Source organism: Leucopleurus acutus, assembly GCF_964270905.1.
Source record: "Leucopleurus acutus genome assembly, chromosome: 5".
Taxonomy (NCBI): Eukaryota; Metazoa; Chordata; class Mammalia; order Artiodactyla; family Delphinidae; genus Leucopleurus; species Leucopleurus acutus.
In genome coordinates, this window is record NC_139147.1 from 5,512,642 (window position 1) to 5,649,943 (window position 137,302).

General features: G+C 44.3%; 1 protein-coding gene across 1 annotated transcript; it reads right to left on the bottom strand.

Annotated features, from left to right (window-relative positions):
- Window positions 1–17,859: 17,859 nt before the first annotated feature.
- PCP4 (Purkinje cell protein 4) lies at window positions 17,860–73,983 on the bottom strand. Its single transcript, XM_082839922.1, has 3 exons — window positions 73,894–73,983; window positions 47,374–47,425; window positions 17,860–18,258 (listed from the first exon to the last, which is right to left on the bottom strand). Exons 1-3 carry the CDS (start codon window positions 73,900–73,902, stop codon window positions 18,131–18,133), a joined length of 189 nt encoding a protein of 62 aa, XP_082696048.1. The 5' UTR covers window positions 73,903–73,983; the 3' UTR covers window positions 17,860–18,130.
- Window positions 73,984–137,302: the final 63,319 nt, after the last annotated feature.

Here is a 137,302-nt window from a genome sequence, read left to right on the forward strand (position 1 = left end):
TTTTGTAGGTCCTTTTCTTCTCTTGTGTTTCTCACTTAGAGAAGTTCCTTTAGCATTTGTTGTACAGCTGGTTTGGTGGTGCTGAATTCTGTTAACTTCTTTTTTGTGTGTGTGGTACACAGGCCTCTCACTGTTGTGGTCCCTCCCGCTGTGGAGCACAGGCTCAGTGGCCATGGCTCACGGGCCCAGCCGCTCCGCAGCATGTGGGATTCTCCCTGACTGAGGCACAAACCCGCGTCCCCTGCATCGGCAGGCAGACTCTCAACAACTGCGCCACCCAGGAAGCCCTGAATTCTGTTAACTTTTGTTTGTCTGTAAAGCTTTTGATTTCTCCATTGAATCTGAATGAGATCCTTGCCCAGTAGAGTAATCTTGGTTGTAGTATCTTCCCTTTCATCACTTTAAGTATATCATGCCACTCCCTTCTGGCTTGTAGATTTTCTGCTGAGAAATCATCTGTTAACCTTATGGGAGTTCCCTTGTATGTTATTTGTCATTTTTCCCTTGCTGCTTTCAATAATTTTTCTTTGTCTTTAATTTTTGCCAATTTGATTACTATATGTCTTGGCATGTTTCTCCTTGGTTTTATCCTGTATGGGACTTGCTGTGCTTCCTGGACTTGGGTGGCTATTTCCTTTCCCATGTTAGGGAAGTTTTCAACTATAATCTCTTCAACTATTTTCTCTGGTCCTTTCTCTCTCTCTTCTCCTTCTGGGACCCCTATAATGAGAATGTTTTTGCATTTAATGTTGTCCCAGAGGTCTCTTAGGCTGTCTTCATTTCTTTTCATTCTTTTTTCTTTATTCTGTTCCGCAGCAGTGAATTCCACCATTCTGTCTTCCAGGTCACATATCTGTTCTTATGCCTCAGTTATTCTGCTATTGATTCCTTCTAGTGTAGTTTTCATTTCAGTTATTGTATTGTTCATCTGTTTTTGTTTGTTCTTTAATTCTTCTAGGTCTTTGTTAAACATTTCTTGCATCTTCTCGATCTTTGCCTCCATTCTTTTTCTAAGGTCCTGGATCATCTTCACTATCATTATTCTGAATTCTTTTTCTGGAAAGTTGCCTATCTCCACTTCATTTAGTTGTTTTTCTGGGGTTTATCTTTTTCCTTCATCTGGTACATAACCTTCTGCCTTTTCAACTTGTCTATCTTTCTGTGAATGTGGTTTTTGTTCCATAGGCTGCAGGATTGTAGTTCTTGCTTCTGCTCTCTGTCCTCTGGTGGATGAGGCTATCTAAGAGGCTTGTGTTAAGTTTTTTGATGGGTGGGACTGGTGGTGGGTAGAGCTGATTGTAAACTTTTTACTGAGCTCTGCTCTGGTGGGCAGAGCTCAATAAAACTTTAATCTGCTTGACTGCTGATGGGTGGGGCTGGATTCCCTCCCCGTTGGTTGTTTGGCCAGAGGCAGCCCAACACTGGAGACTACCTGGGCTCTTTGGTGGGGCTAATGACAGACTCTGGGAGGGCTCACGCCAAGGAGTACTTTCCAGAACTTCTGCTGCCAGTATCCTTGTCCCCATGGTGAGCCACATCCACCCCCTGCCTCTGCAGGAGAACCTCCAACACTAGCAAGTAGGTCTGGTTCAGTCTCCCCTGGGGTCACTGCTCCTTCCCCTGGGTCCCGATGCACACACTACTTTGTGTATGTGCTCCAAGAATGGAGTCTCTGTTTCCCCCAGTCCTGTCAAAGTCTTGCAATCAAATCCCACTAGGCTTCAAAGTCTGATTCTCCAGGCATTCCACCTCCCCTTGCCAGATGTCCAGGTTGGGAAGCCTGACATGGGGCTCAGAACCTTCACACCAGTGGGTGGACTTCTGTGGTATAAGTGTTCTCCAGTCGTGAGTCACCCACCCAGCAGTTATGGGATTTGATTTTACTGTGATTGCGCCCTTCCTACCCTCTCACTGTGGCTTCTCCTTTGTCTTTGTATGTGGGTTATCTTTTTCAGTGAGTTCCAGTGTCTTCCTGTTGATGATTGTCCAGCAGCTAGCTGTGATTCTGTTGTTCTCACAAGAGGGAGTGAGAGCATGTTCTTCTACTCCACCATCTTGGTTCCTCTTCTCCACTATATACTTTTAATGAATGAATTTTATTGTCTGTAAATTATGTATCATTAAAGGTGGGGGAAAAAAACAATATATGAATCTGAAAATAATTATTCACAACCTAGAATTTTATGCCTAGCCAAACTATCATTCAATTGTAAGAGTTAAGAAAAACACATCTTCAAACATGCATGGTCTCAAAAACTATATCTTCTGGCACTCTGTCTTAGTAGGAACCCAAAGATACATTCCATCAACATTAAGAAGTTAACCAAGAAAGAGTAACACATGAGAACCAGAAGACAAGAACCCCAACACAGCAGAAAGGTTGAGTACCTGAGAGATAGATAGATGGACAAGCCAGGATGGAAGCTGTTCTGCAATCTTATTGCAGCAAGAAGATGGAGCACTATGTAGAAAAAATAATGAAGGAAAATACAGATGACTTGAGGAATTTGAATATACTGAGGATAGATACACTTTCGGTAGAAAGTTTGGGATTAAAATAGTGATAAGTACATGAAACCTAAGAAAAGAAAAAATTAGGCAGTTATTAGCTCCAGGGAAAGAAAATGCAATGACATGGGCTTCCCTGGTGGCACAGTGGTTGAGAGTTCACCTGCCGATACAGGGGACATGGGTTAGTGCCCCGGTCTGGGAAGATCCCACATGCCTCAGAGTGGCTGGGCACATGGGCCATGGCCGCTAAGCCTGCACATCCAGAGCCTGTGCTCCACAATGGGAGAGGCCACGACAGTGAGAGGCCTGCGTACTGCCAAAAAAAGAAAGAAAGAAAGAAAGAAAATGCAATGACAATACATTAAATGACTCAGCTCTGGATTATATTAACACAGTCATAATCATGAAAATACCAAAATTGATTAAAACAATGTTTATATAGCTCTTAGCATTTCAGTTTCAGATGTTACATGTGGACTTTCTAAAGGGAATATGAGAATTTGCCTCCCTCTCAATCTTTCCCTTCTTCTACTCTCTGCAGATGAATAGGCTTACCTTTGAAAACCCTGGTCTACAATTCAAGATTAAGTGAAAGGTTGCAAGATTTGTGATGAGCATGATTAAGAAAACAAAGCCTAAACTATTACCTGAATACCAATATTTAAGAATTGATCTCAAAGAACTTCAAAACTATAGATAAGTTAAAATCCCTAAGGTCTAGAACACAACAAATGGTTTTAAATATATCTTCAAAATGGAGCTAATCATAGTGCCTACCTCATGGGATCAATGTCCAGGTTAAATGAGAGAAAACATGAGAGTACTTAGAACAATACCTGGCACAGTGTGTGCACCTGAAACTCCTATCAGCAGTAATGGCAGTAGTTGTGGTGATAGTGATGGTGGTGATAGTGATGGTGGTTCTGACAGTTGAGGTGGTGCTACTGGTTGTAGTGGTGGTGGTGATGGTGGTGATGATAGTGGTGATGGTTGTGTTGTTGGTGTTGATGGTAGTGGAGGTGTTTGTGTTGTTGTTGGTGGTGGTGGCAGCAGCTGGCAAGGTAGGAAGTGGTAATGCAGTTGGGAAGGCTCACCTTCCACCCACCCATAGTCTCTGCTCCCTTTTCTGGCATGTGGCTCCTGCCCATTCTGTTGGTTGGGACTCAGTTGCATGGCCACATCTAAGTGTGAGGAAGGCTGGGAAGGGTAGCCTGGTTTCATGCCCAAGACAAGAAGACAGGCTGGTGAACAGCTAGCCATCCCTGCCCCGGTGGCCATCTGTAATCTGGCCTGGCCTTCACCTACCTTTTTAGGTTTCAATCCCACCACCCCACTCCAAGCTCCCTATGCATTTCCCAAATTGGAACAGCTGCTATTATCCCAAAAAGCATTTTCCTGCCTCTGTTGCTGCCCCTGCTGGAATGTCCCTTTCCCTATCTCCACACATCCAATTTTTATGTGTTCTTCAAGACCCATACTTTGCCACAAAGGATTCTTTGGGTTGAAATGTATCTCACTCCCTTCCCATTCTTCATCTATGTGTCTTTCAGAGACCATGCCACTTTTACCTTCTTTGTGGGCATGTCCATAACATCCATTAAAAATCAAGCTCCTTGCAGACAGATGGTCATGTCTTAACATTATGCTTAATCAAAGCAGACATGAAAGAAAGATTTGTACCTAATTACATCATTCTCTCTATGTTCCTGTAGAATTGATACAATGCCTCCTCTAGAGCAGGTACCAAGTAAACTGATGCCAACTCAGACCCTCAGGTGCCCCCTTCCCCCATCCATAGATGGACCACGGCACTCCAGCTCCAAGGATGAAATCTACTACATCTACAGTAACTGAGAGCAGATTTGCCATAACTTTTAGCAGGCGTGTCCCCTAACTATGCCCTTGTCAATGGCATGGAGAGAAGTACTCTCTCTTACTTCAAAACCAAGCTAGAGGGAAATTATTTTCTTTCCCCCTATTTTTCTCTTCCCTTCCTCTCTTTCCCTTTTTTTTTCTCTTGGATTTTTTTTTTCAATCTTACCCTTCCTCCAATCTCACTCCTCTCCTGGACTTTGTTTCCTTAAACAAATATTTATTTCTTTGTGTCTATGTGTACAAGACAGATCTGGATCAATAATCGTAATGAAGTACAAAATTACACAAGCATGTTTTTCGCTCTTTGGACTTCTGCAAGCCAGCAGAAAAATTTCCAGAACAGACGGGACAGCAGGGAGAGAGACAGTAACCCTGGTCCCCTCCTCCCCACCCTCTGTGACTCCAAGGCCCTTTTGCTTACAGATATGCTGCATGGCTCTATTCAGACAAGGTAGTTTGGATCCACCTCAAACAAGCTGCCAACTGACGTTTTGCAGGTTGATGCAGATTATGCTAGTGATGCTGAAACGCAGTTCTGTGAGCAGCCAAAATAGAAATAAATTTTCAGTGTCCTCTCACCCGAAGGTCAATAATTGTGCTTGAGGAACATATCATGCTCCACTAGCCAGCGTTTCTTCTTTGACAGATGATCTTGTTAACATTTACTTCAATCAACTTGGGGTATCTGCATTGTCATCCTCGTTGATTGGTGTCATCCGGTTGCAGACCTAGACGGTAAGAATTTTGGCTGTTTCATCATTGTCCATTGAGGTGTCCTTGAACAAGTCATTGTGGGGAGAAGAAAGATGAGACCCTTTCCAGAGTGAAGGAAAGAGCATGTCACCCTCTAAGCACTTTGCTCCAGACAAGTCAGTGCCCAGTGATGAGTACGGGTTTGAGAACAGACTAGGGGACGTGTGGGAGAGGGTAACAATTGTGCCCACAAAGACCAACAGCCAGGCATCAGGGCTGCTAGAGGCTTTGTCATAGGAGCTAAAGGCACAGACCCTGAAAACAGTCTGCTCAGATGAAAACAGCGGTTCTCCCATTTACAAATGACATGGGACATTGTTCAGAGGACTCTGTGCTTCTGTTTACTTACCTGGATAACAAAGAGCATCAACCTCAGAAGTTTCTTGTGAGAATTAAGATGATTAAAATGAGATTGTCCTTGCAAAGCCCTTAGCAGGGCACCTGGCTCAGAGGAAGTGCTCCCTTGAGTATTAGCCAATGTTGGGGACTGGCCAGATGCCCACCACCTCTGTCTCCTCCCTCTGAGCAAACAGAACAGCTATATTTCCCAGGCTCCCTTGCAAATAGAGCTGTACTGTGCAACTAGTTCTGGGCAATGGAATGTGGGTGGACTCTTGTGCCAGTTCTAGGGCTGACAGTAAAACAAACCTTGTGTAGTGCATTGAAGAGTGGCTCCCAAAAAAGACATATCCAAGTCCCCAACCCCCAGAGCCTGTGAAGATGTCCTTATCTGTGAAAAGGAGTCTTTGCAGATGTAATGAAGTCAAAGATCTTGAGATGAGATAACCTTGAGTCTAGGGTAGGCCCTAAATCAAATGACAAGTATCCTCGTAAGAGAAGAGAAAGAGAAAGAGAGTGAAAGAAAGAACACAGATACACAGTGAAGAGGTCCAAGTGTAGATAGAGGCAGAGATTGGAGTTATGTGTCTACAGCCAAAGAAACTCAAGAATTGTCAGAGGCACAAGACGCTAGGAAAGAGGCATGGAATGGATTCTCCCTCAGTGTCTCCAGAAGGAACCAAACCTGCCAACATCTTGATCTTGAATTCTGGCCTCCAGAGCTGTGAGACAATAAATTTCTGTTGTTTTAAGCCCCCAGTTAGTGTCAATTTTTTATGGAAGCCCTAGGAAACTAAGACACCAGGTAAGCACTCAAGCTCTTTCTCTCACAAGCAAATGACCCAAGGAGAGCAGACTCACCCAAGAGATGGAGCCTGAATCCCTGAGTCACCACCTGGGTGGAGAGCTGTCCGGGAGAGCTGACAGTGCTCATCAGATTGTACAGGAGTGAGAAACATGCTTCTTGTATACTGAACTGCTGAGATATGGGGTTGTTTGTTACAGCAGCTAGCATTAATTACCCTGAGCAATACAAATATTATGATGAAGAGATCAAAAGTAGGAATCCAGGTGAGACAGAAAGGAAGAGCAACCCAAGAGCAGGAAAGTTGAACAGAAGAGGAGGCAAGTGGTTCTCCCTCCTCACCCTCAGTGGTATATCAAGTTCTGGGTCTTGGGGATTCCCTGGCAGTCATTGTCAAAAAACAAAAGTTCTGGGTCTTTCTCGTTCAGTTGCACTCAAAACTCTGCTGGTCCCACCTTATCCTCAAAACCTGCTGGAGCTATTGTTGGCTCAGAGACATAGTCAGACCCCTTATTACAGAACAGGGCTGTCAAGTCCAGGACCCCATGGAGAAACATTAACATGATGTCCTGGGGAGACCTCACATAGAGGAGGAGTGTGGTCTCAGGCCAAAGCCAACCCAGGAGCACACCCAGGACTGAGCCAACACTGCTCAGGCATCCAGGTTAAAGCAAGATAAAGATGGTATAATCTATCCAGAAGACAACTCAGTTTGTCAGATCGTCCATTAAGAAAACTGGGAAATCATAGCGTGGGGCTTAGAAACTATAGGAAAAGAGGAGAGATGGTGCTCAGGAAATTCTGAGGGGCCACAGTGCAATCTGCGTCATCCCGAATGGAACTGATTTTAACTGGAATAGCTTATCATGGTCCTAGGACAGCATAGGTACAGGGAGACAGGCTCTGTTCTGTGCAGCCAGGATGCTTAGATCTTGTGTCCATCAGAGAATTATTGTCACAGACATCAAGGACCCTCCTGGAAAGCAGTAACCCTCTGGCAGAGAGCCTTGAGGGAGCAAGACTGGACCAAATGCAAGGGAACGAGGATCATTTGGAGAGCAGCCTGGAGGGTAAGGGGGCCGAGCGAGACTCCACAAAAACAAGCAAGGGAACATCTGGAAGGAGCAGGGAGAGTGGGCCCTGGGGAGCGTCCCTGGGGGGAGGGAGGGATGCACACATGCAGAGAGCATTACTCCTGTTCATCCTGAGATGCAGAAGCCATGTCCCAGAGACCTGAGCGCCAAGTCATAACAAATCAATAAAGAAGGCAGCGTCCCTGAAACGACCTGAATTTCCTGTTCTCTGACCTGAAAAAGCAGAGGAGCATTCACAGGAAATTCCCAAGGACGAGAGGGAGGGTTTCTTGGCTGAAGTTCCAGTGATGAAGCGGGTGAGGCTGCTCCAGAAACATAAGTCAATTCTTCCCATTTTTTAATTCTTAAGAAGCTGATTTCTTCATAAAAGGAGGTTGTAAAACATATAATATAAACAAAACATATCTTCCATATGGTCCAGAATTCTTGGAACCTGGAGTTCTGGCTAAAAATGCCCACACATCTCCCTTGTCTCATAGTCATGGCTTGGACTCCCCCAGAAGCAAACTTTAAGGCAAGGATTTGGATGAAGGTGGTTTGACGGGTTGGTTATCAGAGGCGGCATGGGCGGGGAAGTGCTGACATGAGGCAAGAAGGGAGTAAAGCCAATAAAGAGCAATGTGGTCGAGCAGGTCACTACGTGCTATTGGGGGTCACCTCCACCAGGATCTCTGGAAGGCAGGATGGTACAGCCTCGGAGTGACCCCACCCAAGGAGCAAGGGAGCCAGGATGGTTGTCCTCTAGCCCCCCACTGGGCATTGGCCAGGGACTGCCTTAAGTAGCAGTGATGCCCCATCACCACCGAGACCTGAATGCAGGCTGAGACAAGCCCCCGGGGAGTAGCAGAGGCTTGCAGGAGGCCATAAGTATTAACTGGAGTGACCAGGGCCAAGAGACACGGGAGACACGCAGACCATTTGTCTCACCACATCAATCCCAACTCCCCAGACCAGACATACCAAGAGAAGTGGACAGACAGCAACTGTCCAGGGAACTTGGTCCATATACGATGCCCATCTCCGTAGTTAGGCCACCAAAGGTGACCCTTGTGTGGCAGAGAATGTACCACCCCTCTATATCCATCCTCCCAGGTGTCCGTCCCGTGTCCCCTTCCTGGAACTGGAATGTGGACATCATGGTGATCCATCTTAAACCAGAAGGGAAAGGGCAGGTCCTCAGGATGGAGTCAAATGAGACAGAAGGAACGTGTTTCTGATCCCAGGAGCTACTCTCCCAGCCCCAGAAGGCTTCACCCAGACTGTCACAGGTGAGACAAGCCTGTCGTTGGAGCCACTTTTACTGGGGGCCTTGGTTAAAGCAGCTGAGCTCAAATCTCGATTGCCACCCCCTACCCTCTGCTTTTCTGAGATCTGGACTAATAGCGATGGAGAGGCACCATATTTGTTTGCTTCCGAGCTTTCTTCCGCTTCCATTCCCAGGGAATTTTAGCAAAAGGTTGTGTAGCCTAGCAAGCGGGGAGCCTCCTGAGGCCTGGCTGGAGGAAAGCACAGCCTCGTGTCTCTGATGGAAAGTCGGGGATGTGTTGAATCAGCCCTGTTTGTGGGTTAAGCTTCCTTGGGAGACACGCTGGCCCTTTAGGACTCTGGGCCGGGTCCAGGTGGTGCAGCCATGGACCAACCACTCCATTTCTCGGAGTCTTGCTTTATTTATTTATGAAATGCGCGGGTGGATGAGATCCCACCCCCGGCCCACCCCCGACCCACCCCCGGTGGCTTGAAGCATTGAACGCTTTTGGATTTATGAACAGGAAGGCACATAAGGGAGCGGTAGATGGGGGTGAGAGGACCGAGTGAGTGAGTGCTGGATTGAGAGCCCGCAAGTTCATTTAGACCCAGACAGTCACCAAACACACTCCACAAACAGCTCCCTGGAATCACCATCACACACCCCCTCGGAGGTTATCACATTAATAAAGGATCCCGAGTCCTGCTTTCCCATCCGACATTCAGCTCCACCAGGAGGATGCCCTTGGAGTTATACTGCAGCGGGAGGGTGGCAATGCTGGGGGAAAATTACAAATGCTGCAGAGTCTGCACTGCCCCCTCCCCACTCACAGCTCTGCAGCAGCAAAGCCATTCCCATGGCCACTGTGCTCGTCAGCTTGGCTCAGTGCCCTAGTGCTGCAAAGGCTGCCAGCTAGCTGGGTTGCAAACAGATCACACACAAAAGAGCCTAAGCAACACCTGAACCACGAGAAGATCTGCGATGACAGCCAGTGCTGGCCCCAGGCCAACCTCTGCAGCCTATGCGTGGCCTTTGCCCACAGCTCTGCGGTCTTGGTAGCTGTTGATGCCATGATGCTGCCAGGTCACTTCAGCCATCAACACCTCCCACCTTGGGGGATCCCACAGAAAATATGGGTGTGAAAATGCTATGCAGCTTCCATCCACAGAGACCCACCCTGGTGACACGGTGATCTGCCAGTCATCTCAATGGCCTCATCACTGGGCCACCATCTTTGACCTCAACAGATTTCTACTCGATGCGCTGATGTGTCTGCACTGTCCTTATGGAGAGGGGTAAACTGTGGTCTCCCCCTGCCAAGGGATTCTCCATTAACTAGTGCGATAATAATTAACACACGCATAGAAGGTAAGTTACAAGACCACACCAAGTGCTAAGGTACAAGAGATACAGCACACAAAACACCACTGTATGAATTTCCTATTGCTGCTGTAACAAATTACAGCAAACCGGTACCTTGAAATAACACAAATTTACTATTACAGCTGTGGAGGTCAGGAGTCCAAAATGCATTTTAAGGATTGAAAATCAAGATGTGGGCAGGGCTGAGCTCCTTTTAGAGGCTCTGGTGGAAGAGCTGTTTCCGCCTTTTCCACCTTCTGAATGCCACCTGCATTCCTTGGCTCACAGCGCCTTCCTCTGTCTTCAAAGGGCATCACTCCAACCTCTATGCCATCATCATATCTTTTTCTAACATGATCCTCCTGCCTCCCTCTGATAAGGACCCCATGATTATGTTGGGTTCTCCCAGACAACCAGTATGATCTCCCTACCTCAAGATCCTTAACTTAATCACATCTGCAGAGGCCCTTTTGCCATCTAAGGTAACATATCTATATTTTCTGGGGCTTAGAACATGGGCATCATTGGGAGCCATTATTTTATCTACCACCCCTGTTGGAATTCGGAGGCAAAAGGAACTCCTAAGGGCTTGAATGAATGAGGGAGGCATCATGGGGACCACTAAAGGTTGTAGACCCCTAAAGCCACCCTATGTGCATAAGAAATTGGTATTTGATGCCTCGTACTGAGTGATACAGGTGTCAAGGACCGCAGGCTCTCAAGTCAGACACAGATGAGAGATTCCACTTCACCCCTCACTAACTGCATGACCCTAAGCATTTCCTGAGCCTCTCTGAGCCTTAGTTTTCTCATCTGTAAAATAGGGATAAAGCACCTACTTTATAAGATTATTAAGACTCAATGAGATAATATATGTATAAAGTGCTCAGTGGCTTGCTTCAGCCTGACACACAGAAGGGACTCTGTTCCCTCCTTACCACCCTGGGGACTTTATTATACCCACTTTACAGAGGGGGAAATTGAGGCCAGTGGAAGTTATGGTTCTTGCCCAGGACAACACCGGTGGAAGTAACTGAGTTGGAGCCAAAGCCTGGCTCTGCTGACCACAGGTGCAGGGTGGTCTGCTCCCCTGAGAGGGTAGGTTGAGAGGAGGAGCTTCATCCACATGGAAGGAATGACAAAATATATGCTAAGCAGGATCCTGGATTTGCAGTGTTCAGACACCTGCTGTCTTTGCAGCCACCACAGGCTTGGGGATTTGTTTGTTTTTTTATTTTTATTTTTTGGAAGGAAGTGTCCTAGAAATGTACATGTCTTGGTGCCCATCTATCCTGATTCTATTGTATGTCTACGCATTGTCCGCTGGGCTGACTTAAAAAATCCACCACATGACTGCCTTTCTAAGACCCTCTTAAGAAAGAAAAATGAAGCATGAAGGCTGATTTTGAACTCTGACCAAATCAAGGTCTTGCTTGGCTGTTGACTGGATGAAACCACAGGGTTCCTTTATGTCTCTCAAATATGGATCTTCATGCCCTCAAATACAATGGGAGCTGATTTCTTCAGAGTACATGCAACTTGGATATGTATTTATTCATTCACTCTCCCAGCAAATATTTAGCAAGCAACTAACTTGCCATTGAATGGATGTCCCTGACCTCACGGAGCTGAGCAGAGGATGTGACACTGATCAAAGAAGCACATAAATGCATGTGAAAGTGAAGCTGTAATAAGAGCCTTCAAGAACAGGACCTTATGTATGGGGTGGGGATGTGAGGGGAGGAGTTGCACCAGAAACAGTGGTGTGTTTCCTCCACCTCCTGAGCACACAGGTGAACGAATTTCCTGCTTCCCTAGAAAATATGTGTAGCCACGTGCCTGTGTTCAGACCAGTGGAACTGCTTTGAGTCATTTCTGGGCCTGGCCCTTTACAAACCTTTGATGCCATCTTCCATGAGGAGGACAGCCATGGCTCAGAACACCTGCCTCAGGCTCTGCACTGAGTAAGAAATAAGCTTCTACTGGGTGTGGTCTCCTGGATCTGGGGGCTGAGCTCTTCCAGCAGTTAGTTTTACCTCAACTGCTCCAGAAGGTAACTTGTCAGCTCAGAACTAAAGCATGGTAGGAGGTAACCGGATTCAAAGGCTGAGGGGCAGACTGAAACGCCCTGATATAGGAGGAAGGCCAGCACATCTGAAAAGCTGAAGTATCCAGAAAGTGAGGGGAGAGGGCACGTCAAGGAGATTGGCTTTATCCTAAGAGCACAGGGAAGCTGGTGCAAGGCTTTAAGTGTGGGGACAATAAGGCAAGGAAAAGGTGACACAATCAGATTCACATTCTTAAAAGAGTACTCTGGCTGCTACAGGGGAATGTTCTAGAAAGAGAACAGTGGGTGCAAAGTGGAGGAATCAGAGGAACAGTGAAGTGATCCCAGTGTGAGTGGTGAGGCTCTCTCCCAGTTATCAGGTCAACCCAGACCTTTGGACCAGCGGATCATTAGAGAGTGGGGCACAAGCTCTCCTGTCTCGAGCTGGATATGCTCCGTGTGTGGCTTCCACAACACAGTGGATGGTTAGAGGACTAGGGCGCGGGTGGCCGTGGCAGTACCAGAGGGAAACATGTAGTCAGGGTGATGTTTCTGGCCTTGGTAAGGTACACATGAGAACATGGCAGGGAAGACTTCTCCCAGTCTAACTGTGCTTTCACCTGCAACCAGGTGTCTCTGTGCAAGAATCCATCTCATAAGTCAATGAGAGCCTGGCTTGGGACAAGACAGTCATCTCACTGGAACTCCTCAGTTCATTTTGCAGGTGGGCTAGGAAATGGTTCTTTAGTTGAGGGGCTATAAAAAAAAAACCCTCCCTGAAACCCAAAAAGCAGTAACAGAGAAGCCCTTCTCCATCCATCCACCCTTTGTGAGCTGTCACAACTCGTGTGATGGCATCTTTCTAAACTCTCAAGCAGCGGAGACCCTGCAACACTGGCACATAGAAATAACGAGAATGGTAGCTTCGGGGATTCAAAATCTTCATATTCACATCTGCTTTACAGGGCAAGGAGCAGAGAAAGGGCTAGTTCAGTGTTGTACTTTTGACAATCCTCTGGTCATTTTATCCATAAATCCTGATGAGGCCCTATGCAAACCCATCATTATCCCTGCCCTGCAGACCCACCCCTGACTCCCACGGAGGTCACATAAAACAAAGCAACAGTCACCGATATTCAATTAAGCATCTGTTAGCAAAAGAACAAACTATTTCCAAAAGGGCAACGTGGCACTGAGCAGAGTCCACTGTCACAGCTGTGAGGAAAACGTCAAGGCAGCAACTGAGAGGAAACAGTGGCAATGAGAACACATCAGAGCCAGGTGGTCGATCAGTGGGGTTGTGGAGCAAGGCCAGTGTGTTATTCAGTCCAATCACATTACAGTAAAGGACTTTCGGGAGAGCTGGTGAGCCCTGCCCCTGAGAAGGTGGATGTTGTGGACTGAATGTTTGTGCACCCCCCAAAATTCATAGGGTGAAACCCTAACTCTTAATGCAATCATGTTAGGAGATGGTACCTTTGGGAGGTAACAGGCTTTAGAACAGGTCATGAGGGTGGACCCCCATGATGGGATTGGTGCTCTTATAAGAGAAGAAGAGACACCAGAGCTCTCTCTCTCCACCATGTGAGGACACAGCAAGAAGGAGGCCGTCTGCTTAGAGACAGACAGGTGGTTGCCAAGGGGGGAGGGGGACGGATTGTGAGTGTGGGGTTAGCAGATGCAAACTATTACATAGAGAATGGATCAACAACAAGGTTCTACTGTGTAGCATGGGGAACTATATTCAATATCCTATGATAAACTGTAATGGAAAAGAATATGAAAAAGAATGTATATATATATATATATATATATGTATGTGTGTGTGTATATATATGTATAACTGAATCACTTTGCTGTACAATAGAAATTAATACATTGTAAATCAACTATACTTCAATAAAATAAATTTTAAAAGAAGAAGAAGGATGCCTCCTGCAAGCCAGGAAGAGAGCCCTCACTGGGGAACCAAACCTGCTGGCACCTTGATCATGGACTTCCAGCCTCCAGAACTGTGAGAAATAAATATTTATTGTTTAAGCCCCCCAGTTTATGATATTATGTTATAGCAGCCCAAGTTAGGATATTGGACATTGCACAGTGACTGAGAAACCCCACCTGGATCATCCATGATTTGAATTGGAGTCAAGTGAAAACTCCTTAACATGCCATTAATATGAATCCTCACCTTAAACACAAATTCTAAATGAACTCTAATCGTAAACTCTTTCTGCCTATCTAACCTTCCCCTACAATTATACTAACTTATTGAGGTTAAACTTCAGGGTATACAAAATGTGTGCATTCAAAGGTGCAATACTAGGCTTGCAAGACTTGAGAAAAGACAACTGCATGAAGTTAAAATCAAACAACCCAATTAAATGACCTATGGAGATGCCTACCTCATGCATGAGATGGTCTCTCACTGTCACTTGAGATGGAAAAATCCCTTCACCTCCCTCAAAACACAAGGATGGAGTGTAAGGAAGACAAGAAAGAACAAAGAAAGAAGCTAAAAATAATAGAAAAGAAGAGAGAAAATATTGTTAATTACAGATCATAGATAAGACTGTCTGCTTGGAAATCTTAAAGAATCCACTGAAAAATGATCAGATATTATGTAGTTCAGTAAGATGAGTAGTTAATGAGTTAAATATACAGATATCAGTAGTTTTCCTAGAAAACAGCAAAACCAACTAGAGAACACTTTGGGGAAAGATTCTATTTAGAAGGAAAAAAAAACTATGAAATCCCTAGAAATAGAACAGAAAGAAATCTGCAAGACCTATATGAAGAAAACTATAAAACTTGACTGAAAGTCATAAAATGCTCTAAGGACAATATTATAAAGACATCAATTCTTCCCTCACTGTACCCCAGTTTAGTTATAAATTCGTGTAATTCTGCTTGTCCGTGGCATTTTATTTTTTTCCTGCATGTCTTGGATGTTCTATTCTTGGATGTCTGTGAGACCCGAAAATTCTTTCTTTTTTTAGTTCATGTGAGTGGGTTTCTGCTCATTTCAACCAATGAGTCAACCTAGGCTGCCCTCCCATCTCTCGTGGGCCCATATATCTCGGGTCTTGGATCCTCTTATGCATCCCCCTGCATCTCTCTCCACATGAACTTTTGCAGCTTCTTGCAAAAGAAAGTTTGTTTTAAGAATTTGGGGCAGCTTTAACCTGCCACAATACCAGCTTCAGCCCCTACTCAATATCTCCTTCCCATTAACTGGCTCAGGTCCCATGACTATTGGTTCAAACTCACGAGGAAAAGATTCCGATTGTCAGAGCCCACCTGTTGGTTCAGGTGCCCACCACTGGCCCAGCTGGCTACAGCCAAGAGAAGCAGAGTCCCATGAATTGGGTTGACTCAAGAAAACGCATGCTGGTGATGGAGGTGATGATTGACTCTTTACCTCATGGTTTATCATTAATAATCTTCCATTTATCACACACCCACAAGGAGATATTTTAAATCCCTAACGTTTTCCCATCTACCTTGCCAAGAAGATTTTATCATCACCTTGATGGTAAGGAAACCAGCTGCTCAAGGTAAACTTCTCTGCGGTCACTTGGCCGACCTGTAGGTCAGAGATGAATCCAGTTCCAAGTCCCGAGTGCTGGGGTCCTGTCTCCTGGCCTGTCCAAGTTTGGGTAGCAGTACACACCCCGCCAAGTTGGGGTGTGCTAATACATCGTATCTCTGGGTCTGCAAAGTTCAGCACCTCTTTCTCCTGGGCTTTGCCCTGACTCTCCTCCACCAGCCAACCACCCAGGCTATTTAACTACAACTCCCACCATCTTTCAGATGGCTGCTGAGGGTGGCAATTCCTCAGGAAGACTTGAATGATTCTCCAAGCCTGGATGAGCTGTCTTCTCTCTGTTGCACTGCAGTATGAATCTCCCCATTTTACTGTCTATTTATCGGTGCCTCTTCCCCACCAGCCTGCCAGCACCGTGACAGCACCAAGTACATACATGTAGTAGGAGTTCAATAAACATGCATGAAATGCAACTGACACCATGTGCAGCCCAGCTCAGGTGCACCCTGGAGAGGAAAGTTCCATCCTCTTCTCTTCAATGAACACTGCAGCCCACGGGAGCAGAAAGGCCCTCCAAAGGCGGGAGTCATGAGCCACTGCTCTTTCCTCTGGCTCCACGAATCCATAGACCCAACACACCCAATTCAATGCAGAGAGAGGTACATTTGGAGTCACCCCCCCCCCATTGATGTTGGCTGGAGTTTTAGACTCTCATGAATCCACCTGGGAAGTAAAAAATTAAATTCATCCCTGTGGTTCACAAGAAGTCAGATACACCCTTGTCCTGTGATTGGAATGAAGGTGTATCAGAATCATTGAGGGGTCTCTCCAAATGTCACAGCCCTCACCCTACTCCCCTCCTTTTGCTCTCATGGGGATTTGTCAGGGAGGGAGGGAGAGTTTCCTGTCCCTTAGAATATTGGGGAAGAACCCCTCCCTAGGACTCCCTGCTTTGCACGAAAAGTCTCCTCTTGGGGGAGTATCCTCACTATAAAACCAGATTTGCTTCCAGATTTGTTGAACTGTGCTGGCCATCAGGTCCAGACACATACAGCAAGGGGATATCCCACTTCCTTTATGTGAAATATTGGAGAGAATGAGAGAGAAATGGGGTTGCTGTGAGATGGGATGTAGAGGGAATTCATCGGAATTCCTTAAGCACTTGTTTTGTTCCCAACTTTCTTTACATTGATGCTCCAGGGAACTGCAAAGAAGACTACGTCACATTCATACCCCTTCTGTCTAATGAAGCTTTCTATGGAGAGCTCCCTCAACCCACTGTCCTCTTTTCAGCGGGGACCACAGGTCATCAGGAGTCCCAAGAAGCCCTGGTTGCTTGCCAGTGCTGCAATGATCCTAACTAGTGCTTGTCTAATTGGAAACCCATCAGAGGAGCCCGAGTTCGCCCTGTCCCTAGCAGCCCCAGAGAACTGTCCAGGAAAAGGAATGAAGACTAAATGCAGCTTCCACATCAGGTTCTCATGCGGCACAGCTCCAACCAACAGCCAGTCTCGGGGGCGGGGGCCTCCTGCCACCTGGGGCCCCAAGGCAGTCACTCACCCCGCCCCCTGGCTCTTGACTCGGAGTGTTCTCTGCATGTGACAGCCCTCTCCTCCCTGCCTACCCTTTGGGGTGTGGGAAGCAATTCACCTATGAGGTTTGCAGGGGAAGAGATGGGATGGGAGAGAACTTGCAGCTTCTTCAAATTGCAGGATGTGCTAAATAATCCTAACAGGTGGCAACTCACTCCCTGAGGGGTGTCAGGAGCTGCGGAGGGGGATGGGAGGGCAGACCAGAGAGCCACCTGGCCCTGGAGCACCCCAGGTACGGAGAGCTGCTGGTGAGCGGCAGACCAGCCCTCAATAGTGGGGGCATCCCCTGCGGAACTCCGAAATGCAAAATGCGCCTGCTGTGTAAACCTGGGTGACTGCCCCTAAACAGATGCATCGCCCTCCCCCTTCTTGTTCTCCTGGATGAGTCTTAATTCCCCAGGGAACATTCTGACTCTCTAGCACCCCAGGATCCAGGGCTCTAATCCAATCATAAGAAGAAAATTCATTGCCATCGCCAGTCAGAGGTTAGAACTCTCCAAATGAGACAGGCACAGCTGAGAACGCATCTTCCATTCTCAGCAGGAAAGCTCCTCACAGAAGGCACCCACCGTGTTTCGGCTCTAACTCTTAGAGGGAGAAGAAAATAGACATCTAGCCTTACTTCTAGCAACGGTAACTTCCCAAGTTAATATAAAGGGAGAAGTGGAGGCAGACACTTGAATCATGCATCTCAACTCCATTTTATTACAACATCAAGGAAAATAATCAGTTGCGAGAGGAATGATACTGGAGATAAACAGATATTAAGCCGCTCACAATTGCATAGTCTATGCCTTCCTACAAGGGTATAAATATCACGGGTCTCTGTACATGCATTGCGGGACTGCGGTGCACGTGGGTATCATGTGCAGATGATTTCCCTCGAAGGTGTTGTTCTTTTAATTTCTTAACAGGGTGGTTGAAGGTGGTGACTTCAGGCAGACTAGGAAGGGGCTCTCCCGCTAGGACTGGGACCCAGCCTTTTTCTTCTGGAATTTTCTGAACTGAGACTGAATGGCCACTGCTGCGCGTTCTGTCTCTGGTGCATCCATGTCGATGTCGAACTCCTCTTGAACCTTCTTCTGCCCATCTGGAGCAAGAAAAACACAAACATAAGGCAATCACTGAGCTGCAAGCAGGAAGACGGACAGCAGCTCTGGATCAACAAAGCCTCCGGGGCACCACGTGGCACCACCCCCAGCACAAGACCTAGTTTGCAAAATACAAGCCTGTGGAGTGCGTCCTGAACCTCCTCCGAGCTCAGAAGAAGCATCTTCTGGCTGCTTGGCTTCTACCCCTGTGAGGGAGGGACGATGAAACTCAAAGACACAGTCGCAACATCGTAGATATTTTCTGTGCATGATTTTCTGTTCTTATGGCCCCATTTAACATTAGGGTTAACAGATACACACTACTATGTATAAAATAGATAAACAACAAGGACCTACTGTATAGCACAGGGAACTGTACTCAATATCTTGTAATAACCTGTAACGAAAAAGAATCTGAAAAAGAATATATATATATATATATATATATATATATGTTTAACTGAATCTCTTTGCTGTACACTTGAAACTCACACAACACTGTAAATTAACTATACTTCAATTAAAATTTCTTTTTAAATTTTAGCAATGATGTTACTTTCCTCTGGTTTCTCATGTAGATACAATTTAAATAGTGCTACAGATATGGACCCAGTGATACAACCACTGGAGCTAAAAAAATCACTGAGTTTCTGTGCACACACCCTTCTATTACCAATGAGATTTACTTATTGAATTAGGGCTTCTGTTTTTATCATTGTCACAGATGGATGACACCATTCGACCTTCACAATCAAGCTGGACTTTCACAAGTCTTACATTTTGTTCCAACAAGGTAGGCTTTGCATTTTTTGCTAAGGCAGAGGAATGAACTCATTCATGGTTACAATCATTGAAAATAGGATACAAGCCAAAACGAAGTGATCACCTGTGCTGATTGTCCCTGTGTGCTGTGACCTTTCCAGCTAAATGCTGAAAACAAACAGATAAATAAAACCCTCTAATCACTCCTTCGGTCTAGCGAAAGTTAATCATTAGAATCATTAAAGGCATTATTTATTTTGCTTTTTTTTTTTTTTGGACCAGGGATTAAACCCATGACCCCTGCAGTGGAAGCGCAGAGTCCTAACCACTGGACCGCCAGGCGAGTCCCAAAGGCATTATTTTTTAATACAGACACAAGGACCCACCCCAGACTCAGGGCTGCCTCTTTGTATGGCCACAGCGGAAGAGCTCCTGAGAACAAGACCAAGTTAGATAAATCAGCGTCCCTGGAGGTAGAGCCAGACAGCCCTACTTTTTAAAAAAGCCTCTCCAAGATGATTCCATTCCAAGATGCAGGCAGAGTTGAGATCCAGCTACTTGGCTTCAGATGAAGTAACAAACAAGGTCCTGAGGTTAATTCCAGGAAGAACTGGGGGCAGAACCCACCTCGGCACCTGGACGGAGAGCAACCCTGCCACCCTGGGCTCACACCTGGAGCAGAGGGGCCGGACAGTGTGAAGAGCACGTCTAGTTTGGGGATGGGAAAATCGGGGGCATTTGAGGCAGGAGAGGAAGCCCAGCCAGGGAGCAGGGACAAGGCTCTATTCCTTGACTTTGTCACCAGGCAGCCTGAGTTCATCACTTAACCTAAATGTGGTCCATCTCTTCAATGCCTGTCTTAGTGCCCTTGGATGAAAGTATTCAGGCAGCATAGAGGGTAGAGGACACTGGGAATATATGCGAGACAGGTTCCTTCTCTCCTGTTTACTCTGTCCTGTTCTCTCTCACACAATCTCTCTCTCTCTCCCTCTCTCTCTCTCTCTCTCTCTCTCTCTCTCCCTCTCATAAATAGCTAGCTAGATAGCTAGGTAGTTAGAAAAGATAGATGATAGACAGATAGGTAGATAGATAGATAGATAGATAGATAGATAGATAGAATGATAGAATAAGTAGATAGATGAGAGAGAGAGAGGGAGAGAGAGAGAGAGAGACATGCATCTGGTTGCGTGACATTTCCCTTGTAGATCCTCGAGCAGGCTCCTCTCAATTTTCCCAGAGACTAAGCAGTTTCTGCCCGGAGCCCTCCAATCCCACCTCCATCTGGGAGGAGAGGATGCTGGCTTTGTAAGCCTTGCCGGACTGATCGGTCCATGACCTAAATCAGCAGAATTGTTTTCCTCTATCCCTTGACTGCTGAGGTCCCTAAGTGCAGAGATTTTGAGTGCACCACTGTCCAGGGATTATTTGGGGCAATCTTTTTTAACCCATGAGAACCCAGATGATATGGAGAATAGTGGGATTGTCTCTTACTGCATCGGGTAGCCATCCACATTTTACTCCACACTGCAGGGCCCTTTCTTCAGAGACTCTCTAAGGGACAGGGCTATCAGGAGGCATAGGAGTTTCCTGAACCTCAAGTTCATCCTTTAAAAATGTTTCACTAATGTTATCACATGAGCCCGGGACTAAAGTGCAAATATCTAGCGAACCTGAAATGTGATGGCTCCAGCTCACCTGCCCACAGCAGGGAGGAGAAGCAGCAGCTTCTGTACCAAGATTGTCATAAGATGGTTTGGAGACCCAAGCCCCTGTCCTCCCAGAGGAACCCTTGCATCTACTGTACCGTGATTGCAAAGGGGGAAAATGAGCTCTGACTCAACAGAAGATGGGAGATTTCATTTTCAGATTTAAAATGTCGCTGCAGCCTGAAGCTTTTGAATAGCCTGCTTTATCTTTTCCCTTTTACAATAATGGAAGAAAACAGCAATATTATTTTTTGACACATGATGAATGAGAATGCGGAAAATTATGTATATTTAGGGAATGTATAATGAGACAGTAAGGGCGGGTCATAAAAATGAATTTCACAATTATATCTTCAACTAATATCTTCAGCCAAAAGTGATTTATCGAGTTCTCCCTCGTTTGAAAAGTATTCCAGTGTTTAAAAAAGAAACCACTAATATTTCAGGAATCGTTACTCTCTCTACTTTGTAGAGTCAGCATTTCTTGGGGAAGGTCTGCCATGGTTACTCCAGCTGAGCCGTCCAGGGACGTGCAAAGCAGGAGGGGGACCCAGACTGTGGTGGAGAGGGGACAGCTAATTAGAATCGGTGGCGCAGTGTTCAATGCAAATGATGTGAGGGTCTGGAGATGGGTCCATGTGGTCCTGGGAGCTAGAAAAGCAGAGCTCTGAGCACCCCAGACTCTGCAGAAGGGAAGGGATGATGGAGGAGAGCATCTGAGGGACCACTGCCAGTGCCCAGAGCCCCTGGCCCTGCAGAAATCTCAGTCATCAAGCTGCCTGCCAAGGCTCTTCTCCCATGACTTGGGTGATGGTGACCACGGAGGTTGCAGGGTGGCCATACGAAAGCCTCCCTTCCCCTTCACTCCAGGGCAGAGGAGAGATGCCTACCACCAGCAGCAGCTGAGACCCAGAGATAGGACCTCAGCCATGCCCACTGGGGACAGGAAGGGCCCCAGGAGGGTGAGCTCCCTCCAGGGCCCACCCCATCCCCTCCCCCCACCGCATGTGGCTCTCCTTGGGGCGATCGCTATCTTATTCTACTTCCTGCTCTCCTCCCTAGTTTGTGGTCCATCGTCCCACTACAGCGTGAGCTCCGTAAGGGCAGGGACATCACCTGCCTTGTTCCAGTGGCTCAGCCAGGGCTCGGCACAGAGTAAGTGTTGCGTGAGTGACCAATGATTGCAAGTGAGTCCGTTAACCAATAAGGCAGGCGGCTGCCCAGTGCAGGCCTTTCCTGGAGGGCTGCACCAAGTCACTCACCCTGGGTGGGAACCGTTTCATTTCCACGTGGCAGGGGGTCCTCAGCCCCTCTTCCACCACATGGCCTCTCGAGGAGGAGACTGGGAGGTGCCACGGCAAAGCCTCCGTGGGGCCTTGACCTCAGGTGACATGGTGAGGAAGAGGTGAGGTTCCTCTCTCGGATGGAAAATGTGGCCACTTGGAATGACGTCAGGAAGCGTTGTCTAAAGGGTTATAGGGGATGGTCAGGGCCCTGGTGGGAGAAGGGGTGCCCAGGCGTGCAGAGGTGGGCATCTTCCGATACTCCCACTGATGGTGGATTCTCATGCCAGGGAGCTCCGGATGGGCTAAGCCCCTCCATGCCCAGAGCAGTGCCTGCCATCAGCACCATGTCAGAGAATAAACAAAAGGCAGGCCTCACGTCAGGCAGACAGAGCCCTCCAGTCCCCTGGCGGATGGAGCTGACTCCTTCCCAACCCTCAGACCCTCCCGGCCCAGATGAGGCCGCTGGCAGAAGCAGGGCTGTGGGTCAAGGCGAGGTGGATTGGGGGTGTCTCTGCCTGCTCTGTGGCTCTCAGGAAGGTTCCTAGCTTCTCTGAGTCTCAGTTTGCTCATCTCAAAAATGGAGAAGTAAAAATATTATTTTAAAAGCCTGCTCCGGGAGTTCCCTGGTGGCTTAGTGGTTAGGATTCTGGGCTTCCACTGCCGTGGCCCAGGGTCAGTCCCTGTTCTGGGAGCTGAGATCCCACAAGCCGCATAGCACGACCAAAAGAATTTTTAAAAAACCTTTTTAAAGCCTGCTGCACCTAGTCATCAGTGTCATGTGCAAATCCAGGCCATGGTGTAAATTGCATGCAGGCCCAGTTTTGACGGGCAGGCCTTGCTACATCAGAGACGGCTGTGGACAGTCACGTGGTTCTCCAGCCCGGCCAGGGCCCTGCATCTGCTCAGTGGTGAGACTTACGGGTGCTTGGGCCCCAACGCGAAGGGGAAGGGATGCTGTCCAGCAGGGCCGGCCATGCAACCTCCAAACACAGCCCGGCAGGGGCGTCAAGGCATCAGGCCCCTCAGGTGCCTGTGGCATTTGCTGGGCTTTTGTTTGTGGGGACGGTCCCTGCTCAGCAGCACAAAGCACAGAGACTCCTCCACCTAAAGAGGACTCCCAGGTCCCGTGAATAGACACCTGGGAGAGTGCAGAAGAAGGGCGGTGCCCGTCCCTGCCGCTGGGAGGCCCTGAGGGCACCGGGCTCTACACAGCTTCTCCATCAGAAGGGACAGTAGACCTCGGTGAGCTGTGCAGGGGACCTGAGCCGTCTTCATTTCCAGATCTCCCTGCAGCCACCCCGCTTGTCCTCTGCTGCTGCTCACATCTGCACTGGGTGGGCTGCACCTGACGTTATTATTCAGGGTCCCGATGCCTGACGTGGACAAAACACATCCCGCTCGGTTCCTGGTGGTGGCTTTTGAGCCTGAGCGCCTTGTAAACTGCCGGGGACTGAGCAGTCCTTATCACCTGTATCTGTCTGGGGTCCTGGAATTTGATTATTTCTGTATGTCCCTCCACGAAGGAGTTCTAAAGCTTACCAGGAGAATGGTCAACAGATTATTTATTCCAATCCACTGGTGTGATACAAAAAGATAGCAATTGCCAACTCCCCTGGAGAATGAGAGGAAAACCCACTTCCTGACAGTAGAGCTCAGGAGGTGTGAGTAGGACCCCAACTGTCATGTTCCGTGGACCAGGGCCCCCCACAGACCTTCAGGCCCATTGCCTGGAGCATCTGGTCTCAGAGACATGAGGCAGTCTGAGGAGGTGAGGATTAAAACCTATCAGGCAGGGGCTTCCCTGGTGGTGCAGTGGTCGGGAGTCCACCTGCCGATGCAGGGGACACGGGTTCGTGCCCCAGTCCGGGAAGATCCCACATGCCGTGGAGTGGCTGGGCCCGTGAGCCGTGGCCGCTGAGCCTGCGCGTCCGGAGCCTGTGCTCCGCGACGGGAGAGGCCACAACAGTGAGAGGCCCGCGGACCGCAAAAAAAAAAAAAAAAAACCTATCAGGCGGGACAGCTGACTGTTTCCACCACAGTATCCGTCTACCTACCCGTTATCCATCTCTCCGTGTCCCCATCTATCCTCTCTCTGAGAACAAAAGGCACAGCTGCAAAAGCGTCCCAAGCAATTAGACTTTCCTCCCTGGGAAGACACTTCATCAAACAACCCAGGCACAACACAGAGCACTGCCGATGGCCCCAGCCTGATGAAGAAATGGTGCTCCCTGGGGCTTGGGATGTCTCAGGATTCAGCGCTGCCATGACCTCCCCACCAGGAAAACATCCAGTCCTATTCAGATTTATACTTTGCACGGCTCTAGGTATTCCTTACACCATTTTCCTGAGATATTGCCTTTTCCTTGCAGAAACTGAGACAGGGAATGGCCCTGCTGGTTTTCATTTTATTATGTCATAAGAGAAACGTTGAGGTAGCCCTTCTTAAAGATGTCGTTATGTTAAGAACCAGTCTTCCCTGAGCATTAAATGGATCTTCCTTCCTAGACGTAAGTGGATTTTCTTTTACAGATCATTTGATGGCAAATGGAAAATCGAGAATCATAAATATAAAAGGAAGGAACTGCTACCGGGTAAAGACAATCCCAAATGGATATGACAAGTCTATGATGCTGTCATGAAAATCCATCCAATGGGAGAACGGTTTGATAGACTACAATCCTCTTTGCATGATAAACACAGAGTGTGAACTGATAAACACAGATCATCCCTACAGCACCATCAAAATTTCTTACTGAGCAGCTGTATTAACCAGTAGGGCTGCCATTATGAAATGCCACAGACTGGGTGCCTTAAACAGCAGACTTTTTTTTTTTTTTTTACAGTTCTGGAGCCTGGAAGCCCGAGACCAAGGTGTCAGATGCTGTGGTTTCTCCTGAGGCCTCCCTCCTTGACTTGTAGACGGCTGCCTTCTTGCCATGTTCTCACATGGTCTGGGGTCTCTTCCTCTTCTTATAAGGACACCAGTCAGATTGGATTAGGACCCACCCTGATGACCTCATTTTAACTGAATCACCTCTTCAAAGGCACTATATGCAAACACAGTCACCTTCTGAGGGACAATGGCAGTTGGGGGGCGGCAGGGGGTCAGGGCTTCAGCATAGGAATTTGGGGGGAGACACAATTCAGACCTAATCTAACTTTGGGCCTCTCTAGGTTCTAAAGTAACTTTGCATTCTGTGCCTTGTCTGGCTTCTGCAAACGTTTATGAGAGCTGCAGGGGATATCCACCGTCCCCATTTTACAAAGGCTCAGAGACCGTAAGGTGCCTCACCTAAGAGCACCCAGTGAGTGCTGGCCATGGGCTGATTCAGAATCCAGGTCTTGTTTTTATTCCCCAGGATGTTGTTCCTTTCAGGGCCTTAGACAGAGGCCAAGATGACAGCCTTCTGTATGGACCAGTTAATGTTGCTTAGGGGGCAAAAGAAATCTTAAATAGTCCAAGTCTAAACACATGGTACCATCTACCAGTTTGGAAAATCTGCCTGTTTACTAGGTGGTCCAGGAGAATTTATACCAAATTCTGTCGTTCGGCAAATGACCTGGAAGGCCTCGTACAGGCCCATCACTGTTCTAGGGGCTGTGAGAAAACAGAGCGCAAGCACAAAACCCTGCTCTCCTGAGAAAAGAGAAAATAAAAAGGTAAATTCATGGATAAGTGTTAGAATTTCAGAAATTTCAAAAATAAAGCAGGGTGCTGAGTGGGAGAGCGAGTGTGCATGCTTTAAGGTGGCCAGGTAAGGTCTCTGGGAAGGGGACAGGGTGGAGGGAGGAGGCCCGAACCCAAAGCGAACCTCACACCCACCTGCCCAGATTGGGAGCGGGGGGCAGGGGCCCTTCACCAATGAGAAAACACTTTTTGAAAAATTATTCTTCACTTGTTGAAAAAGCATTCTTCATCCATGCAGTTACCATCAAAGTGGCAGACTTCAAATAATTAGCATAAATTCTGTAGAAATTAACAGACATGCAGTCATCCAAGGTATAACAGAGCTACTCATGGATCCTGCAACAGCTCAGGATATGATTTTAAAAGTTGGAAATTCAGCATCATTCCAAAATATATCATATTAACCACCACGCTTGATCAAAGGAACTCTCACATGTGTTTACAATGAGGCAAAGTCATTGCCTAAAGATACTGGCAGTAATTCGTGAACCCAGGGGCTTGTCTTGTGTGCGCGCGCGCGCGCACACACACACACACACACACACACACACACACACATACACACACACACACAGGTAAAGGCTTTCGTTTACACATTTATAACCCTCCATATTTTAGGATTTATTTTCTAGAAACATATTACCTCCTAAGGCCTAATCCTGTCGATCAGAAATTTGCACATAAGCAGTAAATTGGGATATAATTGTCCTGAGTAGGAGTTTGCCTTGATTAGGAGGCAAAGCACAGAGCGTACTATAAAAGGACCTAAAGTTTAGCACGCCATCAAGAAATAACAGTCATTTAACTTAGTATGCCCTGCAAATGGGGTATTTTAATGCCAAATTTCTTAGAATGTCCTACCTTCTTTCAAAGAATAATGTTAACTTGGAAAGAATTAACGTCTGTCAGTTGGGTTGCCCTTGATACATATAAGCTAACTGACACATTGTGTTCGGGCTCCTGGGGACCCTGAGAGCTGGCCACTGACCCTCTCCGGACCAGGGCTACCACCGAGTGGCCCAAGGACAGCCAGCATGGCTTCCTTCATAAGGATCCAAACCCAGCCCTCCGGGCAGGAAAAGTAAAGGGACAAATAAGAAAAGTAAGAATTGGAATGTTTATCCTTTAAGCCTCAAATTGGATCAAAATACATCCAGAGAACAAGGCAGCTAGCGTTAGGGAAAAGGTCAATTCCTCCTGGGAAAAAAATAAAAATAAATTGGTATACCTAGTTCATCACGATGTTGACACAGAGAGCCATTTCATGAAACGCCAATAAAAACAAAGACAACACATTCTTTAAAAAGCTGGAAATGAACAGGAAGAGGCCACAGCATCCTCAGCCAGTTGTTCCTGAGTTAAAACAGTGCCTCCCTTGCTGGGCGGGAGCGTGGAATCCCAGCAAGCCAGCTCCGGGCTCCGAGCTTTGGGCGATTTCTTGCTCTTGCCCGCTGGCTCAGGATTTATTGAATGGAGGCTGCTGGTGCGGAGAATTGCAATTTTCCAGTCCTGTGCTAAGCAGCAGAGACTAATGAGCAGGGTCAGGCATTAGCAGTGGCAGGCAAGGGGGTGGCTTTCCACAACTGCAGTGTTCTCTCTCACATCAAATGAAAACACATTTCCCATTTCTCCTAACTTTGCATTTACCAAGTTAGCGCCCTTTTGGTACTTACAACTTTTTCCAAGAGAGAGAAATTCTCTTTTGTCCTAAAATAGAGGCCTTCTGAAACCCACAGCCTCCACTGTTCCCATCAGGCTTTGGTAATATGAAGCCTCTCTCTCCCATAATCCCATTTCTCTGGCCCCTACCTGGATGCACCTTGCTCAGATGACTACCCAGCTGTGGCATTTAGGTAATCAGATAAATGCACATCTGTGGGAATCAATGGAAAAGAATAAGCACTGGAGAGACCAAAAATTTCCCCAAACTCATTAAGTCTAGGAAGAGAACCAAAAAACGATATAAATATCGTTGAAAAAAGTTTTCTATTGGAAAGGCAAAATCGGTTTCCTAGCTGTATTAGTCGGCTAGGGCTGCCTTAACAAACCACCACAGACAGTGCAGCTTACACAGTAGACATTTATTGGCTCCAGTCCTGGAGGTTGGAAGTCCAAGGTCAAGGTGTGGGCAGGCTTGGCTCCTCTGAGGGCTCTCTCCCTGGCATGTAGACAGCCGTCTTCTCACTGTGTCTTCACACGCTCTTCCCTCTATGTGTACCGGTGTCCTGATTTCTTCTTATAATGACACCAGGCATCTTGGATTAAGGCCCACCCTAATGATCTCATTTTACCTTCATTACCTCTCTAAAGGCCATATTTCTAAATACAGTCACATTCTGAAGCACTAGGGGTTAGGGTTTCAACAGATGAATTTTAGGACATATAATTCAGCCCATGACACTAGCCAAAATGTCTCCATTTTCTAGGAAAAAAATAAAGGCGATGAGGTATGATAAGAAACAGCTTCGCTAGAGAAGCCTCAAATGCAAGTTCCAACTGACTGAGTGTGGTCAGATTTGCCTTTCTGAGGTTCACATCCTCCCCTGTGTTTGAAATGGGCGTGATAATGAATCAAGGCTTGTTTCTGTCTCAAGACGTTTACAAGAGAGTGTGCACTGGCTGCTTTGTAATGTGTAAAGAGCAATGACAAATTCAGGGTTATCCCCTGGTGGTAATAGATGGGAGCCTACAGGCTGGGTTGCCCAGTACCCTCTCTTTTCACCTTCTCCCTCCACCACGGGTGTCCTGGGAGCAGAATTCTGCCACCCAGGCGAAGGGCCAGCCCAATAGGTGCAGCGTGGCAGGATCTGAGAAGGCAGAAGTGAACCCAGCGGAGGCAACCAAACATAGGAAGAGGCCCCGTCCGGCAGACACAGAGGCAGAGGCATCCACAGGGTTTCGCCAGGGCAGTCGACAGACATCAAGCATCCTGTGCCCAGTGCCAAGGGCCGGGCAGCAGCAGCAGTAGAAGGGTTTCTGCTGGAAGAACTTGCCGTGTGGTTGAGTGTTTCCGTATGCATTGTTCCTGGCTGTGCACAGCCAGGGCTGGGTTCTCTGCCTCCCAGAAATTCTGCAAGGCACCGATAACCTGTAATAAACCCCTTTCAGCTGAATCTAGCAAGAGTGGATTCTGCTGTCTGTGCCACCATCTCCTTCCTACAGGCACACCTATCTTATGTGGGGCTGTGGGAGGAGAGGGGAGTTGTGTAAGGAAAGGGTTGACATCAGATAGCAGGCTTTCATTTTATTTACATAGAAAATTCTTTAGTATGTGCTGCAGAATAACTTGAATGAAAGTAGGTAAATAAGAACCTGTCGGACACAAGGATCACACTTCAGATGTTTCTTTCCTCTTCGGAGTACGTGGTGAAAATTCCTTCCCAGGAATCAGCAGCTAACTCACTTAACAGCAGACCTCTCAGAAAAGCCCCCGTTTTCCCTCCTTCACACTCTGAAGACTTCAAGCTGATTAGGGGTAAGGGGAATGTGGAGAACTTATGAGTCATCTAACACCTTAGACCTGCCCTCCATGCAAGCCAGCCAGGTATGTAAGTGCTCAAGAAACTCCACTAGTAGAAATGTGTTGTGGCCAAGTTGATTTCTTGCCTCTATTGACCCCCTTTTTCTTAGTTATAAAACCCCTGATTTGGTGCTGGGCACATGGTTACCCAGAATAAGCTTTTTATCCTCCTTACTGTTGGGTGACCTAGGTTCTGATCAATGCAATGTGGGTAAAAAGAAAGAAATCTCATTAAAAGAAAGCTAACCCTTTGCCCTTTTTACTTATTTCTATCTGCTCCCTACTAGCTGGAATGCAGATGAAATGGCTGGTGCTCAGGCAACTATTTTGGACCATAAGCCTTATGCTAAGGATAGCAAAACAGTAATACAGATGCTTGATGTTCCTTGAAATTATCCTGACTGCCCTCGACTACCTACCTCTAGATTCCTTTTGTATGAGAGAGGAATAACCGTTTTTGTTTAAGCCGTTGTTATCTTAGGGTTTCAGCTTCTTATAGATAAACCTCATCTACTTACACATATGTCCTTATAAGGGTATAGTTCATTTAAAAGCATTTTGTTTCAAGCTGATAACAAATTCAAATACACATCCCTGTGCATAGTATGGCTTCATTGTCTTCACTTAACTACATGCTTGTTCTTCTGATATATACATCTGTCCAATTTCTGATATGGCTGGCCATTTCTTTATAGCACTTAATACTTTAAAAACCTCAGGGGTTTTTACAGAAATGTTGCCTGCATATCCAGTAACCTTTGCCAACCATCACTCGCAGGTTTCCCTGCTTCATCTCTCCTTTTCTCCTCATGGGGCATCAGCTTCTCTCGCCATACCCTTCCCCTTCTAGCTTTTGAAAGTATGTAGCTTTTCAAGTGCTTGAAAATTTAAGAAATGAACATGAGCTAGGTGGAGCTCCTAGGAAGGCATTCTCCCCAACCAGGTTTTGGCCCACTCCTTCCATTCTGCCTCAGGTCCATTTTTTTCTCTTCCTTTCAGAGCTTTGAAATAATTGGAGGGTTTTCCTTTCATTTATGTTACCTGGTTTTACCACTTCAGAAGGGTGGAACCTTCTCAGACTCACTTTTTCCCCAGCGTCTAAACTTCAAAATACCAGCTTTAAAGGATTAAATTCTGAAAATTTCACCAATATAGAGAATTTTCTAAAGTTCCCAAGTTTGAAATGAAAGAAAAGTCAAATGCAATCACAATCACGGGACATGTTCAAGTAGCTTCAAAGCAGCATTAATGCACCTAATTAATACTAAAAAACTTCACTTGACCCCATCGAATTTCTAACTCCCCTTACTGCATCATTCTAGAGAATTTGATTTAAAGGGGGAAGGTAGGTATCACCTCACACAAGTCAGAATGGCTCTCATCAAAAAATCCACAAACGATAAATGCTGGAGAGGGTATGAAGAGAAGGGAACCCTTTTGCACTGTTGGTGGGAATGTAAATTGGTACAGCCACTATGGAAAACAGTATGGAGGTTCCTTAAGAAACTAAAAATAGAGCTACCATATGACCCTGCAATCCCACTCCTGGGCACATACCCAGAGAAAAACATGGTCCGAAAGGATACATGCACCCCAGTGTTCATTGCAGTGCTGTAAACAGTAGTCAAGACATGGAAGCAACCTAAATGTCCATCGACAGAAGAATGGATAAAGAAGATGTGGTGCATATATACAATGGAATATTACTCAGCCATAAAAAAGAATGAAATAATGCCATCTGCAGAAACATGGATGGACCTAGAAGTTGTCATACTGACTGAAGTAAGTCAGACAGAGGAAAAGAAACATAGTATGATATCACTTATATGCAGAATCTAAAAAAGAAAAATTGATACAAATGAACTTATTCACAAAACAGAAACAGACTCATGGACTTAGAGGAGGAACTTATGGTTATCAGGGGATAATGGTGGGGAGAAGGGATAGGTAAAGGAGTTTGGAATTGACGTACACACTACTATATTTAAAATAGATAACCAACAAGGACCTACTTTAGAGCACAGGGAACTCTGCTCAGTATTCTGTAATAACCTAAATGAGAAAAGAATTTGAAAAGGAATAGATACATGGGTATGTATAACTGAATCACTTTGCTGTACACCTGAAACTAACACAAAATTGTTAATCAACTATACTCCAATATAAAATAAAAAGTGAAAAAAAAAAGGGTGGGGGGAAGGTAGGTGCTAAGGCAGATGGAATGCATTCCAGAACTCCGAGCCGGAGGAGAAAAGCTGATGAGGACAAAGGCCAGACAAGCCTTAGGGTTCTCATGAAGTTAGCCAAGGTTTGTGAATGACGTGGAAAGCAAACAGCATTGTGGGTTGGAAAATCATCACATGGACGCCAGAAAGGGACCAAAGCTGTTTTCAGACTCTGGACCCGGGGTTCTCTTTTCCTCCCCTTTGCTCTCTGCAGCAGGCACTGACAGATTAGAGAGGCCTTTCTCCAGCAGCGTCACAGGTGCTTCTGCATCCTTCCTGGACGCCCCCCCCCCCGCCCCCGCCAGCCGCTGAGCAAGGTGGTGCGCTCTCTCCCCTGACACATACTGCTCCAGCTCTTCAGACCTGCACCTTTAATCCAGGCGGACAGGTGTTTTCCTTGGCAGATTTGCAGGGATTACAAGATTTCTTAGACGCACAAGACTATTGGGCAGATGTGTCCATTGTGTATATAAAATTTGACTTCGGAAGCAAAGCTTTGAAAGCAGGTCTGGGAAGCATGGCCAGAGCTCGGTACCTACTAGGTCCAGCTGCAGCCAGACCGATAAATCCCCATTACAGCTCAACAGCTTAAACCCGGGGCTGCCATCAGCATTGATTTCCCCATCTGGTGATGCACCTTGTGCTTCACAAATGTCCTGAGACAGGGACGGGCTCTGCATCACGGTGCGAGCCTCTGTTCACAAATGCGTCTTTACATGTCAACAGAGATGCACATTCAGCTCCAGGAACTGCCGGCCCGTGGGTTTAGACTCAACACATTCTGGTCTCTTGATCCCACAGAGTCAGTCTTCCTTCCGCAGCCCATTTTGTAGGTTTCAGGCAAAAACACATCACTTCTGTTTGCTTTTTTAAAGTGACACTATCGTAAGAGCCCATGACCAAGTGCTTGCTGATTTGTTGGAAAGAGCTTTTTAGACGTGAGTCATTTTAAGCTTTGGGCTTCGTTATTCTACTTACCAGGAAGATGGGTTCACATATATGTAAAAAGAGAATAACATCAAACACCCAAAGAAGAATAAAGTGATGTGATTTCTGGGCGAGGTAGCTCAATCCCACAGAGCGTCTCAGATTCGGGAGGAAGAGCTCACAGTAGAGTTTGGGTTTTAGTTTTAAGCATTGTTTAATAATAACGTTCTGACGAGTAATCCCAAGAAGAAATGAATAAGACGTGCTTTCCCAGGTAAGTGGAAATATGCTAAAGCTCCAGAGTCCTTTCTACTGGTTCAGGTGAAGAACACCTGGGAAGAATCCAGTTGTGGGCTGTGCTCGGTCCCACGAGCCCTGCTTAACCAGGGCTTTATGTGACCCTGTGACAGGAAAGCAAGGCCTTGAACTTTGTACAGAGACCATCTGGCCCCTCTCCCCCCATCCAGAAGTTCTTACAGACCAAAAATAAAGCAGAATATTTTTCTTACAAGAATTCCAAAAAGAAAACAATTTCCAGTATCAGGCAACATAATCAAAACAGTATTTAATTTTGAAATAAATTTTTAATAACACATAATTTTTCAAAGGACCAGCATGAAAATATTGTCCCTTGAAGCATTCTAATTATCAACGGAGGTAGTAGAAGCATTCCTGTCTAGATTAAAAATGGAAGCAGTGAAAAAATATCCATTTTTGGTGGCAGCAGCTCAAGGGAGCATTAAGTAGAGGCTGATGACAAGAAACTGATGAGGGAAACCAATTTAGATAGAATGCTAGGGGGAGAAAAAGTCTAACAGTCTAACAGTCTAATGCTGGGGGGAGAAAAAGTCTAACCGTCTGCTCGAGAACAATGTGCTCCCAGAGCCATAGCATCTGACCTTTCACTAAAGTCATTTTAAGCTGAACTGAAAATCTACACAGAAGGGACTTCTATTCTGCCAGCTGTGAATGGCCAGGGCAACCTAGCAGGCTGCTTCCAGCCCAGATATGGAATTGGCAAGATTTTTGTTTTGTTTTGTTCACCTTTGAGGTGTGTGAACAGAAAAAGACTGAAAGACTGAACATCTTATCTGCAGCTCGCTCACAATGCCTTCAAAGACCCTACGCTAGCCTTCCCTACGCTAGCCTTCCCTACACTAATCTAGCTCATGATTTCAAAATTATAGTGCCGTTCCTGCACGCCTTGTTGTCATTTAAGATGTCAATGGGCTGGATTGATAGAAAATGCAAGTGAGACATTTTCCAGAAGTAGCTGCAACTCAATATTCAATTGCCATGGGGCTGGGGAGGGTACACTGCTGACAACCTCACATACCATTCCAATGATGCAGGGCAAATGGTGGCATTGCTTGGCCCACAAGGGAAATGGTTATAAAGTTTCAAAAGAAAATTGCAATACCTTCTGGTTGCAAAATCACAGTAACAATTTAATTGCAGGGGTTAAGGGAGCACTGACAGCAGCCTCTTTATGTGCACAGGTGTGCCCATTTTCGCCCTAGGAGGCCACCCACCTCTTTGTGTCCCTTTCATGCATGGACTCTTGTCGTCTACACCTGTCCTCACCTGGAGGCCGGTCCCCAGCCGGGCAGCCTCGTTGTCAACCTGAATGAACACCACAGAAACATCCACGGAAATAAGCCACGTTCGGAGATGCAGTTTGTCCAGACAAAAGGCTGTATTTTTCCATTTTAACCCATTTTGTTGAGATAGTTAATGTTAGTTATCACATGTCCACAGCCAGTGACAATCTGATTCAGATTCTGTCCACTGTACTTTCTTTCCCCTCTACTGCTTCCACCAAGAAATAGCATCTCATTTCTTCTTTGGACTCACTGGCAACATTCCCTCGATGTGTACAGAAAAGAGACAGAATCAGAATGTAGCCAAATTAGACAAGAGTCTAAAGAGAACATCGTCCCACAAAGAGGACATGGGGACCAAAAAAGTGAAATGCTTCACTGTGAATGAGCCGCCAGCAAATGGCCAAACCATAGAATGGCAGGGACCAGAGACTCTGAGGATTTCACCCTTCCCCCACCCGCTTCACGAGAAAACTGAGACATAGAAGGGGTGTTCAGGCCAGACCACGCCACCGAGCAGGTTCAGAAGCTCTGCGATGAGGAGAATGGCTAAAAAGTAAAGAACCTTAAAAGCAATCGACTGAAAGGGGAAAAGCCCTGCAGAGGAGGCAGATGTGGTGTCAGCTCTTCCATGGATAGACCCAGCAAAAATTTGATGCTAAACATTTCTCTATTCCTTTTGAAATTCCTAGGAAACAATTACTGAGCGCGACTACCTGGGAGGAACATTCAGAGCAGCCAGAAAATGCACTGTCATCTACAACAGGCATCGCCATGGGCTGTGTCTGATGACCCAGCTCATCTTTAAAGCTCACTATAAAAACAAGATCTTTATGGGCTGGTGAGAAATTGAATTTTGGTGAGCGCACATCAATTCAAACTGCCAAGAGGCTCATGTTTGCCTTGAAATTCTGAAACCCCGAAACCCCGTAAGCCTAAGGAAGGCCAGAGACGAGAAGCCTCATCTCACTGTGATGAGCACGATTAGTGATCACTGTGCTGTGGGAAATGGGCCCTGCCATGTAGGATGCTTGGCTCTGTGAGCTGATTGTGATTGGACGAGTCTAAAGGGAGAGTGACTTCCCTCGCATCAGCACCAAAGCCACGAAAGCATCCCTCTGACATCCGAGGAGATTTTGCTTTCTAAATGAATGCCAGAGCACAGTTCAATTTTTCAATTATCTTCAGGGTCTGGGACGGGGGGGAAGGGTAGAGAGAAAAGAATGTGCTTTGGAAAGACTGAAGAAGCCACTTGCCAAGCATAGAAATAGAGCGAGCTTCCATTTCACATAATCGTAAGTTCCTGGAAGGAGTGTTCTCATAAATACTGTGAGGAAGGCCACCTCGTCATCTGCCCATTTCCCATCCTTCCCCTGCTGCCCCCCAGGTCTGGCTCTGTCGAATCAATACATATTTCAGCTGATCATTGGTCGACTCAATTCTAGATCCCAACAGGAAGAAGGAAAGTGGCAGCTGGAACAGGACAGCTGTAGCAAGAACCCAAAATCATCCCAGAGGGTTGATAAGAAGCATCTATTCTTTAGTTCGCTTTTTGAGAGAAAGGGGGTAATCTTCAAGAAAAATATAATTTTTAAATGTCTTATTAAATTAAATCTAGTAATATGCAAATAATTGGCCTTCTCACTCCTAAGTGGCAATTTCTGTAAATAATAATAATAAATATTCCTTCTCCTTAATGCTGGAAAAAGTGAAGTCTATAAATAATTATCTTTTAAATTCAATGATCCCACAGTCTTGCTTCTTCCGTCTTAAAGTTTCAAAGTCTGGCTTATATTAAAGGGGCTCAAATCCTCATTTCTTTGGGAAATATCTTCACCGTGGTGCCCGAAAGAACAATCTCCTTGGTTGTGTGCGGAAGGGGAGGGATGAAGATTTGGGTTCTGGTTTGTACTTAATTAAAAGAAAGAGATGGTCATTTCTCATATTCATTTAAGCAGCTGATCTCACAGTCACAAGTTTGAAGTTTAATTCAAAGTTCTGGGACCCAGGAATCCAAGAGGGACCAAAAGGAAAGCAAATCTGCTCTTTGATGCCTCCCCAGGACAGGGAAGGCAAAGGTTAGCATCTCTAATCTGCAGCGCTGGCTGGGAGAGCACGGTGCCGTCCATCCCAGATCAATACTCCTGCCCCAGGCCAGACGGAAGTTTGCCCAGGTCTCCCGGGGGACACCTGGAGTCCTGGCAGCCCCCCTTCTCCCACCTTTCTGGTGGCCAGGGCGGCTGGCTGAGTTATCCACAGACACAGTAGGTCCCACATGCACACTGAAAGCAGTTTTTCTGGAAACTGGTGTGGCTTCCAGCCCCAGTTCACTGGAGGGGGCCTGGACATGCCCCATCCCTATTTGGGCCCTGGTGGCCCCAAACCCCAGGAGGCTGTAAGCTGCTGTCCTCTCTCTACTGTCCCAATAACCCTGACTTCAGGGGGGAACCAGGACTGCTCTGCCACCCACCCCCTTTGCTGGCTGGCCTCTCCATAAGGTTTCTCTTGAGACTGGACTGAGATGCATCCAGCCTCACCCCCGTCCTGGCTGCATTCCCAGTAAGCACCCCCCATCTCTGGCCACCTCCCTTGACCCTTGAATGACACCTGAGTTGAGCTGGGAGGCTAAAACTGACTGTGTGAACACACATTAACCTTTACAGGGACAGCCTAATTGCTCTAAGAATGTCAAATATGTCATCGTTCCCAAAAGGTCTGACAGTTTTCCTTCTTTTAGAATTATTAAGCCTACCAACAACACCGCAGTTAAAATAAAAGGATGATATTGATGGACTGCTTTTCTTTTCTTTCCTTTTATTTTTGTCCTGAAACCAATCCAGAATTTGGGTACAAAAATCACTCCCACTCTGTCTTTGTAAAGCTGCAATCACTTACAGTATAACAGGCTACATTTTTAATTAGGGAAGACTGAGAAGGGCACGGGTGACCTGGCCCACAGCCCAGTCGGAGAAATGCAGAGGTAAGATGCAAGGCAGGTCTCACCTCTCGCCCCTCCTGATTCACTCTCCACCCTTTCCCTAACCATTGTGCTGTGGCTTTGGTTGGCTTCATCCCAAGGGTGGTCCTAGAGGCAATCAGAAGACAGACAGCACGAGATCTGGGTATTTATTCCCTTGCCTCCTTCCCTGCTAGGGTTGCCAGATACAATACAGACTGTTCAGTTCAATTTGAATTTCAGATAAACAACAAAAAACAAGTTTAGCATAAGTATGCTCCAAATATTCCATGGGATATACTTATACTTTTTTTTTTTGATTATCTGACATTGAAATTTAACTGGGCATTCTGTATTTTTATTTGCTGAATCTGGCAACCCTAGACGTTTGCAAAACTACCCGAGGCTTAGCTATGTCCTTCAGAAGACCACAACCTGACCACAGTCAGGTTGCTTCTGCACACAGCGCCCTCTCTGGATTCTGTTGCCTCCCTGCAGGCCCTGCGGTTTCTAGTCTGAGGTGTTACGCTGTTCTTTGTGGGCTTCCCTGAACCCTGCACGCACCTTTGCAAATGGTCCCTTGGTAGTTAACTCTCCTCGAATTACTCACATGGAAGGTGCCCTCTAGTTCCTCCTGGGACTGTGACTGATACATTCGTTACTAAGGACATCCGACCTCACTCTCCCAGCATTGCTTTTCTAAAGTATCGCATCCCCAGCTCTGAGTACCATCTCCAACATATATTAGGTGCTTAGCAAATATTTCCTGAATAAATGGATGAAGGAATGAATGAGCAAAACCAAGCTAGAGTCCAGAGTGTTTTGCAGCGTCCCTTTTCTGGTTATTAAGGACCCAAAGGTCTGCATCCTGAAGGGATGCTATACTAACCGGCAAAGAAACTGATCCAGGATATACTTGAAGGAGGGCAGAGTGAGTGAAGGAGAAGCAACCGATGGGTTAGCAGAGATGAGTGGGTTACGTGTGTCCCAGTTAACTATTCCCGGGGAATGAATCACTCCAAATTAGCAGCTTAGGCACAAGATCTGAGTATTCTTTGCCCCCAGTTCTGTAGGTTGGCAAGCTCAGCTGAGCTCCTCTTGGACGGAGACGCCCACACAGTTGCAGCCAGAAGGCCCTGGGGCTGGGGTCACCCGAGGACCTTCACCCACACATCTGTCAGCCGGGTGGGGAGAGCTGGCCCAGTCACTGGCTGGGTGGGCATCTCTCCAAATGGCTGCCCCACAAGCTAGCTGGGCTTCCTCACAGCATGATGGTTTAAGGTAGCAGGACTTCTTAAGTGGCAACTGGCTTCTCCCACAGCAAACATTCCCAGAGAGAAAAAGCAGAAGCTGCCAGTTTCCTAAGGTCCCAGCCCGGAAACTCACAGGCCTCCCCTCTGTTGTGTGCTATTGGCCTGAGGAGTCCCAGCTGCCCCAAAGCAGGAGGAGGGGATTTAGAACTCCCTCTCCACCAGCCGAAGACTCTGTAGCCATCTCTAATCCTCTTCAAAGCCAGAACCCAAACCAGAAATCCTACAGAGTCACAACCAATATACAAAGTGATCCAGGAGTATTCACCAAGGCCATTAAAAGGTAAGGAAACATAAAGAGAAGGGAAGTTTTACACCCCTGACTTGGAGAATTAATTAGATGCAAATCAGTTCTCATACTAAAAAGTTCCCATTATCTATTTGCTGTGCTTAAACCAGGGTAGCAATTTAGAAAGTGCTGGGAAAAAACATATTGTGAAATGAATGATACCTATTGAATTGTTTTTAAAAAGGAGTTTGTCTGTGGCACCCCTCGGGCCGGCTGCATGGCAGGCAACATGTGAAGGGACCCTCACTCAGAAGAGCCAGGGCTGGACTGAATGATCTGTTTAATAATTTTTAAGAAGGAGCCCATGCTTTCAATATTCCCTGGACCCTGCAACTGATACAGCCAGCCCTGTCCTTTGCAGAGAGCCAAAGATGTAAAGAGGCAGCACTCAGAGAACAGCTGAGGATGAGCTTATAGGGGTTTACTTCTAGAGCCTGTGGCTGGGTGACGCCATGCCAACCTCGAGACAAACTCCATTGTGGTGATTCACGGCCTTTGTTCTCCTGCCTCCCCCAAAGTGGGAGGCACCTGCCCTCTGTGAGGCAAAGCCACAGTGATGCAGCTGGTCTGCTAGACTAGCTTTTAGCGCAGGGCCAGCTAAACCCACTACCACATTTTTTTTTTTTTTTTTTTGCGGTACGCGGACCTCTCACTGTTGTGGCCCCTCCTGTTGCGGAGCACAGGCTCCGGACGCATAGGCTCAGCGGCCATGGCTCATGGGCCCAGCCGCTCCGCGGCATGTGGGATCTTCCCGGACCGGGGCACGAACCCATGTCCCCTGCATCAGCAGGCGGACTCTCCACCACTGCGCCACCAGGGAAGCCCCCCACTACCACATTTTGAAGTCACTCTTAAAAAGAGGATTCCAGATAAAGAAGATGTGAGATACACACACACACACACACACACACACACACACACACACACACACACACACACACACAGTGGAATACTATTCAGCCATAAAAAAGAATGAAATTTTGCCATTTGCAGCAACAGGGATGGACTTGGAGGGTGTTATGCTGAGTGAAATGAGTCAGACAGAGAAAGACAAATAAATACTCTATGATACCACTTATACATGGAATCTAAAAAATACAACAAACTAGCGAATGTAACAGAAAAGAAGTCACAGATATAGAGAACAAACTAGTGGTAACCAGTGGGGAGAGGAAGGGGGGAGGGGTAATATAGGGATAGGGGAGTAAGAGGTTCAAACTACTAGGTGTAAAAAAAGCTACAAGGGTATACTGTACAACACAGGGAATACAGCCAACTTTTTCTAATAACTATAAATGGAGTATAACCTTTAAAAATGGCCATTGCTATTGTACACCTGTAACTTATATAATATTGTAGAGTAGTTATCCTTCAATTTAAAAGTTTTTTTAAAAGAGGACTCAGAGCCAGTCTGTCCTCAGCTTGCCAAAGTTAGTGAAAAGTAGTCACTTCCTGAGCACGAGGGGCCCACTTAGGAGAGAATAAAAAATTGTACTTGGAGTGAAATAGCACCATTTCTTGACTGAATCGTCTGAATTCAGGGCCAAATCATGGCAATTAATTAGGATTGATTGGAAACTCCAACTCGTTACTGATTAAGAATGTTGGACAAAACCAATCAATCGTGTTGCGTGGATTTTACAGAAACACACAACAGTCCCCCGGGGCTCACCCCACAGTGACGTTCTAGAATCGCTGGCAGAGGACTTTCTGGTGAGACCCAGGGAGACTTCTGCCCTCGGGTCTGAGAGAGTTCTGTGGGTGCTCTAAGGATGCCAGGAAATGATCACAGAGACACGGAGATTTCCTTTTCCTGCACAACTCAGATAAGACAGCAGGTCCAGCCTAAGAGGAGGTCCAGCCTCTGAAGACAATTCAGCTCACTCTGTTGCTCAAAAGGATTTCTACATGCCTTTGTAATCACAGATACACCCACTGATAGGAACCCTACAAATTTCAACCATCTTAACTCAGGCTGAAATGTAGCTCAGGCTGAAATTCTAGTTGTTCCTCTCTTCTGAAAAGCTGTTTGCTGTGCAAATTAATTCTATAAATAAAATTATGAATGTATCACCTACTTAAAAGAGCAAAACATATTCAAGCACTTGAGACGCATTATGTCCGTACAAATAACTGATAAGCAGAATAGGAAATATTCCTATCTCCTGATCGGGGCAAAGGATAGATGGATCATCATTTTCCTGGTACAAGCTACTTCATAGGCTTAAAAAGATCTTGAGTAGCAATTCTTTCAGCATAATTTATAACTTCATTATTTTCGCTAAAGCATATGGGCCTTCTCCATATGATACAAAATTCTATCTTCAGTTAGTCTAAAGCTGTAACATATAATCTCTAAAAGACAGGAAGAGAGGAGGGAAGGGAAGAGGAAATAAGGATAAGCCTACAAATTAGAATATCGCTTCAGTTTTTTAGTTTTGAAAATCAGCAGGGCTGTCCCTGTAATCAGCCTGTGATCACACCTCTTTGCCAGAGAACAGTTAAGTAAACTGATGAAAAGATGGTGCTGATGAGACTACGGTTTCCAGCCTGGCCAAGGTGTAAGTCTGTGAACTTCCTTCAGTTCTATGGGCTCAGATCACAGCCCACCCCAGTGGCCAGTTTACACCCAAGACTCCCCGTCAAGGAGAACTCAGGAGAGAGCGAACTTGGGGAAAAGGTGGTGCATTTAGATGGCAGTCCAGATGACCTGCTGTCTTTCCTGTGATTTATGTGACCTTGGAGCCTATCACCTGACTTCTCAAGGAACTTGGCCTGACATCACCTCCCCTACCCACCTCCCAAGTCGGCCACGGAATCGGTTGTGTGTGAGAGCATTTTAAACTATGCAAACGCCTAAAGACGTAGAGAATTATAACCAAGAGCAGGTAAAAGGCTCCGTGTCTATTAACGATGCTTCAAGCATGTTTACTCCACAGACACTGAATTAGAAGCATCATGTTTATCCAGGGTATTACCAGCACGTTGACGTTATTATAACGCTCAGCCTGAAGGGGGGAAATCACCCTTGTAACTAAGATCGGCAGTAATAAATTCCCTGTCAGCACTAATCCCTAAAATAACCTTCACAAAGAATCGATTCACTTGTTGAACGATAGTACCCATTGACCAGGTGTGTGTGGATACCCTGATTAAAAGCCAGGCTTCATAAGCAATTCCAGTTTCCTTCCTTCCTCATCTGGATCAATATCAGAAGCAAACACGTGTATCCGTATCTTCCTTCCGGAACAGAGATTCTTTAGAGAGTTCAGAGCCAATAGCACAAAGGGCACGTCCTGTTAATAGTATTTGGAAGCCGTGTTCGTATTTCATCCATTCTTGTTTCGAATTTTTTTTTTCTGGTTACTTCAAATGCAGAAAAAGAAGGGGAGAAAGGGCCAAGCGACCCCCGACAGAGACCAGAACCGTTTGATTTTTCACCTCGAAAGCTCTGTGTGACTCGGGATTCAGGGCAGCACACACAATACATCAGTCCAGGTGAATTCGAGACTTCACGCAGGTTTTAGCGCTCTAATAGGAAACCGGTTTAGAGCTTCTTGGCCTGGGAATCGTTGCACACCCTAGTGATTGATTACTTCATGGGGGTGCTTTTCCCACAGCCAGAGGCAGTCTCTGAAAGTTTAACCTGCACATTTCTGAGACCTGTGGCAGCTCAACATTCAAGGTTATCATTTTCCCTGTTTGAAGGGGCTTAGAGGCTCAGCGCGGTAAGTTTCCACCTAAACTCGTACTGAGATTCATGCAGAATTGGCATATTACGTCCTCAGGGTGGAGGAGAGCTTCACAGCCCCCCCTGGTTTCCAGAACCCTGAGCAGCCTGCAGAACCGACACACATCCAAATTCTCTCCATCCAGCCTCAGACTCTGATTTATCCCATCTGGTATTAGAAGCAGAACCGAGTCATGTGTCCACCGCAGGCAGTTACAGGAGATGATCCCTCCATGGCCTTTCTGGAAATTGCATTTCCCCCCTTGCCTTCCATCCTAACTTCCCTGGGCCCAGGGAACCAGACCAGCCCGGCAGCCCCTCCTGCCAGAACTGAATTTCTCTCTTGGGTGCGGTAGTAAACACACAGTAAGTCCCCTTCTGTTCCCGGCCCCAAAGCAGTCCCTTTCTACTCCAGGCTGATCTTCTTCCATCCTTGCACACAAGACCTTGCCCCACACACTTCCACAGACCAAGGAGAGGTGATAGACGAAACGAACCCCCAGACAATCTGCCCAAGTCGATGCATAGACATAGAAAGGTCATCAAGAATACCACAGGGAAAAAATGGGGCGTCTGCTGCGTGCTCTGGAGCCAAGGGGGAGAGGGGGTGGGCAGTGTGTAAAGTGCTTTGGGAATAACTCTTTGAATTTTATTTCTTATTTGAAAAGTCAGGCTCAGATAAATGCTAGTGTATCTCTCTGCCTATGAATGCAGGTCCTTCTGAATAAATCTCTCTCTACCTACTTGATAGCAGAAAAACAAAATTACTCTGTGTGTGTGTATGTGTGTGTGTGTGTGTGTGTGTGTGTGTGTGTGTTCCCTCAGATCCAAAGGTGAGATAAACTTAAATGTGTATGATTTTTAGTTTTATTCAAAACAAGGAGAGGAGAGTACCCAGTACAACAACATTTGATCTTATTCATTGTTAGTAATTGTATAATCATATCAAAGCAAACCAAATCTTAGGTGCTCCTAGCATAATCCCACACCTACTAGAAATTTCTCAAGCCATGACCTCTTTTCCAATGAAGAAGTACCTATTCAAGTTGTGCTGAGTTTTTGCTCGGCTACTCACATCTCAAAGAAACTACAATGGCGGTGAGCCCCATGGTATTTCAGAACGATACCTTCCTTCTGGACATTTACCTACAGCCTGGATTGGGTGGGGGGGGGATTCTCTTATCAAACTCAGGTATGTCCACATGCCTCTCACCTCCAAAGACAGACTTTTGGAAACAAATATATCACAGTTCACTAAGTCAAAAGAAATCCATTCCAGTTTTAGAAATTCAATTTAGCTTCGGTAAGCCTCCAAGCTCTGAAAGTAAGCTCCACCAGAAGTTTATTACTTATAATCTTTCCTTCGGATTGGAAGTCTCCCAGCAACCACTCTACTTCCAGTATTTTCCTATTTTTGTAGGTCAATAAAGGAATTTAACTCTTAGAGTCTCTCTGAAAGATGACTATCAAGATATAAATCAAGAGACCCAGTGAAATTATTGTCTTACAAAAAAATCTTTTGATTGTGTCCAAACTGGTGATGACTGGTGAATAATCTAGATTCAGATGGTAGTGTCTGTATTTACAAACATGTTTGAATTTAATGTAGCAGATGAACTGTAACCGGAGGTCTGAACTGTTGTTTCACTCAAGTAGGGCATTATATCTAGAAACAAATTAAGTCCTTAGCCTAAACTACTCAAATCATAAGGGTACTTTGTTCATATAGGAATGAAAATCCCTGAACCAACATGATCCTAATGAATTTATTTTTTAAATTAAAACATAATACAACCCTAATATTTCTGAAAAAAAAAATGTCTTCACGCTGCAGGTGAGATGAGGAACATCCGGATTTGCTGGGTTGTGTATCCAGAAGTTGGTGTCCTGGAGAATAAGGACAATTTCAGGGTTGTTCTGGATAGTACGGGGTGGATATATGTCAAATACCACGGCAACAACAACAGCAACACAAAAATAAATCTTAAAAGAATCCAGATCCCCAGCCAATGGCTCTTTTGAGATAATACTCAATATAATAAAATTTCAGCAGAGCCCAAGACTTTAGATCCCACTGGGGTTTTAATGTAGCTGACTTGTGTCTTCTCTGATCCAATTTAGAATTTCAAGTCATCCATAATTCACTACCATAGCCTTCATTGCTTTGTGTTACAGATCTCAAATAAATTCATAATATTTGAAATAAGAACACTTTGGCTTGTAGTCAACTAACAAAATTGAGGGATGTTCATTTTACAATGAATTAACTACTATCCCAACCTTATAACATTTTGATAGTCTACGCCTTATATTTCTGCTCTCATGGGTCCCTGTTCCTTCCGCATGTGTAGGCAGCTTCATTTGTATTAATAGGAAATATACATTAGATAAAAGATCTCTCTAGATACCCGTGATGACAGAGTAAAATAATCTGAATTTCATTGGAATGTAATATTAGGTTAAAACAGAAATTCCAAGATGATCGTCTCATATTATGAATTTAAGAATAAGGAATTACACAACTTAGATTTTTAGGAAAACATACTTTAGACCATTTCTAAAAATCTTTACCCCAATCTTCGTTGGGTTGTTATTGACTTTTATCTTTGTCCATCTTTAGAGGCAAAAGCACAAACTTAATATTATAATAAAATACCATGTACGTATATCACACATGAGCAGTTTTATCTGAAATTAAGACAGAACATGTTAATAACAATGTGAATGTATACAGCACCTTTATTTTATAGCTATCAAATAATCTCTAACTTTTTCTATTCAAAAATGAATATCCTCTAATATCTAGAATTACATAAAGAAAAGTTTTATCCATGGCACCTTGAATATTTTTCTTTCTATTAATTTTTATACCTCCAGAAAAGGCACATGCAATTTTCACTAGAGTGGATCAATTTTTATCTGAAGCAAATTTCATGCCTTAAAATAGCAGAAAGTAGTGTCTTCTATAACAGCTGGTAATTCCCTCTGGTGCAAAGCAGAGCATGTAGACTTGCTTTGAAGGACCCGTGGAGGCCAGGGGAAAACAGCGCTGCTGATGTATCAAGCACAAAGGACCTAGTCTTGCCTTGGTCACCTCTCTGCTTGATCTCAGACTCCATAACTCCTGTATGACCTGGGAGTTACCTAGAGCAGCGGTTCTCAAAGTGCGGATGAGGTACCCTGGGGGCACTTCCTTCCTTTGAGGGAACCCACAAAATCAAAATTATTTTTTAATGGTACTAAGGTATTAGTAGCTTTTTAAATTTTCATCTTCTCATAGGTGCACATAGAAAATTCTCATAGAATTTTCTAGAGGCTACACAACACGTGATATTACAACAGATTGAATGGAGAAGCAGCCACCTTCCATGAAGCCAGACATTAAAGTGATTTGCAAAAATACAAAACTCTTCCACTAAATTTTTTTTTTCTGTCTTGGAAAATATCATCACTTTTTATTTTTTAAATGTTATTTATGTTAACATGTCATAGGTTTGTCACTTTATTTTTAATGAATGAATAAGTAAACCCTTTAACAATTTCTCCATTTTAATCTCTAACATGGGAACCATCAATAGATATAGCCAACAAAAATGGAAGCTCTTAGGGGTCTTTAAGAATTTTTAAGAGTGGAAAGAAGTTGTGAGAGGAAAATGTTTGAGAACTGCTGCACAAGGGCATCTCTGAGAAGCCTTTTGACTCTAAATTCAATGATTCCAAGGTTGGCAGATTCCATGGCTGTGAACTCCAATGACGAGACGGATATGAATCTGTGAACCCAGCAAACTGGGAAGCACCTGTGTGGCAGTCCTTCCTTCTCTGTTTGAGCAACTCTCATTTTGCTCCTCTCTGCTTCCTGACCTCCTTGTTAATAACCCACCCCCACCACAGCCCACACAGAGAAGATGAGAAACGCCGTGGGCATCGTGAAAGGCTTATGAAAGAATTTATTTCCTCCCCCACCCTCCTCAATCCCCCAGGTCTGATCAGGACATTCTTGGGCACCAATCCCTCTGCTTATTAATATAATGACCATTTCATCCCAGCAGTCACCACCACACAGACCCTGTCCAGTACGATGGTGCCAAACAGGCAGCTGAGTCAGCAAGGCCCCAGATGAGCGCACCACAGAGAAAGATTCTAGTACCTTAGTCTTGTTCAGGCCGCACTCAGGCTCATGACTGAGGACCCTAAGTTGTTTTCAGGGCTCTAAGGAATTTTTACAGCTGGTTTTTGAGATTGGCATTATCCACAGTTGGACGGACACCAGCCTAAATTCCATCCAGCAGGAAGCAGGAGTAGTTTTCCGTAAAAAGTGTGTTCATTTTGTAACTAAGAAAAAGTAGGAACACCCAGAACCTAACCCCACCAGAACCATAACTAACCCTCGGCACTTACTTGGCGATTTTTCATTATGACCAGTCACCCTCTATCACAACCGCTAAAGCTGGGGAGCTGGGCTTCCTCCCAGCTCTGTCTCTTTCCAAGTCCACACTCTTCCCATTCCTGGCCATATCCCAGCTCTTCTGCTCCCAGTCTGTTTCCCCATCCATAAAATTTAATGATCATTCTTACAATTTAAGGCTGAGGTGGAGACTGGAATCAAGGAGGCAAATGCTCTGGTCTCTGCTAGTTATTGTTATCTGCTGGTGAATCCCTGCGGTGACACTGAGCCAGGACCTCCCCCAGTCCAGCACCGAGCTCTGTGTACGAGGGAGAGAAGCGAGTTTTAACCCTCCTTTCCTGTGAAGTTGAGCCCTTCACAGTTTTCAAAGCGCTTCTCTCATTTGATCTCATTTTATCCTCACAACAACTCGGACGATTCTCACCAACCCTAATGAAGAAAACAGAGAACAATATTTGCATTGTAATCATGTTGCCCAAAACGGGAGTCCTCCTTTGGGAGGGAAAGTGTTCTCATCACTGCATTTAGCTCAGTTTTCTTTGTAAAACCAGACCACGGTGCTTACTTTGAGTTGCTAAAATCCACTCCAAACCAAAGTGCAGACGTATAGAGTAGCCGATCAGGATGGAAGTTATGATCCGCACCTGCCATATGCCCAAGGCTACAGACGGGAAACAAGTAAGTAGTTGGACTATTCATGGGGTCTTACCATTTTCACCAGATGTCTTGTCTTTTCCATTGGTTGCCCCAGCTCCTTGTCGCTAAAGGCATTATAAAAAAAAAAGAAAGAAATTGTTATCAGACACTTTCAGGATTATTTTCGTCTCTCTTATTGCTTCAAATACCTCTTGCATTATATCAAGTTCTATGTTACTTTAGCTCAGATGGTTAAAGCATGATGCTCGTGAGACCTGGAAAAGATCAGCCCGTGAAAGGATGTACCGGAACATCACAGACCACCACCCCACCGGACCAGATCCACTGCTCTATGCGTGCAGTCACTAGTCACTAGTCACAAGGAAACCAGAGAGGAGACTGTTGATGGATCAGAACAGCATCAAAAATACGAGGGAAACAGCCAAGAGTTTGTGCCAGCCGCGAGATCAGATCTGTCCCTTTTGTCAACGATTACACTGCTATAGTTTTGTTCCAATTACTATGTTCAATGCCTCATCTTCAAATAAATTGGAATCAACTAAAAAATCTTATGTCAATAGAGTTTCTCCTATTGTTGAGTTATTTTTCTGTCCGTGTTTATAACAGTTGATAATAGCTGTGTGTTTTCATTTTACCAGGTCGACCAAAAGTATGAATACATTATGGTTAGTCTTGAATCTGGGCATGATTCTCTGGATATGTGGTCTGGGGAGCTATGTGCACTGTATTGTATATGCAAACGTATAAGCATGTTTCCTTGAGGCTTACCCAGCGACTGTCTTTAATTAACATGATGTTTGGAATTGTTCTAGTCCTTAGAGAGAGAAGTATTTCATCAATCCAATTTTCTGGTCATTATCAGAAAATATGCTTCGAGTTGAAAAAAAATAAAGTGATTGTAAAGTTTCTAAATTTCAGGTGAAGAAAATGAGGCCAGGCAGGGAGCCTGATTTGTCCAAGGTCATGTAGCTAATTGGATGGAAGTTACCACTGGAGACTGGACTTCCTTGCCAAGGTCAGTGTCTTTCAGGAATTGTCATCGTTATGTAACTATCTGATGGGATCATGGAAAGAGAGGCAAGGCGCTGACCAAGGAGAAAATCAATATAGATGACTTCCACCAGGGATAAGTGTGCCCTTAAAATTTATATTAGGGTCCAAGACTTCAGCCTAAAAACAATATTTAAAAAAAAATCATCAGTTCCCAATATTGCTCAGGGTTGTCATGAGAAATTCCCAGGTCCTTGGCCAACACTTGATTAACAGAAGCCGGATCATCTGGGAAAATCTTGCTTTCAAGTTCTGATTAGTGTAAATAAACAGGGTGAATGAATGATATAGACTTATGTGAACAAAATTAACCATCCCTGTGTACGCTTATTACCTGGTACATTTGATAACTCGAGAGAGAGGCAAAGCCAAGCCTCCCGTTTATTTCCAACCCCACCACACACACGCGCGCGCGCGCGCCACACACACACCCCATCTCAGTCAACAAGAAGCTCAAACTCCCACCCACGGGGGAGTTCACGGGGTCACGGGGGTGCTCTGCCTCGTCCTGCGAAGAAAAACCACATTTCTCTGGCAGGAAGTGGAAGGAAAGGCTAGATAAGTGTGGGTTCTTTCTTCATATTTCACTTGAAAGTTCTTGAATTTTCAGAATCCAGACCTGCCCATGTTCCCGCGGAGGAAGAAGGCTGCATCTGGCCAAGCATCAACTGATCGTCAATAAACTCCATTGAGCTCCCCACGTCATGGCATCATTATCTAAAATCTCAACCTGTAATACACATCATCTTGATTTAAACCAAATTACACTTTTCTTAAATACAGTCGATTTGCAAGTAAAAATGCCACTTTCTTCTTGCCTGTACTTATTCTGTCTCCTCTTTTTAAACACAAAGCTGGTAAGTTCGCTGCTCTACGGAAATCTGATCACCATCGTGAAAGATCAAGCTAGAGGCACAACAGCCACCCCTGGGGGCTGAACCGCTCCAGGGTTTAACCCCTCCAGCCTTCCTCACATAATTCATAGACGACTCAGAAAACAAAGTGAATTCCACGGAATAAAAGGACAGGGTTTTAGAGTTGAATAAAGTCAAATTCAATGGCATAGAAGTACAAAATAGGTGCACACCCAGCCCCACTGTCTTTAAATACCTTAAACACTGACATTTTTCAAATGTTATGAATACTTCGTTCCATAAAAGATCACCTTTTAGAAACCTAAAGAACACCAAGATGAAGTGTGCACAGGGGAGAAGAGGGGTTCATTTTTAAGGATTTCTAAGATAGGGGTTTTGGGTCAGGTCTTATATGATGAAGGTAAAATGAAGCTGATAGATGTCATAAGGAGATGGTGTCTCGGATCAGAAAATGATCCTGACAAAAAAAAAGTAGTCTTTGAAAGCACCGCATTTCAGAATCCTTTGAGACCTGGAGACATTTTTAAGGCAAGGCTGAGAGCGGTGGGGGAACATCCAATAGCTTTCCTGTTCCTGGGGTCTACAGCAGTCAACACACGTGATTTTTTTTTTATCACCAGGTGAGGTGGCTGAAATTCCCTTGAATCTGTACCTGGAGAGGGTCTGAGTCAGGCTGGATGTCGAGGTGCTAAAGCCAGACATGCCCCAAGTGGTCCTGGGCATCAGTGAATTCTGACGGCATCCCTAACCAGGTAGGTAGCACCACTGTCCTCATCAGCATCACCCTACACATCGTATCCCCCGGCACAGAGGACTTGCTCAAGGTCACACAGCAGGGAGGTGGCAAAGCCTGAGCTCCAACCCAGAAGCACTGGCTCCAGAGTTGCCCTGGGAACCACTGAGCCTGTGCCTCCCCCAATATCCTCCTGAGGCCCCACCCCAGCAGGTGGGGAGATTTCCACATGGAGGGGAAGAAGACAGCACCACAGAGAAAAATAACTTAAGAGAAAATGCATCACCATTAAAACCCCCTCCTTCTATCTCGCGCCCATTTCACCATCAGGGAATGCTAGGTCCCCATCTAAGGACACGGCCCAAGAAGTTAACATTACACACAGCATCGGAGTCGCCTTCTTCTGCAGCACAAGCTGGAGGCTTGCATGATGCTGGGATGTCTGCAGAGCGGTTGTGAGGTGATGTGAGGGAATAAGGCAGAACAACGGCCGGGAGAGGTCTTCTCTGGGTCCTCAGCCCTTAAACCCTCACCTGGCAACTCCCACGGGTCTCGGGAGGGAGGTTTCCTTCCTCGGTGATGTTAACTAATACGAGGATAGCATTACAGAGTCTAATAAAAACCCCAATTAAAAGGAGCCCAGGGCTTCCCTGGTGGCGCAGTGGTTGAGAGTCCGCCTGCCGATGCAGGGGACACTGGTTCGTGCCCCGGTCCGGGAAGATCCCACATGCCGCGGAGCGGCTGGGCCCGTGACACATGGCCGCTGAGCCTGCGCGTCCGGAGCCTGTGCTCTGCAACGGGAGAGGCCGCAACAGTGAGAGGCCCGCGTACCGAAAAAAAAAAAAAAAAGTATGATTTTAAATCATGCTTTTAAATCATTACAAGTATGACTTTTGAAGTGATTTTTCCTGACAGCCCCCTTGCACCAAGGGCTACAGGAAAATAACAAGGAACATGTCTTAGTTTGGTTTCTCAGAGAGCAGAGCCTGAGGCAAGAGCCGTTTGTGCTACAACTCAGCTGGGGAGGGAGGTGCCAGTAATGAGGCGGGAGTGGGGCCCAGACAGCCCACGCGAAGACCCGTCATCCCTCTGGCACCGCCAGGCGCACCCAGACCCCGAGCCTGCGCCCTCCGGCAATGCTTGAACTGTGTCCCGGGATCCACCAGCTCCCATCTTGCACTGATCCAAGACATGCGCCACAGAACTTAATTCCTAATGCTTCTAGTCTGGGCCGTGTCTCCAACCTGGCATCTGCTCGGGAAAAAGGAGGACGCCCTGGGGAAGGAGGTGGGGACGCACGGTGTGGGCAGGAGGTGACACGTTGTCACTTCAGACCTGCCTGAAGTCTGCGGAGCCCACGCCAGCCGGCCACCCACAGGGGCCTCAAGTGACACGAGAGAGGTGCCTCACTCACATATCAATTTGGCTGGGCGGCTCTTTTCCACCAAGTTGCAAAGTCACGGATGGTCCTTTCATATTAGATGCTTCACTAGTGGAAGAGGCCACGCCTATTTTCCGGCACGTAGGCGGCTTCAGATCTATTTCCTCCTATACTTTGAGCTCAGAGTGGACATTACAGTGTGTCTGACCCCTTTGGTGCTACACGTAGAGGCCGTGCACACATCAGGAATACTTGTCTCAACGATGCCGGCTTGAATAGGAAGCATGCTGGCGTCCTGCCCATCACAGACAGTCTCAAACACAAGCCTGCTGCGTGTCCATCCCAAGCCTCCATGTGCTGTCACCTCTCAGTCCTCTACTCTTCCTTGTGAAATCTATCACAAAACCTGAGTTCTTGGAGTATCACCAGTGGGTTAGGAGAGAGAGGCATTCACCTTGGGCACAGAATTTAAGAGGGCCCCAAGAAACCCATTAATCAGGACAAACGCTGTCTGGGATCACTTATATGTGCAATCTGGGGTTGGGGGTCATAGGAGCTGAGAAAAGGATGGTGGCTGCCAGGGGCTGGGCGGGGGAAACAGGAGATGCGGGTAAAAGGGTACAAACCGAGTTATGAGGAGGGTCTGAGTGACCAATGCATAACACGCTGACTGTCGTCGATAGCACTCTGTTATAAAATTGAAATTTGCCAAGAGTGTGAAACTTAAGAGCTCTCACCAAAAAAAACCAGAAAGGTAAATATGTGAGGTGATGGATGTGGAAATTAACTCGACGGTGGGAATCCTTTCATAACATACATATATGTCAAATTATCCGGTTGTACACTTTCAGATGTTACAATTTCATTTGTCCATTATACTTCAATAAAGCTGAAAAAAGGCAAATAATATCTTAATGTAATATTTTAGAAAGTCAAAAGTACTGCAAAAAGTCATAAACAAAATAACAACATTGTACACAAAGACGGGTAGCTCATACCACTGAAATTCCCTCAGGCTCCTGTGCAGCGCTACCATGGACTGGCCACATGTTTCCCCAAAGCAAGTAAAAGATTCAAGAAGTCAAGTCATTTCAAGGATTTAGAAAATTGTTCTAATATGGCCTTAGAAACTTTTCATCTACAGCTTTCTCACCGGCTATGACTGTGGGTCATGAATCTGTGCTGTCATTCTGTGGGTTTTGTTTTTTGGGGCTTTTTTTGTGGTACGCGGGCCTCTCACTGTTGTGGCCTCTCCCGTTGTGGAGCACAGGCTCCGGACGTGCAGGCTCAGCGGCCATGGTTCACAGGCCCAGCCGCTCTGCGGCATGTGGGATCTTCCCAGACCGGGGCATGAACCCACGTCCCCTGCATCAGCAGGCGAACTCTCAACCACTGCGCCACCAGGGAAGCCCTGTGGGTTTTTATTTTACGATTTCTAGAATACTGCCATGGAGGGTCTCATCTTTCATACTTTGCCATTGATACCCATAAAACTGGGTATGCCAATCATATGTCGCACAGGACATGGAATCACAAAAACCTGCTTCCTCATTAATGCAAACTCAGAACCCTGGACAGATTATGTCTACTTGGGAAATCATTCAGCCAGTATATATTGTTTTCATCTTTAGGATAAGACACAAGTTCCCATGAAAAGATATTTATTTTTCATTCTAGAAGGTTGGAAAGAATGAAATATGAAATGAATTCCAGCAGGTGAAATTTGGAGCACAACGGACAGTCCAAGAATATTTTCTGAATCTATACCTATTCAGTGGATAAACCTGTCTTCACTCTAGAACTTGGCTGGATGCTTAATTTGGTGCAATGTGACTAGAGGGTGACCAGTTCCAAAGGCCCCTTAGAGTTGGGGAACGAATTGCCTTCTGAAGCAGTAAGGGTCCCCGTTCATCCCCAGGGTCCCCAGGGTCCCCCCCAAGTCTCCACCCCTTCTTCCTCCATCTTCCCAAGCAACTCGCCCATTGTGCCACAAAATTCTGGAACGAGCTCTCCCTAGGCATGCATTTGCTTTGACAACACTGGAGAAAAGACGACAACCCTCATGGAGCCAGGTCCACAGGGGACAAAGGACAGAGGGACCCACAGAAGCCTTTGGCTCACAGAGGCATTTCTTCTCAGCCCCGTTATCCAGCCATCAGGGGAGGGAAGTGAATGGGCTTCTCAGAGTCCTGGGGTCAGCCTGTCACTGGGGCTGCATTAGGAAAATTCCCTAGTTAGAGGACTCTGGTGTCTCCCAGGCTAAGAAATGAAAGATTCTTTTCAAAAGCAGATTATCAAAATTAGGTACCTTCACCAATGCACAAAACCATGGGCAGTGAAGGGCACGGATTTAGTGTCAGACAGAGGCCCGGAAGCAACCCGGGGGGTGACTCGCTCCTGGACTAACAATTTACTTTTCCTTCTATGAGGCAGGCACTGGGCCGGGCCCTGAGGATCCCCAGGAGAAGGGAACGTCCTCTGACTTTGCTTCGCTCACAACCTAGAGGGACAGAGACTAAACCAACCATCTCATATGGTGGGTAAGAGCTTGACCAAAGATGACCAAGATCAGGGGCACGGAAAAGGGTCCCCAACTCACACTGGGGTGGGTGAGGGCAAGGGGGGGTTCCACATCTTGTGGAGGACCATGAGTCCCAGTGACCCCACCAGCTGGGCATGGCTGGGGAAATCCCTTATCGAGTCTCTGTTCCCTCCTGAGAAGGAAAGATGCTAACCTCTGGCTCCTGCTGTCACAGGTAGGGCCCTGACATGCAGCAAGTGTGCTCCCCCGTCTGTCCATCAGTGAAGGAGTTTTCCACTAGAGGCACTATTTATTGGGCAATATCAAGTGGATGGCATCTCTGTATCAAGGGAAAGGAAAATACATGTTTCAAGGCATCTTTTAACCTTTTCCCCTCTGTCCCCAACATCTGGCCCCTGCTGGACTCTGTCTACCAAGGAGTTGCAGAGATTTGGCAAAAGAGGGAAAGAAAAGTCCATCCCATCCTCAGGGTGGCTTGGAAGCTCTTGTTTAGCAAGTGCTACTTCACACCGTCTATCCCCCGATGATGCATTTCCTCTGAAGCTATTTTTCTGTGTGGCACTGTTTTCCTTTTGTGCTGTTGCATCCTGATATTCAGACTGCTAATGGGTTCGGGGATTCTGGAGCCCCTGAAATGGCAGCATCGTGACAAGCAGAGCCTCAGATGGGTCATAAATAAGAGGGAAAACACCTCTCTGCATGTCTGGCGTAGAAGGGACGCAGGGACCGTGATGGCTCAGATACTGCATATTCTTACCAGGGTCAATATCCTTCACAGGAGAGATGACAAGATGCAGAACCAGCCCCAAAGATCTCAGCCCACCCTTCTGAGGTGTTTTTTGATCACTGTGTTTATAAAGAAACAAAAAAGGCATGTTCCTATGGTATTATATTAAGGCGTGTTTCTACGGCATTATATATAATGTCTTATTGACGAAAGATCGTGAGTGTCTTAGATGAAATATCAGATTTTAAATGGACAGAGATGGGAAATCACAGCGATCGTGCAGTGAAATAAGATAAACAGCTGGGTCAGCCAGCAGGTAGCTGACGGTGCTCAGAGCCACCACAGTCATTAAACCAGTGGCTTCTCAGTGACTTCAAAGGCACACCATGAAAGGCCCCTTCCAAATCAAAGGCCCTGAATCTGTTTGAAGAGCAGAAGAGTCTTTTCTGCCAGCATTTTGTGGTAAGGACAGAATTGATTTAATTTCTTGCCACCAGTATTTTAAAATCATCTATATTTCTCCTGGTAACATTCCAAAAACTGAGTATTCAAAAAATCCACTAATTGAATCCCTAAAGGTGTAGAAACCAATTTCAGAAGAGAACTTCAGCTGCAGGGGTTTCAAAGAAAGCCAAAAGGTTGGTTAAAAAGAAAATGACAGGATCTTGCATGACAAACGCATTAACCTTTATTATTCCTCCTAATTCTTCCGCCCCCTGCTTTCACCTCTGAAAGACAAATAATTCCGCCTTAAATACTGTATTCAGCTTCTAGCATTTTCATCCTGACCTTTATGGTAAAAAGATCCCTCATTTTTAGGGATTGGTGGTTTGCCTTATTGAAATTTGCTTTATACTTTATCCTATAGCCATATATTTTAAATTAGTATTTTCTACCCTTAAAAATCTCCTCTGTGCCCATCTTCTTTTCCAAGAAAAGAAAATTTTGGAAAATAAACACACAAGGAGGAAAGCAAAAAACTACTTATAATCCAACTATTCAGAGTTAATCTAGGTAATCTTCCTTGAAATATTCCAGAGTATTTGTTTCCCATTTTTTTCTGTGTGGACATACATAAATATAGCCTCCGTTTTATAAAAATGGCATATACTACACATACAATTTCACAACAGGTAAAGGTTGCAATTTAAAGAATAGTTGCTATGTAACGGCTTCTGTATGGGATCCTCTAATTTCATAGATGCGATGATGAGTTCTATGAGTTCATCGTGGGATGAGTTCATGTCCTATTAAATTCATTTGCAGTAAATACCTCTAAATTTTCAAATCCACGTACCTCAAATATGCCAATAAAATCACTTTGCTTCATTTATTCAACTTAGCTCAACAAAGAGTCACGATGACATGTGTTGCTGTCAATTCTCCTTGAAAATGAAAGGCATGGAAGGTTCCAAATGGTCTTTGAAATTGGGTGGAAGGCACCACCACATTTGCAGTGTTATTTGTTGAATTGTGTGTCCCCAGAATTGGAGCCCTAACCCCCAGAACCTCAGAAAGTGGCCTGATTGGGAGATCGGGTCCTTACAGAGGTGATCAAGTTAAAGTGAGGTCATTAAGACAGGCCTTAATCCAATAGGCTGGTGTCCTTATAAAAAGGGGAAATTTGGACACAAACATGCATAGAGGGAGGACAGTATGATGAGACAAAGGGAGAAGATGTCATCTACAAGCCAAGGACAGAAACCCAGAGCAGATTCTCCTTCACAGCCCTCAGCAAAAACCAACCCTGCTGATACCTTGAGCTCGGACTCGTGGCCTCCAGGACCAAGAGAGAATATACTGCTACGGTTTAAGGCAGCTGGTCTGTGGGATTTGTTACAGCAGTCCTGGCAAACGAATAATGCAAATAAGCAGCACGTCAGAGAACAGAGTCCTCCACTTGGGCTGAACTCCAGATGCACATAGAAGAAAGCTCTGCACTGGCCTTGCCCCGCATGCCCTGGACCCTGGTCCCAGAGAGCACAGGGGCGTCCTCCTTCCGCATCACTTTGGGTGCCTGCTCTCCATGGGTGTGCCATTCTGTGGGAGGGGGCTGAATTCCCTCCTGAACCCCGAAGTGCACGGAGGCAGGATGCTGTCTCGGGCTCGAAAGAAGGTAAGTGTTCTCTTTAAACCACACGGCATGACCCAGAATCAGCCCAGAGCCAGGGCTTTCCCAGCTGCATCACGGACGTCCTTGTCTGCAGCCACACGGGTGCAGACAGTGATGCAGGGCAGAGCGACGGCAGAGGGGCCCTGCTGGCTGGAAGCTCCTCGCTGGTTTCTGCGTGGTCACAGGAGCCTGGCCAGAGCCAGGCCCCACGAGTGGGATCAGGTAGCGATGCTGAGCGTCAGTTTAAGGACCAGGACAGACACCCAAACGGAGACTGAGCTGAGGCTGCTGTGCAGAAGCTGAGCACCCCCTACTTCACAGCATACCCTGTCTGCTCTGTGAGACCCTGGAGTGATTGACAAGGACCCGATTGTCACCCCTCCCTGGTCATTTTTTTTTACATTTCTAATACATCAGCTCTCAACTGTAAAGCACCATTTGGAAATTGTTGCAATATACGATTTAAATTATTTTCAACTATGTGATCGTGCTATTCTCTAGACACTGTAAACACCTTGCATAACCAGTTGGGCTTACTTTTATTTAAGGTGTGATACTGAAGAACCTGGGTTCTGGGGCTAAGAGTAGAGCCAGGGGACTGACTCCAAAGGGAAACAAAAGAACTTCTGGGAGTCTGATAGTCTATATAGTCTGATAGTCTATATCGCAAGTGTAAGACTGTAAACATGTCAAAACTCATCCACTGTACAACTTTAAAAAGGGTAATTTTACTATATATAAAATATACCTTAATAAACCTGACTTTAAAAAAAAAGAAAAGAAAGAGAACCCTGGAATCAGGCTGTCCAGGCTCTCCAGCCCTGTCACTTAGCAGCTGTGTGACCCTGCTCACAACACTTAACTTCTCTGAGCCTCAGTTTCTGCTTCTATAAAATGGGCATAACAATACACCGACCTCATCAGGTTGTGAGAATTCAATGAGATAAAAATAGTCACATTACCTAGATGTGGTCCCTGGAAAAAAGTCAGACTGCCAAGTAATGGTAAAAGAGACTTGGAAAACAAATGCCTCCTTCTTTTCCATCGTATTCAACTTGCAGTAAGTTAAGGGAACGGAGGCATACGGGGCTCAGCAGTTTGAGGAAAGAGGAAACCCAGCTCTCAAATGTGGCTGAAGGACCCTGAACAAGTGATTTCATTCAGCTGCTTCTTGACCTGCTCAGTTTCTTCTTCGTGGAGAATTAAAATAAATACGATTAAATTAAGCATGTATTTCACATAGCTATGATGAGAATCCAAAGACAGACTATTGGTCTGCATGTTCATTTTTTTTCATAAACTATGCAGCCTCTGCCTGTTAGTCGTTGTTACTTTCACTTGAAGTTCCCTGGGCCTCTGTTTCTGCTGTGGATGCATTTGTGTGTTTGGTATAAATCACTGATTTATTTTCTTTCTAGAAAGAGAAGATGCAGGAGGAGGGTAGACGATGACCAGAGAAGGAAGGTGGAAGGAAGCTGGAAGGACCTAGTGACCCCCTTACATCGTGTGTGCCTCTCACCCAATCGGCAGACTCTCCCCAAGTCTGAGCTTGAATAAAAGGACGTGGGGGTCCATATACAGCCACAGTCAACTCAACCTGCCTGGGCCATCTTTGGAAGCCCCAAGGATCTGTAAGATGCTAGAACAGGGCTCCAGGACCCTGCAGACAGCTCTCTCTCTGTAATTCACTCTGTCTGGGGGTCCCGATTTATTTTCACACGTTTAACTAGCTTCATAAACTCTTGCCTGGACACTCCTCCTAAGAAAAAGCCAAAGCTCGGTCCCTGTACGTTGACTTGTTGTGACGGAGCGCAGACGTTGACTCAGCCCCTTTCGCTACTCCATGGGCTTCTCCGAAAGGGGGCTGTCCCAGGCTTCAGAAGCTAGTGTCTTTCTTTTTCGGTAATAAAGAAGGAGCCAGGGATTTTTTCCCCACTCAAGTAAAACAAAAATAGCTTCAGAACATGGTAGAAGTCTGAGGTTTTATACTTTTGGAAGAGAGGGGAAGGCTTTGTCCTAAATCAGCTGTCACAGCTCAAGAAGTGAATTAGAAATTAGAAGACAGCAGAAAAGCTATACTATATATAAAATAGATAAACAACAAGGACCTTCCGTAGAGCACAGGGAACTCTATATTTTGTAATAACCTATAAGGGAAAAGAATCTGAAAAAGAATATATATATATATATATGTCTGTATAAATGACTCACTTTGCTGTACACCTGAAACTAACACAACACTGTAAATCAACTATGCTTCAAAAATAAATAAATAAAATGAACAAAAGAAAAAGCTACATGGGCCATTGAATCAGCTGCCCCCTGGGGAGGTGAAAATTCTAGCAGTCTCTCCACTTAAAACAAAACATACACAGGCCCCACCCACCCAGAAGCACTGACCAGCTCAGTCTAACGTCTCTGCCTTCTTCACAAGCAATATTGCTCCAAATTTTATTTTCAAATCCCTCCGAAATCCAGAACAATTTAATTTGCTGGAAAACAAAACCCAGCTGTAATTTAGTTGAAGGTTGCCTTCCAGGGACGGGGCTGTTAAAAATGAAGGGAGCTCACGCCACCAACCTGTCTCATACCCGCCCACCTGGTTCTTACTATGGTTAGAGCTTTGTACTTCCCAAGCCCAAAACTGTTCCCTTAATTGGACAAGCATAACACACCTGCCCTCTGTGTGCCCTGACATCACACACACAAGGAGAAAAGGGTGAGGACGGAAGGCTTAAGTGCAGGAAAAGTCTCAGGACGAAACGGGCCCCTCAGAGCCAGCAACCTCACTCAGTAAAGACGTTTGGAATCCGACTCAGGGAAATTTTTCACATTGAGGTTATAGCTTAACACTTATATGGTCTTTAAAAAATATATGCTTTCCAAGTGTTTTTGAATCAGTTTTATGGCTCCAACCTCATGACAGTCCCGCGGGGTCAGACAGCATCATTGATTCCTTGTTCAAGCATGTCCCTGGGTGGGCTTCCTCCAAGCTGGCATGAAAGCTGCATCTGATTTGTAGCTAAGACCCTCAAGCCACCTTGCTTCCATGGTCAGGTGTGGGCCATTCCGGAAGCCTCCACTTGGAGAGGGGAAAACCATATATAAAAAGCTCCAAGCATGGCAAAGAGATAATGGAATTATGTTGCAGCACTCTGTCTCTCTGTTTTGTTTCTTTTTTGTTTTTTTTTTTAACATCTTTATTGGAGTATAATTGCTTTACAATGGTGTGTTAGTTTCTGCTTTGTAACAAAGCGAACCAGCTATACATATACATATATCCCCGTATATCCTCCTTCCTGCGTCTCCCTCCCACCCTCCCTATCCCACCCCTCTAGGTGGTCACAAAGCACTGAGCTGATCTCCCTGTGCTATGCGGGTGCTTCCCACTAGCTATCTATTTTACATTTGGTAGTATTTGTAAGTCCATGCCACTCTCTCACTTCGTCCCAGCTTCCCCCTCCCCATGTCCTCAAGTCCATTCTCTACGTCTGTGTCTTTATTCCTGTCCTGCCTCTAGGTTCTTCAGAACTTTTTTTTTCTTAGATTCCATATATATGTGTTAGCATACGGTATTTGTTTTTCTCTTTCTGACTTACTTCACTCTATTTGACAGACTCTAGGTCCATCCACCTCACTGCAAATGATTCAGTTGCATTTCCTTTTATGGCTGAGTAATATTCCATTGTATATATGTGCCACATCTTCTTTATCCATTCATCTGTCGATGGACACTTAGGTTGCTTCCATGTCCTGGCTATTGTAAATAGAGCTGCAATGAACATTTTGGTACATGACTCTTTTCGAATTATGGTTTTCTCAGGGTATATGCCCAGTAGTGGGTTGCTGGGTCATATGGTAGTTCTATTTTTAGTTTTGTTTTTTTCACTAAAAGGCAATCGGCAGCCCCCATTTCCACACCTCCCTTCCCCCACCTCACGGGGCCAGCCCTGTGGCCCTGTGACACTTGCAGTCCCCTACAGTGTCCCTCACTTAAAGGGCCCACACTTGGCATCACGTTCTCGAAATTCTTCATCATGTTCAACATGGAGCACCACATTTCTATTTTTCACTGTCCCCCCAAATCGTGTCACTGGTCTTCTCCCCACCACCCAGTGACAGGCTCACTCAGACTGCCCAGCTCTGAGCTCCTGTCACCTGGAAAGAGGTTTATGGTAGAGGTGAACTGGAGCAAAAGATGACAGAGCTGTGGCTTGTTTTTAAGTGGCCTTGTTTCTGATGGGAATCTGCTCTACTCTTCAGCCCCTGTCCTGCTTCCTTGTTGTAATACTGAAGGGACACAGGAGCAGAGCAAGGTCCCCTGAGGTCCCTGCTTGTGACCCTACAGTTATATCACACGGCATATATATTTGTGTCAGGTGAGAATTCCAAATCCTCATCCAAAATTCAACTGCGGGGAAGCTCTTGCATGCGTTTCAGTCAAATCTGGCTCTCAGCAAGGACTCAGCATAAAAAGGGTGATGTGGAAATTCACAAAACAGTGCCCCGCAAGTGAACTGAATCTGCTCTGAAGTTGGGAAAGACAAAATCTAGATGAAAAAATAACAGTGAACTTGCAAGAGGTATTTGGTGGAAGTACAGATTGACAAATGGCTACATCTATTTTAAGAAGACATCAAGAGGAAGTAAAATGGCCCACATTTTGGAGGTAGAGAACATTGCCAGAAATAATATTTGCGATGTGACACTGTATTATCTCGGTATTTTGAACAGGACTTATGCATATGTGAGAACTGAGCTATAAATACAGGGATGAGCCCACGCCCTGAACGAACTCCAAAGACAAGAAAATAATAATAATAAGTAAGAAGCCCCCCGGGGCTCTGAGATACAAAGCGTGCAATGATATTCTGCCATGGACAAATGTTAATACCCTCACAGAAGATAGATTACAGGCATATCTAAATTCACTTAGGCATTTCTCACAATCAGAATATGGAACTTTTAAAATAACACAATATGCACAATTCCAAAAATCGTATTGACTGTCCTCATGTAATCTGCTTCCAAAGTACTGAACAGATTTATTTTCACTTAACACTTTTAAAGAAAGATATGACAAGCCAGTAGAACCTAACTATTCATTAATAAGGATGAAGAAAATGTCCAGCATGTTTAAAGCAATTTACATCACTAAGCAGGAGTTAGAAATCAACTACCGTCAGCCCTCCGTATCCGACAGTTCTGAATCTGAGATTCAACCAACCGCAGATTTAAAATATTTTTTTAAAATTCCAGAAAGTTCCAAAAAGCAAAACTTGAATTTGCTGCATGCTAGCAACTATTTACTTAGCACTTACATTGTATTTATAACTATTGATATAATTTACATTGTATTAGGCATTATAAGTAATCTGGAGATGATTTAAAGTATATGGGAGGATGTGTGTAGGTTATATGCAAATATTATGCCATTTTATATAAGGGACTTGAGCATCTTTGGATTGGTATCCATCCATGGGCAGGGTGGTCCTGGAACCAACCAATCCCCCTAGGATACCAAGGGATAACTAAATAGTATCCTAATAGATGTGTATCCATTCATTGGACCTGAAGATTGCTAAATTCGCATGAGGTTCTAACATATATGACTTTTAAGATTAACCATTAGTTATGGGGGTTATTCTTCAACCAACATGTACTGAGCCCCTACTTTTGTAAGCACTGACTCTTTGGGAAGGTTTTGCAGGTCACATCCTTCTTCCCCTTTCCAGGTCTGCACAATGATGTTAACCAATGCTTCCCTGGCACTTGGTCTATACAATGAGTAGCCCCGTACCCTGTATGGACCCTGTCGTCCAGTTAATTTTATGTGAACTCTGTCTCCCCCAGTAGCCTATAAGCTCTTTGAGGGGAGGGGTCTGTTCACCCAGCACAATGTCCAACATATAATGGATTCTCCATCAATGTGGGTTGAATGGTGTGTGCTGAGGAGATGGAAGGGTGTAGAAGACACAGTCTCTGTCTTTTAAATATTCATAATCTAGAAGGCAAACAGAAATTTGAGAGGGTAAGTAAATACCAATAACAGGCATATCTCGTTTTACTGCACTTTGCAAATATTGCATTTTTTACAAATTGAAGGTTTGTGGCAACAGTGTGTCAAGCAAGTCTATTGGCGCCATTTTTCCAAAAGTATTTACTCACTTTGTGTCTCTGTGTCACATTTTGGTAATTCTCACAATGTTTCAAACTTTTTCGTTATTATATTTGTTATGGTGATCTCTGATCAGTCAGCTTTGATGTGACTGTGCAAAATGAGTATGACTCGCTGAAGGCTCAGATGATAGCATCTTTTCAGCAATACAGCATTTTTAGTTTAGGTAGGTACTTTTTCTTAGACATAATGCTATTGCACACTTAATAATAGACTACAGTGCAGTGTAAATGTAAATTTTGTACGCACTGGGAAACAAAAACATTTGCGTGAGTCCCTTTATTGAGATATTCACTTTATTTCAGTCCCAGTGGTCTGGAACTGAACCCAAAATATCTCCAAGGTCTGCCTGTACGTGAAATGGTTTTGCCATAGAAAAGGACTCTGTTGCCTGAGCAAACATTTTCTAAGAGTTTGATTTTGGGAGGTTAGAATGGTCTTGCACTTTCAAACAGAGCCAAGGAGGGTAAGGCAAGGAATGAAGGCCACTGGTGTAAACTCAAAGTCAAGGAAACTCTGCTGGACGGTGCAGAAGGAAACTTTGTGAACAGAGATCTTTACGAGATATTGTACAAGAGTAGCAATACTGACATTTACCAACTTCATGTGTGATTGGGGTGGGAGGGTGAGGGGGTCAGCTTGGATACGTGAACCTCTAGAAACAAAGTGGAAGCCCTGGTGAAGGAAAGAATAACTTTGTCAAGATTTCTGTGGTTGTTCTTTTTTTACTTGGAAAAAAATAATCCAGGACAATATTAGTTTTAATATGTTTCATGTCCAAGTCCTAAATGGAATTGGGACAGGTATAAAAGAAATTGGGCTGTATCCAGGATATGTCAGAAAATGAGAAATTTAATAGGATAGGAAATGTATAAGTGAAACCTAGCCTGACTTTTGCTCAAGAATCTCTGTGATTTTGAACAGGATTAGCCTTGGGGCACTCAGTTCCCTATTTTAAACGACTACCTGGAATGAAATGACAATAGGGCCTCCTTTAATTCTAAGCAGGACGGTAGAAACAACCTTCTTTCTCTGGCAATGGTCTTTAAGCAGGCCAGCTGCGCCCCAGGAAGGGGCAGGGCCACCACGTTCAGCTGCACAGGTTGTGCACTGCACAACTCCATAGGGCACCACTGACACAGACTGCAGAATGGATGGCACCTCAGGGACAGCAAGGTGTTCAACTCTTACAACTATGCGTGGTGAAGAGAAGTTTAGAATGTCTATGTATATCAGTTTAGGATCTAAGATCAGTAAGAAAGAAATTAGATGTTACCAGTAGCTATTATCTGGATTGATATCGACATCATCATTTGGTGGGTGGGAAACAGTGGAAATCCCACGACTGAGGATTGTCCAGAACACCCTCCCTCTTTTTTTCCCTTTTTTTTTTAATTGAAGTATAGTGATTTACAATGTTGTGTTAGTTTCAGGTGTACAGCAAAATGATTTGGTTTTATATATACATATTATATATAATATATATATATACTATTTCAGATTCTTTTCCATTATAGGTTTTTACAAGATACTGAATATAGTTCCTTGTGCTATACAGTTGGACCTTGTTGCTTATCTCTTTTATATATAGTGGTATGTATCCATTAATCCTCCTCCCACCACTTTCCCCTTTGGTAACCATGACTTTGATTTCTATGACTCCCTCACTCTTAAGTTGCTCTTGGAATATCACCACATGCTGCACTGCAGTTCCTTGTGCTCCGGTAAGAGGATTTATATTTATACACCTACATTTAACCAACCTAATCGCACCACAGTAGGTAAGTGGCTTTAAAAAATTCCTGCATAGTCACATGCTACAACATGGATGAACCTTGAGGACGTGAAGCTAAGTAATACAAGCCCGTTACAAAAAAAAGACAATTATTGTATAATTCCACTTATATGAGGTACTTAAAGTAGTCAAATTCATAGAGACAGAAAATAGAAAGGTGGTTAACAGAGGATAGAGGAAGGAGAACAGGGAGTTGTTTAATGGGTAGAATTTCAGTTTTACAAGATGAAAAATTCTGGAGATCTGTTTCACAACGAAGTAAATAAACCATACGATTGAATTACACACTTAAAAATGAGAAAGATGGTAAATTTTCTGTTTTTTACAGGAATAAAAAAATCCCTGCATAAAATTTTCACAGATATTAATACTTCCAGCAAAAGCAACAGGGAAACAATGGAAATGCTACCTAACACTTCTCCTATTAGAATATCTTCACAAGTGCCAATACAAGCTTAAAAATCACAGTCAACAAATTCAGCTCAAAAAGAAGCGCAGGGCTTCCCTGGTGGCGCAGTGGTTAAGAATCCGCCTGCCAATGCAGGAGACAAGGGTCTGAGCCCTGGTCCAGGAAGATCCCACATGCCGCAGAGCAACTAAGCCTGTGTGCCACAACTACTGAGCCTGTGCTCTAGAGCCCATGAGCCACAACTAATGAGCCCATGTGCCACACCTACTAGAGCACGTGCTCTGCAACAAGAGAAGCCACCGCAATGAGAAGTCCGTGCACCACAATGAAGAGTAGGTCCTGCTCGTCGCAACTAGAGAAAGACCGCGCACAGCAACAAAGACCCAACGCAGCCAAAAATAAAGAAAATAAAATAAATAAATAATTTTTTTAAAAAAAAGAAGTGCAGTTACCAAGACTATTAGTTACCAAGACTATTTGAACTATAGATTTCCACATTTTCCATCAACAATTATCTCTCACAAGTATATACGGTGCCTTGAAATTTTGACTAAGATTAATAAAGCCATCACAATTAGCAAGATATCTAAAGTATAGCTTATTTCATCATTCTGTCATTCTTTTCAATGCTTATTTTTGGTATGTTTCATAACTGCACTTAAGAGATGAGCACATTAGCATGAATAAATAATTTTAAAATAAGTTAATAAAAAATTATTGTGCACGCATGCTCCAATTTTTTCCCTGAGAGGGTACACTCTTCTTGAGAATTGATACCCACGGTCACTGTGTACACCATTCCATTGCTCTGTCACGGATCTGCAGGACGACTGAGGAAATGGTTCCCCAAAAGCTGATAAGCTTTGAATGTTAGTTTTTAAGTACTTGTGGATGTTTATTATTAGAATTACCACAGCTAATGGTGAAAAAGTCAAAGAAAGCAAGGGGCAGGATAGCAATGGTTTCACTAGGGAGAGACCAGAATCATTTCAAACCACCTTGAATTGTTTCAGGGATGTGTTCCTATGGTATAATAGTTTGAAGTTGTACTTGTTGCATCTCCATCTACAGCTCTTTGAGACTCATGAAGAGAGAGGATCTTTATAGAGGGTTCAACACACTCTGCCACCTTGAACGTGGGCAGGTTTGTGTCAACACCTGTGTCTACTGATGACCTCTCAACCCTCCCAGATGAGGAGACCATCACAGTGGATGCCCTCAGGCTCAGAATTTGACCACTTCATGGCCTCAGGGATTCTTCTGCACATCAAACAAGCGTGCGGAAATGTGGAAAAGAAAAGCCTAGGTACAATTATCCATTTTGCCAGGCTCAAGAAAATAAAGTGATATTTTTCTAACAACCCCTAAGGAAACAGTGGATAATACTTAATAAGGAAATTATTTATGTAAGAATCTTAGGGCTTCCCTGGTGGCACAGTGGTTGAGAGTCCACCTGCCGATGCAGGGGACATGGGTTCATGCCCCGGTCCGGGAAGATCCCACGTGCCGCAGAGCAGCTGGGCCCGTGAGCCATGGTCACTGAGCCTGCGCGTCCGGAGACTGTGCTCCGCAACGGGAGAGGCCACAACAGTGAGAGGCCCGCGTACCGAAAAAAAAAAAAAGGAATCTTAATCTTTAAAACAAGTGTAATTTCTTAATTAGTTATTAAATATTGGAATTTAACCACATGACTGACAGAAAAGTGTATTGGCTAAAAAAAAAATTTCAAAAAGATCTTGGGAAAAAGAAAGAACGTATTTCCTTGCTATATTTGTACTCTCTTGTTTGGTTAAGACCAATGTTAATGAGTATTGTCAGTCTCTGGGGTCCTCTTCTCATGCATCGTATAAAATTAAAATAACTAGTCACTTTGTTAGAACCTTGGCCACGATACGGGTGCAGTGTTATGGGGACAGATGACGATTTCTTTCACCGTGCCACTCCACAACAGTTTTGGATTGTAATAGCCAGCCAAGCATAATCTCACGTCAATCCAGAAAGAAACTCAGTTATCAAACCTCCATAAACAAGTATTTGAAAACTAACATTCAAAAGACGTTCCAGGCCATTTGGTGAAGGATTGCAATATGGATGACTTGAGATATCTCAGTCTTAGGAAATCCACCAGTGTCCTCAAACTGGAGGCTGAAACCTCCCAGAGCAAAGGACTCCCTGTTCTTCCTTTTAGCTCCATCATGATATGAAAATTGCCCTATTTGAGTGGGGCAGTTCACACTTTGGGGCTTCTTCCCTTTAGATGTCCTGCAGGAGCGTTTTCAATGTGTGGATGATTACCTTCTTGCTTTATGATTCTAATCTGTCTTCCTTTTATTTAAAAAGTGGCAGGTTAGAGTGAGATATAAAATAATGGCATTTAGTGGGTGCTTGATTTTTCCACTGGCAATGTTATAAATATGGCCAAGCGCTTCCCTTTCAGATATGGAACAAGAAGTCATTTAGTGAGACTCTGAAGCATAAATTTAGGGCTATTTGCAAGGCACAAACAATATTCAACCAGATTGATGCTTGGAATGTGTAACTTATACTGAATGGTTCATGTAAAACAGCCCAGAAATGGATGTTGGATTTATGGGTTTGGGCCGTTGCCAGATGTGGCAAGCTTGCTTGGCCTATGACACAAAGCAATGAGCTATAGAACATTCTCCTATCTGTACCCAAGGGGCACCTGTACCAAATCGAATGGAAAATGTTTCCCCATTCCTTATATATATCTCACTTCATTCCAAAGACCGGAAGAACCGTAAGTAGTTTGTGCCTGGGGACAATAAGAGTGGAGACAGACCCCACGAGACTGCACAGCAGCCTGGATGCACAATTCAATGTCCTACTTCCCAGGAGGACAAATATGAATTGATGTCTTTTAGCATATGAATTGTCCTGTATTCCTATTTCAAATATAAATTAATTTGAAACATTTAAATATGCACCTATAATTAAAATATTTGTTTTAATTAGTACTAACATTGGTGCTTCATTTTTAAGTATTAATTAAAATATTTAAATATGCAGCTTGCCTCCTGTATGCTAGATATATTGCGCCTGCCACAATACTCCAGATTCACAGTTTGGCTGATGACGATTGGGCATATGGAGCTAACTATTTCTTATTCGCCTCTAATCCCAGTCAAATTGGTTTTCCATTTCAATACATCAGCCATTTTTCAAGGTAGTCACGGGCTCTGCCCCTCAGGTTACCCCCCCCTTTTTGTTTGAATTTCACAGAACTTGTCTGAATCAAAATAATCTCAATGTAGAATAACCCCAAACTGAAGGATATTAGAATTCTCCATCCCTCCCTCAGTTCCCTATTTTCCTTGACATTTTCCCAAATGTCAAGAGTTCTTTCTATTGAGATTCTTCTAAGTTTTTCTCATTTTCTTTGCCTGCCGTGAAGGTATTTATTTTGCATGTATAACAATGCACCCATTTCCAATTTAAAAGGATTTAAATGGCAAACACAGGTTTCAAACCCATAAACAACAAAAGAGAGAATTTTTTTCTCTCCAAACTCACCTGGACCACAAATCTCAACATTTAGAGAAGAGGGTGCTGGTCTGTTGGTCACAGTAACTGATAAATCCACAACCTGAAATCTACTGATTCATCCAGCAGATTAATCTACTGAACATTACAAAGTGCCAAACCAGGAGCCAGGTCTGTGGATGACTCAGGAAGTTCAAAGTCTAGGTAGGATAATTCTAATAAATAAAATGCAACCCATAATACTTGCTATGGTCTGGAGGTTTGTGTCCCCCAAAATTCACATGCTGAAATCCTAACACCCAAAGGTGATGGCATTAGGAGGTGGGGCCTTTGGGAGGTGATTAAGTCATGAGGGTGGAGCCCTCATGGATGGGATTAGTGCCTTTATAAAAGAGACCCCAGAAGGCTCCTTCACCCCTTCCACCAGGTGAGGATACAGTGGGAAGTCTGCAACCCGGAAGAGATCCTTCACCCAAGGATGCTGACACCCTGGTCTCAGACGGCCAGCCTCCAGAACCGTGAGCAATAAATTTCTATTGTTTATAAGTCACTCAGTCTGTGGTACTTTGTTATAGCAGCCCAGACAAATCAAGATAATACTTTAACAGCATGATCTTTACTGTGGTGTTTTATAAAAATATCAATCAAATATAATATATACCTGTGCATATGCATCCCATAAATCTTTCTTTTCCCCCACTATGAAGCCCTTTCTGGAAAGTCATTCTAAATTAATGGAAAGCCCCAGGCTTGGGTTCATGATATCATTCAGGTGTTCAAATAGTTCAGTGTGCCCAGTGGACCAAGAACAGAAAGACCCCAAACAAATTGTGAATTCTTTCCACCTATGACAACACCTCTGATAAAGCACTGAGAGCAGAAATTAGAATTTTAAAAAATAATGCAGAGAATGTGTTCATCATAAATTCAGGGCACTTCCCATTACAAAAGCTCATGTTTCCCCTTCATCTTGATCACACTATTCTACTAAACCCCTAATAAAATCAATTGTGAGTCATTTATTCAATTTTTCTCTCTAAAAAAAAATACATCATGCATTCTGTCACTCTTAGAATTCAAAAGAGAAAAACGGTGAGACTTAATCCCACAGCATTCGTTAATGAAATGCAGGATGGGGGAAATCAATCTTATACTAATCCACTACCATCACCAGCCCAGCAAACACATTTTCTTGCTTCACTGTGGCCTCTTCCCACTTAGGAAATGTTGAAACTCGAACCCAAGTTTCAATTGGTGTCTTTCTAGACCTATTGTTCCCAATTAGAGTAGAGAGAGCATCTATCGATGTGTGATCCAGCAAAACCATATGGATTTTGCTGGATCTTCCTATATCTCCTCTCAGGTATATCCCCAAATGAGGTTAAAATTACATAAGGAATTGCATTTTCATTTGACCTTCTCTTGCTAAGCCTTTGGGGCCAGTTGCAAAATCTACACTGTGCACAGTTACCCTCAGAATCCGTGCTTAACTGGTCTAAATTATACTGTTCCTTGCAAACCTATTACTCATCCGTCAGCATCTGTTTCAGTTCACTATTACATCATAGGAAGCACACAACTATACTAATTTTCATTTTAGGCCTGTTTCATCTTACTATTTCTCTCACCAAAGGGTTACCCTGAGAGCTGAGTAGATGAGCCCTAAACCCGTGTCATATGTGATTTTTAAACCAATGGCTACTTCCGGGAAAAAAATCAAGTCTTTTCCATCCCCCACCCCCCAATATAAGTGGGCATAGCTTTCCCTTGCAATCTCTGTCCAGAGCAACACTGTTCACTGCTTTCTTCTTGCTTTAGAGATTTAATGTATCAGGCAAGTAGCTTCTGATTCTGTGCTAAGGATACACATGTGGGTCTAAAGATTTGACCCACAAAATTCCTCGGTGTGTTCAAACCATGCCTTGACAGGTGTGGTCCTTTTGTCGTGGCCAATGTCTGGATGCAAGAAAGGCCCAGAAACCTGGCACCAAATTGCAACATCCCATCCAAGCCGATGCAAGAAAAGAGAATGTGAACAGCAACAGGGAAGCGTCAGGAGAGCGCTTTCCCAAAGGAGTCTCAAGTCTAATTCACAGCTGTCAACGGATGCATTATGCAACCGGGAACTCCCCCATCCTCTCACAAACAGGGCGATGGTGTGTGTCATTTTTTAAATCAACTCTCCAAATGTGTGCCTTTATGCATTAATATCTTGCTCCTGGCTCTCCTAAATAAGTTCTTTTAAAAAGCAACTTAAAAACAGACACCTGAATGAGAAGATGGAACTGAGTGTCATTGTTGGTGGAACTTTTTTTCAAATGGTATTATTAGGTCACTAAAAAAAAGGAGCCTTTCTCTTTCTTGGGCAGGGAAGACATGAGAATACATTTTGTAAACTTCAACCTTGGTGTTTAGGATTTTTGATCCAGTGAACGTACCGAAGCCTGTATCCTGATCCCGGCTAAATTGTCTTCCAGCTCATTTCGTAGATTGTTCCAGGCGCATCTGACACACTTTAATACTGAAATGCCAATTAGACACCCCTGCAAACCACCTCCATGCTCTCACGTTACCCTAAATTTGGACTTTACTTTCCTTGCTATACTTGAGCTGCTCTTTTCAATCACATGCCATTTACCCCTAAAAAGCGTTGTCAAAGGGGAAAAAGATGTGTGGTCGTAAAGTCACCCAGTTTAAAACCAGCTCCAGGCTCAGTCCCCCCACCAAAGGCTGCAAGAACTCAAAGAGACAGCTCACCCCAGGGAGCCTGTGGCCCTTTCGGGACCTCTCCTCCCAGCCCAGCTGTGAGCTAGGGAATTTCTGCAGCCGGCACTATACCCTGACAGCTGGAGCAGCAACTCTGTGCCCATCAGACTCAAATAAATCCTGAGGTCAGGGGAAAGTCTGACAAAATCCATTGCTTTGGCCCTCTGGGGTAAGTAAATGATCATCTGAAATCCATCCCCGCCTGAGAATTATTAAAATTAGAAGTCACATGGAAGTCATCCAACTAAAGAAAAGCTTAGGGGGAAGGGGGGAGAGATCCCGTCCTCTACCCGGAAAAGGAGCTTCTGTTCAACTTTATTAAATGTTTTAAGCAGATTTAAGTTTGAGTCAAGGGACAAATTCCCGCCCTCCGAGGGGCATGCTCCCAGAAACTTGGAGATGAGCTGCAGACCTGGTCACTGGGGCTGCACGTGACGTGGCGGGGGGGGGGGGGGGGGATGGGTGCAGGAGGGAGAAAGGCGTAGAGAGCTGGAAGGGAAGCAAAGGGGGGCAAAGGTGTGAGATGTTCACGTTGTGGGATTTTATCAACATTTAAGGAAGAAGGCAGAGTTCTTGGAAGAGCCCGCAAAAGCCTCTGACGGAATGCTGGGGGGCGGGGCCGCGGCTGCAGAACTGCCCTAATTACATGTTCAGCAGAAACGAGGTTGTGATCCTCATGATGGGTGAGCTCTGGGAAGTTTGCTGTCTCCCTGGGGACCCACAGTTAAGTGACACTGCCAAGCTGAGGCATTCTCGAAAGCTCATGAGTGTGGCATGGGACAAGGAGCCTCTGCTGAAGATGGGTGACAGCCAGAGGGGAGAGCCAACGGGGGGATCCCTACTCCCGAAGAGTCCCCTTTAGCTAACTTGATCGAAGAGGGGGAGCCCCCTGGGCTACACAGGCTTCTAAGCCCTTCTTCTATCTGAAACTATTAAGTTGTATAAAAAACCCCCACCCCACACGGCCATCCCTTCTACTTGCAAGTATGGTGAGCCGATGCAAATAGAGAATATACTGAAATCTCTGTCCAGTCTACAGAAAGCCCCTCACCTGAACATTCAGGAAAAGAAGGCCTGGCTCTCATTGCCCTGTCTCTGTTTCAGAGCCCCAGCTTCCTGGCCTCAGCTCCCCACTCTCCACCTCTTTCGCTTTCTCTGGCATGCATTGTTCATACGGATCAGAAAATTCCATACGCAATTTGGACATCAAGACCCACCCAAGTCCTGGATCTGCCCTTCACTAGCTGGTGGCTTTGAGCCAGCTGACCTTGAACTTCTCTGAACCTCAGTTTCCTCATCCATCAATTGGGAATCATAATAGCACCTACTTCACAGGCTTGTGGGAAGTTCAAATAAGGTTACTGGATGCTTGGTACTGGGGACACTGGGCAAACAGGAGCTGCTGTGGTGGAAGGTTTGCTGCTGCTGGAAGGTTTCTGCCTCCCCATCCTCCATCCACGCTCGCACTCTTTCTTGCCCGATCCCTTGGCTCCAACCCAAACCCTGTTCCTAAATTTTATAACGCTTTGCCTGCTCCGTCTTCATGTCACGTTTATATCAAAAGTCACCCATCAGAGAGATGAAAGCAGGGAAGAGGCATTTTATTTCTGAAGTTGTTAATTTTACTGTAGATTTCAAAAAAAAAAGGATCACCCATCTGTCAAAAAAAAAAGGATCACCCGTCTGGCAAAAAAAAAAAAGGCAAAATAAAAGATTTTTTAAAATAATGATTTAAGTGCCGGCCAAAACGATATGAAAGTGGATTTGTCTCAGCTACCAAGTGGAATTAGAAGGTGTTGGTGTACAACCCCAAAACTGCCTTTTTGAAAAGAAAGACAGGGAATAGGATCTTTTAAAAAATACAATGAGCTATCAGTTTGCCCCAACAAACTCTTCTGGATAAACAGATACAGAGCAGTGACTTTCAATTGAAGATTGGAGCTAGAGTTTCTCCCGTCTTAGACCCACACGCCCATACGCGCAGATTTTTTGCGGTTCATACAATTTGCATTTCTCTACTGGTTTTACTCTGATTAACTGCAGATGTAGTTTGTACAGGCAATGCTTCCACATGGCCGTGCAATGCAATCCTTCCCTCACTTCTCTTCTGAGGCTGACTTTCGCCAGCTGGCCTGCCTGCTCACATTCTGACAGGTACCCACCAAGGAAAACACGTGAAGACACACACGCTGCAAGAGTGCAAATCTTCACAAGGGACTGAAAACACTCAGCTTTCTCTCCTGAGGTCTAGACCCCAAAGCACTTTCCAAAGTCACAATTAAATCACAAGCAAAACAATGAATCCCTTTCTCTACCTAAGGTGAATTTTTAAAAGTTGCAAACTTAACCAATGTCTGCACTTGCCATGCAAACCCACATATGAACAGAGTCAGTCTCCCAAGCAAATGGGTCCAGGGTCGAAGTGTTCTACATTTTCTGAGCCTAACTGAGCCCCTTCTCACCCCCAGGTTTCCCTCCAGGAGTCAAAGCCCCACTCACCTCACTCATGATGCTGTAACAGCAGCTCCGATATCTCTACCAGCCACACGGAGAGCACTGCTCAGGGGTCGCAGCTCTCCGGTCCTGGCTTTTCTCTTAAAAAGGGCTGCCCAGTGGCATCATGCCTCCCGTGAACCAATGAGATTCATTCACCTGTCTGGATGCCTGGCAGATATCTGAGGGCTCCCAGGGCCACCTAGTGGAGCAAAGGAGGAAGGCGGGCTCGGTCACATCTCCAAGTCCTGCCAGGGAGGGAAGGAAACCACAGATGACAAAATAGTCAAAGTCAGAGGCACACGGATCATCACAGGTTTGCCATTGAACATAATTTCAAGGGGTACAGGATTTAGACATGTGGAAAATGCACTTTCAATGTCGGTGGACAGAAGGGATTTTTTTTTCAAAGGAAGACCAGTTCTGAAAATGCCGGTGCCGGCCGTTCCACACCCCTCCTGGTTTTCTCAGGAGCTGCCATTTCCTCATCCTCTGTAGCACAGTCTCAGCCTTCAGAGTTGAACATTCCCCACTCCTCCTCCAGCCCCAAACCTGCCAGCCTGCTTGCACCCCAGAAACTCATCCCCTGGTGGGGTCATGGACTTGGAGAGTCACGCTGGGACCTCAGAGGAGAGCAGCTCCCCCCGCTTTGCCTATTGGGTGTCATAGCCTCACAAGAACCAGGAGGAAAATGGCTTTGACCCCGGAATCTGCCTGTCCAACCTGGCTGTGAAGATCCTTTTGCCCAGGTCTGGACTCCTAAGACCCTGAGAAGCATCCGAGTGGGCCCTTGATTTTCACAAGGCAGACGTCACAGATGAGAATGTGGTTGATGCACAGAACTGAGATGCGTGTGACTGCCTGTCTCCTTGGTCCTTCCTGCAACTTGCCGGCTTCAACTGGGCCCAGATTCAAGCACAGGAGCCTCAGAGTGGTAACAACGATGCCTTCTCATGGCAAATCCTCCGAAGGATAACAGTAACTTCTCACGTGCCGAGGACCTACCGGAAATACAAACATACCCAAGTGGTGACTATGGAATTGCTCATGTAGATAAATAAATGAGGACCTGGGTACAGCTATATGATCCTCAGATGCCCCACGGGCCTCACCTTTCACCCAGAACACAGACATTCAATCAGCAGCTGCTCTTGGAATCAATGCTAGTCACAGCCCTGTCTCTGACTCTCCTGCATTGGCTTCCATCACCTCCATCACCTCAGCAGCATCTCCCTTCAACTTCCTCCTCCACGGCTCCTTCCTCCCTCACTTCACGCCCCAGGGGGGTTTCAGGCCACCTCCATGCCCTCCTTGTCCAGGCTTTCCATTGCCAGTGGGCACCCCCAGCTCTGTACCCCAACAATCATGGCAAATCTTAATTCTCTCCCCATTCCCTGTACTTTCCTGATTGTCCTTACTGCCTGGGAATGGCCCACGGTGACTGCTCTGGGGTGGAGTCCCACCATCTCTGCCTCGCAGCCACCCTGGGACGCAGATGCCCTGGTGGGACCTGGGAATATTTGGGTGACCTACTGTTTGAAACCCGACCTGTTGGATCCACAGAAGCTACTTCCTGAGTTTGGAGGAGGAAGTAAGAAGTGGTGACTGCAGGGCAGGTGCAAGATTTAAGGAGGCACTCACTCTCAGGTCCATGCACATGCTGACGCTGCACTTGCTCAAACCCGAGAATCAGCGCCTCCTTAAATTGTGTGCCCTGGGTGCCGGAATTGTGCCAGCCTGGTCCTGGCCCTGCTGGCAGCTCCCCAGTTCCCAGGAGGGGGTTGATGAGCTTCATACCAAAGAATAAAAGCACAGTGAAAGGAGAGAACAGAACCCCTCTGGACGCCATCAAAGAAGAGGCTTGAACGTGGTTCTTTGGGGAGTGTTCGAACCAGAATGTACATTTCAAGATGGAACCAGAACAGATAAATACAATCAACAGCACGAGCACCGGATGGAAACTTCAAAACCTGTGAGCACAGGCTGCCCGAGGAGGCTGAGGCAGAAGCGCTGGGTCCGAGCCCTCATCTGTGCCCTGTGAGCACACGTGAGCAGGACCACGAAGCAGCAAGAAACACGAGTCCCCTATGGCTTGTGGGAAACCATCTTCTTAATTTATAGCTGCTTTAGGTGGGAATTGTGTCTGTAGAAAGGCCCCTTTCAATGGGAAGATTGGTACATTCATTATAATAAATCCTATTTCACAGAGCAACAGAAATGGACTTAATATATAAATTATGCATACATGCACATATCCTAACCACACAAATCATTTGCAAGCTATCAAAGCATCTGCCTGCTGGCACATCCTGACAGCGTGCTCCTTAAATTCTCACCCTCCTTCCTCCCGCCCTCTGTTCCCAATTTCACACGTGGGAGGGCCCAGGTGGGATGCTTTTAGGACTCCCCAGCGGGTTAGAAAGTGGAGTTGGGAAGAGGAAGGTCAAGGTGGAGAAATGGGACTGCAGTGCTATCCGCAAATGCACCACAGACCAGAGGAGGGAGAGCAGGGCTCCATCCTGCCCTTGAGAAGCAGAACCACACCCTCCGAAGGGGAGCCTCTGTGGTTGGGAATTCTGAGCACCCGGTGGCTGGAGGGAGCGGGGGAGCTCTCCCAGCGGCAACCTTGGTGGCATCCCATGGTTTTGCAGGCTGTGCTAGGGCAGAGGGCACAAGAGAAGGGACACCAAGAACCAGCCTGTGCTCTGCTGCCCTGACTCTGGTGCAGACACGGATTTTCTCCTCCCACAGACACTCGTATAGAATTGCAACAGCTTGAGATTTAGGGATCAGTAAGTACACTTTAGTGGGGGTTCCCAAGGGGAGGGGCCAGGATTGGTGGTGTACAGAGTATGGGCTGTGGCTTTACTGAGTAGAGCGTGCAATTGATTGGGACAAACTGGGAGGGGGGGTTATAAAGGTTATGGATGGATGATGATATAGGCTGTATTGTGTCCCCCACAAAATTCATGTATCAAGGTTCTAACCCATCATAAATCCAAATGTGACTGTATTTGGAGATAGGGTCTTAAAAGAGGTAATTAAGGTAAAATGAGGTCATATGGGTAGTCCCAAGTCCAATAGGACTGGTGTCTTATAAGAAGAGGAAATTTGGACACAGTCCCATTACAGAGGGAAGATGTGGAGACACAGAGAGAAGATGGCCTACAAGACAAGGAGAAAGGCCTCAGGAGAAACCAACCCTGCCAACACCTTGATATTGGACTTCCAGCCCCCAGAACTGAGAGAAAGTAACTTTCTATGGGTTAAGCCTCCCATCCTGCAGTGCTTTGTTATGGTGACTCAAGCAAACATATAGAAAACCTAGCAAGCACTTGGAGAGGACCTTTGGGGAAAGGCTAGAAGGACCTTAAAGGGGATTTCATCAGTGTTTGCCATGTCCCACACAGTTTAACACTATTCATTCCCCAGGGCATCTTTAGTAAATCAGTTATCTCTTGTTAATAAGTTGTGAGGTTGTGTCTGTTTTAGAAAACACAAGGCAGAGACAGCTTCAAGATGGCCGAAGAGTAAGATATGGAGATCACCTTCCTCCCCACAGATACACCAGAAATACATCTACACGTGGAACAACTCCTACAGAACACCTACTGAACGCTGGCAGAAGACCTCAGACCTCCCAAAAGGCAAGAAACTCCCCACGTACCTGGGTAGGGCAAAAGAAAAAAGAAAAAAACAGAGACGAAAGAATAGGGATGGGATCTGCACCAGTGGGAGGGAGCTGTGAAGGATGAAAGGTTTCCACACAGTGGGAGCCCCTTCGCGGGCGGAGACGGTGGGTGGCGGAGCGGGGGAGCTTCGCACGGCGGAGGAGAGCGCAGCCACAGGGGTGCGGAGGGCAAAGCAGAGAGATTCCCGCACAGAGGATCAGTGCCCACCGGCACTCACCAGCCCGAGAGGCTTGTCTGCTCACCTGCTGAGGTGGGCAGGGCTGGGAGCTGAGGCTCGGGCTTCGGTTGGAGCGCAGGGAGAGGACTGGGGTTGCTGTGTGAACACAGCCTGAAGGGGGCTAGTACGCCATGGCTAGCTGGGAGGGAGTCCGGGAAAAAGTCTGGAGCTGCCTAAGAGGCAAGAGACCATTTTTCGGAGTGTGCAAGGAGAGGGGATTCAGAGCACCACCTAAATGAGCTCCAGACATGGGCACGAGCTGTGGCTATCAGCGTGGACCCCAGAGACAGGCATGAGATGCTAAGGCTGCTGCTGCTGCCACCAAGGGGCCTGTGTGCGAGAACAGATCACTATCCACACAGCCCCTCCTGGGAGCCTGTGCAGTCTGCCACAGCCAGGGTCCCGGGATCCAGGGACAACTTCCCCGGGAGAACACACGGTGTGCCTCAGGCTGGTGCAACATCATGCCGGCCTCTGCCGCCGCAGGCTCGCCCCGCACTCCGGACCCCTCCCTCCCCTCAGCCTGAGTGAGCCAGAGCTCCCAAATCAGCTGCTCCTTTAACCCCATCCCGTCTGGGCGTGAACAGACACCCTCCGGCGACCTACATGCAGAGGCGGGGCCAAATCCAAAGCTGAACCCCAGGAGCTGTGCGAACAGAGAAGGGAAATCTCTCCCAGCAGCCTCAGGAGCAGCGAATTAAATCTCCACAATCAACTTGATGTACCCGGCATGTGTGGAATACCTGAATAGATAACAAATCATCCCAAATTGAGGAGGTGGACTTTGGGAGCAATGATATATAATTTTTTCCCCTTTTCCCCTTTTTGTGAGTTTGTATGTGTATGCTTCTGTGTGTGATTTTGTCTGTATAGCTTTGCTTCTACCATTTGTCCTAGGGGTCTGTCTGTCCAGTTTTTTTGGTGTTTGTTTGTTTTTTTAGTATAGTTTTTAGTGCTTGTTATCTTGTTATTGGTGGATTTGTTTTTTGGTTTGGTGGCTCTCTTGTTTCTTTTTTTTTTTTTTTTTTACTATTTAAAAAATATTTTTTAATAATTACTTTTTATTTTAATAACTTTATTTTATTTTACTTTATTTTATTTTATGTTGTCTTCTTCTTTCTTTCCTTCTTTTTTTTCTCCCTTTTATTCTGAGCCATGTGGATGACAGGCTCTGGGTGCTCCAGCCAGGCATCACGGGTGTGCCTCTGAGGTGGGAGAGCCAAGTTAAGGACACAGGCCCACAAGAGACCTCCCAGCTCCAAGTAATATCAAGCAGCAAATATTTCCCAGAGATCTCCATCTCAACACGAAGACCCAGCTCCACTCAACGACCAGCAAGCTACAGTGCAGGACACCCTATGCCAAACAACTAGCAAGACAGGACACAAACCCACCCATTAGAAGAGAGGCTGCCTGAAATAATAATAAGGTCATAGACACCCCAAACCACACCACCAGACATGGACCTGTCCACCAGACAGACAAGATACAGCCTCATCCACCAGAACACAGGCACTAGTCCCCTCCACCAGGAAGCCTACACAACACACTCAACCAACCTTAGCCACTGGGGACAGACACCAAAAACAACGGGAACTATGAACCAACAGCCTGCAAAAAGGAGACCCCAAAGACAGTAAGGTAAGCAAAATGAGAAGACAGAGAAACACACAGCAGACAAAGGAGCAACGCAAAAACCCACCAGACCTACCAAATGAAGAGGAAATAGGCAGTCTACCTGAAAAAGAATTCAGAATAAGGATAGTAAAGATGATCCAAAATCTTGGAAATAGAATGGAGAAAACACAAGAAACGTTTAACAAGGACCTAGAAGAACTAAAGAGCAAACAAACAGTGATGAACAACACAATGAATGAAAATAAAAATTCCCTAGAAGGAATCAATAGCAGAATAACTGAGGCAGAAGAACGGATAAGTGACATGGAAGATAAAATAGTGGAAATAACTACTGCAGAGCAGAATAAAGAAAAAAGAATGAAAAGGATTGAGCACAGTCTCAGAGAATTCTGGGACAACATTTAACGTACCAACATTCGAATTATAGGTTTCCCAGAAGAAGAAGAGAAAAATAAAGTGATGAGAAAATATTTGAAGAGATTAGAGTTGAAAATTTCCCTAATATGGGAAAGGAAATAGTTAATCAAGTCCAGGAAGCACAGAGAGTCCCATACAGGATAAATCCAAGGAGAAATACGCCAAGACACATATTCATCAAACTGTCAAAAATTAAATACAAAGGATAAATATTAAAAGCAGCAAGGGAAAAACAACAAATAACACACAAGGAAATCCCCATAAGGTTAACAGCTGATCTTTCAGCAGAAACTCTGCAAGTCAGAAGGGAGTGGCAAGACATATTTAAAGTGATGAAAGGGAAAAACCTACTACCAAGATTACTCTACCCAGCAAGGATCTCATTCGGAATTGATGGAGAAATTAAAATCTTTACAGACAAGCAAAAGCTAAGAGAATTCAGCACCACCAAACCAGCTTTACAACAAATGCTACAGGAACTTCTCTAGGCAGAAAACACAAGAGAAGGAAAAGACCTACAATAACAAACCAAAACAATCAACAAAATGGGAATAGGAACATACATATCGATAATTACCTTAAATGTAAGTGGATTAAATCCTCCAACCAAAAGACAGACTGGCTGAATGGATACAAAAACAAGACCCATATATATGCTGTCTACAAGAGACCCACTTCAGACCTAGGGACACATATAGCCTGAAAGTGAGGGAATGGAAAAAGATATTCCATGAAAGTAGAAATCAAAAGAAAGCTGGAGTAGCAATTCTCATATCAGAATAAATGGACTTTAAAACAAAGTCTATTACAAGAGACAAGGACAATACATAATGACCAAGGGATCAATCCAAGAAGAAGATATAACAATTGTACATATTTATGCACCCAACATAGGAGCACCTCAATACATAAGGCAAATACTAACAGCCATAAAAGGGGAAATCGACAGTAACAGCCTTATAGTAGGGGACTTTAACACACCACTTTCACCAATGGACAGACATCCAAAATGGAAATAAATAAGGAAACATAAGCTTTAAATGATACATTAAACAAGATGGACTTAATTGATATTTATAGGACATTCCATCCAAAAACAACAGAATACACATTCTTCTCAAGTGCTCATGGAACATTCTCCAGGATAAATCATATCTTGGGTCACAAATCAAGTCTTGGTAAATTTAAGAAAATTGAAATTGTATCAAGTATCTTTTCTAACCACAACGCTATGAGACTAGATATCAATTACAGGAAAAGATCTGTAAAAAATACAAACACATGGAGGTTAAACAATACACTACTTAATACCCAAGAGATCACTGAAGAAATCAAAGAGGAAATCAAAATATACCTAGAAAAAAATGACAATGAAAACACAATGACCCAAAACCTACAGGATGCAGCAAAAGCAGTTCTAAGGAGGAAGTTTATGGCAATACAATCCTACTTTAAGAAACAAGAAACATCTCAGATAAACAACCTAACATTACACCTAAAGCAATTAGGGAAACAAGAGCCAAAAAACCCCAAAGTTAGCAGAAGGAAAGAAATCACAAAGATCAGGTCAGAAATAAATGAAAAAGAAATGAAGGAAACAATAGCAAAGATCAATAAAACTAAAAGTTGGTACTTTGAGAAGAGAAACAAAATTGATTAGCCAGACTCATCAAGAAAAAAAGGGAGAAGACTCAAATCAACAGAATTAGAAATGGAAAAGGAGAAGTAACAACTGACACTGCAGAAATACAAAGGATCATGAGAGATTACTACAAGCAACTATATGCCAATAAAATGGACAACCCGGAAGAAATGAACAAATTCTTAGAAAAGCACAACTCTCTAAGACTGAACCAGGGAGAAATAGAAAATATGAACAGACCAATCACCAGCACCGAAATTGAAAGTGTGATTAAAAATCTTCCAACAAACAAAAGCCCAGGACCAGATGGCTTCACAGGCAAATTCTATCAAACATTTAGAGAAGAGCTAACACCTATGCTTCTCAAACTCTTCCAAAATATAACAGAGGGAGGAACACTCCCAAAGTCATTTACAAGACCACCATCACCCTGATACCAAAACCAGACAAGGATGTCACAAAGAAAGAAAACTACAGGCCAATATCACTGATGAACATAAATGCAAAAATCTTCAACAAAATACTAGCAAACAGAATCCAACAGCACATTAAAAGGATCATACACCATGATCAAGTGGGGTTTATCCCAAGGATCCAAGGATTCTTCAATATATGTAAATCAATGTGACACACCATATAAACAAATTGAAGGAGAAAAACCATATGATCTCAATAGATGCAGAGAAAGCTTTTGACAAAATTTAACATCCATTTATGATAAAAACCCTCCAGAAAGTAGGCATAGAGGGAACTTTCCTCAACATAATAAAGGCCATAAATGACAAACCCACAGGCAACATCATTCTCAACGGTGAAAAACTGAAAACACTTCTACTAAGATCAGGAACAAGACAAGGTTGCCCACTGTCAGCACTATTATTCAACACAGTTTTGGAAGTATTAACTACAGCAATTAGAAAAGAAAAGGAAATAAAAGGATGCCAAATCGGAAAAGAAGAAGTAAAGCTGTCACTGCTTGCCGATGACATGATACTCTACATAGAGAATCCTAAAGATGCTACCAGAAAACTACTAGAGCTAATCAATGACTTTGGTAAAGTAGCAGGATACAAAATTAATGCATAGAAACCTCTTGCATTCCTATACACTAATGATGAAAAATCTGAAAGTGAAATTAAGAAAACATTCCCATTTACCATTGCAACAAAAAGAATAAAATATCTAGGAATAAACCTGCCTAAGGAGACAAAAGGCCTGTATGCAGAAAATTATAAGACACTGATGAAAGAAATTAAAGATGATACAAATAGATGGAGAGATCTACCATGTTCTTGGATTGGAAGAATCAACATTGTGAAAATGACTATACTACCCAAAGCAATCTACAGATTCAATGCAATCTCTATCAAACTACCACTGGCATTTTTCACAGAACTAGAACCAAAAATTTCAAAATCTGTATGGAAACACAAAGGACCCCAAATAGCCAAATCAATCTTGAGCAAGAAAAATGGAGCTGGAGGAATCAGGCTCCCTGACTTCAGACTATACTACAAAGCTACAGTAATCAAGACAGTATGGTTCTGACAAAAACAGAAATATAGACCAATGGAACAGGATAAAAAGCCCAGAGATAAACCCACGCACATATGGTCACCTTATCTTTCATAAAGGAGGCAAGAATATACAATGGGGAACAAACAGCCTCTTCAATAAGTGGTGCTGGGAAAACTAGACAGCTACATGTAAAAGAATGAAATTAGAACACTCCCTAACACCATACATAAAAATAAACTGAAAATGGATTAAAGACCTAAATGTAAGGCCAGACACCATCAAACTCTTAGAAGTAAACATAAGCAGAACACTCTAAGACATAAACCACAACAAGATCCTTTTTGACCCACCTCCTAGAGAAATGGAAATAAAAACAAAAATAAACAAATGGGACTTAATGAAACTTAAAAGCTTTTGCACGGCAAAGGAAACTATAAACAAGATGAAAAGACAACCCTCAGAATGGGAGAAAATATTTGCAAATGAAGAAACTGACAAAGGATTAATCTCAAAGATTTACAAGCTGCTCATGCAGCTCAATAACTAAAAAACAAACAACCCAATCCAAAAATGGACAGAAGACCTAAATAGACATTTCTCCAAAGAAGATATACAGATTGCCAACAAACACATGAAAGACTGCTCAACATCATTAATCATTAGAGAAATGCAAATCAAAACTACAACAAGATATCATCTCACACCAGTCAGAATGGCCATCATCAAAAGATCTAGAAACAATAAATGCTGGAGAGGGTATGGAGAAAAGGGAACCCTCTTGCACTGCTGGTGGGAATGTAAATTGATACAGCCACTATGGAGAACAGTATGGAGGTTCTTTAAAAAGCTACAAATAGATCTACCATACGACCCAGCAATCCCACTACTGGGCATATACCCTGAGAAAACCATAATTCAAGAAGATTCATGTACAAAAATTTTCATTGCAGCTGTACTTACAATAGCCAGGACATGGAAGCAACTTAAGTGTCCATCAACAGATGAATGGATAAAGAAGATGTGGCACATATATATAATGGAATATTACTCAGCCATAAAAGAAGTGAAATTGAGTTATTTGTAGTGAGATGGATGGGCCTAGGGTCTGTCATACAGAGTGAAGTAAGTCAGAAAGAGAAAAACAAATACTGTATGCTAACCCATATATATGGAATCTAAAAAAAAAAATTTTTTTTAAATGGATCATGAAGAACCCAAGATCAAGACGGGAATAAAGACACAGACCTACTAGAGAATGGACTTGAGGATATGAGGAGGGGGAAGCGTAAGCTGGGACAAAGTGAGAGAGTGGCATGGACATATATATACTACCAAACCTAAAATAGATAGCTAGTGGGAAGCAGCCACATAGCACAGGGAGATCAGCTCGGTGCTTTGTGACCACCTAGAGGGGTGGAATAGGGATGGTGGGAGGGAGGGTGATGCAAGAGGGAAGAGATATGGGACCATATGTTTATGTGTAACTGATTCACTTTGTTACAAAGCAGAAACTAACACAGCATTGTAAAGCAGTTAAACTCCAATAAAGATGTTAAAAAAAAAAAAAAAAGAAAACACAAGGCAATGTTGAGTGTGGCCACAGAGGGAGAAGCAAGCTGCCCGTGGGAAATCAGTGCCCACGGGTGACACAGGACGTATCTGCGTGTGCACCCCACACATCTCCACGATGCTCGCGGCCAGTTCCACGGGCACCCTGACACAGAGTGCTCCTCTCTCACGTGCCCAGGTGGGCTCTTGGACCACAAATCTCAGCCAGCCCCATCCATGCACTTGGGGCACTGGTGCCCCAACCAGCCATGAGACCACGGATGGCAAAGGTCCTCCTCTTGGACTCCCCAAGGACAAGGGTAATAAACAATAAACAGATGGTCTTTAAACCTTGCCATGTCGTTCTGATAAGCAGTCATGTTTGAGAATCACTGCTTGAAGCAGTGATAGGACACACACACACACACACACACATACACACACACATCACTTACTCACTCCTTCCAAACTTCCCAGGCTCTGTCTTGCCACCTACCCCCACTCCCCTTACCTCCTGTTAGGATGTGCACAGACATTGCTGACTCTTACATGGACCAGTCTTATTTAAACAACTTCAACACAACCCTATCCTATGACCCTCGTCAGATCAGCCAAACACCATATTACATGATAGATGAAGCCAGGAACCAGAAGCTTAGAACTTTAATCCTTGACAGGAGCAATCGTTTTCCCTATGACCTTGGCCACGCCTCTGCATTCCTCAGTGTCTCATTTCCTTCACTGGTCATATAGAAGTATTAAAACCTCACATCTGCCAACATAAGCAAAAATATATACACTAAATATATTGAGCTGGGAAATAAATTTTGAAGGAACTTCAGGAGAATTAGATCTACAGCTTCCTATATTAGACCTGGGGGAATTCTTCAGCCTTGCTGAATTAAAATACAGACATGTGGTTCTATAATTTATGAAAAAATATACAATATGGATAGATTATTTTCATCTTCTTGGAAGCATGATCCTGCCTGAAGGTGCAAAGTTGGACCAGGCGGTCTTTCAAATCTTCCTTTGGGCTTACTTAGAGGGATGCTATATATTGATGACCTAAGGCTTTTCCTCAGACTTTCAGACCCAATGCATCACTTGCGTACAATGGCAGGAGATGTGGGAGTTTTAAAAATATCCACCTCCTCTTTCATTTCTCCACCTTTGCTTCTCTACCACTTCATCTTTTGTGGCTTTTTGTGAACTCCATGTGCAGCCACAGTGCCGTCCTAATCCCTGAACATGAAAGGCTTCAGGGCAGAGAATGTGGCCATTCTCCCGTGATGGAGGATTCGCCAGCTCAGCATCAGTGGCTGGTTTTCCCCCTCCCTTCTGCCTTTACTGCTCCCCAACCAGAAGTCAACACTGGTCCCTTGGGGAATATAGGTCCCCACCCCCAAGTCTCAGCATCCCCACCCTAATGGGCAGACCCAGCGGGCTCCTGTCTTTGATCCCCCACCTTGTTTCCTGCTGCCTTGAATTCTTATCCCTCCTGCAGATCCCAGCCCTCTGCCAACCTCTGGATGTCACATGGTCCAGAGCCGGGAGGTTACCCTGGTTGTATCTACAAAAGTGCAAATGCAACCTAATTCTACAAACCTCTCCTAGAAACATTTCTTTATCACAATGCTTCATTCATGTGTTTGCTGTTTACACAAATCTAGTCTCTCCTTGATTTTAAGTCTCTTGAAAGAGAATGACACCATCCCACCCAGTACACTCTTCCACTGACCCCGCCCAGCATGGCGTCAGCTCCCAACACCACTTTCCAACAAATAAGTATCCTATTGGTCACTGAGTGTGAATGTTGCTATATAAAGAAAACTCTTTTTTTTCTATAAAATTAGATTCACTTTCCAAAGCTAATGTGTAAGAATTTTCTCTTTTGAAAAGGAGAAAAGAGGATATTTTAAAAATCTCTATGCTATTAAGACAACTTTTTAACACATTTCCAAAAAATTGCTGGCCATTACAAAGAATGAAATAATACCATCTGCAGCAACATGGGTGGACCTGGAGATTGTCATACTAAGTGAAGTAAGTCAGACAGAGAAAGAAAAATATCATATGATATCACATGTGCAGAATCTAAAAAAATGATACAAATGAACTTTTTTACAAAACGGAAACAGACTCACAGACTTAGAGAATGAACTTATGGTTACCAGGGGAGAATGGTGGAAGGTGAGGTGGGTAGGGAGTTTGGGCTTGACATGTACACACTGCTATATTTAAAATAAATAACCAACAAGGACCTACTGTAAATTAATTAATTAATTGCTGGCAAGAGACTGACTTGTGGTAAACCTCCATGACTGTGTTTTACTGCCTTTTTAAAGAAAGACATAGATTAATAGAAATATTCGGTAATGGCCTTCCAAGGTTTTAGTAAATATCGCACAGCTGCCGTCCTGCCCCTGCTACTTTGCCCCTGCCCAACATGTGGGTTCCCCACCTTCTGTGCTCTAGAGCAACGGTCCCCAACCCTTTTGGCACCAGGGGCCAGTTTAGTGGAAGACAATTTTTCTAAGGACTGGTGGCGGGGTGGGAGAGGAGCGCGGGGCAGGGATGGTTCAGGCGGAAGTGCGAGCGGTGGGGAGAGGCAGGGAAGCTTCGCTCGCTCACTTCCTCGCTGCTCGCTCACTTCGCTGCTCACTTCCTGCTGTGCGGCCCGGTTCCTAACAGGCCGTGGACCGGTACTGGTCCGCAGCCCGGGGGTTCGGGACCCCTGCTCTAGAGGTCACCCTTAACTGGCCACTCTGGATGATATATGTGTACATTTTATTATTTCTGGAAGGCATTGCAAGTTTGTTATCTTTGAGCTTTCTCTTCTCTCCCACCCACCCCGTATCTCTCCGTCTCAGCTAAAATAACTTGAGTTTACTTACCCAACCTTCCACCCCACCTTGACCCTTGGTGAGGTCACTCTTTCTTTACAAAAGGCTCCACCAGCAGAAGAGAAAGGGGGATTATATGGGAGACGGACACATACGGGTCAAACCCCTCTGCCACGATTCTGTGGACCCTCTCTCTTGTCTCTTCTTCTAATTTCAAGTGCAACAGTCTTACCTGAAGCTGCTACTGTTCTCAAGGTTTAAATCACTCCCAGTTTAGGGACTTCCCTGACGGTCCGGTGGTTAAGACTTCACTTTCCAGTGCAGGGGCTGAGGGTTCAATCCCTAGTCGGGGAGCTAAGATCCCACACGCCTCATGGCCAAAACACCAAAACATAAAACAGAAGCAATATTGTAACAAATTCAATAAAGACTTTAAAAGTGGTCCACATCAAAAAAAATCTTTAAAATAAAAAAAATTTTTAAATCACTCCCTGCTTATAGATGAAAAGGTCATCTTATCACCTGTGGTCCCTTTTAGCCCAATTAAATGTCCAAGTCGGTCCCCGGGATGAGGCCTCCTGGACAGCTCCCAGAGCCAGTGTGCCACACCCTGCAGCGTGCTCTTTGATGGAAAGGTCAGTGGGTGTTTGTATTCAAAGAGCCCCTTCTCAGAAGGCCAACGTTGGGGCCTGCTGGGAGGGCTGTCCCATCTCGGCAGCTGTGACAGCATTCAGAATCGTGCTTTGTTGCGTCCTTAATTATTCTCCCTGTCTTTCCTTCCTACACAGGTGAACTCCTCCAATTCACTCTCCAACAACTGTACTCAAATTTTCAAATCAGTGATTCTGCAGAGCCATCCCACTTGTCCGGCGTTACAGACTGAATTGTGGCCCCCATTCCCCGCCCCAAACCCCAATTCATACATTGAAGTCCTAACACCCATGTGACTGTACTTGCAGATGGGGCTTTTAATGACGTAATCAAGGTGAAATGAAGTCATATGGATGGACCCTAATCTAATATGGCTGGAGTCCTTATGAGAAGAGGAGATTAGGACACAAACACACACAGAGGGATGACCTCGTGAGGACACAGGGAGGAAATGGCATCTACATCCAAGGAGAGAGGTCCCAGGAGACCAACCCTGCTGACACTTTGATCTTGGACTTCCAGCCTCCAGACAGCGAGATAATAAATGTCAGTTGTTTAAGCCACCCAGTGTGTGGTCCTGTGTTATGGAAGCTCAAGCAGACTTGGACACTGGCCCATGGCTGAGGTTCTTTCTATGGAGGACGCTCCAGTGGCCACCCCAGACCCTCGCCCTCCCAGGACGGAAGCCTTGATTCCCCGGCTGCTGAGTGTTGGTTGTCGTGATGGACTCAGCCCGGTACTCATTCCCCCAGGGAGCCTGCTCTCAACCCAAGGGAGCTGCCTCACCCAAAGCCGCTATGCCATGCCGGAGACACAGCCACATCCAACAAGGGCCTGGCCCCCTTGTCGCAATTCAGGACAATGCTGCAGGGTTATCCATCCCAGCTCTGAAGCTTTCTGTGGGATCTGCTGGAATCACAGCCCACATGCCCCCTCTGCTCCACCCTGGCCTTCACTCTGTCGACCGGAAAAAAGAAAAGCACAACCTAAAAGTTGAGAATGACATTTTATTTGGCAGGCAAAGCTGAGGATTTAAGCCTGGGACGCAGCATCTCGGATCACTCTGAAGGACTGCTCTGAAGAGGTCAGGGAGGATCCAGGATATACAGGAGTTTTTGCAACAAAGACCAGGTAGTCAGAACATCAAAAGATTACTGTTAATTAAAGAAAACCAGATATCTCAAGTTAATGACTTTAGTGCTTTTCTGTGTATGGGGAGATGCAAGAGTCTGGGCTCATTGAAATCACTCCTTTGATACGCACCTTAACCATCTAGGGCCAGTATCCTGCTTTTCTCCGTCCTAAATCCCCTCACAGTGCACAGCTGGGGACGGCTGCAGTGGCTGAGAGCTGGGCAGTGGGCAGCCCATTTGTCTCCCTCCTGAGTTCCCTCAGGGCTCACCGAGGGGGTGACTGTAGTAGTGTGATGGCTGCGACATCCTTTGTTTACTGATATGCCAGGCAGCCCTTTTTCACTCACAACTCCCACATGGCTATGATGACAGGACACCCCCTCGATCACCCTGAGAATATTTTAACCTCCACCTCAGAGTCTACTTACAGGTACAACCTGACACAGACAGTTGTGACGGGAGAAAGCAGACCCTGACCTGGGGTTGGGAGCTGGACCACCTGCTGGCCAGCTGGCCAGGAGAACCCCCAACGGCAGCAGGTGGAGTGCGGAGGCCCCTGGGGTGCAGCCACACGGTGGCTGAAGCATTCACCCTGGTGAGGTGGGGTGCTACCCCTGCAGAAGCGAGCATGCAGGGTAAGGAGATGCATGTCAGGCTTTCGAGACGTAGGCAGGAAAGCGTAACCATATTGACAGCAGAATGTGTTGGCTGTTGCTGAGGAAATCAAGGATTGGAGAAAAATAAGGCAAGGCTGGGTGATTAATTAGGAATTGAAGACTAAGTGTGAAGCCAAGGGCACCGGGGAGACTGAGGTTCGCAAGACCGCAAAGCAGAAAAGGGGCTGCAGCAGGGAGAGAGCTGCAGAGATCTGCAGAGTTTCCCTTGAATCTTGGACGGAACAGTGATCTATGCAAAAGTCACTCCCTGATGCCAAAGTGGAAGAAACCTCCCAGCACTGGGGAAGAGCCCCTGAAGAATCCCTGGAGGTCCCACGGAACTGGAAACCGTGCCCGTTCCCACCAGGCCAAGAGGAGCAATCTTGGGCATGGGGTCAAGGCCTCAACGGCCCGTGCCTTAGTGACAGCGTTAAACCAGTCCCAGAGTGAAGACTGTTCTGGGCTCACATAACAAAGCCTGACAGCAAGCCTCAGAAGACTCACACCGATCCACAGGTGACCTACGCGTGTGCCAGAAGAATAACCCAACGCTCTTTGGAAGAATGCAGTAAAGTCCAGCACCCGACAATCTGATATTCATAGCGTCTGGCATCAAAAACTCACCTGGCACATACCAAAAGAACAGGAAAATACAATTAGTTCACTTCGTAGAAACTGATCGCAAAGGGGATGGAATTAGTAGGCTCTCCCTCCTATGTCTCTGCTCCACGATCCTTTATGTGGGACTCTGCAATGCACACTTCAGCTTGGCCAGCCACTCGTTTCCAGAGTCGGCCACGAGGGAGCACGGGAGGGATGCTTCAAGGATGGAGGAGGAAGGAGAGATGTGTTCCTTCCCGTTTCTTTCTTGCTCTTCCTGCTTGATTCCTGTTCCTCTCGGTGGCAGCAGCTCTTCACCCCAGCAGCACAACTCCTCCTGGCTGGATCTCCCTGGTGGTTTTGCCTACGTTTGCAGAACAAGCCTCACCGGGCTCCTTCCAGACACACCAGCCCGAGCCACGCTGCACCCCCATCCTCAGAGGTCTGAACCTCATCTCCGCGAGGCCCTTCCTCTAAAGCTTCTAAGTTTTAATAATCCCAATTCTTCCCTTTGTTCCCTCAGCCCCAAGGGTGGGAGCTGCTTCCCACACTTGCTTCCTCTAGGACACCTTAATGTTTTCTTTTTGCTCCTTTGGTCCCTAGTCAACAACTCTACGCATTATCAATGTTTATACCAACTCCAATCTGAGCAAAAACTGGTGTGATTTCTGCCTCCTGATAAAACCCGCCTGGATAGCCCCTTAGGTGCCTCGTTACAGTTAGTGCTCACAAAACTGAATAAGGTAGGGAATTCTAGTAAGCTCGTTTTTTCAGATAAAGAACCTGTGGTTCAGAGAAATTGGTAATTCGCCTGAAGTCCCACAGTTAGTAACTGTAAAGGTTTGTTTTTAGAAACAAGCAGCATGACTCCAAAATGTGTGTGCTGCCTGCATGGCAGCCTGTAATGATAACATGCCTGGACGCACTGGTATCGGGGGAAGTGTCCGTCAGAGGCTAGAGAGGGCTTAGGAGGATTCGTAAATACTACACACGCTCAGCCCGTGATCACGAGAGCACCCAGGAGAAGTCCTCGGGGTCACGTGGGATGAAATGAGTCTTGCATCTCAGACAGTGTCTACGTGAGAAACCCCAAGTGATCCGGAAATAAAAATACCAGGGAACAGGTGGTTTAGTTGTTGTTACTCACCCACGATATAACTTTCAATTCCCTGAGTTCAGACAATCCACCTATTTTCCCTCAAGAGAAAAAAAAAATAATAGTTTATATGATAGTAAAATTTTAAAATTTGATCAAATTTCTTCTTGGGTGTATAACCTGATGGATACCACTGTCTCATTCCCTCAAACCCCTTAATAGAGCCCTTTCCTTGTACCAAGGGTTGTTCAGGACAAAGATTTGGAGTGGGGGGCGGGCGGTGTGTACGCGTGTGTGTGTCCCAAGGGCTGGAGAAAGGGGCAGACAGAAAGTAAACAATCATAACGTATTCCCAGTGGCACCTTCTAAGTCAAACAGCATTTAAATGGCTCATGAAAGAATTATATATGGTGCCCACTCTCTGGACCTAATGCATATGTCAATAGATGCTGGGAAATTGTTCTAGAATCTTTCAAGAGGAAAGCAAAATTGTCCACATTTGATCTCCTGCAAAACCTTCCTGTCATTTTAGTCATTTCAAGACAGTAAAGCATTAGCATAAAAAATAAGTTCACTCCATTTAATATAAACACTTGCTTTAAATAATTCCAAATACTAAATCCCACCAAAGAACCTATTACCAATATAGTAAAAATTAGAAAAAAATCTCAGTCAGTTCAATTCAGTGAAATAAAGTCTTTAGAAAAATTTAATTCCCTAATTAAGCAGCTGGCCGGGTGGGGAGGACAAATGCAATGTTCTCCCCACAGTGGCTGCAGAGTTACTAAGCTCATAGATGAGATATTCTGACTAAGACATAATTGCGGAGAAGGCAGGTTAAAAATGCATAAATGCCATCATATACTCCTGATGATTCACCTCGAAAGTCAACTCCAGAAGAAAAGTTCCAGAAAATTCTCATATCTCAAAGAATTTCCCTAAGTGCCTGATGAGCTGAGAATTTGATTCCCATTGTGTAACAGGTACAATCCATTTTTTAAATATATTAAGTATATTATTTTTTCATAACAATGAGATCTGATATTTACAATTAAAAAAAGAAAAGAAGTGTAGTGTAGATGTCTCCTGCTGTCATCATTCCTTTCAGCATCTGAGGATGGAACTTTTTCACATATAATTCTGTTAGTCGATGTTGAAACTATTACTTCCAAGTAGTTTTGTCATTTTTATGAAGATGAAACCTTGAAGATAATTAAGCTAGAATACTTAAGTGGTAACAATCTGAATGCAAGGAAAGTAGCTGCTCCCCATGCCCCCAAAAAATCAGTGGGATGAAAAACATTCGCAGGTCATAGTTGTTTGATGTGGAATGCACCCATGTTCTTACTTTGAATTGTAGCTCAATTATAATAATGCTTGTCCATTTTATTAAAATTAGCCACACGATAAACAGGTGAATATTGGATCCACTTCCAGTTAAATAACAACACCGATTTCAAAGAAGGCTTTCAAGAAAAAAATGTGTTTAAGTTGGGACACCAAGAATTTTTCCTTTATAAATTGTTTTAATTAATAACAGCTTTCAGTGTCACAAGTAATTTGCCTTTTGAAGTATGGAAAATTCACCTTGATCCATGAAAGCTAAGTTTTTCTACTCTAAAAATATTAACCTCCTGTGGAGTCAAATTTAGATGAGCATCTTCACGTTTGCGTGAAGTTTAACTTTATTTTCTAAAGAGGGAGTCTGAAGCATGCTCATTCTTACATCCCCCTGTGTGTGCAAAGGTAGAGCAGAGAGAGTCCTCTTGCTTAGGGTTATTTTGGTTTTGAAAAGTAACAACCATATCCAGCTCACTTAAGCCCCAGAGGATTGATGGCAGAGAAGCATCCCGCCTCCTAGAAGTCAAGGGCAAGATGAGGACGAACACAGAAGGCTGGGGGTGGGGGGTGGAGGCTGCTAGGGAACCAGGAAGCACTAGTGATTGGCTTCTACCCTCTTTCGCTGCAAACTGGGCTTCGCAGCTACTCAAGGCCCACGTGGATGGAAGATGACCACTGCAAGCCCAAGTTCACGTGCAGTGATTCCAGCCACATTCGGTCTCTGTGTGTACATGTGGTCAGATTTCCCAGAAATCAGCCCAGCGTGGGGTACACCCCTGGATGAATCAGCTATGCCTGGGATGTGGTCATGTACCAGAATCATGTTCCCCAGGAGCCCTCCCTGAGCCTGGCAGGACCAGCACGTCCTCAAAAGGGGACTGGGCAGACAGCCCGTCAGCTACTCACAGAAATAAACGCCCCATTGGAAGCCTCAGAGTGATTGGATTCTAACGCCAGAGAAACCTGGGGTTGACGCCCTGTGGAGCCCAAGTTCCTAAAGAGGAAGCAACTGGCCCTGGAGCAAATGACTGATCCTGGGTCACGACCACGCCACACTTTACAGGATGCTTAACACCCCTGGCCCACCCAGTAAATGCCAAAGGGGCCCCTCCTGGTCACTGTGACTCTGAACCTGCCCACTTTGCTTTAAGTACTTCCTCAGATCACAGCACTGCATCCTGTTGAAAAGCACTGATTTTCAGTCCAAACTTCTTGAAACACACAGGGACGGCTCCCAAGCCCTTAAGTAAGGTGCAAAAGAGTGCAAGCTATTTAGTATAAGACAGCTGTCTCTGCCAGCCTACCGGCTCTGAGAGGTTAAGCAAATACCCTAACCTCCCTGAACTGTGGCTCCTCACCATCTAAAAAATTAATTAAATGACACTTGCCCTATAAACGTATTGTGAGGATTAAGTGAAATTAGGTATTAGGTTAAACCATGAGAAACGTCTGGTTTCGTAGGTCAATTGCAGTTGAATATCTGCAATTTCATAGGGCTCAGACCGACAGCCCAGGGCTTTAGCACTGCGCCTGGCACCTAAGAAGAGCTCAATAAATGGTAAATATGAACCCTACAAGGACGTAAGTTAAACTTGGATTGTGCAAAATACAATAAAAAAAAAATAATTTCTAGGTAAGGACTTTGTGTCCCATCCTCCAACCTTGGACAGAATATATAGCACATGCCATGAACTAAGGTATAAACAATGATGGGAAGACAGTATCCTTTGGGGAAATTTTAGTTAAATGCCATCTGTGACAGCTTGTGACAATCGGAAGAGCGAAAAGGAGGCACCTTCCCAGTGGAGCCTTAGAGCATGGTGGCCAGCTGTCCTCCGTTTATAGGAGATGCTGGAGAAAGCTAGAGAAAGTCATCTGTGATGACTCAACAGTCATCCCCAGGAAGACAAAACAAAGCCTTCCTCTCCTCTCCAGAAGCAAGGAAGTGGGGCTGCAATTGGTAGCTGAAGGGATTGTGGACTTGGAGATGATTTTCATTTTTCTTGTTTCAGCCTTACCTTTTGCATCATTTTGCATAAAAGAAATAGCTTTTCTTTCAAGCTTCCCAAGGTCCTCATCACTTGCATACAAAGGCCACCTTCTGGCCCTTCAACTGGCCAGCAGGTCAGGAAAGCCCAGAGTGTGTGAATTGCCTGGGTACAGCGGGAGAAATTTCCTTGGCACTTTTCCACTTGCAGTTAACTTTTAATTAAAAGGTAAAAAAGACATTAATTATTGGTTAACAAATTTCAATCTCTATTCAGACAAGGGAATTAATGTGTCTTAAAAAGATCTCGATAATTATTTCTTGCAGTTTAGAAAAGGGGTGATGATAAAAGTATTCCTCTGCCCCTACTCTCCCCTTCGGGTTTCAAGAAGCTTGAATGTCAGGGCAGCCATACCCAACTCCTGTTGGAGCATTCAAGATTTAAAGGCCCCTTTATAGAAAACTTCAGGAGGTGGGGCACGTCCCCCAGTGGAAAGGGAAGCTGTTGGCAGGCTGGTCACCTTAGGAAGCTGGTCCTGCACTAGACTCCCTTCCAGATCATTCTTTTCTTAAGTTTATTCCTGCTTTGCCCCCCACAGAGCTTGGCTTTCTAAATGCAGGTAGGAATACCACAAAGTCAGGAAGGATTTTCTCCACATTCAGAGGTTGCTAGAGCTCAAAGAAAAATGTTCCCAGGTAGGAAAACAAGGCAACCTCTCCCCTCATCACCTTAACAGATCTCATGTTGCAGAGCTGGCCAGTGGAGAGAAATGCTTCTCTACCCCTCTTCCTGTGTTATTTATACTTTGTGATTTTTTTTCTCTCCAAACTCTCCTTCTGAGACATTCTTCAATTTTTTCAGAACTGGTCTTTTCTTTCCTTCCTTTCTTTCCTTGGATGGAAAATTGAACTGGTAACGTTTACTTGATAAGAGTAAGTCAGCCACTGAGAATGGAAAATGGGGGTTGCGGGGAGGTCAAAGGCTTTCAGCTCCTCTGGTGAAGCCGTATCAGATGGCAACATGCTGAGAAGCCACCCACCCCATGAATAAATTAGAACCTGGGTCGAATATAGCAAAAACATCCTCTTTCACTTGATAGACCTCAATGTAGGTCAGTTTTTAGCTGCTCCGCTGGACCCCCAGCACATTTTGAGGTCACAGAACTGAGGACTCCCCAGGGCTCGAGCCTTACAGACCAAAGGGCAGAGGAGAAAGATTTGCAAAGGTGAAGCCAGAGTGCAGCCACCCACTGCGTTCAAAGACACTCATTCTCAGAAGGAGGGGAAATGCGCCCAAACAGATCTTCCCCTCTGTGCCCATGAGTGGGTCCCTCAGCCTGGAGTCTGCCCCCAACCTGGGCCAGCTGTCCTCAAGCCCTGCCCAGGTGTCCCCTCCACCTCTCCCATTGCTGCCCCCTCTGAGAATCCGCCCTGCAGCCTCCTGCTGATGGCCTCGCATCTCCACGGAGCCACCTCCAGGGCGAAGGCTTCTTCCTGATTATAGACCATCTCATGGTGAAACCCAAAACCCTGCTGACCCCAATGCCCTCCTCAGGAAGTCAGAGTGTCCTAAGTCAGGCAAAAACACATGACTTCCTGGCTTTCGGGGTTGTTTTAGTTACTAGGGCCACAAAATACCACAGAATGGGTGGCTTAAACAGCAGACATTGATTTCTCACAGTTTTGGAGGCTGGAATTCCAAGATCAGGCGCTGGTGAGAACCTGCTTCCTGGCTTGCACGGGCCACCTCCTTCTTATATCCTTATATGCCCTTTATTAAGTGCATGCCTGTGGAGGGGGAGCTCTCATGTCTCTCTCTCTTCTTATAAGGGCACTAATCCCATCACGGACCCCACCCTCATGACCTCTTCTAACCCTAATCACCTCCCAAAGGCCCCACCTCCCAACACCATCCCATTGTGGATTAGGGCTTCAATATGTGACGTGGGGATAGGGAAAGACACAAGCATCCAGTCCATAGCAGAGCTCTGCTCCACAAGTGAGCTGCGGGACTTTGAGAGAGCCGAGTGACCTCTCTGAGCCCTGATTTCTCACCCTTCAGTCAACCTGGGTCTGACCACAAGCTGTTGGTCCACTCAGATGGGTTTAACAGAAAAGAGTTTACTGTCGAGACTGTGTACCCAAGTGTAGGCAGGATTAACAAAGCAGCAGAGGAAGTTAACCACCCAGGACGAATAACTTCAGGAAACTCTGTCAGCATCTCCCTCTGACTAAACGGAGTCAAGAGGCCTGGTCAGTGTGCTCCATGGGGCAGCTTCCAGGCTGAGCAGGCAGGAAGAGTGTGGTGGAGAATGGTCATTGAGGGCAAGTTCGAGACATCTCAGTGTACACTTCTGTATTGCTTTCATATTCAAGTCATGCAAATGGGGTTCCTGTTCAAATAAATGAATATAAAGGAAAATTTAAATATTCAAGGAAGTCAATCACTGGGACACAGTGGGACCCAGAATGAGAGAGGAATTACATCCATCTACTCCTCCCCTGCCCCATTGGTACACAAAAGGGGCAGAGAAGAGAAGAATCTCTACATGCCCCAGAGTAGAATCAACACATCAAAATGGAATCAAAATGGAAAAACAACAACAAAGAGTGATACATAGTGTAGAACTGTGGTCTTACTTTTTTGTATCCTGTGTAGCTGCCTCTGCGCAATCACTGGGGAAGATTTGGAAGTAAAACAATCTCATTAGAGCAGTGTCCTCCTCCCTGTGGGCAAAGAGAGGCCCATTCACAGCCAGCGAGGAGGCGCCTGTAATGGAAGCTGGTCCTGGGAAGAAGCCAGACACTCCTAGACACAGTGATGCCAGGGCTCATTGTTTTGCATGGGGCAATGAAAGGTCGTGTAATGGGAATGACATGCTTTGATTGGGTGAGACCAACTACGTTGTCACCAAGTAGAAATAACACTCACCTTGGGAAGGTGCTGGCTTTGCAGGTGAGCTAGGAAGGCGGTCAACTGCCCATGTGGCTGGTGGTTGGACCAAACTAGAGGTGGGGAGTCTGCTTTCCTGAGCACCCCCTGGACAATGCTGACCCTTCCCCTTGGGGTCTCAGCAGCAGTAATCTTCTCCACCAGCATCCAGACCAACCTGGAAGCTCTCAGCATCCAAGCCTCATGAAGGAAACACACTGAAGAAAGTCTGTCCTCTTAAGGGGAGAGGAGCAGTCTCCCGAAATTGACCTGACCCTTCAGTGAAGAAACTATGCCTCCATCCCCAACCATGATGAGTTCAGTAAAACATAGTTAAAGCCATGTGAAGATTTAAAGCCCCTCCTCTCCATCACCGAGCCCCTCTAGAAGATAAACCAGTGCTTCCCAAATCAAATGAACATGAGAAAAATACACAGCGGTCTGAACCTTGTATAAATATGTCATTCTGAAAAATATGATTGCTGTAACTTCAATGTGCATTTCTTTCCTATCGTTCATGCCCAATATCCTTAAAACATCACTTCATAAAAGCTTTATTATATGAAACTTTTTGTACCATTCTCCTCTATTATAAAAGCATTGTTATTGCAGAGTTCTCAACTTATTTGGGCAGCACCATCACACAAGACACACACACGTGCGTGCACACACACACAAATCCCATTGTCTTGTATAGATGAAGGTCAGGCTTTCAAGGCCAAGAAGTCCGGCATTCTAAATGTGAGGCTTGCATACCAGAAGCACTCACGAGATGCTCATGACCCTCGAAGGTTAAAATTCCTTACCCTTTGCAACAGAGACTGAGCATTTTACTGCCCTAGGGTGAGTAGCAGAGAGGTTCATTCATTCATTCAGTGTACGAGGGATTAGTATTCTGGCACTCATGTAAGTAACACTTATTGAACACATATAGTGTGGAAAGCCATGAATTAGCCTCTGTGGGTGCCTATGGAATGTACAAGATGGGACTTCATCTTAGAAAAGTCAACATCTCATCAGGGACAGTAGAACACCCACAAACAACTAGAATACAAGGTTAAAATCGCCAAATGAGAGTTGTAGTTGGTTATGTTTATATGTGGATTTGTTTTTCCTGCAGTAGCTTGAAAAACTTCAAACTTACAGAAAAAGTCAAAGATTACAACAAACACCTATGTATGTTTGACCCCAATTCACCAATTAAATCCTCCCAACATTTGAGTCTCCCCCTCCCTCTCTCTCTCTCTATTTGTTTATCATTTGAAAGTAAGTTGAAGTCATCATAACACTTCATTCCTAAATCTTTTATCCCCAAATATTTCTTCTAAGGAAAAGGATATTTTTCTACATAGCTTGAATCTCGTTGTCTCATCCAAGAAATTTAACACCGATAAATGATATTATCAAATATACTGTCCGTATTCAAATGTCCCAGCCATCAGAGACCTTTTCAAGGATCATGCAATGTATTTTACCATCATGGCTCTCTGGCCTCCCTTTACCTAGAACAGATCCTTTGCCTGTGTTTTTATTTTTGTTTTGTTGGCAGCATCCTTTTTAAGAGGCCAGGCCGGTTGCTTTGTTGAATGTCCTACAGTCTGATTGAGTCTGACTGTGTCCTCAATGTTAGATTCAGGTTAAAACAACTTGGGCCAGAATGCTAAATATTTGATGCTGCGCCCTTCATCTTGCATCAGAGCAAGAGCCGGTGAAGTCAGCTTTTCCCATGACCCTGATGCTGACAGATGGCTGGGCTGGGAAGGGAAGTTTCCCCTCGTAATTAATGAATAACCCAGGGAGTGTTACTCTGAGACCATGTGTCTATCCTGTTCCCCAACAATTTTTCATCCCATGACCTTCACCTGACTCTATTATAGTCATGATTGCAAAATAAGGATTTTCTAATTCCATCCTTTTCCATCTATTTCTGTCTCCTCCTTTCATTTTGTTCTGCTTTGCTTTGGCCACGTGGATTTTAAGGAAGGGGAGATTCTGCCTCTAGCTGGGATAATAAAGGAAACCTTAGGAAGGACAAGGCATTTGGAAATGCAGAAGGAGATTGAAAAAGCCATCAGGACAACCAGTTGCTAGGCTCTTGGGGCGACAAGAGAAGTTCAGGGTCTGTTCCTTACCCTGCTGCATGGAAAGCTCAATACACCTCATGCTGAATCCCATCCCCAGACACTGTGCAGCTCAGCTTGGTCAAGTACCCCCCATCCCTCAGACACACCCCTGTAGGGCACACCTGCTCAACACAGCATCCCAAAGCATCAGTGTGACTTGAGGGTTTGGGGAAATAGACATTTTTATGTTAAAACAAGTGGGAGTGTGATAAGAACGTAAATCATAGGGGTAAGTGGGAAACTGAAATAGAAAATTACACAAAAATGTTGTGCTTTTGGTAAGTCATTCTGGGTTATCCCCCAGAACTGCAGGGACACACATCTCTCTCTTCTGCAAGGAGAATGCTGAGAGAAACATTTGGGAAACACTGTCCAAAGCCAACGAAGCAATGAGGGACCACAAACATCAGCGATCAGGCAGGAAAAATACACAAGGGGTAAACTCGACTGTACAACAGCAAGTGGGAAACTAACAGTATTGACTTCCTTGAAATCAATATTGCGGTCACGTGACAGGAAGATTACTAACAACTAAATGTTTAAACATTTTGATCTTCATAACATCCTTATTGGTAGAGAGGGCTTTAGTTGGTCTCCTTTGTCTTATCCTCCAAATACTTCATGAAATGTGTTAGTAAAGAAAATACAGGTTCTAAATTTTTTTTTTTTTTTTTGCGGTACGCGGGCCTCTCACTGCTGTGGCCTCTCCCGTTGTGGAGCACAGGCTCCGGACGCGCAGGCTCAGCGGCCATGGCTCACGGGCCCAGCCGCTCCGCGGCATGTGGGATCTTCCCGGACCGGGGCATGAACCCGTGACCCCTGCCTCGGCAGGCGGACTCCGAACCACTGCCCCACCAGGGAAGCCCCTAAATTTTTTTAGGCGTTTAATTTTAGGGATTTTATTGTAGGGTTCAAATTTTATATTTTGCAGAGAGAGAGAAAGAAAGAGAAACAGAGCACTCAAAAAAGGAAACCAATCTAATAGAATAAGCATCTCAAAATCTTAGGAGGATTTGGAAACTGGCCCATCATTTCATAAAAAGGAGAAAAGAAATTGAAGCTTTAAAAAGAAGAGAATGTATAACTGATTCACTTTGTTATAAAGCAGAAACTAAGACACCATTGTAAAGCAATTATACTCCAATAAAGATGTTTAAAAAAAAAAAAGAAGAGAATGAAGTCACTATTTTCATGAAATTTTTAAAAATCCAAACTCTAAGGGCTCAGATTTACCTAAGCCACCATAAAATGAAAACCAATAAAGCCTGTCAGTGCACGTTTTCATGAAGTGGAAGCTACGCTAATTTTTATAATTACAAAGTAGGAGACTTCTTTGGGTCCGTCTGTCAATTTTAATTCAGGCGCTCTTAAATATTTAGTTTATTGCCTCTTTGGAACCTGAGTCTCAGCGGATAAAATTTTAATGGTGTTAGAAAGCACACTCCGGTCTCACCTCTGGCTGTGTCTGTGGAGGGTGTTGGATAACAGACCTCTCACTTGTGGAGGAGAGACATTCACACTTAAAAACCCGTGGCCTCTAAGGCAGCCTGGACAGCTGATCACTGTGCCCTTGGTCCTTCCCACAGGGGACCTACGTCAGGGCTCAGAGGACGGCAAAGTAAGTGACTGAGCGCAGAGCCCCACCCACCTCTGCACCAGCCAATTCTGGAACCATCTAAACTGCATCCTTCCTGATTGATCAGTTTGTAGTTACGTGTTTATGTGTCTAAGGTCTGTCTCCCCTGCTAGACTGGAAGCTCCAAGAGGCTGGGGATTGTGCTGCTAGTCTAAAGGGTGAACATTTGCTGAATGAATGCATGAATGAATTATGCTTCCCAAGGAGCAGTCATTGAGACAGAGTTTTCCTCCTTGCCTGGACATCAGTTATTTCACCAAATGGGGAGGTTCCAGACTCCAGCTTCCTGTAAATTGTCATTCATCCAGCTCATGTTCTCTGAGGCCCTATCACGTCTCAGGTGCTGAGAATAGAAAGATGAACAAGACGCAAAGAAATGTGTGAACTCATCAATCAAATCAAAGCTTGCCTTCCAATAGTTTTTTTTTCCAGTGGTAAGTACATTGAATTTTTCACTCTTAAAATGCAAAAAATAAAAATAAAATAAAAACTCTGAAAGACCTGTAGGAAAAAGAAATACCTTTAACAACATGATAAGTATAATTCACACTGCTGTATGTTATACTTGAAAGTTGTTAAGAGAGCAAATCCTCACGTTCTCATCATAGGGAAAAATTTTTTTTCCTATTTCTTTAATTTTGTATCTATATGAGATGGATGTTCGCTAAATGTACTGTGGTGATCATTTCCTGACATGTGTAAGTCAAATCATTATGCTGTATACCTTAAACTTATACTGTGCTGTATGTCAATTATATCTCAATAAAACTAGAAAAAAAAATAAAATTATACATTTATATGAAAAAAATGCAATATGAAAACAGAAATTATAAATTTAGGAAGAGAAACAAAAGAGGTGGCAATCTTGACTCACCAGTATCTAGGCCCAGAGAGGACAGGCTCTCTGATTTCACTTCTGGTAGCCCCCAGTTTTCCTCTCCTCGAAACAGCAGACATTAATAGAGAACCCCTAAATTTCCTATACACAGAGACCATCAACAGCCAAATAGAAAATGGGGTTAGTCTCCAAAGCCTACTCCTATTGGCTGGTAGTGTCTGCCTGGAGTCACAGGTGCCATATGCAAAGTGGGAAAAGACCACCATCAATTAGCGATGCAACAGGCACCATGGGTGCCACATGCCATATTTTTGCCAGTCCTGCCCTTTTGCCAGTCCTGCCCTTGGACATTAGTACAAGGCAGACATGGAGAAGATCAGAGGAGCTTTTTTCTGACCGTGCCTTAGCCCAGTATTGGGCATACAGTAAGTGCTCAAGAAAAATTTAATTAGATTAATTAGTCTCTACTCTAGTAATGTTCACTTGTTGAGATTCATGCCACACTTTCTGTACCATTTTGTAGCTGAAGAGTTTATGGGAAAGTGATCACTTTAGGATGGAGACATTGCAAATAACGTTTCTTATGGTTCTCATATATGACTATCTAATAGAGTAACATTCTTCTATTGGACTCATGCAATAGAGCCCATTCCTGATTTAATTTATGCCCAAGAAGATTCCTTGTGTTCCCCCATGACAGGCAGCCCTTACTGAACACTGTTATGATCATTTATTTATTCATCTGCCACTTCTGCAAAGACAATGATGATTTCGAATTCATTTTTGTTTCATCAACCCGGGAATAGTAACTGCTACATAGCAGGTTCTTATTAAATTTTAATTAAATTAATGAACTGGAATGATATAACTACTGCCAGTTATATATTTTTTGACAAAAAGCACAAAATATTATGATTTTTTAAATATATAAATGCAATTATAAGGAACTCAACAACAAGAAAATAAACAAACCAATTAAAAAGTGGGTAAAAAACTTGAAAATACATTTCTCCAAAGAAGATATTCAAATGGCTAATAAGCACTTGAAGAGATGCTCAATATCACTAATGATTAGGGAAATGCAAATCAAAATCACAGTAAGATACCATGTCACACCCATTAAGATGGTTATTATCAAAAAAAAGAAAAGAAAAGAAAATAACAAGTGTTGGTGAGGATGTGGAGAAATTGAAACCCTTGCGCACTGTTGGTGGGAATGTAAAATGGTGCAGCTGCTGTGAAAACGGTATAGTATTTCCTCAAAAAATTAAACAAAGAAGTATCATATGATCCAGCAATTCTGATTCTGAGTGTAGACCCAAAAGAATTGAAAGCAGGGACTCGAACACATATTTGTATGCCAGTGTTCACAGCACCATTATTTACAATAACCAAAAGGGGGAAACGACCCAAGTGTCCATTGATGGATGAATGGATAAACAAAATGTGGTATATACATACGATGCAATATTTTTCAGCCTTAAAAAGGAAAGAAATTCTGACACATACTCCAACATGGAAAAAACCTTGAAGACATTATGCTAAATGAAATCCATCAGGCTCAAAAAGACAATATTATATGATTCCACTTGTATGAGGTACCAAGTGTGGTCAAATTCATAAGTAGAATGGTGGTTTCCCAAGCTAGGGAAAGGGGAAAATGAGGGGTTCGTGTTTAATGAGTACAGGGTTTCAGTTTGTGAAAATGAAAAATTCTAGAGATGGATGGTGGTGATGGTTGCACAGCAATGTGAATGTACTTAAATGCCACTGAAATGTACACTATATTTAGCAACACTTAAAAATCATGTAAATGGTATCTTTTATGGTATGTATATTTTACCACAATGAAACAATTTTTATAAACAATAAGTGCACATGCCCTTAGGATTATGTCATTTTACTTTTGTGGAGTTTATCCTACATATATAGTCACAAACACATGAAAATACATATGTATACAGTTATTTGTTGCAGCCTCATTTATAATAGCAAAATATTGGAAGCTATCTAAATGGCCATCATGAGAGCACCAGCTAAATAAATCATCTTTCCAAGCATGCAATGGAAACTTTTGCAACTGTAAGAATAAATCAAGATGTTCTTTATATACTCATATGGAAAATTTCCCAAGATAAATAGTTGAATGAAAAAAAAGCAAGGTACAAAGCAGAGTATATAGTATGCTATGATTTGCTTTAAAAATGGGGGGAGAATATGCCCTTGAATGATTTGTATATGCATAAAACTCTCCTGGAAGATTACACAAGAAAGAAATGAAAAATATTGCCTGGGAGAAGGGAAATGGAGCAGGGAAAGGAGGGAGGCTTTTCATGTATTCCTGTTTAAGTTTTTATTGACAACGCTGTGAATGCACCATCTGTTAATATAGATTGCTAGAAACCACGTTTTAAAATAAGAATAAGCTGGTTCAACAATAACCCCCCCAAAAAAGTGATTATGGGGTATTTTTACTTATATTGAGCATCTGATGTCATTTAATTATTTAGATGCACTGTATTATTTTCTTGAGGCTCCCATAACAAATTACTACAAACTAGATGTATATAAAGGAAGATTCCCTCACAGTTCTAGAGCCCAGACCTCTGAAATCTAAGTATTGATAGAGCCATGCTCTCTGGAGACCCTAGGGGAGGATCCCTCCAGCTCTTCTAGCTTCTGGTGGTTGCCAGCAATCCTTGGTGTTCCTTGACTTTCAGATGCATCACTCCAATCTCTTCCTCTGTCTTCACAGGGATTTCTCCCTATGTGTATGGCTCTGTGTCCAAATTTTCCCTTTTGTAAGGACACTAGTCATATTGGACTTAAGACCAAATAATTTTAAGTTTATTATATTTGCAAAGATACTATTTCCAAACCAAGTCACATTCACAGGTTCTGGATGGATATGAATTTGGGGAGGACACTATTAAACTCAGGACATGCTCTAAAGATCATGGCTGGTGTTTCAGAGTGTTTATATAATTACCATCTTTCTTGGCCCCATCATAGAAACCTCATGTCTTTCTCTCTCCCAGGAAGGTTGGGATAGAGATGCACCCATAAGGAACACCTAAATGATCTAACACAAGAGTTGATACATTCACTGGTCCTATTATTATTCCCCTGGTCTTTTCCAATTCCAATCCTGTGACAATGTTGGTCACCAGTTTTAGGTATTTCTACTCAAACCAGTCCCCACTGGGATTATTTTAATAGTAAGGTTAAACTAAAGGACTTACTTGAGAATAACCACCACACTGTGATAAATTGCTGAGGGTATTTACTAAGTTGTTAAACAAAGTATAAGGCGCTAACCACAATACAAATATGAGTTAGGTTCTTACCTGTATTTTACTTTCCTAGGAAATAAATAATATTCTCTAGTTGGGGACAGCAGTTTAGTTTTGTAGTCCTGATCCTGTAATCTATGAATTATGATCTAGCATCTTATTCTTGGCTGTACTGAGGAGTTAACAGTCTTGCTCTTCATTTTACTCAACATCCAATTATTCTGTTACTGAGTTCTGCTGCTGTTGCCAAAAATGCTCACAGAACCACTTCTTCCTTATTCATCTCCTTTGCTTCCCTTCATCCCTTGTATCTTCTGCAACAAGCCCTGCATCATACTGTGTTCTCTGGCCCCTACTATGAAAGAATAAAGACAGAGAAGATGGTGGTCAAGACACAGGATGTGGATTTCAATTACCTGGGCTCAGATCTCAAACATGTTACTTACTAGAGGAGCAGCCTCACACAAGTTACTGGACTTCTCTGAGCATCAGCTGGCAAGGAAGTCCTCTCTGAGGAGGTGATATGAATCTGAGACTTGAGTGATGTGAAGATATACGGAAACAGTGTTCAAGGCAGAGGATCAGCAAGTACAAATGCCCTGAGATAAAAACAAAATTGACCAGTGAAGACAAGTAGGCAGGGGAGTTGGCAGCATGGTATTACAGTGCATAAGTATGTCGATGGGTGTTGAAGGGGTAGGGGTGCCAACTGAAGTCAGAAAAGTAAGGTAGAGCCAGATTAAGAGAGCTTGGAGGATTTTTTCTTAAGTATAATTGTTACTGAACTCAGGTCCAGCTGCTCACTGCTTGAAAGCCAATACTCAAGAGAAAAGTGTTGGTAGGAAAGGAAAGCTTGCTTTATTCCAGAGGTTGGCAACCTGGAAAGAAGCTGGACTCATGTCCAATAGCCAACTCCCCACTGCTGATTAGGGTACAAGAGTTATTAAAGGGGAGTTTCAGGGGTGTATAGGTAGAAGTAGGGGGCTACATGCACAGCATCACAGTCAGCTCTGACAGTCATCTTGAAATTGGTCATGTGATGTTCTGATCAGTGTCATCTTGATTGTTTTAACTACAGTTAATCTTTAGTTTCAGGGTTGGTTTTTTCCCATTTCCTTGAGGCCAGTTCTTGAAATTGTGTAAGGTGGAGCAGCTGTGTCATGGCTACAGTCTGGTCATCATGTAGTTAACTTCTTCCACCTGGTGGAGGTTTCAGTATCTACAAAACAGCTCAAAGGATATGGCTCAGAATATTATCTATAGCCCTTGAGGAGGAACTAAAAGTCGTTCACTTTGTGTAATGACTAAGCTATTATTATTTTGTCCTGTTTGACTATTTTCCTTCACTTCTGCATTTTCTCACTTCTCTAAATGTATTCTTTGGCTAAAGTTTTTTACAGACAAGAGGCAGGCAGAAGACATGGAGCAGGGGGGCCAGGGGTTTGTCCCAGGAAGGCCCCATAGGGTCCTGCTCCATTTCATGAGAAGTCATTGGATAGTTTTAACAAAGGAAAAAGTATTATCTGATTTACATTTCTAAAGACTCTCCTTGCTATTTGGAGAATGATGTGTACTGGAGCTAGAGTGAAAGCAAGAAGACCAGTGAAGAGGCTAGGGCAGTTGTCTAGAGAGGCGGTGATGATGGCTTGGACCAGCTTGGGAGCTGTGGGGATGAGCCAAGTGGATGGGTTGGGGAAGTACATTGCGGAGGGAAAACTAGCAGGACTTGCTGATGCATTTATGAAAAGAGAAGAAGCATAATGGAAAGAGAAGAAGCAAGGATTACTTCTAGATTATTTTTTTCATTTTATTACTTCTAGATGATTTTTTTCATTTTATAGTGAGGGATCAAAAGTTCTGTTTTAAACTTTTTGGTTCAGCAGCCTATTAGACCTTGAAATAGAGATGCCAAGGGGGTGGTTGCATATATGAGATTAGAGCTCAGGGAAGAAGTCAGGGATGAACATCAATTTGGAAGTCATCAGCACTTAGTTATTCAAAGTCATGAGACCATAAAAAAACTCCTGAGGGGAAAACATAAATGAAGAAAGAAGGACAGTCAACCACCAGGAGTTTTCCAACATGTCATCTGGTAAAAACAAGCAATAATGAAGGCAGTTTGAGGGAGGAAGAAAATCAAGAAAATGAATCAACTTGGAAACCAAAGAAGAAAGTCTTCCAAGAGAAGGAAGTGGTCAACTTGATCTAACACTGCCAAGAGGACCTGTGAGGTAACCCATGTGGATGTCTTTGATACTGACAAAATGGTAGTCATTGGTGACCTTGACATGAGCTGATTCCATACTGTGCTGGGGGCAGAAGCTGGACTGAATCAAAAAGAGAATGGAGGAGGAGGAATTGTGCATATAAAGTGCTGTTCTTAGCACAGAGCCTGGCACAGAGTAAGCTCCAATGAATGATAGGATGTATCACTAGGCATCACAGGGCATGGCTCCTCTGCAGCCCCACGTGACTCCTAAGCTGTAGATTGCTACAGATAGAAATTCTAAAGTTAACATGCTCTCCAAGATGCTACATCACCCAGGAAAAGGGTACCAGCAGAGGAACTTGACCAGGACAAAGTATTTTTTTAATTTAAAAAAATATAAATTTCTAGGGCTTCCCTGGTAACGCAATGGTTGAGAGTCCGCCTGCCGATGCTGGGGACACGGGTTTATGCCCCAGATGGGGAAGATCCCACATGCCGCAGAGCAGCTGGGCCCGTGAGCCATGGCCGCTGAGCCTGCGTGTCCGGAGCCTGTGCTCTACAACGGGAGAGGCCACAGCTGTGAGAGGCCCACATAACGCACAAAAAAAAAAAAAAAAAAGTAAATTTCTATTACCCAATCATAGTAAAAAACTGATGATCAAAACTACTAGAAAGGGCTTCCCTGGTGGTGCACTGCTTGAGAGTCCGCCTGCCGATGCAGGGGACACGGGTTCGTGCCCGGGTCCAGGAAGTGCCCACATGCCGCAGAGTGGCTGGGCCGGTGAACCATGGTCGCTGAGCCTTCACGTCCAGAGCCTGGGATCTGTACCGCAAAAAAAAAAAAACTAGAAAATACATGATGTAAATGAAGAAGAAACAGAAGCTTGAGACCTAAAGTGCCAACTGGGTCCTGAAACATGGGTGGGGGGAGCGCACAGTGATTTGGAGGAGTTGTGCTGCTCATGTAGACCCAAGTCCACACCTCCCTAGATGAAGGAGCTGTTCTGTGAATAGGTTTTTTCTTTTTTTTTTTAACATCGCATCCCCTGATGTCTCAGCACGTCAGCAATGTCATCAGAAATGAGAGATGCGGAAGTTGAGGAAGATGGCGGAAGAGTAAGACGCAGAGGTCACCTTCCTCCCCACAGATACATCCGAAATACATCTACATGTGGAACAACTCCTACAGAACACCTGCTGAACGCTGGCAGAAGACCTCAGACCTCCAAAAAGGCAAGAAACTCCCCACGTACCTGGGTAGGGCGAAAGAAAAAGGGAAAAACAGAAACAAAAGAATAAGGATGGGACCTGCACCAGTGGGAGGGAGCTGTGAAGGAGGAAAGGTTTCCACATACTAGGAGCCCCTTCACGGGCGGAGAATGCGGGTGGCGGAGGGGGAAGCTTCGGCGCCACGGAGGAAAGTGTAGCCACAGGGGTGCGGAGGGCACAGCAGAGAGATTCCCACACAGAGTATCGGTGCCGACCAGCACTCACAAGACCGAGAGGCTTGTCTGCTCAACCGCCAGGGAGGGCGGGGCTGGGAGCTGAGGCTCTGGCTTTGGTCGGATCCCAGGGAGAGGACTGGGGTTGGTGGCATGAACACAGCCTGCAGGGGGTTAGTGCACCACAGCTGGCCGGGAGGGAGTCCGGGAAAAAGTCTGGACCTGCCAAAGAGGCAAGAGACCATTGTTTCAGGGGGCGCAAGGAGAGGGGATTCAGAGCACCGCCTAAACGAGCTCCAGAGATAGGCACAAGCCGCGGCTATCAGCGCGGACCCCAGAGATGGGCATGAGATGCTAAGCCTGCTGCTGCGGCCACCAAGAAGCCTGTGTGCAAGAACAGGTCACTATCCACACCTCCCTTGTGGGGAGCCGGTGCAGCCCGCCACTGCCAGGGTCCCGGGATCCAGGGACAACTTCCCTGGGAGAACGCACGGCACGTCTCAGGCTGGTGCAACGTCACGCCAGCCTCTGCCACCGCAGGCTCACCCCGCAGCATCCGTGCCCCTCCCTCCCCCTGGCCTGAGTGAGCCAGAGCCCCCGAATGAGCGGCTCCTTTAACTCCGTCCTGTCTGAGCAAACAACAGACAACCTCAGGCGACCTACACACAGAGGCGGGGCCACATCCAAAGCTGAGCCCCGGGAGATGTGCAAACAAAGAAGAGAAAGGGAAATCTCTCCCAGCAGCCTCAGGAGCAGCGGATTAAATCCCCGCAATCAACTTCATGTACCCTGCATCTGTGGAATACCTGAATAGAAAACGAATTATCCCAAATTGAGGAGGTGCACTATGAGAGCAAGATTTATTATTTTTTCCCCTTTTCCTCTTTTTCTGAGTGTGTATGTGTTTGCTCCTGTGTGAGATTTTGTCTGTACTGTTTTGCTTTCACCATTTGTCCTAGGGTTCTGTCTGTCCATTTGTTTTTTTACTTTAAAAAAATTTTTTTTCTTAATAATTATTTTTTATTTTAATAACTTTATTTTATTTTATCTTACTTTACTTTATTTTCTTTTATCCTCTTTCTTTCTTTCTTTCTACTTTTTCTCCCTTTGATACTGAGCCTTGTGGATGAAAGTCTCTTGGTGCTGCAGCCAGGAGTCAGTGCTGTGCCTCTGAGATGGGAGAGCCAAGTTCAGGACACTGGTCCACAAGAGACCTCTCAGTCCATGGAATATCAAATGCCGAAAATCTCCCAGAGATCTCCATCTCAACACCAACACCCGGCTTCACTCAACGACCAGCAAGCTACAGTGCTGGACACCCTATACCAAACAACTAGCAAGACAGGAACACAGCCCCATCCATTAGCAGAGAGGCTGTCTAAAATCATAATAAGGCCACAGACACTCCAAAACACACAACCAGACGTGGACCTGCCCACCAGAAAGACAAGATCCAGCCTCACCCACCAGAACACAGGCACTAGTCACCTCCACCAGGAAGCCTACACAACCCACTGAACCAACTTTAGCCACCGGGGACAGATGCCAAAAACAACAGGAACTACAAGCCTGCAGCCTGAAAAAAGGAGAGACCCAAACACAGTAAGGTAAGCAAAATGAGAAGACAGAAAAACACAAAGCAGATGAAGGAGCAAGGTAAAACCCACCAGACCAAACAAATGAAGAGGAAATAGACAGTCTACTTGAAAAAAGAATTCAAAAAATGATAGTAAAGATGATCCAAAATTTTGGAAATAGAATAGAGAAAATGCAAAAAACATTTAACAAGGACCTAGAAGAACGGAAGAGGTTACAAGCAACAATGAACAACACAATAAATGAAATTAAAAATACTCTAGAAGGGATCAATAGCAGAATAACTGAGGCAGAAGAACGGATAAGTGACCTGGAAGATAAAATAGTGGAAATAACTACTGCAGAGCAGAATAAAGAAAACAGAATGAAAAGAACTGAGGACAGTCTCAGGGACCTCTGGGACAACATTAAATGCACCAACATTCGAATTATAAGGGACCCAGAAGAAGAAGAGAAAAAGAAAGGGACTGAGAAAATATTTGAAGAGATTAGAGTTGAAAACTTCCCTAAGATGGGAAAGGAAATAGTGAATCAAGTCCAGGAAGCACAGAGAGTCCCATACAGGATAAATCCAAGGAGAAACATGCCAAGACACATATTAATCAAACTGTCAAAAATTAAATACAAAGAAAACATATTAAAAGCAGCAAGGGAAAAACAACAAATAACACACAAGGGAATCCCCATAAGGTTAACAGATAATCTTTCATCAGAAACTCTGCAAGCCAGAAGGGAGTGTCAAGACATATTTAAAGTGATGAAAGGGAAAAACCTACAACCAAGATTACTCTACCCAGCAAGGGTCTCATTCAGATTTGATGGAGACATTAAAACCTTTACAGACAAGCAAAAGCTGAGACAGTTCAGCACCACCAAACTAGCTTTACAACAAATGCTAAAGGAACTTCTCTAGGCAAGAAACACAAGAGAAGGAAAAGACCTACAATAACAAACACAAAACAATTAAGAAAATGGGAATAGGAACATACATATAGATAATTACCTTAAATGTAAATGGATTAAATGCTCCCACCAAAAGACATAGACTGGCTGAATGGATACAAAAACAAGACCCATATATATGCTGTCTAAAAGAGACCCACTTCACACCTAGGGACACATACAGACTGAAAGTGAGGGGATGGAAAAAGATATTCCATGCAAATGGAAATCAAAAGAAAGCTGGAGTAGCTATTCTCATATTAGACAAAATAGACTTTAAAATAAAGACTATTACAACACACAAAGAAGGACACTACATAATGATCAAGGGATCAATCCAAGAAGAAAATATAACAATTGTAAATATTTATGCACCCAACGTAGGAACACTACAATACATAAGGAAAATGCTAACAGCCATAAAAGGGAAAATCGACAGTAACACACTCATATTGGGGGACTTTAACACCCCACTTTCACAAATGAACCAATCATCCACAATGAAAATGAATAAGAAAACACAAGCTTTAAACGATACATTAAAAAAGATGGACTTAATTGATATTTGTAGGACATTCCATCCGAAGACAACAGAACACATTTTTCTCAAGTGCTCATGGAACATTCTCCAGGATAGATCATATCTTGGGTCACAAATCAAGCCTTGGTAAATTTAAGAAAATTGAAATTATGTCAAGTATCTTTTTAGACTACAACACTATGAGACTAGACATCAATTACAGGAAAAGACCTGTAAAAAATACAAACACATGGAGGCTAAACAATACACTACTTGATAACGAAGTGATCACTGAAGAAATCAAAGAGAAATTCAAAAAATACCTAGAGACAAATGAGAATGGAGACACGACAACCAAAACCTATGTGATGCAGCAAAAGCAGTTCTAAGAGGGAAGTTTATAACAATACAATCCTACCTTAAGAAACAGGAAACATATCAAATAAATAACCTAACCTTGCAGCAAAAGCAGTTCTAAGAGGGAAGTTTATAGCAATACAATCCTACCTTGCACCAAAATCAATTAGAGAAAAAAGAACAACAAAAAAAAAAACCCAAAGTTAGCAGAAGGAAAGAAATCATAAAGATCAGATCAGAAATAAATGAAAAAGAAATGAAGGAAATGACAGCAAAGATCAATAAAACTAAAAGCTGGTTCTTTGAGAAGATAAATAAGATTGATAAACCATTAGCCAGACTCATCAAGAAAAAATGGGAGAGGACTCAAATCAATAGAATTAGAAATGGAAAAGGAGAAGTAAAAATTGAAACTGCAGAAATACAAAGGATCATGAGAGATTACTACAAGCAACTCTATGCCAATAAAATGGACAACCTGGAAGAAATGGACAAATTCTTACAAATGCTCAACCTGCCAAGACTGCACCAGGAAGAAATAGAAAATATGAATAGACCAATCACAAGCACTGAAATTGAAACTGTGATTAAAAATCTTCCAACAAACAAAAGCCCAGGACCAGATGGCTTCACAGGCGAATTCTATCAAACCTTTAGAGAAGCGCTAACACCTGTCCTTCTCAAACTCTTCCAAAATACAGCAGAGGGAGGAACACTCCCAAACTCATTCTACGAGGCCACCATCACCCTAATGCCAAAACCAGACAAAGATGTCACAAAGAAAACTACAGGCCAATATCACTGATGAACATAGATGCAAAAATCCTCAACAAAATACTAGCAAAAAGAATCCAACAGCACATTAAAAGGATCATACACCATGATCAAGTGGGGTTTATTCCAGGAATGCAAGGATTCTTCAATATACGCAAATCAATCAACGTGATACACCATATTAACGAATAGAAGGTGAAAAACCATATGATTATGTCAATAGATGGAGATAAAGCTTTGGACAAAATTCAACACCCATTTATGATAAAAACCCTGCAGAAAGTAGGCATAGAGGGAACTTTCCTCAACATGATAAAGGTCATATATGACAAACCCACAGCCAACATCATTCTCAATGGTGAAAAACTGAAACCATTTCCACTAAGATCAGGAACAAGACAAGGTTACCCAGTCTCACCACTATTATTCAACATAGTTTTGGAAGTTTTAGCCACAGCAATCAGAGAAGAAAAGGAATCCAAATCGGAAAGAAGAAGTAAAGTTCTCACTGTTTGCAGATGACATGCTACTCTACATAGAGAATCCTAAAGATGCTACCAGAAAACTACTAGAGCTAATCAATGAATTTGGTAAAGTAGCAGGATACAAAATTAATGCACAGAAATCTCTGGCATCCCTATACACTAATGATGAAAAATCTGAAAGTGAAATTAAGAAAACACTCCCATTTACCACTGCAACAAAAAGAATAAAATATCTAGGAATAAACCTACCTAAGGAAACAAAAGGCCTGTATGCAGAAAATTATAAGACACAGATGAAAGAAATTTAAGATGATACAAATAGATGGAGAGATCTACCATGTTCTTGGATTGGAAGAATCAACATTGTGACAATGACTCTACTACCCAAAGCAATCTACAGATTCAATGCAAACCTTATCAAACTACCACTGGCATTTTTCACAGAACTAGAACAAAATATTTCACAATGTGTATGGAAACACAAAAGACCCCGAATAGCCAAAGCAATCTTGAGCAAGAAAAATGGAGCTGGAGAAATCAGGCTCCCTGACTTCAGACTATACTACAAAGCTACAGTAATCAAGACAGTATGGTACTGGCACAAAAACAGAAAGATAGATCAATGGAACAGAATAGAAAGCCCAGAGATAAACCCACACACATACTGTCACCTTACCTTTGATAAAGGAGGCAAGAATATACAATGGAGAAAAGACAGCCTCTTCCATAAGTGGTGCTGGAAAAACTGGACAGGTACATGTAAAAGTATAAGATTAGAACACTCCCTAACACCATATACAAAAATAAGCTCAAAATGGATTAGATACCTAAATGTAAGTCCAGGCACTATCAAACTCTTAGAGGAAAACATAGGCAGAGCACTTTATGACATAAATCACAGCAAGATCCTTTTTGACCCACCTCCTAGAGAAATGGAATTTAAAAAAATAATAAACAAATGGGATGTAATGAAATTTCAAAGCTTTTGCACAGCAAAGGAAACCATAAACAAGACCAAAAAACAACCCTCAGAATGGGAGAAAATATTTGCAAATGAAGCAACTGACAAAGGATTAATCTCCAAAATTTACAAGCAGCTAATAAAAAACAAATAAGCCAACCCAAAAATGGGCAGAAGACCTAAGGAGACATTTCCCCAAAGAAGATATACAGATTGCCAACAAACACACGAAAGAATGCTCAACATCATTAATCATTAGAGAAATGCAAATAAAAACTACAATGAGATATCATTTCACACCTGTCTGAATGGCCATCATCAAAAAATCTAGAAACAATAAATGCTGGAGAGGGTGTGGAGAAAAGGGAACACTCTTGCACTCCTTGTGGGAATGTGAATTGATACAGCCACTATGGAGAACAGTATGGAGGTTCCTTAAAAAACTACAAATAGAACTACCATACAACCCAGCAATCCCACTACTGGGCATATACTCTGAGAAAACCATAATTCAAAAAGAGTCATGTACCAAAATATTCACTGTAGCTCTATTTACAATAGCCAGGACATGGAAGCAACCTAAATGTCCATCATCAGATGAATGGATAAAGAAGATGTGGCACATATATACAATGGAATATTACTCAGCCATAAAAGGAAACGAAATTGAGTTATTTGTAGTGAGGTGGATGGACCTAGAGTCTATCATACCGAGTGAAGTAAGTCAGAAAGAGAAAAACAAATACCGTATGTTAACACGTATATATGGAATCTAAGAAAAAAAAAAGGTCATCAAGAATCTAGGGGTAAGACGGGAATAAAGACACAGACCTACTAGAGAATGGACTTGAGGATATGGGGAGGGGGAATGGTAAACTGTGACAAAGTGAGAGAGTGGCATGGACATATATACGCTACCAAACGTAAAATAGATAGCTAGTGGGAAGCAGCTGCATAACACAGGGAGATCAGCTCAGTGCTTTGTGACCACTCAGAGGGGTGAGATAGGAAGGGTGGCAGGGAGGGAGATGCAAGAAGGAAGAGACATAGGAACATATGTATATGTATAGCTGATTCACTTTGTTATAAAGCAGAAACTAACACACCATTGTAAAGCAATTATACTCCAATAAAGATGTTTTTTTAAAAAAAAAAATGGAAAGAAATGAGAGATGCTAGATGTGTGACTTAATTGGAAGATCACACTCAGTGACTTCTCCCACAGGCTGTAACAGCATGGTACCAGAGCATCCTGTACATGGGAGGAGAGGAGAACCTTCTTCTTGCCATCATTATATTCATAAAGCATGTGAGTTCAGCCAAAAAACAAAGAAGCAAGCAAAATGCCATGGCTTCTTGCATCTCTGAGCCCCAGATTTCTGAGACAGCAGCTGACCAACACTGTCAGATGCTCCCCCTGTTTGTCTTGCCCCTTGGGCTCTGATTCTGCTGTGCTGGGACATGAGCAATGTGCTAGCCCAACCTAGTCCCACTTCTTTCCAAGCTCTGCAGAGATACTTCACCCGGTGAGCCAACTGATGTGTCGATATGGCTGATAAAGAAGTAACCATGTGGAAAACGGAGAGCATCTCTCTCCATTCCCTCTCCAAGCCCTTGAAGTGCAGAAGAGATGGATTCATTGACTCAAAGACTCAGATACTCTAGCTACATTCTGCGCTTCCTCACTCATTCAACAAAAATATATTAAAACCCTATTACTGGCCAGAAGCTGTTCTAGCCAACAATGCACAAAACAGCAACACACAAGGCAAAATTTTAGGAGCCCTCATGAAGCTTATTTTCTAGTGGCAGAGACAGACAATAAACTAGCAAAGGAAAGAGACTATAATGCCCATTTTGAATACTAATAAATGCTATCAAAAATAGTATAACAGATGAAGGAATAGAGGTGGCAGGAATGGGACATGGGATGATTGCAGATATGGCCAACCAAGAGTGCTGTCCGTGGAGGTGCCGTGTTACCATTGAATTGGATGAAATGAGGGGACAAACCTGGTGAATATCTGGAAAAACAGCAAGGATTCAAGGGAAAAGTTACTGCAAAGATAAAAGCCCTGGGGCAGGGATGAGCTTGGTATGTTCTAGAAATTACAAGATCAGTGTCTTTGAAGCAAAATGAGAGAGAAGACACATGAAAGAATTCAACATTATAAAGTTATATAGACATCAGACGTAGAGATTTGTGTGTCATGTCATGATAAAAAATTTTGGAATTTTTTCTAAATGTGCTGAGAAGATTTTAGAGCAGAAGAATAGCTTTGAAACAGGATAATGGCAATGATCTAGTTTATATTTTTAAATATCACTTTGGTTATTTTGTAAAGTAGAAGCAACGGGAAGACTATTGCCAAGAGATGATGGTGCCTTCTACAGGGTGATAGTAATGGAGGTTGTATTAGTTTTCTATTGCTGCTGTTATGAGTTACCATATACTCAGTGCCTTAAAACTACACTGATTTATTACCTTACAGTTCCTTAGGTCAGAAGTCCTATACAGTCTCATGATGCTAAAATCAAGGTGTTGGCAGGGTTGCATTCCTCTCTGGAGGCTGTAGGGAAGAACTTACTTCCTGTTCATTCGAGTTGTCAGAATTCAGTTCCTTGTGGGTACAGAACCTGAAAGGTCTCTGTTTCCTTTCAGGCTCTAAAATGAGGGCTGTGCCAAGCTTCTAGAAGCTGCCACATTCTTTAGCCCATGGCCTCTTTTCTCCATCTTCAAAGCCAGCAAAAGTAGTTGAGTCCTTCTCACATCTTACCTTTCTTACTCACCTTTTGCCTTCTGCTTCCACTTTGAAGGGCTCATGTAACTAGATTGGGCCACCAGATAATCTAAAATAATCTCCCATCCAAGGTCCGCAACCTTAATTACATCTTCACAGTCCCTCTTGCCATGTAAGGTAACAGTCATAGGTTCTAGAGATTAGAGCATGGACATTTTTGGGGGGCCATTATGCTGTCAACTACAGAAGTGGTAACAATAGATGGATTCCAGATGTATTTGAAGGTATTTCCAAAAAGACAATGGATGAAAGATGTGAAAAGTAGAACAAAAACCAGATGGCCTGACTCCAAGTGACATCACTTACTGACATGGGAAGCAGTGGGCTTGGGGAGAAATTTAACACTGATAGGTAGATTTGAGGTGTCTATTCAACATCTAAGTGAGAAGCCAAGTAGTAATTTGGATAACAAGTCTGAAGCTTAGGGGGAAAGTCAAGGACAAATATAAAAATGTGGAACTATCAGCTTACGCCTGGTTTTTAAAGCCATGAGACCTATGGAGAGATTGTAGATAGAGAAGAAAATCAAAGACTCAGTCCAAAATGAACCAACATTTAGACATGACAAGAAGAGAAGAAGCCTAAACAAACAACAAGAAAAAAACATGGGAAGAGAAGTTAGTAAAGTGGGAGGGGGAGAAGGGAGCCTCATGGAAACCAAATGAGAGATTTTAAGGAGGAAGTGAGCAACTCTACCAAATCTCACCAATGGGTCAAGCAAGATGAATGCCACAATATCCATTGGATTTGATAACATGGTGGTTGTTGGTTACCTTGACCACTGTGATCCTAATGGGAGGATAAAAGCTTGTTGGAATTTGGAGGTGAGACAGTGGACTGTAATTTGGGGCAACTTTTTTGAGGAATTTTGCTATAAAGAATAGCAAGTTGAGTTGGGGACAAGAGTGGGATGAAAAATCAAAGAAGGACAATGTTTTGGTGTGGGAGCTGGTCAGCATGTCTGCTGTTGGGGGTGACCCAGGAGAGAAGGAAAAATTGATGGTGCAGGGAAGCCACCTGCAGTAGCCAGAAGAGAGAGGATCCAGGGCACTCTGGAGGGTGGGATTTAGACACAGCAGATCCTTTATCACAAGAGAGAAGGCAGAGGGCATGAGTCAGACAGAGACTCTTGTTGGGCTGGCAATTGAAATAAAACATGATCATCAATTGGGAGTGATTATCATTCAGCAGATACTTGCCTCCTTCCCCCAACATCTCCATGTTGATGTGGGGTTTGATCTTATGACTTAGTTTGGCCAGTGGAATGTGAGTGAATGTGAGATGAACAGAGAATTGAAATGACCTTGTCCAGCTGGGCCTGGTCTCTTTACTTCTCCCACTGTCATGAGAAGAATGTTTCTCTGACCTCCAGAATAAGAAGGGACACATGGAACAAGCAAACATGCTGATCCATAGATCGATAGGCATGATCACAAATTCTTACTCTTGTATGCAAGTACAGGGATTTTTGTACTTGCTTGTTACACAGCAAAAACTGACTGATGCAAAAGGATATTGGCAGTTCCAAGGAGAGAGGAGAAAGTGTGAAGTAGTTCTCTCTGGATGTAATAGAAAGAATTGAATGGAGGAAGTGACAGGATAGCTGGGCAGTGCTGAGGAACTACATGAGGTGATGTAAAGAATTCAAAGTGGGACCAGTCAGCACTGCTGGCAATTGTTTCCAGCACATTCGGTTGCTTGGAAGCAGGTGTGAAATAGAAAATTTACTTCAGCCATGGCTGAAGTTGCCAAGCAAATCTGAGAAGGGCAAAGAGCTGAGGGCGCTCACAAGGGAGTGATTATAGGTAAGGACAAGGAACTCTAAACTGTGTTAAAAAAAAAAAAGGAGTAATGCTCAGTGAAAAAGGAGGACCTAACCCTAACCAGTGGTCCCGGTGTAGACTATGCATTGTGGGGACACAGGACTTAAGTACGTAAAGATAAGAAGTGAGGAGTTTGAGATGAATATATTTAGAATTAAAATTACAGAGGTCTAAAGAATGACCAAAAGAGCAAGTGCTTGAGGTGAAACAGAGAAAACCTGTGTGTGAGCAGTGAGGAAAGGAAGGAGCTGAGAAGGAGCTGCATGTAGGTTTGTCATGAATGTTGAATCACTGAGAACCTAGAACAGCGTTGAAGACAATGTGAAGTGTTCAGTATCTATATTTTCTCATATGAAGTTGGAGGTAGATATGAGTCCCCAGAGAAAGAATAAATTAATTTTACTCACTTATCATAATCACACCCCTCCCCATCCCACACTCCAATTCTTGCCCCTGGGGTGATGCAATGAAGGCTACATCAGATGTTCCCCTACACGTACTGCAGTTGCAAATGGAAATATGCATCTGAGTAGTTTAATAGGATGGCTTGTATCGTAGCCCTCCTCCCCTTAAAAAAGAAAATTAAAACTTATCTCCTATTTAAGAAAAAACAGAGTTGGACAGGAAAGTGGTAAAAAACAGATTTTATTCAGAACTATTGCAAAAGGGAAAAAGAGACCTCAGTATAGACCAGGTTCAACTCCGAGTACAGAGTGGGCAATTGGGAATCACAGCCAAGGAGCAGGGTGGGTACAGTGGAGGTGAAATTACTTAGAGGAAACATCAGGGGTAATGGAGGGTTCTGGGTAAACTAACCTATCAAGACTCTTGCTAGAGGCAGCCCAAAGTTATCAGACATCATCTGGGGGATGGTGGAGGATGAGGAACCTGTTCAGATATCAAGGATGGGGCTTCTTGCTAAACTGACTTAGCAAGGGTCTTGCCAAAACTGACTTCTAGAAGGAAGTACACAGATGAGTCTAAGAGAATGTGCAGGAGCCCAACTGAAATTGGTCAAGGAAAGGATTTTTGTCGCTCCCTTGGGAAAAAAATTCCCCTTGGAAAGGATCCTGGGTTCTTACCATTTGGAATGTAAATAAATGACTCCAAGAAGGAGAGGAAGTGAGTGTCTCCAGCTTGAGAACCCAGGGACATGCAAAGGTGCTGAGTCCCATCCCCACCTTGAAATGTAAACACACAACTCCAGGCAGGTAGATCTCCCAGGAAAGCCTCTTGCTGTCTCATCACCCTTCATCTTCCAAGCCTTATTCTTTTAGCCCAGGTCCCGAGTTTCAATAAAATTTGCTCAGAAAACCCTAACTGTACAGAAACATAAAAATATCTTCTCTACAGTTGCCCAGATAATAAGAAGGAACTAAGTGTTCAAACCTTCAATGAGCAAGGAGAAGTGACCAAAAGATGAGCTGAGGATGGTGACAAGTAAGTGTGGTGTGATGGCTGATTCTATGTGTCAACTTTCCTGGGCCACAGGGCACCCAGACATGTCGTTAAACATTATTCTGAGTGTGTCTGCAAGGGTGTTTCTTGGTGAGATTAAAAAAAAAAAAAAGAATATACATATATGTATATAACTGAATCAATTTGCTGTACAGCAGAAATTAACACAACATTGTAAATCAACAATACTCCAGTAAAAATATATAGGACAGGAGAAGTAAAGGTATATGTGAGAAAATGAAAAAAAATTTGAATCAGTAGATGGGAGTAAAGAAGGTTGCCCTTCCAGTATGGGTGGCCTTGTCTAATCTGTTGAGGGTCTGAATAGAATAAAAGGCTGAGTAAGAAAGAATCCTTTCTCTCTGCCTCATTGTCTTTAAGCTGGAACAGCCATCTACTCCTACCTTCAGACTCGGATCCAGATGGGACCTTGCACAAATCAGCTCTGCTGGTTCTCAGGCCTTTGAACTTAGACTAGAACTTTACCATCAGCTCTCCGGGGTCTGCAGCTTATCAACTGCAGATATTGGAGCTTCTCAGCCTCCATAATGGTGTAAGTCAATTCCTTAGAGTAAATATATATACATATTTTAGAATATATATATATAGTAAATTTTAGTGTATATATAGAGAGAAATATATATTTAAAATAAAAATATATAATATATACAAAACATTATATTGTATTATAATAATATATCCTATTATAGGAGATATAAATAGATATAGATATAAATATACAAATATATTCTATCGATTCTGTTTCTTGGGAAAATCCAAGACTAATTCATATGGTAATGGCAATTACCTCAAAAGGCCAGAATCTTCGAGGAAAGCAGGGAGAAAATGGTCAGGGAGAAACCACATGAAGCAGAAAGGATGCTACCCCAGCTCCCAACCTGTGCTCCATGGGGAATGGGAGAAGAAACAGCCACCACTCCAAAGGACGGCAGTGTCCTCAGAGGAGAGCAGATCTCATTCTGGGAAAGAAGGGAGCTTTCTGAGAAGAGATTGAAGGTTCAGGGTATTTTGAGGATGACAGACTCGATTGCAGAGGATACACTGGAAGGTTTTGAGTGGTAAGGAAGGGACGGGAGACTGAATCCTATTAAGGGATATAAAGAAATTTATGGGGCACAAATAAGGGTTGAAAAAGACCACTTTAAAGGCTTGGCATTCTGGTGGAGACTGACCTAAATGAGATGTACATACAGAGTGATGAGATGATTTCTGATGGCCTTTTAGAAGAAAGTGACTAAGCAGCTCTAATTCCATCCTCAGGCAGGGAGGCTGGGGGAGGGAGGTCCCCTTAAATATTTCAATGACACATGAGCCCAAGAGAGGCAGCTCCTCCTGCAGGAATCACTGGCTGTGCCCTTGGAGGGGGCTGTAGGGACTCTGACCAGGCAGACTCTGCTCAGGTCACCAGTGACTAGCTCTTACTACCAAGAAAACAGGAGGTGAAACTCAGGACTTTGGTTACAGACTGGAAGATGATTTGTGGTCAATGTCATGTGAGGAGACCCTGGCCATACAAACACTCTCCCTGAGAAGATCTTCAGTAACCCATCCCCCATGAATCATGGAAAACCCAGCCCAAGGGCAGGTCCTTTGTAATGTTTCCCACCTTCTCTGCTCTGGGCTCCACCCTGCTCCTCGTTGGAACCTGCTCCTCCCTAGACCACATCTCTGCTGCCTGAACATCTCTTGGGCTACACTCTAGCCCACTGGTAATGTTCCTTCCTCTTCCAAGGACTTCTCTCCCCTTGGAGACCTCCCTCCCTCACACTGTGAGTCAGTACACAATCCACCACATCACTATCTTTGTACAACCTTTCCTGGGCTTCCTTGCTTCACACACCATCTTCTCTACTCATTCATTCAACATTGTTAACAGCCTGCCCTCTGAAAACAACTCTTTCTAAATTGCCTAAAGGATGTGTTCTTCTCTGGAAAACATGTATGATGGACTGCTGACCACAGTCCCATCTCTGGGTCATCGTTGGGGTCCCAGTCTCGCTATCCTTAGCATTATCTCTTCCTAAATGTGAAAAGTCCTTGAGATGCATTTTTTCCAAATAACTCACTGCTATATGAAAACAACAGCAAAATCTCCCAGACTCCACTCCCTGAAGTCAACTGTCCTCAATCACAAACTTGCTACTTGGTAATGAGGCTAACAGCTCACTTTTCAAAACATTCATTCAAACATTTACACAGTTGATGGTACATTATCTAGTCTCTTACTTCAGCCGTCTGTTCTATGTTTTAATCCTTTAAGTAGGTATCAATTACATCTTTATATCATGGCATGTCACATTCAGACAGACGTTAACTATTTTTATCTTAGTGATGAAATAAAAGTCAAGGGTACGTTGATGCTAACCGAACACATAACCAACTGTAGCCAACGCGCTCTCACCACGATCTTCCATTGGTCATTGAAGCCTAGAGTCGTGCATTTTCCAGAGAATAGATCTAAATTTTGCATTTTTCAGGTTTCCCTTGCACCTGCCCACATTGGCCCTGAAAAGATGCATGAGTTTAGAGCTGGTTACACTCATTCATTTTTAGGTCTAGTTACTCCCATAGACCATGGAGAGGACGACTTGCTAACAGTGACAAGGGACGCATGCTCATCTATACCCCTGGGCTTCTTCATTCATTCATTTCCTTATAATTATCACAATCAAAGAGCAGCTGCAAGCTCTGCACAATTTCTCAGCGGTTTGCCAATAAAGCAGAAAGACTTAGTCTTCAAATCTGGGTACCGAAGTTATATTCATCAAATCTAAGCTTTTTCAAGTCCTCCTCTTCTCCTCCTCCTCTATCTTCTCTTGTTTGATTGTGGAGTCAATCGATCAATAGGAAAAGGAAAAGGGAGATGAGGCTCCCTGAGGCAGATGCTTTCTGGTGCCCTGAGTACCACCTCCTCGACCCACTGTCCACTGATGTGAGGAGTTAGGGGAGGCCTCAGACTCATCTTGCACTTTGCAGCCCCCTTCCACTCCCGACTCAGGCAGCCACCTTTAGTCTTTCCCATTTGTGCTGCAGGGTCTTCTCAGAAGCTGAGAGAAAAGGAGAAGGAAATTAATGTCCCCATCAGTTGGGATGTAGCAGGTGACAGGTGCTGCAGCCTATTGTCCTTCAGGGGGTTCTTTTGGGGGACTCCCGTACTCTTCCTCAAGGAGCCCTCACTGGGTCAACAGCATCCCCGCTGGCTTTATAGATGAGACTGGTGACATCCATGCCTGCACATTGGCTCACCCCTTCCCTGCTTCCCTCTCTCACTCCCTAACTCCCGCCTCGTGGAATCACCTTATTTGGCCTTTGGTAGAGGAGGAGACTCACACTAAAACTCTCCCCCTACCCCATCAATTTTGCTATGTGTGTCGTCAAGAAACTGGATGAGGAGGTAACTGAATTTATGAGCCAATTTTGTTAAGTGACAGTTTTGGATCATCTGAAAATTTCCCTAATTCCTCAGAAAGTCCTGGCCTGTACATTGGCTGCAAAATAGCCAGTCTTTGAAGAAACACAAAGTAGACAGACCCAAGAAGCAAAGATGTCTCCCTCTCTCAGACAATATTAGCTCATGTGAGAACCCAAACACAAGTCTGCAGGGAGACCATGGCAAGCAGCAGCCAGCCTTAAAACAAGACTTTAACAAACAAATGACTTGAAAATTGGATGTGCACTGTATCTTATTCTTTGTGTCCTAAGGAACTTTGGAAAATCAATGAATGTTTATTGACTGACTCTTCAACTGAAGATAGCAAAATAAAGGTTCTGAAGCAAATTTGGCAGGATACATCTGTAGTCCCAGAAGAGCTATGTCCCAGAGTAAATCAAGGGTTTATCTTAAAAGTCAGATCATCCAGCAGTGGTAAATCTCTCCTCAGTTATTCATTTGTAATTTTTATATAACTCTCACTCACAGTGTTTGCTGACTCACATGACAGAAAAATGTTTTATTAAAGTTTTCCTCTATTTTTTAAATGAACACGAATCATGTCATAACAACAAGTATTTAAATAACAGTCTTTATGTATTAACATATAAAAATATACTTTGGAAAAATCTCTATATTAAAAAATATTTATAAGCTTTAGGCATGAATTTCTATAACTCTAGAGTGTTTTGGTTTGGGGGGTGTTTGGGTGTTTTTGGTTTTGTTTTTTGTTTTGCTTATTTGTTCATTTGCTCATGTGTTTGTTTCCTGGTACATGAAAGGGATGATCTAAAAAAAAGAGAAAATAAATGTCAGAATTAGGGTACCACTTTGTTACTGATAAGCTTAAAGTTACAAAATATATACTTTTGAATTATGGGATATCTGTGTTAGGATCTGACATAGATTTTCAACAACTATTTAAATGAGAGAAGCGCATTTGAATATCTTAAGTTTACAGATGACAGAAAAGTCCATTCAGAAGGGGTAGGCACAGAGAATTTTATGTAAACAGCCAGAAGAAAAGCAGCTAACTTTTAATACGGGCATTTATAGATAAGTAATGCATGTGTGGAAATGGGTTGTAATATTCTGCTCAGTCTGCCATGCAATATACCACAGAAGGGGTGGCTCCAACTACAGAAATTTTTTTCTCCCAGTTCTAGAGGCTGTAAATCCAAGATCAAAGTGCCAGGAAATTTGATTCCTGGTGATGTTTCCTCCTGGCTTGCAGAAGGCTGTCGTCTCACTGTGTGCTTGTATGACCTTTCCTCTGTGGGCGTTTGTTCAGAGAGAGAGAGAGAGCTCTCTGGTGTCTCCTCCTCCTCTTATAAGGACACCAACCCCTTTGGATTAGGGCCCCACCCTTATGACCTTGTTTAACCCTATTACTTCCCAAAGGCCCCACCACCAAATACTATCATATTAGGGTTAGGGGCTTCAGCCCATGAATTTAATGGGAGACACAATTTAGCCCACGAGAGGGGTCATGCCCTTTGATGCAATAATGTCTCTTTTTAGAATCTATACTAAGGGATGATTCTAAAATCATCATTTATGCACATGGAAAAACATGTGCATAAAGATTTTTACTTGCAGGAAAAAAATACAGCACTAACTTAAAATGTGCAACAACAGTAAGGAGCATAAGGATGACAAAACCACATGAAGAAAAATATTATGTAGCCATTAAACATGGTAACTACAAAGATTGTACAGCAACAGGGAAAGAATTTATAATATAATGACAGGTGATTTTTTAAAAGTGTGAGGAATTGAGTAAATCTAGTTAGGATCGAACTGGGTTTCAGTTTTTGTTTTTTTTTTATTGTTACTGTTGTAGATTGAATTGCTCACCCCAAAATCCAGATGTTGAAGTCCTAACCCCCAGTAACTCAGAACATGACTGCATTTGGAGATGGACAGTTAAAGAGGTAATAAATGTTAAATGAAGTCAAAAGAGTGAACTCTGATCCAACCTGACTGATGTCCTTATAAGAAGAGGAAGAGACACCAGGGATGCATGTTCACAGAGGAAAAACCATGTGAGGACACAGTGAGAAGACAGCCATCGTCCACAAGCCAAGGAGAGAGGCTTCAGGAGAAACCAACCCTGCTGACACATTGATCTCGGACTTCCAGCCTCCAGAACTGTGAGAAAATGACTTCTGTTGTTCCAAACCCCCAAGTCTGTGGCCCTTTGTTATGGCAGCCCAAGCTGACTGATCCAGTTACCTTCATGGAACCAAAGGCTTGACTTCCCTAAGATGCTCTGTGTTCAGGTGGGGGCTGGAGTGCAGAAAGGTTCTCCTCTGTGTTCATGCCCCATCCTCAGCTTTCACCCAGCCCTGTGCAGCTGCCTCTCTGAGTTTCCTGAGCTTCTGGGGGCTCTCGCTCCCTCCCCTGCAGCCTGCTGTTGGCTGCTCAGTACTTGTCGGGCTGGCAGGAGGATGTGCCCGGCATCTCTGTCACCCAGCCCAACATCAGCCTCAGATGGTCCTGTGTGCTTGGGACTTGAGGGTGGAGCTTTTTGGGTATCCCTGAGCCTTCTTCCCATGAAGGTAAAGCTGCTCTGTATCTTCAGGGAGTCCTACACAAGAGCGCTCCCTACCCACCTAGTAGCGTGTGTAGGATTCCGGGCCCATGGCTTTCTCTGCCCCTCTCCCGGGTAGAGGGTCTGTCTTCTCTCCTTCCCTCAGCAGCAATGGGTGTGTACCTGCACCTTGGAGGCTACAGATCCCACTGCCTCTTCTTCAAGAAGCTTAAGGCTTTGAGTGAAGGATCAGGCCTTAGGGTGGGGTTTCCTGACCCTCCCCCCAACTTCCTGCCCACTCTACCCCTGCAATGTTACCTAGATTGTCTGCAGGCCTGCATCAGCAAGGAGGCTCTTTCCAGCCTCACACCAAATCCACCTGGAGAGTCCCAGGTGGAGCTCCATAGGAGAGAGTCTGGGGGTGAGTGCGAGCTCCATGATGTCTGGGGGTCTCTCTGCTGCCATGCTAGTCCACACGAGGCCTGTAACAACTAGTCAAAATTTTGCTGATTTCTGTGAAACACTTTTATGGCAGAGGTGACTTTCTCTCTGTTCTGATGTAGCACTTGTGTCCTGACTATTCTCAGGGGAGAGACTCTGCCCCCTGGGAATTCAGGCTACTCGATTACCCCTCTGATGGGTTCAGGAAAAGCTATGATTTTGTAGCTTATCTGGCTTCTTCTCATGGACGTCTGGGTGATGTTCTTTCCAGCTTTCTCCATCCTAAGCAGGAGTGGAACCCACATCCAATTTTAAGTGGCACCTTTGCTGCACATAAATGCTGAATTCAGCACCAGCAGAAATACATTTTGCAAAAACACAATGTCAAGTCCAGCACAATAATTACCACGAGGCTCTGATATCACTGATAATTCTCCAGCAGTCAAAAATCTTCCAAGGAATGTGTAAATATCCAGTTAAGAAAAACGACGATGGGAAGAGACAAAATGAATACCTGAACATACCTAAACAGTTTGGGGGATTCCTCTCTTTTCCCTTTGCCAAACCTCCTTCAGAAGCCACATGTGACTCTGTGGGATGGGGGAAACACAGATATTTTAAAGCTAAAAGGACAATCATAAGCAGAGAGTCTAAAGACTTTTACACTTTCAAATGCAATGTCATATGAGTAAAGATTATTTTGCATATGAGTAACAATTATTTTGCAATGTCTATTTTACTTTTCTGAAATTAAGTTCATAGATAATGTAACTTAACTACATACCGAAATTTCAAAATAAAAAACTCCAACATAATGCCCTGTATATGATATAAAGGAGGTATACACTAATTATTAGAGAAATGCAAATCAAAACTACAATGAGATACCACCTCACACAGGTCAGAAAGGCCATCATTAAGAAGTCTACAAATAACAAATGCTGGAGAGGTTGTGGAGAAAAGGGAACCCTCCTGCACTGCTAGTGGGAATGTGAATTGGTGCAATCACTATGGAAACCAGTATGGAGTTTCCTCAAAAAGCTAAAAATAGAGTTGCCATATGATCCAGCAATCCCACTCCTGGGCATTTATCCAGACAAAACTATAATTCGAAAAGATACATGCACCCCTATGTTCATAGAATAGCAGCACTATTCACAATAGCCAAAATATGGAAACAACCTAAATGTTCATCAACAGATGAATGGATAAAGAATATGTGGTACTAATAAGAACCTGCTGTTTAAAAAAATAAATTAAATAAAAATTTAAATAAAATTTGTGGTACATATATACAATGGAATACTACTCAGCCATAAAGAAAAATGAAATAATGTCATTTGCAGCAACATGGATGGACCTAGAGATAATCACACTAAGTGAAGTAAGTCAGAAAGGGAAAGACAAATACCATAGGATATCACTTATCTGTGGAATCTAAAATATGACACAAATGGACCTATCTATGAAACAGAAACAGACTTACAGACGAAGAGAACAGACTTGTGGTTGGGGGGGTTGGTAGGGGAAGGGGGAGGATGGACTGGGAGGTTGGGTCAGCAGATGCCAACTAGTGTATATAGGATGGATAAGCAACAAGGTCCTACTGTAGAGCACAGGGGACTACATTCAACATCTTGTGATAAACCATAATGGAAAAGAATATGAAAAAGAATGTATATATAGAGATATAACTGAATCACTTTACTATACAGCAGAAATTAACACAACATTGTAAATCAACTACCTTTAATAAAATAAATTTTTTAAAAAGTAAAGGAGAGGGCTTCCCTGGTGGCGCAGTGGTTGAGAGTCCGCCTGCTGATGCAGGGGACACGGATTCGTGCCCCGGTTCGGAAGGATCCCACATGCCGTGGAGCGGCTGGGCCCGTGAGCCATGGCCGCTGAGCCTGCGCATCCGGAGCCTGTGCTCCGCAACGGGAGAGGCCACAGCAGTGAGAGGCCCGCGTACCGCAAAAAAAAAAAAAGTAAAGGAGATATAAAAGGGAAGTCATTTATAAGACAGCAAAAATAACACCCAGTAGGACAACACCAGAAGACATATGAAGTAGTCAAATCCCTGAATCTACAATAAGAATTACCGGGGACGCAGCAGCTATAAATCCAGATGGATCCCAGTACGCTGTAATAGCAGCTGAGATACTCTAAGTAGCAGTGCTATCGGTGATGCAGTTTTCCAAAATGGCAAACAAGTCTTGAGGAAGCTCCTCCCAAAACCAACTTTAACTTTCCCTTGATTTTCAAGGTAGCTTCATTCATAGAAAATTAGATGTACCTTACACACATGATAAATATACTTTATGATTTTTTATAGTGAAATATAGGCTCAAGTAAACAGAGTTATCACTTATGTAGATGTCCGATGGGACATTTGGAATTTTTCAGGCTTTTCCCAAGTATTGTAGGACATCTAGGAACCCACCCTCAACTGAAAGTCACCAGGACTGTCAATCGCTAAGAAGTTCAAGCATTGCACCTACACCAGAAGAAGGGCCACACCTTTGAACAAAGATGCCATGACTCAGAGGAGGTCACAGGGCAAATTGGCTGCAAGCCCAGTCGCTTCTTTGCAGGGTGTTTCCTCTGCATCATGTTTCTGGGGGCTTCTAAGTTCCAAAAAGGGAAAATCTAACTCTGCAACAACCCCCCCCCCAAACTTTTTTTAAATCGTGATGATTACCTTAACTGTGTGTCTCTGAGCCTCAGCTTGTGTCCCGTTGGCTGGGGGACACTGTGGGACCAGGTGAGCCAAGGAGGGGAGAGTGGCCACTAACGTGTGTTTTGGTCAACGGGTCTCGACAGCCTGGAGGTTCTGAAAATTATGTGAACCACAGCCTAAGAGCAAAACCAATTTCCATGTTCCCTTGCTGGTTCTGGAATAAATCATTCATTCTGCAAACAGTTATAGACCACGCGGAATGCACCTGCCCCGATGGGAGCAACGCCAGGGCCATGGGGGAGCAGGTGGATGAGAAGCCCGCCCACCTTCACGGAATTTAATGCGAAAGTAGGCAGTCAGTAATTAATTACACAATTACGTCACTAATGCAATGAAGGAGATGCCTAAAGTGACATATTAGCAGCATGGAAGCATTAACCCAGCAGGGAGGGAGTCAGAGTTCCATTAGGGAAGCAGAAAGTTCTGAGTGATAAAGAGTAAGGGATTAATTATCAGAATTCCACCTCCCACATCACAGGAGATGCCGGGGAAGAAAAAGTTCAGAAGCGGAGGGTTAGATGGTCAGAAAAGAGTCACTAACCAGGGCCTGCGAAGGGAAGCTGAGAAGTCCACTGCAAGCGTGGTCCCTGCAATCAGGCCCCAGTAGAAGAGTGGAGTGTGAAGCAACAGTCAGCAGCCACGCAAACTTGAACCCCGGGAGAAACACGGCCGCCTGCCTTTCTCTCAGCTCACCCACCCCCAGTGACGCAGGCACCCTGCAGAAGCTGGCACCCTTCCCCCAGAGCCACACACACCTGCCAGGACCCAGAGAAGCAAAGGAAAAGGTCACGACAGTGCTGGAGGGGCTGCAGATCCAGCAGGCAGCAGGCCAGCCTCCGCAGGTGTGAGCTCCAAGGGCACGGGGAGCCGCACACCACCCTTCCACGTGCATTGCCTCTGGCCCTTCACGGGCCTCTTTCTGTGCGGGCAGCTCCCACCCGGAACCACAGTAGGAAGAGTGGCTAACTGACAGAGTACAGAAGTATCCAGAAGGCTTCAGCAAGGAGAATCTGAAGAATCAGCCAGAGTTGGACAAAGTGAAGGGAGGAGGAGGGAGTGATCCAGGCAGGACCACAGACGCTGGGGGAACCTTCCGCGCTTCGGAGACCACAGTGGGATTTGTAGAGAGTGGCGTCTGGCCAGGGAGGGTTGGGGATACACCCAGCTGATCCCCGGAGGCCTTGGCAGGATTTTAGATTTCGTCCTAAGAGTGGTGGAGATGCAGGGGAGATGTTGCCCTGCACAGGCAGAGCAGCAGCCTAGGAGTCCAAAAGGCCTGGGGGCAGAAGGTGTACGTGTTGCTCTGTGACCACAGCTTATGAGCTCACTTTGTTCATTGGAACCGCACAGGACTGAGCGAGGATTAAGGGAAATAACCCATGAAACTGTGAGTGTGCGTGAGGCAGGTGGGCACACTTCTGCAAAGGGCCACATAGTGACCGTCTCAGGCATTGTGGGCCAGATGGTCTCAATGGTTCAACTCTGCCATCAGGCCTGAAAGTAACCACAGAAAACATGTAAATATCGACTGGGTTCCGAAAAAATCTTACTTGTGGACACTGACGTTTGAATTTAACATAATTTTCACGTGTCATGAAATATTATTCTTCTTTCAATTTTCTTCAACCACTTAAAAATGTAAAAACCATTCTTAGTTCACAGGCCTTATAAAACTAAGCAACAGCTGAGTTTGACTCATGGGCTAGAGTTTGTTGGCCCCTGTGGTAGACACAAAACTAGTGTCTCTCCCCTTAACTTTGCTCTTTACACACACATGCACACACACTCATATATATACTACCATATACACCCACACATACCTACATATCACACAAACACATGTACAAACACAGAACACACACACATGCACGCATGCACACCACACAACTGTGAAGAGGCTGCTGCCATGATATAAGCCTTCATGCTGACTGCATTTCCTTTATTTCAGTCCAATTTGTACATTCTGAGGAAAACAAACAAAACTAGATCAACTGGAATTTTTAAAATTGGTTTTTGATTTAGACAATAATGTGCTATGATTTGAACGACCACAGACTTTATTAGCCATGAAATTGAAGCAGCTATTACCAAGAGTTCCCAAATTAAGTTACTCTGTGAAACATCCCACATTCTTAAGGTTTCTGTAGAGAAATGTCATCAATATATTCTGTATTACATTTTCCCCATAGACTTTACTGGAATTTTATAAAATTTCTGCTTTGTCAACACAGTATGATTATGAGGCCAAGCATGAACCTCTCATTCTGAAGCCATTGGTTGAGCAATGATTCTCACAAATCTTCCCACCAGTCCGCAGGGCTCTGAATCTCAATGTAGTTTTAGAAATAACGTCTCACTCAACAAAAGAAGGAAGACAACTGTGGGGTTGCTTCAGCTCAAGACCCAGCCTGCTACCCCAAACTCTGCATTTTCCAGGCTGAGAAACCAGGGCACCTGCTTCATAAATGTTGGAGAGTGAGTCTCATCTGAGGCCGTGGCCTGTGGCATGATTTACAGGCTGTGCAGGGTGAGAATTAAATATTTACCATCTGCAGGGGAACGCAGCTCCCTCCAAAGGCTGCAGGGATGAGGGAGGCCTGCACGCACTCAGAGCAGGGCAGCCTCGGGCCTAAGAACTGGGCCATGTCAGGTGAAGACAGGGCAGGGCGTGTATGTGTGCATGTGTGTCTGTGTGTGAACATCTCCACGAGGGTAAGCACCAGAAGGGACTTCAGGGGTCCACAATTCAATCCCTTTGTTCTACTGATGTGTCACCAAAGACATGACCTACTCAAGTTCAACGCAGCCAAGTTCCTTTCCCCCCATGTGTGTCCTCTTTTGGTAAATGGATTCATCCCAAGGAGAGGAAAAAGCAGAACCCTACAAAGCAAAACATCTTTCCCCGTGATGTCACGAGTGCAAGGCATGTCTCCATGCCTTGATTTGTTTCCTAAATGTTGCCAAACCCTCCTGGCTGGGTGTCTTCTCCCTGCCTCTCCCATCCATTGGCCGCCCTTGCCCTTCTCCATCCCATGTGGATGCTGTCAGTGGGCTCCCTGGACCCCTGGCTCTGGATGGGCTTGGTGAGCAGAAGAGTGGGGAGGTGGCCTCTTTGTCACCTGGCTCCCTCCCTGCCAGCTTTCCAGAGCTTGGCTGTGTCCCTCTACCTGTGGCCCAGCAACCGTCAGAGACCCTCTCCATGCAGGGCTGGCCACCTCTCCTACCCTGTCAGCTCCATGGATGGTGACAGCTTCTCAGACATACACATCCTTCACAGGCCTGCTGAACCGCCATCTATCCCATCCTACGTGCCCTTGAACCCTCCCTACTGTCTTGCCGCTCACCTAGTCCTCTCGTCTCTGAGCTCCGTGTTCTCAACTGTTCCACAGAGAGGATTTTCCTCCATCTTTGCACAGGACACATGTTCTTCCCCAAGTGCATCATACTCACTTAAATGGCAGGACCAGATGCTGACACAGCATCTCCTGTATCCTCGGCAGCCTCCATTCACCTTGAGGTCATCACCGCCTAGGAACTGGCAACGCAGCTTTAATGCCCCTAATTGTTTTCCAAGAACAGGGCCACACAGAGCAAAGGAAGTGCTTTTATTGGACCTCTCCAATTATCTTCAATGTGTTTACATTATGACTTGAGTCCTACTCGTAAGTAAATGATGAAAGATCCTTGACTCCATAGGGCAGGCTTGGAATCTGACAGCATAACCAGGGTCAAAGACCCTTGGAAGCATGGGCAGGTGTGGTCTCCCTGGGTAGCATTTTATGACTCAAGGCTTTGTGGAACATTTGTTTAAATATATCTGGGCCTTCATCAGCCATTTATTAGCAGAGAGCCGTATCTATCTTTCGGAGAAACACCCTTGGCCATGATGTTTTGACTCCTTTCACCCCTTCCCCTTGAGCCTGCTTCAGCTCTCTGCACTGCAGGAGTGAGAGATAAATCTACCACATCAGCAAAATCCCATTATCAGTTGAGAGCTGCCCTGGGGTTTGCAGGATTCCTAAATAGAAACTGGAAAGTACACAGACATAACACTGAGAGAAAAGATGGATTGCGTGTTTGTGTAAAAGAGCCCACCCTTGACACATCTAGGTCATTTCCAAGTAGCTAGCTCTAGGTCAGCACTGTCCAGAAAAAACTTTCTGCAACAATGAAGGCTGTAATCTGCATGTCCAATACAGTAGTCACTAGGCAGACGTGGTATTGGGCACTTGACATGCGGCTAGTAGGATTGAGGAAATAAATCTTATATTTTACTTAATTTCAAATAACTTAAATGCAAATAGCCATGTATGTCTATGGTATTGGACAGAGAAACTCTAGATAGTTTTGTTTATAAAATATCCATACCTCTTGCAAAATAAAAACTAGCCAGGGGTCCCTTTGAGAAAATTTACTCATAGAACAAGCTACTATAAGAAAGAACCTGTTTACTTGTGACACAGGAAACCTTCCCGAGCCTGATAAATGAAAAAAATATTATAGACTGATTCACCAAGCACATAGCAAATTGAAGAAATTTCTGTGAAGATCATTCGGCATTGTTCTCCAGAGTCTAAAACTTGAAATTCAACTATATTCTACATGCAACGCCCCACCAACTTCTAAAATAACCACAAGAATATGATTCTTATAGCAGGCAGATGGCAAATATTCATTATACTTCAATATACTGTGTTTCCCAGTATTGACTTGTTTGAGGTCAATATTTACTCAGTGCCTCCAGAATGCTAGGTTCTGTAAAGGTTACAAAAAGCATAAATGACATGACATTTGTTTTGTCTCGGGATCCGTGTTCTGTGGCAATTTGGAGAGAGTAAACTATGAAGAAAAGAATATGGAATTCACTCACTGAACAGCTCTGCTTAACAGGAGACCAGAAGGTCTCCTGAACCTTCTGGGCTTTATCCTTGACTTGTACCCATTCAAGGATGGTGGCAGGAGACAGGATCACATTGACAGGGAGTAAAGAAGTTATTATAATAAACAAGAGTCTCACTTTTAAGCAGTTGAATTGTCAATTTTCCTCATAAAAAGGACTCTTTGGAAAGTATCAACTGAAAAAAATACACGACATGAGAGTTGTGAGTTAAGTTTTATTTGGGGCAAAATGAGGACTATAGCCCGGGAGACAGCATCTCAGATAGCTCTGAGAAACTGCTCCAAAGAGGTAGGGGGGAAGGTCAGTTTATATGTGGCTTTGGTGAAGGGGGAGTCCATGCCATCAAGTACATAATTTTTGCAGAAGGTTTCTGCTAGTCTCGTGAAGGTTACTTCTAGTCACGAGGAGCAGACGTCACCATGAAGGATTTTAGCGCTTTTCCAGATATGCAGAGATACAAGAATTAGGCTCATAAAAATCATCTCCTGAAAATAACTATCTGAAGGCCTGTCCTGCCAGTTTTTTCTAGAGCACAGAGTGCCTTATTCCTGATCTCCACCCTGAACTCCTTTCAGAAGGTGTTGAAGGTCAGCAGCTGCAGTGGCTCATAATTTAATCATTGTAAATCTAGATGGCAAGTGCCGATTTGTAGGTGACAAAAGTGATACAGCTATATTCATGGTGTTTCGAAATTTTGCATTTTAGTTCTACTCTAAAGAAAATAGTGACCAATTCCCTTACATTAGGGACACAGTCTTAGAAGAGGTGATCTTTTTCTTAGGATCCTGTAAGTAGCGGGCATACACAAAATATTTGACAACCTATAAAACAGGAACACCACCCAATCAGAATGGATAGTGTATGGGCACCACCCAATCAGAGTGGGTAGTGTAGGGGCACCGACCAATCAGAACAGTACAGAACAGCACACAGCGCCACGTTGTACCAGCAAATACCCCTTGAGTTAGTTGTCAATTCATAGGAGGGGGTCCAGGGTAGAGACCAAATGTGATTTATGATGAAGAAATACTTTAAAAATCATGATAGTATGCAGGTACACCTTGTTTTATTACTCTTTGCTTTACTGTGCTATGTAGATATTGCATTATTTACAAATTGAAGGTTTGTGACAACCCAGCGCAAGTCTATCGGCGCCATTTTTCCAAAAGCATTTGCTCACTTCACGTCTCTGAGTCCATTTTGGTAATTCTTGCAATATTTCAAACTTTTTCATTATTATTATACTCGTTATGGTTGTGGATGAAAAACGCTGCCTGCCATATCGGCAAACAAAGGGTGGTGCAGCCATCAAGACCTCAGCCACTGCAGCCTCCCCAGGCGGTGCCCCGGAGGGGACTCAGGATGGGAAAGAAGACGATGCTGGCCCCGGAGAGCTGAGGTGCACATCGAAGGAATGATTGCAATGAGCCCAGGCTCTTGCATCTTCCCATGCATAGAAAAGCACTAAATTCCTCAGCTTGAGGTGTCTGGTTTTCTTTAATTAACTAACTTTTTGATGTTCCAACCACCTGCTCTTTGCTGCGAAACTGCTATATATCCTGGCTCCCCCCCTGCCCTCTTTGGAGCGGTCCCTCAGAGTCAACTGAGAGGCTGCCTTCCAGGCTTGAAGTCCTCAGAAAATCTGCCAGGTAAAGCATAATTCTCAACTTTTAGGCTGTGCAGCTTTTTTCAATCGACATGGTGACCTGTGATCAGTGATCTTTGATGTGGCTCTTACAAAAGGATTGCAACTCACTGAACTCTCAGATGATGGGGAGCATTTTTTAGTAAGAAAATATTTTTTAATTAAGGTCTGTGCGTTGTCTTTTAGACATAGTGCTAGGGCACATTTAATAGACTACTGTATAGTGTAAATGTCACTTTCACATGCACTGGGAAACCAAAACATTCCTGTTACTTGCTTTATTACTGTGTTCTGGAACCGAACCTGCAACATCTCCAAGGTCTGCCTGTATAACTTCTCTACCACTGGATTAGCACGCAGCGGTGTGGAGTGATAAGAAACATCATCACGATGAATGTGTGTCTTTTACCAGGTAACTTCAAGGAATTCATTACAATCTTAACACTTTTAAAAGTTGAATTCCATAAAGATGCAGACCTACTAGAGAATGGACTTGAGGACACGGGGAGGGGGATGGGTAAGCTGGGATGAAG

Coding starts and splice junctions, on each gene's coding strand:
- PCP4 (XM_082839922.1), bottom strand. Junction 18,259..47,373: donor CAAGACATCTGGTGAAAATG/GTAAGACCCCAT, acceptor TTCTTGCTCCAG/ATGGGCAGAAGAAGGTTCAA.